This window comes from Xiphias gladius, chromosome 23, assembly GCF_016859285.1.
Source record: "Xiphias gladius isolate SHS-SW01 ecotype Sanya breed wild chromosome 23, ASM1685928v1, whole genome shotgun sequence".
In the NCBI taxonomy this organism is placed as follows: domain Eukaryota; kingdom Metazoa; phylum Chordata; class Actinopteri; order Istiophoriformes; family Xiphiidae; genus Xiphias; species Xiphias gladius.
This window is the reverse complement of record NC_053422.1, coordinates 22,821,267-22,931,287: the sequence shown is the minus strand read 5'-3', so window position 1 is coordinate 22,931,287 and position 110,021 is coordinate 22,821,267. Positions and strand designations below refer to the sequence as shown.

The following is a 110,021-nucleotide window of genomic DNA, read 5'->3' as shown; positions in this document are numbered from 1 at the left end:
TTGGTATCGTCTAAATTGGTGATCCAATATTTCTGGTTACAGTAATGTTCTGTGAGTGGAGGCGTGGGACGTGTCAGTGAATACTAATTACTGTCAGTTGCTGTCTGTGCTGCTTCTTCTCCTCCGTCTCTACATACATATATATATATGTGTGTGTATATTGTGCTAAAGGGAATCCCCAGAAATAAGTAAGGGACATAACGACTGCATAGGTCACATATAGAATCCAGCGGCACGTCAGCCCGGTTAAACTGATGCTCCGTTCATTACAGCGGCTGTCCGGTTGTGTGTAGGTGTTGAAGCAGCCATGTGGAGCAGAGAGAGCGCTCCTCTACTTCTCGTCTGCCTGCTGGCGCTCACAGCTCTCTGGAAAACCAGGTGAGTCTTTTGAATGGGAGACGCCTCGACTGTTACGAGCGGTATCACTCACGTTGTCTCTGGGGACAGACTGGAGGTCTCTCCTCGTCTAGTTTTTTTTTTTTTTTTTTTTTTTTTTTTGTATAAATCATACTGGACTCATTATCAGTGGACACACAGTGTGTAGGAGGGGGAGACATTCAGCATCCCCAGTCTGACCATAAAAAGAACCTGGAGGGCATGTGGGGAATTATCTACAGCCTTGCTGAAAATGTAGCCTATTGCAGATGAAATGCAATTTCTACAATGTAGTCCTAAACAATCCTCAGTCCTTATGGTCTCCAAGGTTATTTAATATTAAAAATTCCCTAGACCAGCTGAGTTTTATTATTCCATCTATGATAGAAAAAACACAAAAACGCAAAATAAATAAATAAAGGATATTTAAGGATATTAATTGTCAATACCCTATTCTAATTCTGGATAATACAGCTAATATCAATACTTATCTGACCTTTTTGGCACCTATCACACCATTTACATTGGGTGTTACGGTGTCTTTCGATATTGACCAGAATCAACTGCTCACACCGGAGGACAGTTGACAAAATAAAGACAACCAATGTCGGAGGCATGAGAGCTAATTTAAATAAGGTCAGTGAATCCCTTAAAATCACTTCCATTATGACCCAGTCCAACGTACAGTACAGATTATGAAAATTTGTTTGGGATGGCCAAATTGTCCACCCCATCATTTAGTGCTAGAGGCTATTGGCCTTTTTAGGCTTTAGGTGTAAATAATAAAATACATTTTGGCTTAATTCTGTTTAGCTGCTTCGGTTACAGGGTCTTGGTTTCAGGCCTAGATGCTGGCCCTGTGTCAAAAACTGAAAAACACGAACCAACGGAGCCGGCATTAATGTTATTAGTAACACCTCTGCTTTTACTATTATGACAGGTCAAAATGTCTGCTGTCAAAAAGGCCTATTTGCACCATACCTGAAGAATGGGAAGAACAGGAAAATGTTCCTCTGGCATTCTCTGTAGTTTACTTGCTAACAAGTAAAAACAGATACAAACACAGTATGTTGGTGTTAAAATTTGATTTTTTCAAGTGAGACTGCTAGCAATTTTGGCTTTGCAGCCATTTTGCTACCGATTTGTTGTCAATTCTGTACTTCTTTTCACCAAGTGGGAGCTACTGTATTATAACTTTAGCTATTAGAAATTTGTGATATCTCCAACTTTACAACCAGAACAGCGCAAGTAACATTTACAAAAATGCATATCAGTATCTGTAATGGTAACGTATGAGCTGATATACAGTAATTAGGAAAATGTCTTATATTGCTTTTCACCTTATAAAACCTTAGCAGGGAATCCCCGCTGTTTTAGCTAACGTTACTACCTGGCTAACGTTACTACCTGGCTAGCTACTGAGGAAGCCTCGAAAACTAGCTATTTAGCTCTCCAGACAGCTAATGTTAGCATGCTAATGTTAACACAAAAGCAAAAAAATGAGCTGAACAGATGTGAATTAATCTAGGTTTATGGATAGACGTGAAAGTTACAATTTCCTCTACCCAAGGTTTCCTGAATAAACAGATTTGATGATGATTTAATGCTTTTACTGGTGCAATGCCGACAGCCTAAACCTAAACATATGTATGCTGTTCTCAAAGGGGGTGTGATTTTAAATGTGGCAAAGTGCTGCTGCTACACCAGTGGTGGAAGAAGTATTCAGATCCTTTACTTAAGTAAATGTACCAATACAGCAATGTAACAATACTCCATTACAAGTAAAAGTCCTGCATGAAAAATCCTACTTAGGTAAAAATGCATAAGTATTAGCAGCAAAATGGAGTTAAAGTAGTAAAGTAAAAGTACCGGTTTGGTCACTGATTGATATGTTATTAGATGATCAATACTGAAGCATCAGTGTGTAGCAGCATGTTACTGTTGTAGCTGCTGGAGGTGGAGCTAGTTTGAACCACGTCATATACAGTTTTATACATAGGGACCCGGGATAAATCTGAGGTGTTGTGAGATGATTAACGGGAGAGGAAAGAAGAAGAAACAAAGTTCTGATAGACAAATCAGAAGTTTTTGTTTTTGGAATTTTTCTCTAATCTTTGATTTTTGTTGAGATAAACGATCATTTGAACATTAATTGAAATTAAACCATGTGAGAGGTTTAGAGGGAAAAATCCCTATTTGGTGGAGCTGTTAACAACTCATAGACATCTGAAATGTGATCCTGACTACACACTGCTTTTTGTAAGACTTCAGTAGCCAAAAAAGTTGGAAATCACTGATTTAATTTTGAACATTTTGTTGTATTTTATAAGCTTGTTATTTTATCCATTGTGTAAAATCCTTATCCTCAAAGTAACTGGTAACTAAAGCTGTCAAATAAATGTAGTGGAGTAGAATGTACAATATTTCGCTCTGAAATGTAGTGGAGTGGAAGTATAAACTAGCATAAAATGGAAATACTCAAGTTAAGGACAAGCACCTCAAAATTGTAATTAATTACAGTATTTTAGTTAATGTACTTCGTTACTTTACACCCCTAAGCTATACTAGAGAACATACTTGAAAATAAGAAACAAAATATTCTTAGCCTATTAACACCAGGAAGCAGGCTACATTAATCCAACACTTTCACCAATCATAATTAGAGAGATGTGTACCAAACAGAAAATACTCAGATTTGAAAAATTATTAATATTGTATATACATTCCCTTTTCCTACTTAAAGTAAAAATATGCCCATAACCTGAGGCTGCTACACCAGAGCTCGTGACAGTGGTGATGATGTCGAGCATTGCTGTAGTACCTACCTGAATTTATTTACCATGAATCTCCAGCTCTGAGTAAATTAGCATGTTCAGTTTTGTTTTGGCTCCAAGATCAGATGGCTCACAAATGTTCTTGAACTGGGTCATCCATGTGGATGAGAAACAATGTGTATGTGCGTGTCTCTGTGGGCTGCCAGATAATAACCCTTTTCTTTCCATAAACCAAGCCTCTGAGGAAAACCGAGTTATGAGTCTAAATACATTTAAAATTTAATCAGATTCCTGTTTGTTGAAGGGCTCCGTAGCTGGTCATGTCGTTGTTGTGTGTTTGTCAACTAGATCAGTGAATGCCGATGCCACATCCGATGCCTTTAAAACCAACATCACCCTTTTCACACGGATCCTGGACAGATTGCTGGATGGATATGACAACCGTCTACGGCCTGGTCTTGGGGGTAAGGAAATTATACAGAAAAGAAGTTCTTTATTTAATATCTGTACAATTAATACAATCGAATTTTTTGTTATGAAAAACAAGTTTCTGTTTTTTTAAATAGTTGCTGGCTCATTTGGAGTGAGAACATTTCATTGAACATTAGCTTTTGTGGTACCGATAACCTTTGGCAGAAATCCCTTCAAGAATAAACTGACAAACACATTTATATGATTATATAACCCTCACTCCACTTCCTGGCAAGTAACAGGAGCCAAACTGGCCACATTTAACCCTGCAGAGGGCTGTATTCTTGCCCACTGAATCTGTCAGATATCTAAGGAAAGAAACTTTGGGTGCATGGCACAACAGCAGATTTGACATAGGATGTTTCAGTGTTGTGTAGTTGTGCTCCATGGTCTTAAAGCTAGTCTAACTGTAGGGAATAGAAATTATTTCACTGGTATGGCAAATATCTGAATTAGAGTTTTTCAAGTATTGCATAAAGTGATTTTGTATTTCATTCATTGGTCCATTGCTTCTTGAATTATACATTTTTAAAGGAGCAGTTTGAGTAAAAAGTACCACTGAAAGTTGATTGATATAGTTATATATTCCTTTGAGTCTTCATAACACTTTTGATTACATTCTGGTTTGTCACATGTCTCTCATATTTTTTATAATATCTGTAATAAGGGGGTAGAGTCAGACCCTTTAATTGTAATTACAATCAGCTCCGGGATACTTGTGCATTTTTTGTGTGTGTGTACATATCATTTTGTTTGAGTGTTGGGTTTTACATGGGTATTATTATATGCGTATAATCAATTTATGGAAGTTGTGTGTCGGGATTTATTTCATGTCGTGATCCCTTCCCGTGGCCTCAGTGCCTCTCCCTCCATCCTCACCTCTCCCATCATCCTCCATGTTTGGCATCTCATTTCCAGCTGGCCCTTCATCCCAAAGCTAAGCTCCTCCCTCAGGATTTGGTTCCATTTGAAATTCAAATTCCTGGGGCCATCAGCCCAGCCCAGGAACTGCCATATGGGGAACAGACCTCCTTTAGTTTGGCAATGCTCAGCCTGTACAACTGGACCTAGAGTGATAGTGCTACTAGCTAACTTTCTCTGGAGGAAAAGCTCCAATCTATTACCTGTTACGACAGAGTAGCTCCGGTATATATCTTACTTAATACCTTAATGATCATATTTCATGGCCTGTTTCCATCAGACATGGTTTTTTTGCACCAAAATTTATACTTAATGCAACCCTGGAAAATATAAACATTTAGCATTTTTCTTTGACATTTTTGACTTGGCCCTGGCATCAAAAAGATATTTGTAGTGCACTGGGAGATTTATAGCATTGCGTCAATAAAACTGTCTTGATTTGGACTGGAAAATTACATTAACTAACGCTTCTCCACCAACAGACAGCTCTGAAGAAGTGATCCCATTAAAGACAGCCTGAGTGGAGATATGCCATCTGAAATAAAACACTTAAATAAAACATTCAAACATAAATTAGACGCTTTCATCCAGAGTGTCTTAAAGTACCATGAGCACATACATTTTTATCAGATTTGGCCCCAGTGGGAGCCCAACCCCCAATCACTCAGAGTGTAGTACCACACTGTACCCATTACTAAACACAGGGCTGACATCATGGTGCAGAATTCAGTCTAAAAAGGGGAAATAAAATGACATCAGATGGAATTTTCCACACTGTAGACACATTAGATCTATATGTCTCATCTGTGGAAAAAACATGTTAACACTTCACTGAACTTTGGTTTATAACACATTTATAATAGCTGAGAAAGAGCCTCGTCACAGCTGCATGAGTGTGTTCACTCATACATGCAGGATATTCAGAGGTACAGAGTCAGTCCCTTTGACAGTTTTCATGGTTCAAGTAGCGTGCAACAAAAAAAAGGAGGCTAAACCCCAGTAAAATACAGTATATACTGTATGTGCTCTCTCTGTACGATTCAATCATTAATCTACAGCATTACAAATTACCTACATGCACACAGAGCGTATTACACAATTTATTTTCACCACACATATTGTTATTTTTGCAGTCTGACTTTGTAGCTTTTCTCTGCCAAGTATCTCTATTTTACTCTTCAGTATGAAAAATTTTAAATATTCACAAATACCCTGAGCTTCCGGGTGTGGACAAAATAAAATGAACACCTGTGTAATATAATGCAATGAATCCTCCATAACAAGACCACAAACTACAGCCCAAAGAACAACCCCAACACCATTCAGACACAGTGTCAGCCAAAGTTAAACACTAAAAGTCTCAAAAAGGTAGAATCAGTCTCAAGGCTGGACTTTGAGGTATTGTTTGGATTTTTCCACTAAACTGTGAGACAGTTAAATCCACATTAGCATTTTGCTGTGTCTTATTGTACTGAACAAGAGACACGAGTTTTACAGCCACTGAAAATCAAATGATGAAGATGGAAAAGATGAATCTAGGGCAGAGGTTTTCAATATGAACCCACGTGTCCCCTTGGGGCTACTAGAAGGTTTCAGGGGAGAGAAAATAAAACTACTGTAATCGTTTCAACAATGAATGAATTATTGTGTGGGATAAGGCTGCACATTTCTCTTGAATTTATTTATAGCAAATACAATAAAACCACAGCCATTTGATGGCTTAATAGGCCCATTGCTTTCACAAGCAAAAACAGCTATTTTTGTCTAATATTGAGCCTATAATGTAGCTACTGTGGCCTAAATTGTAATCCTAACTGCATTAATCCTGCATTTATTTTCATACTTGTCATGTGTTTGGGTGTTGACGCATACCAAGCTCTTTTAAAATGCAGCAATTGGTGTCTGTCACTTTCACTGAAATCAAGCCAGGCTTCAGAGTGAATGGAGAAAGCACAGTTGCGTCCACATCATCATTAGTGTGATTGCGAGGCCGCTCACTTCTGTTCATATTCGCAATTCTTCCCATCTTGGGGCTGTGGGTGCCATCCTCAGTGATTAAGATCCTGTGGATTTGTCACAAGCAGTATGGTCAGTGCTCCAACAGAAGGTGAAAAAAGGAAACTTAACAGGAAAATACAAACTGCTAAACACAAGGAAGCTCCTCACATGTCTTTGCTATAGACCACTACCTCAGTTAGTAAACTTCCATCTATACATCTGATTTCTAGAGTTTAAAGAACAGGTAAATAACAAGTAACCTTTAAAGCTGCATTAATCAATATTTTTATATTGATATATTTTATATTTTACTGCTCTTATCAATCCCCTTTTCCCCTGCAAAAAATGAGTTGAAAGGAGAGTGTATATTGGACTTACATTTGTCAAGTGGCCAGAAATAAGTCCAAATGAATGCTAATGTTGCTTTGTGTTGCCTGAATGTACAAACTGGTAATAGTTTGCTAACACTTAACTGCTAACTTAATTCTACTACTTTAAAACTGCACTGTTTTCCTGGGAGTGTTAAAAGCAAAACCGCAACACTGGGGCAAAAAACTGATATTGAAAACTTGTGTAATTGTGTAAAGTTTTATATAACTGTGAGACACCTCTAATATTTGCTTTGCCGCTGTGATCAGTCTTTTGAGCTCTGGCTAGAAAGGCTTATTTCCCTGGTTTAAACGGATATTGTTGAACATTTGTGTTGTTTGCACGGCGGGTGATATTCTGACGTCTTCTGGTTGGATTCTGTGTGTAATGAGCTAGGTGCCAAGGTGACTATTGCTGAACATGCTAACTACAGGAACTAAAAGGTCTGCTCAAACAGCATAAAATGCGAACGTTGCTATCTTCACTGAATTATTAAACACAACACTTCACCCGCAGTACAAGACATCAGGGTTTAAAGATGTTTAATTAAAAATCTGTAATGAACTTTAAACTTTAACCACCTTTGTATGTGAGTAATCAGCAATAGGGAAAGGAAGGTGGCACTTGTACTGAGTGTTAATGTAAGTGATGCAATTAAAACTTATGACAGTTGGATCAATATAGTCAAATCAGGCTTGGCTAACAAAGATTTCATCTCTCTGAAATGATGTCACTCACTCCCCCTTACTCATCCCTTTCTTCAGCATCGGGTTTTTGCTGATGTTCTTTTTCTCTGTCCAACCTGGCGAGAGTTAAGTTGACATTTGGATAGTTGCACAGCGGGATGCACAGTCCCCTAACACAGGCAGGTTGCGTCTGACCAATTAAACATGGTTCAGCAGGCCCATCTGTACCAAATGATTTAGATTATATGAAAAGCACATGTTTATGACTGTTCTTGCTGAATAAATGAACTTTAGGTATTGTCCTTGTTTCTATAAATAAGTGTCCTAACATCCTCAGGCATAAAACGCACTCTGGATATTTTTAAATAGTAAATACGTATTTTCCCCAAGGCCTGTACTTTTCCAGGTTTGCTATTGGGAGGATGCATCATTGGTACAAATAGGGTTAGTTTTGCTTGTGAATATGCTCCACTGATGCAATGCAACACGGGACTGGAGCTGTCACTTGGTGGAGGATTTGGTTTTCCACAGACCTCTTCTTTTTGTTTTTTCTTCTGGGGTTTTTTGGTACAGGTTAGTGATTTTTGTTGTTGTGATATAACAAAAATCATCTACTGTCGACACTCACGATAAACGGATTGAATAGTTAGTGTTGGTCAGTCAACCTTTCGTCTGCAGATAAATATACTTAAGAAGAACACAAACCAATGCACAGGACCAAACAAGAGGCGAGGGAGGAGAAAAAATACTTTTAATGGCTATTAGAGAAGATTCCTCATAACACACCTGATTAAAAAAAAAATCGACTGGGTAATGTTAACAACCCCCAAACAAGAACAAAATATGTCACACCCTGAAAAATAAACATCCAAAAGCAGCAAAGACACTTCATACAAGTAAAAGGGTCTGTTCTCTTCAATATGCAGAACAAACAAAACAAAATAGTGACAAAACAACTGTGAAGTAATGCACCGAAACCCACAGAAAAACCCACCTACAGAAAACATTCATTCTCATTAAACAAAATAATAGTCAAAATCCTATTGAACATCCAACTTACGTATATAAACTAAACATATACTGACAGAGAATAAATAGAGATACAGGCTTTTTATTCTCCTGCTCCTCTGTGTAAATACTGGTGTGCAAAGATCACTTTTTCTTTATGTTGTTATAAAAAGCAAAGAGCAAAAAAACAATAGCCGATCTTTTCATTCACATTTCATTGCATTAAGCGTTGCCAGTGTCTGAAATCCTTCACTTAGTCACTAAATATAAGCATAATTTTACCAGATATAGAAGACTTTTCAGTATAGTATAACAGGTGGCAAAATTCAGACATGTTATTTCTCCTATCTGGTAGGCATCTATTGCATTTTTTTCTCTCTTTCCACAATGCATGATGGTAGCTAGCTCTTGGCTAGGGACCATTAACTGTACAAAACTTTTTGTTTTATATTTTGGAATCATTTGTGTCTACAAGGTCAAGTGAATTTCACTAAACGTTCGGACAACGCACTATATAATGGACTACATAGTGAATGAGTGCAGTCAAAGCCATGGAGAAGTTCAGGGTATAAAAGTACATTACACCATCATGATAAAATGCACCATGCTGGGCCTTTGTACAAGAAGAAGCAGTGCGCCATGACTACGTTTAGTGTCAGACAAGGATTTTACTGGGTTGGTGTTTCATGTGTGCCTCCATAAAGAATCTATCTCTTTAAATAAGTCAAACTAATGGAGCCACAGTAAAAAAACTGATCATTCTAAATCAGCCTGATTCACATACAAAGGCTTGGTTTACCTAAATAAATGCACCCCATTGTATGTCTTGCTAAATGGATTGCACCTATTACCCGGCAACCTGTCACTTCCTCTTGATTTACATCACCTTCTAAATGAGAAAGCATTTCCATAATAGGTCTTGTTAGAGGGACATGGATGGCGGCTTGCCTTGCCATGCATGAGAGCACTTTACTTGGGAGTAATCATCTCTTTAGATTGTATGTGAGATGCTGTTTGCCGTGTAGTACAGAGTGTAGAGTAAAACGTAAAAGCTTTCTGAATTGACCGAGCAGGAGAGATTGAGCTTCAGTAATTATTGAAGGAGACAGAGTGTAGAGAAAGCAAATGGACCTGATGCAGCAGCGCCGATGCAGTCGCACGTTATCACTTGAATAGGAAGCATATGAGGCTTTGCTCTTCCTATCTCTCACAGCAGTATGAACATTTAGGACAAATTTTATACGCTTAAAATCATAGCTTACATGTTACTGTGGCTCGCTAAATTTAATCCTTACAAGAGCTGAGTTTTTTACACAATATATTGGTGATCCATCTGATTGGCAAACAAATGACAGTGGAAATAAATAAGATGGGTTTATGAGGAAGATCAGCAACAGTTAAATCTGACCTTCACCAGGTATATGACTGTATGGAATCATTACATCTTTAAATATTGCTGCATACTCAGAACATGATGTATTAATCCTATTGAATTTACTTTTAAAAGAGACATTCCTTTCTGTTTTTTATTTAAACTAATTTCGTGGTAGTGTTTGTCATTTAAACTAATCTGTAAAATTTCAGTCCTGGTTGATTGGACGACACCTGTGTAACTGGTGGTAACAGCAACTGCCATATTGATATTGAGGCACATGGTGGAAGAAGTTTTCAACTCATCAGCAGGACAAAGTAGAGGATGTTCTCTCGCTAGGCAGTTGGAGGTGCTCGGCCTGCAGCGCTAACAGCTCACTGTGGCTGCTCCTTCTTGTTCCATGACTCCCTGCAAAAAAGACGAATCCTCTGTCAAACAATGCTGAAAATGACCGGGTCCAATCTTGCAGGCACGTTTTTGACGAACGTTTGCGGTCGGCGCCAACCTCAGTACCAAAATCACATTTCCTGTGACACTACACAATAAAAGCCATCCTGTTTTGCCTGCTTTTAATGTGAAGCAGTTACAGTAGGAAAAGTTAAGTTTGAACGAAGAGTAAATTAGTTCAGCTCTAGTATGGTTGTAGGAGAACTGTTTCTTAAGCTGATTTAAGTCCACAGGAAACCCCTTCAGTTGCCTTTGTTTTCTCTTTAAAATAACGAAAAATAAAGCTTTTAGCACAGAATATTCTGTCAGCTTTCCTGGCCTGTATTAAAAATCTATGAAACAAGATTCCCATAAAGATAAGAGAAGACAGAAATCACAAATCCCATTTTACCCACTTCAGTGCCTTTAAATTTTCTTCTTTAACAGCATTTTGACTTTGTTTTTTTCTCATTTGGTGCCTTGATGCCTCTATTTGTTGTCTCTTATCCAGACAGGGTAACTGAGGTAAAGACAAACATCTACGTCACCAGCTTTGGACCAGTTTCAGACACAGACATGGTGAGAGCAGATATCGGATATTTATTCATTGTGTTTAATTATTCACCCGTATCTTTGTTGTTGTATAAACATTTAGAGAACAGCACCATTCCAGAAGACGGCCTTGTACTCCCTGTTCATACTTAAAGGAAGAAAATATGCTTGCTTTGCTTTATTTTTAGTTTCATTAGGGCTTCCACTCCTTTCATGATTTCATCATCTCTCTTTCTTTCCCTCTCTCCACACACGCACATGATGATGCTGGAGTGGGACCAGTATTCCTCACTACAGCACAATGCCTATTCATCTGACAATTTTCATCTTATAAATTATTGAAAGTCCTCTTGTTATTCAAGTCATTCCTTTGTTTATCCTGGGCTTTCCTGTTTATCATTCTGAAGCATGCACCCACCTTCACATCATATCATCAACGCCCCTTCTATTATTGAAGGCCCATTTTCCAAGTGATTGATCTATTGATATAACAGTTATGATGTTGGAGTTCAATGCCGAGGTGTCTGAAAGATATGTAAACTAGAAGGCATTCAGCTGAACATAAACCCCCATTTATGCAGAACAGGTCTCAAAAAAATAAAAGCAGATCCAGATCACCACCCTCATCTGGTTGACTAATTTTTCCCAACCGTGATCCGTCCACTAAATTTCAGCCAAATCACCTCTGATGTCTCTTTTTCAAAATCTCTCACAAACAAACAGTTGGATAGACAAACAGCTGACAGGAAAATATCATCCCCTTCAGTTCCACTGGCAGAGGTCATTACTGACGGCCACTGGAGCATATAGCCCAGAAATGTGTCTAAACTGTGAAATCAGGGGGGTATAATCATCTCAGTGAATGCTCAGGTTTGAAAAATTATTATTTATTAATTAGTAAAATGCACAAAATCGTCTAACAAAATAGGGATAAGAAAAAGAAGACATACTGGATTCAGCTTCACGAGCATTAGCCAAAGGGGCTAGAGGTCTATTTAAACCGTTGGCCAAAAAGCTTTATAGTCTTTGGCTGCAGTTTTATAAATAAGCAAATACAAGATGTGGTGTGTGTAGTGACACCTTGCATTAAAAGATCATTTTGGTTTAACACTGTACAACCTGGGTCTCAATTTCATATTTTGGCCATCATTCCTAATGGTAACATTGTAATCACCAAGTGAACGGCTATGATCTCACAAAAAAAGAAGTCAGATGGGGTAAGAATCAGAAGCAGGTCAGACGATGAGACAAGTTTGAAATGTAAGGCTGGTCATATTTGATTTGATTTTTTTTTTTTTTTGTATTGTCAATTGAAATGTAACATCCAGTGAGTATTTATGACGGCGGGACGGTCTACGTGCAATCGACTCACAATAAACCACAGTGCCCCTGTTCACCCGCATGTTACCCAGTGTAATGGCGTGGCTCATTAAGTTCTTTTTAGAGCTCTATGGCACAGAGGAATAAGCAATATCAGGCTTGAGCTACGCTGGCAATACTTGCTGGTAGGATTTAATTCATTGTTGGTTTTCTTTTCTTGTCATTGGTTTTTTTGACAGTAAGGATAATATAAAATATCATCAAATTTATCCTTTAAACTATCACTCTGCTTAGCCAGAATTATTTAGAATTATTTTTGCTTTAATTATTACAGTTTACAGACCAACTTCCAGCACTTTGACCCACGTTTACCATACTTTTCCTGTGTTTGCATTCATTTTCACTTCTATTAAAATGGTTTAGAGTTGTTAGCGCTACAGTTGGCTTGTCTAGAATTTGTGGGATCATCTGATTGCTCATATTTCCCACATTGTGACATTTGTTGATCTCAGAGAATACTTTGGTGGGTTAAATATTATCATAACCAATAGTAAAGATGGAGAAAACTATGAAAACAAGACCTGCACTGTAATAAACCACAATGATTATGTTACTGTAAGACCTGCTATACCCTCAAAGAATTTCATTAGTCTTGGTTTCAGTGGACTGTTTCAGTGTCCCAAGTTCCAAATGAAAAAGGCTTTTCAAAAAAAAACCTCCAGTGGAATTTATGTCTCTCTCTCACTCTCACTTGCCGTGTGTGAATCACACAAACACACACTCACTCTCACGGACACACATTTCACAGCCCTAAATCCTTTCTCTTGTGGGTTCTTTTGACAACGGAGGTAGTAGGTCAAGGGGTTGTCTTGGCCTCAGAGGCTCAGAGAGCAGTGTGGAGCGCGGAGAGCGCAGGCCCCTCCTTGATGGAGCTTTGACAAATAGAGGAAGCCGTACAGTGCCCAGGTTTTAAAGTGGCAGGTGAAGTCAGTTGTGAAGAGCTGCTGCTTGAAGGCTCCCATAAAACACGTTGGTGGAAAGAGCAGTGTGTTTTATTTTCCACTTTTCGAGGAGGAAAGGGACCTTCACTTTCATACAAGTGAAAGCTGAAACATGACAATAGATTTATAAGTAATAGAAGCAAAAACTGTTAAGCTGTAACGTTAAATACATTTATCTCCTCTGCCCACAGGAGTATACCATAGATGTTTTTTTCCGGCAAAGTTGGAAGGATGAGAGGTTGAAATTTCATGGACCGATGAACATTTTGCCCCTCAACAACCTAATGGCGAGTAAGATCTGGACCCCAGACACCTTCTTCCACAATGGGAAAAAGTCTGTGGCTCATAACATGACCATGCCTAATAAACTGTTGAGGATCAAAGATGACGGAACACTGCTGTACACCATGAGGTAATTCTAGCAGAAGTGTGTCCTGAGAAAAAGTTGTAGTAAAAGTTGTGTTCATGTTTGAGACATTGTGGGAAATACACTTATTCACTTTGTGATTGATTGACACCGCCCTCATGTCTCCGTGCTAAATATGAGGCTACAGCCAACAGACCGCTAGCTTAATAATCATCCGACACATAAACCCCATAAAACCACATTGGGTTTTCACCCTTCAGTTAAAGTACGGATTAAACAAATGAGATGCAATGTGTTAAATAGTGAGCTTTAGAGTTGCCTGTAGTGAGTTTATTACCTTTTGACAGAACCAGGCAAAAGGTTTCCCCCTGTTTCCTGTCTTTGTGCTAAACTAAGCTAACCACATGCTGGCTGTAGCTACGCATTTAGTGTGCAGACATGAGAGTGCTACCAGTCTTCTCAGCTAACAATAAGCCAAATAAACCAAATCTAATTTCCTGAATGTGGAACTATTCCTTTAAAAACTGACTTGGATAGATCACTTCACTTGCAAAAGTATGTGATGGCCTTACAGAAATACACCCAGCAATGCCAGTGAATCCTGTCTGTTCAAATGTATTCTTCTGTTTTTTGCAACGCGCCATCCTTTTTCAAGAAAATCAATTTGAATGATAAAATAAGGACATATATTTTTGCAGTGGTTGAATAATGCATTAAATAGTACATACAAGACAGTTTTTTATCACATAGCTAACCTGCAATCTCATCACAGTCGCACACTAGTCTTGATTTGTGCTGGTCTCTGCAGTACCTTGTTTACTTTGCTCTGCTGATTACAGTTAAGAGGAATTATTTTGGTCTCAAGGCAGTACAGATGGGAAGCGTCTTGAATAGTGCATGAGGCTTGTGAGTTGTTTCTTTTTTTTTCTTTTTTTTTTGAGACCGTGCCTAATCTGTGCTGTTTACTTTTCATGCATTTGCAAAGTCTCCTTAATTTTCTGTGAATTGGATGCAGGTTAACTGTGCATGCAGAGTGCCCAATGCATCTGGAGGATTTCCCCATGGACTTTCATTCCTGTCCACTAAAATTTGGCAGCTGTGAGTAACTCTGATGATGATAGCGCCTGAGGGAACTTTAAGTAAAATGCTATTTTCTATTTTTTTTTTCTCCTCACTGGTTCTTTGGCATGAGAGCAGCCTAAGAACTGAGTGAAGCTGGGATGCATGGCTCGGTTTTCTGGCAGTAGCCTTACAACTTTTAACAAACTATGCAGCAACAATTAAACAGAAAGACTGACCGATAAAAGACTGAGTGGAAATGTCACTGGGAAATATGGGTAAAGGACTCATCCAAATATTTTTATTTTGTGAATTTAAATCTGTTTTAATCATAATTCAATTGCCATGGCTTCTTTACATTTGGATGAATTTTTGCTTTAAGCTGCTTCTAAGATATTGGTTTAAAAACAAGGTGTTATTAGATATCAGATCATCAGTACATGGTGGGTCATGTCTGAAATGCCTTGACTTCTCACATTCATTAAATGTCCCATTTACTTTTAATGCATTTATGTGGTGACCTACAGTTTTTACATTAATCTCTTTACTACCATTTACTACCCTGTTGCAACAATAAAACAATCTGTAAATTGACCTGATTGGCAGCATATTTCAATAAATGAATATACTGAGGGAAAAGAAAAATCAGTTTTTTTGTTTCATCAGACATTTTTAGGTTCGCAGACAAGCTTTAAAATTTTATATTCAATGTATGCTGTGACTGATTGAAGAGGGTAAATGTCACTATGCATCGATTGCTTGTTGGCGTTTTACATCTTCAACCACTGAGATATTGTTTCTCTCTACAGTATTCTTTTTTCTAGAAACCCAGTATCAAACACAATATAGTGGGATCTTTTCATTTGGGTCACTGAAATAATTTCTCGAAAAATCATCAATAGCTGTGGCTGCCCCAGATTTATCCCCGTATGGGTTTATCCTCTTCTCTTTTTTTTTTTTAGATGCCTACACAATCTCAGAAGTGACTTATGCCTGGACTCGAAATGCCTCCGACTCTGTGGTAGTGGAAGGAGAAAGCTCCCGTCTGAACCAGTATGACCTGCTCGGACAGACGGTCGGGCAAGAAACTATCAAGTCGAGTACAGGTAAGCTTTTGTGGAGAACTGAATCCACCTCTTGACTCCTCAACCTCCTACTCACCTCCGTCCTAGCCAGTAAATTTTTCTCCATCTTAAAAGAGGAAAGAAAGGCCTGGGTTTTCAAATACTAGAAATTACAAAGCTAAAATAGTTTGGGTTTTGCTAGATAGTGACCAGCTGGCACACATCAAAAAGTGGATATTTAACAGCTGTTTCACCCTTTAGCGACAAAGCCTTTGCAAACACACCACTAATCTGAAAACTGTTTTGCGCGGTTAATTTTGTGGAATCAGGATCCGAAATATCTTTATTATCTCAGTTCCAAACAGCTCCAATGTGAAAATCAAACTGTGAAGATTTTGTGCTTGTTTCGGTGGATGTTGAACTTGTCCACCTCCTACATGTTGCAGGAGGCGGCCGTAGCTTACTGTGAAATGCTTGCTAAGTTTTGTCTTTTTGTTACTCACTTTATTTGGCTTGAAAAATGCTGAGAAATGTTTGTTCTGGCTTCCTCTGCATGACAAAGATTCAACTAAACAGGGATTTGGCATTCATGCATCTTGAATTCCCTACTTTGTTCTGTATATTGTTAATGTGCATTTAGCTTGGCCTGGGGACCCAAAAGCAGCATGACAGGTGAGCTGCTGCTGCGTTTAAATGCAGCGCAGTTTCTTTGGATGGGTTTTGAATGGATGTCGATAAAAACAGACGAGTGATGCTGATGCAGAACTAAACATAAGGGAGCACATCTGTCTGTCTGTAGCTGAGACACTAACAGAGGGGCTCCAGGAGAAAAGAACGGCTGCTGTGTTCTTCGGTGATTTAAGTGTCATCTCTTGGTGCCCAAAGACACAGGAATGTCTCACCAAAGTGCAGTGACGCGTGAAATGACAAAGAAAATCTATGGTCTCAGCCCAGAAAGTGAATGACTCGGTGTGCATTGAAAATAGGGCATTTCACCCAAATGGACCTGCAGGAGACATTAGCAAGTGAATCCAACAGTGACAAGCTCATTATTGGACAGGATAATTAACTTTGGTTGTGTCAAGAGTTCTAAAATATTTTTTAAAACATAAAATGAACTTAAAAAAATGTTTGGAAGGATGATTTTGAAATTATATTTAACTAATTGTTTGTTAAACTGAACAGCTATTCCAGTCCAATCCAGTCATAGTTTAGCAACCATTACTAGGCACAGCTGGTGTTTCAGGCGTTGGATATCTCCACATGTTGAAGCGGTGGGCACGGGGGGCTAGTAAGAGCAATACTCTACACGTAAAGACTTTTAAGCCTCTCCAAAAATACATGGGCAAAAGTGCAAGACGTGGATTAAACCTTATTTTTCTCTGCTCTAGCGTAAGCTGCAATTTATTTAACTACAATTTTTTCTTAAAATACAGAGTTCACAAGAGTGGGTTTATCCCAGTGTCTGAATCTTCTCTATTCTTGACATGTCTTTGTGACGTCGATTGACATCTAGCAGCTTTTCAAGCAAGTTTAACTACTTTCCGTTGAAAGCAGTTGGCAACACTGATCAGTACTGGATAATGTATCAGAGTTTAGGCTAACATTAGCAGCTCTTTGTTGGATATGGGCAAGTTTACAGTCCAGCAAGCCCAGACAGACTCATTATTCGAGATAGACTCACAGTACATTCACTAAACAAACTGGTTTGTCCTCTTGCTAAAAATCTTTTCTCTTGTTACGTTAAACGTGAAATATACGAGCCATGAAGCAAAAATCTAACCTCTGTTTTGCTTGTCAAACAAAGCTGTAGGACTGTAGTCAACCAAAGAAAATCTTGGTCAACTGAAACTGTACCTTCTCTTCAACCAATCGATTGAATGTGGGGAAGAAAAAAATCTCTAGATTGACTAAGTCGGCCACAGTGCACTGAGTGCACTCTACCTGGTAGCCTTATTAACGTAAATGAATTATAAATAAAGATGAAATGCTAGTATTTGCAGCATAACATATTATAATAGTAATATGCCAATCCTGATATGTTCACATGAAAATAATGGCTCAATTGTGGAAGGCTATTGATGTACCTCTTTTCTCCTGATGAAAGTAACACCAGCGATTGTCCAACAAATGACAATTTGGTTGGACGAGAGCATATTGACCAAGCAATCGACCGGTCGACTGGGAAGCTACAGCCCTAGTAAACTGAGCAGCTAAACGGGTTTATGTTTGAACAAAATGATTGTTTAATATAATTTTTTTCCTTTTTTAATACTGGAATTAACAGCTCTACTCTGCAATACAGGAACAATGGTGTTTCTATAGTTCAACATCTTCTTCATGTATCATCAAATGGTGAAGATGCTGACCATGTTCCTGGGACATTTCAACTTTGGTCTCAGTCTTGTAGCATCTGAGCGTTAATGTAGCCATCATGGGCACACTCTAGACCTTTTGACAGAGTTCTAGTTTTAAAATGAGTCAGATTGAGGTGGTGTTTTCAGGCAACTCTAATGTTAATGGTAAGCCAGTTTTAGCCTAATCAGGTAGCTAGCTACAACTGATATGCTAACAATAGCTGTCAAAGTCCATGGTCACCAGCTAGAAATGAGAAGTCTACTTTTGTCTACTTACTGTATGAGTATTTAGGACATATTGTTTGAAAAATTACTAAGCATTTTGAATGCTAAATCTGTCACTGTTATCACTGTAAACTACACACATGCCATAACACACATAAAAGAAAGAGATAATGACGTCTAAAAACAGAAGCAACACATTTCATGTAAACACTAATACATATTCCAAGAAATGGGGCCAGATTTTGAGTGTGTATATACGAGACTATACGTGTTTCTGTGTGTGTGAAGATGAGATTGACAGCATGAAAGATGAGATCAAAAACTCGTCCTAAGTTGTGGTGAATTAGTGAGGCCTTAGTCTGGATTTAAATACTGAGACTCTATGAGGCCAGATGGCTTCTGCTAGAGAGATGAGAGACGGTGGGGAGCTGTTTTCTTTTTACTTTGCAATCGGTGCATAAATGTACGGGGGGCCACTGGAGAGAGAATAAGACCACACTGCAGAGTGATGTGCTCTTGTGTTCAGGTTTTCTCAGAATTGTGTAAGTGTAGAAGAGGAAATGTTTAAACCTGGGGATAATAACTGAAGGGATCATATTTGGATCAAAGATGTGTTAACATTTGAAAGTATCCTCTCAGGTGACTCTACGGCACTTGAAATTAGACAGATGTCTAATATGTGAGATCTTTAGGGTTTAGGTGAGGGAATTTCTCATCTACCTCGTGTTGTTTACCATTCATTTTTAGTTCGCTTCCAGAAGAGAGCTGTATGCTAATGTTAAAGGGGCCTGGCAATTCTACCTTGCATATTACTTTTTGCACATTTACATTTGTACACTTTTTGTATTCACCTACTGTGAATATTACTATTTCATAGAAGTTTTTACTTTTTTACTAATTTACTTCCTCCTACTCCCTAACCGCATGTTGCGCGGTTGTAACAAAGCAATTTCCCCACAGGGATCAATACATTTTTTCTGATTCTGATTCTGTATTTCTGTTGGTAACTATCACATTACAGGGTTTTTAAAATTAATTAGCAAATTAAAATGGAAATACAAATCGTCTCTGCAAAATGGTTCTCCTCTCGGAAAGGCCTCCTGCTGTGGCAATACAGTGTAACAGAATGAAATACGCAGTACAGAGATAAATAACATGCAGGGACCATTGCAAATAATCCCCCAGTGGTTATTAACTTAGAAATAAACGCCCTCCAGGGTGCATACAAACAGAGCAGAACTGAAGCAGGTGGAGGCTGGGTGGAGTGGAGCAGCAGTAACAGCAGAAAGCACACGTCAGCGTGGAGTGAATGTGAACCAACAAGATGGTCTTTAAATAGGCCGCCAGATCAGTGCAGTGAGATGTGATGGCTCTGGGTATGCTTGGGCAACTGTTACAGCAGAGGGGGACAATGTTGTGCTATAAGTGGTTAATGCAACATTACAAAGAGATGTTTTGTCATTATTATACATGATAATAATAATAGTGTGAGTGTAAGGAGTCAGAATAACTGAAGACTTGTGACTGAGCCCCCAAAGGACCTCAAAATACACCTGACAGATGAGGCAAATTTCAACAGACACACAATTTTATCGCAGCGCATGTGGCCATAGCAACAATGCATGTTGCCATGGTAGCATAAGCATAAACTAATCATAAATTACTTATATAGCACTTTTCAAAACAGAAGTCACAAAGGGCTTAACAAGCAAGCTTTAAATAGAAACAGGAGCGATAAAGGGGCTTCAGAGGTGATTCAAAGCAGCGCTTCCCAACCTGGGGGTTGGGACCCTTCAAGGGGTCGCAAGATACTAAATCTGAGGGGTCCTGTGACGATTAAAGATACATGAAAGAAAGAAAAGCTGTGCTACTCAAATCTGTTTCTATTTTTTACAGATTTTTCTTAAATCATGGCTTTTTCTTGTGAAATGTTTTGATAATAATAAGAAATCATCCAAAACTGATTGGCAGCCAGGTTAAGGGTTCCTGGCTAACCATACTAAAAATAGTTTCGGCAGCATTTCACACGGCCTGGAACAATGCCGTTGTTTGTTGTTTACGTCAAGTAAAAAAGGTGTTGCAGTAGATGAGAAATCAGAAAGCCTGTATGATTCTCTATGTCACTGAGCAACAGCACTGATCTAATTTTAGCAGTACTACTTAGCTGAGGAAAATGTGATGGAAGAAACTTTTTGAAACACAGTTCTTGCAGGACGTTGATAGCAGTAATCACAATAATGGTGAGAAATGTCTAGGCGTCTTATAATTATTGGGAGACCAGTGCTTTTTTTAATCTAATTTTTCAGTCCATTTTGGCCAAAAGATTATGCATAACATTACTGAAACCATCTTTCAAATCTATAATTTATATTTGCAGTGTGATTAATGTGTTTTTATCTCTTCCAGGCAGCCAGCGTTGTCAGTATGTGTATGAAAATGCGGTATGACAATCAATGTGCAGAAATTTGGAGCTTGCTTTGAAAAATGCTCAAAAAAATGCAAAAACCACTGATATAGACTTTTAAGAGGGGAAAATCAGATCAAGGTGGAATTATGAACGTGATGGTTTAAGAAAATTTAAAGAATGATTTGCATCTGACGATCATGAAAGAGTTTGAGAAGTTTGTCCCTGGATATTGACCATGGGGTTATCACCTCCAGACTTTAACTGTAAAGTCGAGGGAGGAGTGGGTGGTTTGTAAAGTATTGCTGTGGAGTTAGATATCTTCTTTCAGTCTTCCTTTTCTCACGAGCTGCTCCAGTTTTCATTCCTTGAACTTTTTATGCTGAGGTTTCTAGGTGTTTCAGGATAGTGTGGGTGAAAGCATCGAAAACATCTCAAATCTAGACCTGTTTTCTTATATCACAATGAAAGACCACATTTACTGAAATGACGTGTGAAATTCATGCAGCGTGAATAGGCTCTTTATCTTGATAATAGAGCAAATAAAAATTACCAATTATCTCAAATCTAAAAATGATCGCTGAATTCAAATGCAGGTCATGTAAACAGGTTTAAATTATAACTACAACTTTGTGTTATAGTTTCAAAATTGCATCCAGAAAAAAAATGCATCTACAATAGAAAAACAGACTTTATAACTGTGTCCCTGAGTCAAGTGCTCCACCACTGCTCCCTTTAGGTATCAATTACCAGTAAGCAGTATTTCCCCAGTGACTGCATTCCACTATCAAGGGAATCCCTGCTTCAATTTCATTGAGTAAGAATATCCTTTCATGCACTAAATGCTCCTATCTAGGTTAAGTGCTGTATGATGCGTCAGTAGAAGGCAGCATGCCTGCCAGTGACTGCTTCTCTTGTCTAACTAGTCACTCCACATTATCTGATTGGCTGACTTTAAATTAATCATTCATTACTAGTGTGTCAGTGTTTGGTGTAGCGTACTTGCAAACTAGGTCATTTGGCAAGAATGAATGTGCTCTTGGGCTTCACAGGGACGGACATCTTGCATAAACCAGTGAACATATCAACACACTGTTACAAAAAAAGCCCACCACTCAGCCATACATTTATTTGTCACACAGTCATGTTCGACGTGTTACTTTCAAGCACTTACAAATAGCAGTTGCTGTGAATCTCACTCGCTTTTGTTGTTGTTTGCTTTTAAAAACAATTTTTTAGTGTTACTGTCTGCTGCAGCAGAAAACAACCCTAGGAGAGCGGTGAGAGTGAACCAAAACAGTAAAGCTGCAGGCAGACGACTAAAACAATAAGCTGAAAGAGGCTAAAACACTCTGTAGAACTGAGGAGATAATTCTCTCGGTTTGTCACTACAAGCAACACCTTACTTACTTATATAATAGTAGTAATTGTTAACATAAAAGATTGATTATAGCCACTGTAAAGAAAAAGTTGTGTGTGTGTGTTGTAGTGTGGGGGGGTAGTCCCATTAACTTACCAATTACACCTGCATCAATCCTTATTTTTGATATTAACATGGAATCAAATGTTAGATTTCATCTAAAACTGTTCACTCAGAGTTCCGAAATCACAGTGGCGGCTCTTCTGATCTCTGAATTGACAATGATATGATAATGATAATGCTCTGTGTCTGCTAAATGTGTTATTATGTGGCTATGTATGTGTCAGCTTATGTGGATGTTTTTCTGCCCTCTAAAGGCCTATTCGGTTCTAAATGATGGTCTTTTAGAGTGGCGCTCTACGGCTTGTCCTGATCAAAGTGATACACTTGTGATACTGTTCAGCCTGTGAAAATAGTTGTATAACGTCCTCGGCGTCTCTGGAAGGAGCGCTCTCAAATCTGAGAAGATAACCCTGATGCTGTCATCAAAGCAATCTTGGCATGGCTTTGGAGACTACAGATTCTTACCAGAAAACCTGTGTTCACCACTGGAGGTGTTTAAAAGTCAGCGACAGGGACGGTATGGAGTTGCATTATGGCAAATGTAGGATTGAGACTGTCCTCCCATAAAAAACAACCACATAGCCCAGAATTACAACCCATAGTTACGTTTTATTTAAGCAACATCTAGCGGCCAGACAGTGTCAGTCTTTTCAGAAAATGCTCCAAAACAATATGTTTACATTCAAGTGACCTTAACCACATGTTTAATATTGTGACCATGACGACGAAGGTCCTCTTACATTAACAAAGTACTAATTTAGACTTAATAAAATGGTTTGTTATTTAACAGTTTATCTGTGGCATATCTCCTATTGCGTAGGGACGCTAATTCAGAAAACACTCCTATGTGTCGTTTCAGAGGGTTGAGGACAAATGACCTATATGGTCGTTTAGGTTGGAGGACTTGTTGGTAGGATCAAGCGTTTATATTAGGTGCTACAGGTCAGGATATTTCATCTGCCGCTCCAATTCTAGCCATTCTATTTAAATTTGTCTCTTGCAAGCCTCCCAACTTTCTGGAAGTGCGGTGCTAAACTGCTGTAGTTTCCCTTTAATGTAGTCTCTCAAACAATGCCGGTATTTGCAAGGAGACCCTTTCCATTTCATTTACTTAGTTTTGCCTCTATGTTAAAGACATTACAGGAGGTCATTTATATAAAAGAGCCTCTCAAAACATGATACTGGACTACGTGTAGCAGCAGTTAATACAGGTATTATAAATTCCCATGAAGTGCCCATTTGCAAAGCTCGTTGTCGGATGTGAGTCTGTGCCCTCTGTCGGACAGTTACAACCTGCTATACGTGTCCTGAATGAGTGAGGTATTCCTGTGGTGTTAGCGTGGAACCTTGTTTCCAACATCTGTGGGAAACATGACACGATTACCATACCATCTTCATGCCATAATTACCGTCTTCCCTCTCAGTGAAGCGATCACAGGCTCCTCTAGAGAAAATTCAGTCGCAACCAGTGGATTCCTTGCTTGTCATCCCCCTCTCCCCTCCACAACGCAGGCAACGGGGCTGGCATGCAAATTAAATTACAGAAGATATAGAGCTCCACTGGGTGCTGAGAGTGCACTCAATTCCTCTAAATTCCAGGGCCTGAGTTAGTGTGTGTGTTTGTGTATGTGTGTATTTGTGTTTATGGTGACAGAGGGAATACGGCCTCACATAACTGCTGGAAACGCAGGCAATACAACTACCCTGCTATTAAAAAAGAAGGAATAAAAAATCTTTTGGGATTAGTCCTTGGAATTGACACCCCCTCCCCCCTTCCCACTGCTGAAAAGGACTTTCCTCTTGCCAAGTGGCAGTGTGTATCAAGGCCTTCATTTCAGAATCGCAGCAAATGAGCTATGTTTCTCTGTTCTGTTGCCATGGGTAACACGTCTTTTTCTTCTCATGTCTAATCTTGGCTTCTCTTTGAGATATCTTCCATTTGGCCTGCCTGCTACTGCAGCATTGGCACTGTTTCATGGCCTTGTCAGCTATTAGGCTTTGGTCGGTGGCTCGGAAATCATACTGCCTACTTTTCCATGTACGGATAGATTATTATATCAAATATGTACTGTTAACAGCTGAAGTACGCCGTCTAATCTATGTCTATGACTGCTCTGGTTTATTAACTCTGCATTCTTTAAGATGGTAATATAAAAATATAGTTTTCAACTGAAGTAAATTACATGGGCACAAAGGGAGGTGTGGGGTTGCGCTTGCATCGTTATTTGACTATTAGAGAACCATCTTCTCTGACGGTTTTGATGGATTAATAGAAATCCACAGGGATACAAATTTTAGTATTTAGCCATTAGCTTGCCATGTTTTATTATGAAAAAGTTTGAGGCGAGAGGAGTATCCTTTACTGTAATAACAATAAATTTTGCCATTCATTCTAACAAATCAGTATAGTTCAGCCTAATTTCATAACAAGAAGGCTAAAATTAATGGCAACATCTCATTGATTTTATGAAAACCAGACCAAGGATGCTACTTTTTACTGCTCTTGTAATAAAATACTATTCATTGAGCAGTGAAGCAGTAAATATATGTATGAGTAGTAGAGCTGGGAAAATGTATATATATATATATATATATATCTGTATATAATACATGGAAATTGGGAATACAAAACTCGGGTAAATAAAAGGATGAAATTTAAACCCGATTTTATTGCAAAAGATGGACAGTAAAAGTAACAGCTGTATATAAATGTTTTGTTTTTTTTAATCTTAAAGGAGAGCTCCACCGATTTACAGGCAGTGACACACATTTGACAGACTCGTACGTTACTTAAGTATCTTCATATCATGCTACTTTAAACTGTATATCGTCAGAGGGAGACATGTGACCGCTACAACGCAGAGATTACTGTATATATCAATACATCCATTAAATGCATTAGTTCATTAAAAGTATTCACATACCAAATTATAATTGGTAGTAGAAGCAGCTGAAGCGGTGGTGCTTTAAACTGACCCCGACTCTTGTGTCCACAGGTGAATACACAGTGATGACAGCTCATTTCCATCTGAAGAGGAAGATTGGCTACTTTGTCATCCAGACGTACCTCCCATGCATCATGACCGTCATTCTTTCCCAAGTGTCCTTCTGGTTGAATAGAGAATCAGTGCCGGCTCGGACTGTGTTTGGTAAGTATATGACTTCATCATTGACCACATTCTTCTTCTCTTTTATTAAGTTATTTTTAGGCAATAAACCTGTATTTTTATTGAAACACCCCAATTCCCAAAGGCACTAATGTAATTTAAGCCCAGTGTTATGAATGTGTGATCTCAACACACATGATCCCCCGATGCCTTTGTCGGCATCGTTGATGACAAATGGTGGGTGCAGGAGAAAACAGGATAAAGAGTAAAGAAGGGACATTACTAGAGGCTACAGTGCTTTTTTAACCTAGTTGGACAAGCTACTGTTGGACTTGTTTGTAAGCCAAGTGGAACTAATAACAATGACCTAAGACTGGTTAGCTCAAAGAAAAAAAAACAGGTACAGAAGTCCAGAATAAACTGGGCAAACAAACTCAAACCTGCCAAACAGCTAAAGCGTTACTGAAGGTCAGTGGTTATTAGCGTAGAGTAGGCTAGTAGTAACCTTAGACTGCAAAGACAAAAAGGACACTCATGACTAACGCTTATTCTGAAAAGGGCAAAACAGTAGATCCCATTCTTTGAGAATAAAAGTTGCCGACGTATATCAAGTGATTCATTGTTTTGATTTCTTTTCATTTGTTATGTATACTGTTTACTGTATCATATAAAATCATCTTTTCCTTAGGAGCCTCATGATAACTACCAAATGAAATGCTGTTGTCTTCTTGTATTTCCAGGTGTAACTACTGTTCTCACGATGACAACACTGAGTATAAGTGCAAGGAACTCTCTTCCCAAGGTTGCTTATGCCACTGCCATGGACTGGTTCATCGCCGTCTGCTACGCCTTTGTCTTCTCCGCTTTGATTGAGTTTGCCACTGTCAATTACTTCACAAAGCGCGGCTGGGCTTGGGATGGAAAGAGTGTTGTGAATGACAAGGTAATGAGGAGAAAAACAAGTCCTTTTGACAGGCTCCATTTTCAAAAAGAATTCATTAGCATTGTACTGCAGAAGGCAATACTTGCACATTGGGGACCGGAGGTTTAAAAACATTTGTTGGACCCAGAGGGAAGCACTGATATTGACTGCTTTAACCCTCCACAAACGGAGACAAAGTGTCTCACCGTAAATTCCAATCTGTCCAACACTGGTCCTGTAGACTACATCATGACAACATGGGTTCATGTATAACGTGTAATCCAAATACAGTAGACTGCCGTTTGAAAGAACTAAACCACTCAATAGCATTCCAAATGAAAATCGTTTTAAACCTTAAAGTGCCATTGATGCACTCTTCTCATTCGACTAAAGATGTGCCTTAAAGCAAAGCAGTTAACACTCAAACTGCTGCAGGGGAATGTCTAAGGGTGCACAACTGTGACAAAGTAGCTGTCAGACAAAACCTTCTATAGACGGGAGAGACATAGATTCAAAATACTGACATACTGCAGAAACCAAGCAGAAAGTAATAATGTGCTAAATATATTTATCTATGTAGAAAGCAGACCTTTTTAAATAGATGCAGACAGAGTAGAGTTTATAATGTAGTATTATGCTGATCAGGAGCAAGGACCATAAATCAGGGGAATTGGCCATACCAAAATGATTTAAACCCTAGTCATGACCTTTGGTTTTAAAAAAGGAAAAGCAGATTTTAAGTCACAGGATTTACAAAAGAAACAAAGAAACAGTTTTACATGTTTTTTGAAAAATTCCTCTATAGGTGTTGTGTTACAAACTAGATTTTATATAAAAGTTTGACAAAATTTTGCATTATATGATGCAGACTGATAGCAGTACATACAGAAGATGTTAATGAATGTCAATAATTTTCATTCACAGGTGAAGATTGTAAGAATATAGAAAACATTTATGTCATCTGACGGTATAGCTAGAAGTAGCTTTGAGAGAGCTTTGACTACCTGGAATAACTGATAAAAAATGATGATAAACGATAAACTCTGGTCAACAAAACAATGAAAAATTGATGCATTGACTTCATTTTTCATCCTGTCATTCATGGTGTGGGTAAGTCAGCAGAAATGGTATCTAGACAGAGTTCTATTATAGAGCAGAAAAAGCTAAGCTAAAAAAAATTCCTTCAACATTTTCAGACTTCAGATTTCTACAACTCATTTCCCCTATGAGGCCGGATATAGTAGTATACTGTAACTGACTGAACTCAGTAAGTCTGAGGACGTTTTGTCTAATCTCACAGGCTGTCTCCATTTCAAGGATAGTTTTACATTTAACATGAGCACATCAGTATGGTGTATTAGGAAATATCCTTACGAATACCAGATCCTATGTGAGCTGTATTTCCTCCTCCTGCTTATCGTAGGTGTGTGACTATCAGTCTGTCTTCTGTATGCTCTAAGCTTATGACGTCCTTGGGACTGTTGGAAAGATGTGGAAAGTTACACGGCACCCTTAACAAACTGTTGACATAGTTGGCCTTCGGTGCCCTTCACTCTGACACTGCAAAATGTGCTTCATCCATCACCGGTGGCTGCCCATTGCCACAGCGTCTCTTCATTTACATGTACTTTGGATTCATGGATTAGATGGGTACAAGTGAGGTTGCTTTTACGGCGCACCTAATCCTTGTCGTCTTTCAACAGAAAAAAGAGAGGGCATCCGTCGTCAAGAAGAATAATGCCTACGCTGTAGCAGTGGCTAACTACGCGCCTAACATTACCAAGGACTCCGGCACACTTCCAACCATCGCCAAAGGTGGAGCTACGGATCCCAACAAGGCCAAAACAGATGGCAAAGCCCAAGAGAGCAAGAAGACATTCAACAGCGTTAGCAAAATTGACAGGATGTCAAGGATTTTGTTTCCGGTTCTCTTTGGCACCTTCAATCTCGTCTACTGGGCCACCTACTTAAACAGAGAACCCGTTATAAAGGATATGGTCCCCTCTAATTAGGAACCACTTTTAATGGGTTCTGGTCTGGGGACTAAGAGACCAATCAAATACCTCCAGCAACTGTGTACACATACCTTTGCAGAGTGAAGTCCTGGATTGCAGTGTGATCCTCTATCTCCGCCTGTTTTCTACACCATCTGCAGCACTTTTGAGAAGCCTGGCTTTTGTAAATGTGTATGTATATTTATATTCATGGTTTCATGGTGACATATTGTGTGATTACTTTGATTAGAGTGCATATTTCCTTGAAAGTATGGTTCCAGTTACAGTATGTGGCCATTGTACATACAAATCAAATGAAAAGTAAATGCATAAACATTAACACATACATTTTATTTAAGATTACTTCTTAATGTGTTGAATTTTGCTGGTAATGCCCACTCTCTTGATATAAAAGTATATATATATCTTTTGAGTGAACGGTTCTGCTTATATCATATTTCTTTCTGTCTTTGCCATCTAAGAGTGGCTTTTTTTTTCTGTCCAAGCCAATGCAAAAACACACTTGTATAATATTGTTACAGTGTAAAAGTTGTTTTATTATCTGTGACTACAGGTATGGGGCTGCAATCATACACTGACCTCCAGAGTCTTTGAAACATTCCAAGTCAAAAAGCTGTAATAAAAAAACAACAACAAACAAACAAACCGAGGAAGCTACATTAGCGTGCTTGTGATACAGTGTATTGCTGACAGCGTCACTTTGCAGTGATATCATTTGGAATTACAGGAAAACATCTGTTTGAAAAGCTAAGAGAAAATGTCATATTGAGAAGGAAAAACACAGGGAAGGGGCTAAAATCACCAGAAAGATGCACATGGTGTGGGGAGGTGTTAAAAGCTAACACTGAAGCCATTCAGATCAGAGATGAATGCTTGATATATTTACATGAAGTCAAAGACAAAACTTTGAATGGTTTGTTTACACATGTATGCTGTCAAGTATTGCTGTAATACTGAAAAGGAACATTGTGTAGTAGCACAAGGTAGGCTGGGGTTGTACAGTCAGTTGTTTTTCCTCAAAGGAATCTTACTTATTAACTGCAATTGATTATATTAGGTGGATAATTATTGAATACTATAAGAAACATTTGGTTTAGAATGGAATTCTAAGAAGTTCACGTGTAATGTATCAGAGTTTTGATAGTAAATAGAAACCTCATTAACTGAAATACCCTGCAATTTCCACATGCTTGGAAATGCATTTATCATTTTTTGGCCACCAGAGGGCAGTAGTATAAAGTATTGCCTTATAACATTTTTGGCTAACATTTGCAAAAAAATAGACAAAGAGTAACAATATCATCCCACTGAAGTTGTGTTTTTTGCCACATCACAAATATAAGTCCAGTATTTGCTCTCCTTTTAGCTCTGTGTTGGGGTCCAACAGCCCCTGACAATAAAATCTGGCATTTTAGCTTTTTCTCTGAGCTAATTCATTGAAAACAGCTTCCTGCTTCGGCTGGTTGATCAGTGGTGAAGCATACAGACACTAAATATGCCACTTCAAAACCTAAACAGTGAGCTAAAAGGGGCTAAAAAGCAACATAAAATTGTGGAGTTGGGGGTCATTGACCCCTTTCACCTTAGCATATGTATTCATTGGTCATAAAAATGATCAGTGCAGTATTAATAGTAAAAATACAGTAAAAGCAGTGGAATCTATTGTTAAAGGTGCAAAGCATTTATGAGATGACAAAAGAAGAAGAGCATGTTGCTTCACAAGCACACTATTAAGCATTATTCACTATTTATTTTTCAAATTATTTTGTAAATTTTCTTATTTAATTTAATTATTTTAGCAAGGTTCAAGTCCAAATAATTTCATATGCTATTTACTACAGTATGGTTTAAATGTACACAAACTCAGTCTCATACACATCATGTCAAAACTTGTCTCATCGTTTAAAATGTGTATATCACAGCTTTTTACTGGCTTATCAACAGTCGTATCAACTCTGGTGGACAGTGTGGATTTGTTGGTGTTAACTAGAGCGCCATGGCAGTCCCAATCAGCAAGTCTGCCATTACATTTCTTGCTTATTTTCCATAGCCAGTGTCTGGCTATTTATGATTTATAATTACTGATATGAAAGGGATAGGATTGTAAACATAAACCTGTTTTGTGCCACTGTGATTGTCAGTGATTCATGTGTGGAAGTTCTTTTAATAGTCACAATTCTCTGCCAGCAAATCTTTTGAGTAATAGGCCTAAAGTGAGAGGATGCAGGCAGGATTTGGGAGTAAATGATTATTTTTTATCATGAAATTATCATAGATTTGTAGTTTCATCTCATATTCTTATGCAGAGTGATTGCTGTATGCACTAAAACTTTGGACAAACCCAAAAGCCATATACGGTCCTCATCAGCAACAAAATAACAGGGACAACCACTGATTGTACTTTTTGAGTATGAGGCACATTGGTAAACAAAAATGATCAAAGCACTTCGTTGAGGTTAGGGAAAGATCTTGTGGTTAGTTAAATATCCCCCAAAACATACTGAAGTATTGTATAAACCTGTTTTGTAGAAGATATGGTTGCTTTCACAATCTCTGCCATGTTCGCTGTATATTGAGAAGACAAATTCTGTTCAGCCCCATATCAGTAGCCATATACGGGACTCTACTGTGTAAGTTCTTTTCCTACAGTGATATGATTTTGTTTCACATCGATATTTGAAGTTAATTTAACCTTATTTGATTGTTGAATCCAACTTTGCATGAAGATGAACTCTAGGATTTTTATTTCTTTTTTACAAACCATGTTGTTGGATCTACTTATTTTTAATTCAGTTTTTCTCCAACATCCTGATAGAATCTTAAACATTCCAGATCAAATGATTGTTCACGAGGTGGATGCTTGATTAAGTGCACAGTTTCTAATAAAAAACATATCATTTCAAGTCTTTATATCTACTTTTTGTCATGTCTTTGGATGTTCAACACAAACCCATAACATTTTTGATATGGTTCCCTTAAAGTTAGTTTTTAAAAAGAATTGTAACCAGAATATGTACTGAGTGGAACATTTTACAGCTGAAATATAAATGAAGCTTTCTGGAGGAAAAAATACCTGGCATGACATTATTGCTTCGAGAACAGCTCTGGCTACTAAACCTTGCTTGTTTATAGAAATATAACTCACAGTTTACAACACCCCCATCAGAACATGAGACCATCAGTGAAGCAGCTCAGCGCCTCTTCAGCAGGAGAGGATGCTGTCAACCAGTGCTCCTATGCTGCCAGAGACTATCATTACAAGTGTGTTGGTAAAACCCACAAAAAGCCCCCTGGCACTGGGCTGTAATGCAAAGCTCGCTGAAGTTTCATTTTCCAGCCTGATCTTTCCACTGCTCAAGCTCTGCACAGACCCTGGTGTGAGGACTCCTTCTCTCCGAGCACAGTCTCCTCAGCCCCCAGCTGGGACCCTGCCCAGCTTACTGTTGCATGGATAGCTCAATGCCCAGAGACGTCGATGGGGATCATTCTCTGAAGTCAACCTAGCTAATGACATGTCAAAATACTGTACGACAGACATTTTGACCTGCCCTAGCAGGAAAAATCACAAGTGTAATTAACAAGATTGACAATGGCTGCATTCCACTTAGGTGACCCAACTGAAACTGTCAATGGAACACAGTCCTCGTCAATGTTAGCTGCGCTTGTATTAGCTGCACCGGACCCCACAGGTCGTCTGTGCAAGCAGCTTATTACGACCCGTCTATTAGTGAGCGACGTCTAGCGGCCATGTGATCTGTCCGGTCATGTCTTTATAGAGCAACAAAGTCCACGTTGGGAGGAAGGCTGGGTGGATGGATGGGTCTACAAAACATGGGCCTTCAACACAGGAGACCGCTGTTCATTTCTCGTTTACAAATGACAGTCAGCGTTGTTTCTTTTAACTATGACCACAATCGAAGTATAACCCTGATCACATCCTTATTATTGTGACCATGACGACAAAGTTCCTCCAACCTTAACTAAGTACTTATTTTAACCCAAACCATGATCTTTCCCTAGACCTAACCAAGTAGTTTTTGTACCTAAACCCAAATAAACCTTTACCATAGCATTGTCACATCATAAAATGGTTAGTTAGTTATTTTTGAACAGTGTTTTTTTAACAGTCTCTCTGTGGCATATGTCCTGCCCCCGTAGGGGCGTTAACACAGGAAACGCTCCCATGGGTCGTATCAGACAAATGACCTATGTGGTCATTTAGGTTGGAGGACGTGTTATGAACTGAGTGTCGTAAGTAAAGAACTATTGACATACTAAACCGATTTGGGGACATTTCCAGGACCTAATGGCAAGACCTTTTTTAGTTAGAAATTCAAATGCTGATTTTGCTGTAGCTTTAAAATGTTCAAATATACAGTAACGCTACAGTAACTGAATCATTTTGAGAGTAATTTGAGATCATGCATATCCCCAGTTTGTGCCCCTCACTAAACATTGTTTTTACGTTTGAGACTATTGCTTTGGTGTTTAAATTTGAGTCACAGGGATAAGCAACTATACCTCTGACAGATTAGCCAAAATATGAAAAAACCCACACGCTGCAAGACATTTCCTGATCCCTCAAAGACTATGCAACTGGCTTTTTAACCTATTTCTGAAGTTTTCCATTTCCCAACTCTTTTGTTCAGCGGAACTGAGATGCCAGCCAGAAGTGACAATAGTTTGTCACAAAAAATTCAACGTTTTATCAGACTCAGTTATTTTTGTTAGTATTACTTTACATTATTTAAATGTAAATATTACATATTGTATAAATATGTTCTCATGGTATACTATAACGGGTTCATAACTTCTTGCATCATATAAAAAGGAGCCAATTTCCAGCTGCCATCTTTAATTTCAGAAACACAGTCGCAACTTGGAGCATAGTGCAGAGGAAGCTTGACAGAAGAGTCGATGAGAAACTGGAAATGTCTTGGAAACAGGTAGGCCGAGTGTTGCCGAATGATCAGTGAGGTTTTTTTTTAAATACTGGCCTGTATTATCTGAGAAAAACAGATGCTGAGCTCTTTGAATCAAGGGCATTCCTCAGTGCAAAAGTCTCAACGTACAAAAAATGTTTTTTAAAAAAAAAAGAAAAAAAGAAGAAGATAATTGCATGACAGGCAGAAACTTGGGCTAACAGAGGCTTAATATCTCTGGCGCCACAAGGCAGAGAGGCAGGAATCTGTTCTTGTGGAAGAGGCAGCTTCGTTGTCATAGCAACTGATATCCATTTTTATCCTTCATCTGAGTAGGCGGGACTTCCGTCTGTCAAAGCCTCTCCAAAGATAAAAGTACGACAAGACAACAACCCCCCTCTGACGCTTTCAAACTTTAATTTCTGTGTTATAGTATGATTCCACATTTAGTCCCGTATTAAGGGGTTTTGACTCCCAACTGAATAAATAGCCTACTACACTGCCAGTAGAAATAGCCTGCTGCAGTGTCTAGCCGGTTTGGCACTTTAAAAGTGACTGGAAAGAAATGAAGGATAGTAGGGAGCTACGTTTTGCAAAGCTCATTAGCATAACAACGCAGTCTGGATACATTCAAGATTAACAGTGTAACGGTTCAGTAAGGATACATTTTGGAGGACAGAAGTGACAGTTTGTTGGCTCTTAACTTCTGTCCCCTGCTGGCCTCTGACCGGAATTCAAGAACAAAAAGACGGAAGTTATTGTAGAAACTCATCTTGCTTCTTTTCACCATCTTTGGTCAGAAAACCAACAACATTTCCCACAACTCTTTGCCGCTGAACTGTCACCCAAAATGTCAGCACCCTAGGAGCTCATGCACCGGGGTTATTACAGGACTATTTATTTTAACGATTCGGTTTTTTGGTTTCTTTATCGATGTCAGAGTTCACCAGTGGTCCGCCGTTGTGACAGCAGCCTACACTTAGAAGTGTTCCGCAGTTAGCTTACGCTAGCTGACATTTATTCATCCTTCTTATCATGCAGTGAGGCTGCTAGCTCAAAAGAAAACATGTCGTTGTCTCTATTCTCTCCGCTATTAAGACGTGTTTTACAGTTCAAAATGTACAGAAGGAAAATACAAAACTACAGCATGACCTGCACAGTCTTCAGACACCGCTGGATGAAAAGGCTGCCTGTCTTCTCCAGCAGCTTCAGGATGGTCAGCACAGACAAGGTAAAATTCAGTTAGCTGTGTCCACTGCAACACTGGCATACATTGTTGTCAATGCGTGTGTTTTGTATATTAGTCAAACTTGAGTATCATTTCATACAATTCTCAAAAGGCTCGTTTCAGGGGAGAAATGGCCCTTTCATATATAGATAAAGGCTGAAACGGTTGAGAAGTGCTGCTTAAAATCATAAAGTCAGTTAATTTAATTACTGAACAAAATTCTGCCTCACTACTAGTCCCTGTCAGAAACAGACATAATAACTGATCTATCCCAAAATATAAATTACGGTAACATTTCATCACAATTCAGTTGTTGAGTGACCTCTCTGTTTCTGTTTTGAAGGAGACCATTGACCTGTCCAAGTTCCCTGTGGACAGAATCAGGAATTTTTGCATCATTGCCCATATTGACCACGGAAAAAGCACTTTGGCTGACAGGCTGTTGGAGATGACTGGTATGTCTGCGACACTTAGGCTAATTCTAAAGAATTTTCATCATCTTAAATAGGTTCACATGCGAGAATAGTTCTTTTAAGAGTCTATTTGAGACTGAGAGTATTATCCACCTCACACACACACACACACACACATACACACACAACTAGATCCCTATTAACTTTCACAGGTAGTGCCGAGTAAACCATAGTATAGTTTTGTCGGCTGCTCATAAAATGAATGACCGGTGACTGTCTCTGGCAAACAGGCGCCATAGCAAAAACTGAGAAGAACAAGCAGGTGCTGGACAAGCTTCAGGTGGAGCGAGAGAGGGGGATCACCGTGAAGGCCCAGACAGCCTCGCTGTTTTACAGCCACCAGGGACAGCAGTACCTCCTGAACCTCATCGACACACCGGTAAGTCCTTAGCTGGGTGGGATGTCGGTGAGAAGAGGGTGGAGAAATGTGTCATGGCAGGTGTGTTTGACAATTCTTGGAAGATTTATTTATTTACTTTATACATCCCAAAATTTCCCTGTGATCCATGAAGGCAGTCCAAAGCAGATAGTTTAATTTAGGCCTAAACACACTGATTATGTCGAATATTTACTATTTATCTACTGTAGTTTTAATATGAAATAGTTGCATGTTGCAGATTTCCACTGCTCAGCCATAATATTTATCGTGGTAAAATGATCGGAAAAAGATTAGATCTGGCTTTTGCAGAGAAAAAAAAAGCAAAGTCGGAAAATGGGTGTTTTTTTGGTTTTGGAATGATTTATTTTACATGCCATTCTTCTAATGATTTGTTTACATGTTGCACAACTGTATCTTTCAACCTTTTATAAACTTTTGTTTTCCCCTCTCTCCAGGGTCATGTCGACTTCAGTTATGAAGTGTCTCGATCCATTTCTGCTTGCCAAGGTGTCCTGTTGATTGTCGATGCCAATCAGGTACAAAACCTGATTTTCTTAATGAATTATTGTTGCTGTACTTGCTGCATGTGATGCAGTCGTTAATATTTTATTGTCACGTGAAGGGGATTCAAGCGCAAACAGTGGCTAACTTCTACCTGGCTTTTGAAGCTCAGCTGACAATCATTCCTGTCATCAACAAGGTACATTCAGCCCAGCCAGTGTTTGGTTTATTCAGGTGTTACTTTTCCACTTGAATGCTGTGTGTTGGGTTATTCTATTCTGGCACTTTCTCCCTCAGATTGATTTGAAAAATGCTGATCCAGAGAGAGTGGAGTCACAGATTGAAAAGGTGTTTGATATTCCACGTGAGGAATGCATTCGGGTGAGTTAGAGCATGATGTACAGTGAGTTTTAATTTTTGTGTTCCACAGAGGCTGTATATATCTGAGAAATGCTTCTTAATTAATAATCTCATCTTTTTCAGATCTCAGCTAAACTCGGGACAAACGTTGAGATGGTTCTCCAAGCGGCTGTGAACAGGATTCCACCGTAAGGAGGCTCGGGTGGTTTCATTTCTCGTATGAAACATGTTTAACATTTTTTTTAAAAATTGACGCTTTTTTTTTTTCGTTTTTCCATACTGATTCTCAGGCCCGTGGCGAGCACTGATGACCCATTTAAAGCCCTAGTGTTTGACTCCAATTTTGACCACTACAGAGGAGTGGTTGCCAACATTGCTGTGTTTGGAGGTCGGGTAAGAAAAGGGGACAAGATCGTGTCAGCACATCTCGGGAAAACCTACGAGGTCAACGAGCTGGGGCTGCTCCGACCAGATGAGCACCCAACACAGAAGCTGTAAGTGGCATTCTTCAAATGATTAGTCAATTTATCGATTATTCGATCGACAAAAAATAATCTGTTTTAATACTTGTTTCAAGATTGATGTAATTTTTTTTAAGCGAAAGTGCCAAACACCTGCCAGTTCCAGCCAATAAATTGTGTGGATTTGCCGTGTTTTTAGTCTTGCGTAATATTGACCTGAATATGTTTAGTTTTGAAGTGTTGGTCAGATAAGAGAAACCATTTGATGACATCAGCTTGGACATCATGAAATGATTTTTCAGCCTTTTCTGACATTTTATAGACCAAAAAAACGAATTGATTAATCAAGAAAATCGTCAGCAGATTAATCAATGACTAACATAAGCTTAAATTAGCCATAATTGGGGATATATCTTTTAAATATATTCTATGTTTAATGTTTTTTGAGACAACGGTGAAACAGTCCCATCCTGTCAGGATTACTGCTGGTTTATTTTATTAGATGTGTCCGTCTGAACTATGTTTAAACAAATATCACAAACAAAAAAGTGAAGGGTTCTGAATACTTTATGTATGCACCGTACATACATATGTACACACATGCACGCATTGACAGGGATGTCTTTTGGGGATTTTATATGCATCTCTGACCTAATTACTTACGCAGCACTAGACTCAATTTCTGTGGTCCTCTGATTGGATAATCTATTTGGCATGTCTTTATGTAACTGGAGCTGTTTGATGATGGTTCATATACCTGATGAGGGTAATTTAGACCAAAACATAGTGTATACAATAAACCAGGAGTAATCCAGTCATTGTTTTTGTGCTGTGCTTTGACGCACCTGTCACACATTTAGTTGTGCAAAGATATAGTTTTTAAATCTGATTTAAAAACAAAGTTTTTGCTGTGCTAGACTCAGTAAAATTCAAAGTGTATCTAAATTGTGTCTATTGCAATGCACGTTAAATGTTGTAAACTGTGTAATGCAATACATAGTTTGAAACCTGATACTGACACTCTCAGTGCAGCCATTGTTTGTAATAGGCTCTGGTCCACACCATAGATGAACACTGGAATCCTTTGAACGTGTGTCCAACTGTCCACTGAGATGCTTGTTTCCATTGTATTAGTGGGACTCTCTGAGATGGGTTGTTGTGTAGGTTTGCAGGCCAAGTAGGCTACATAATAGCAGGGATGAAAGATGTGAAGGAGGCCCAGATTGGTGACACACTCTACCTCCAGGAGCAGCCAGTGGAGGCTCTTCCAGGATTTAAACCTGCTAAAGCCATGGTCTTTGCTGGTAAGAAACTGCTCTTGTCTGCAACTGCTTCTTCATTTCTGATAAAAATCTCTCTGCAAAATAAGAATAAAAAACTGAAATTGATAAAAATTATTTTGAAACAGCGACTAACAGCATTGAGTTGACTGTAACTATTAGAGCACTAGCTTTGAATATTCCAGTACCACTGGACATGTACTCAAACATGAAACCCCTTCAGTGCATGCTGTGTTTCACTCTAGCTAGTACAGTAAAGTGCAGCCAGTGCTTTCCAAATGAAAAGAGTCTTGATGCTTGTTTGATGTGCACTCTGCCTTTTTTTTTTTTTTTTTTTGTCCCTCAGGCATGTATCCAATGGACCAGTCAGAATATCCAGGCCTTCGCAGTGCCATTGAGAGACTGACCCTGAATGACTCAAGTGTCACAGTGCAGAGAGACAGTAGCCTGGCCCTGGGAGCAGGCTGGAGGTGAGGACATTATGAATTACAATAAAAGAAATGGCTTTACAGTCCCCAACCCGAGGACTGGGGATTGTACTGCAGATACTGTAACAGGAAATGAGAACAAAGACATGGATTTTTAAGACTTGAGCAGTGCAACCACAAAAGTTAAGACGCTGTTCAGAAGTCATTATGTTTGAATGTTTTCCAAGTAATTTACTGTTGCAGAAAAATTCATCCACTTTTTTCTAAAAAGTACAGAATTTAGGGGAGGTTTCTACACAAACTTGGACAACATATGACACGATCTCTAGGTAAATATCTTTCTTTCAGACATAGGGTATGTTGCCAAAATGGACAGCCAAGTAAGAGTTTATTCATCATCACAGGTCGTATTAACAGTCCAGATGATGTAAATTTTATTCTGTTAGTGGCAATGATTTAGATCATTTGGAAGTACGACACTGCACTGCGATAGCAATAAGTCATACTCACTCTTGAACTCTCTCCAAAGAGGTTCTTTGTAATTAAAAAGCATGAATATCAATTATAAAACTGAATCTGTGGACATTCCCATCCCCCTGCAGACTTGGCTTCCTGGGTCTGCTCCATATGGAGGTGTTCAATCAGAGGCTGGAGCAAGAATACAATGCCTCTGTTATAGTAACAGCGCCCACTGTGCCCTACAAAGCCGTCCTCTCTTCAACCAAACTCATCAAGGTAAGAGCCATTTCCTGGTCTTAGAGTGGGGCATGGCTTGTACTCTAATTTCAACAAAAACCTTTGACTGACTTGGAAATTGATGATATATGGAGGCTCTCTGGTATCGCTGCCATGCTTTCCTGTGAAATGACATAAGGGAAACACTTGATGGGATGAGGACAACCAAAATATGCTTTTGCAAAGGCAAAATAACAGCCAGTTTAAAGGCATAATGTATGTGTGCTGAGTTTTTTGGAAACAACAGTTTCTCAGCCCAGTGACAGCTTTTAGGTTATTATTTTATGACCAATTATTAAGATGTTACTTCGCAGTCGTGTGAGAGTAGTAGTGGTATACACGTACTAAATTAAAGGTATTGCAAGACTGTAAAGGATAAGTTCTGTAAATGTAAAAGACCTTAGGTCAAACTTCCTTTCTAGCCTGCAGGGGTAAATGTTTCATACTCAAAACGTAGTCTTTGTAAAATCATGTATGCTTTTGGAAAGAGATTCTCCAGTTTTATTTGCAGGTTTAAGTCACGTTGGTTGTCCTTACAGGAACACGGGAGCGAGGAGATAACCATCGTGAACCCTGCTCAGTTCCCAGACAGATCCGTTGTGTCAGAGTATTTGGAGCCCATGGTGATTGGGACCATTCTTGCTCCAGACACTTACACTGGCAAGATCATGTCTCTCTGCTTGGTAAGGGGAAAATGGAAAATGCAAAAGGGAGGGGATACTGTTTCTAAATACTCTCAGGCAGGTTGGCCTGATTCTCAAGCCTGTCGGAAAATGGATTTTGACAGGAGATATTAGAGTGCATCCATGCTTTTTATGCTTTCCAAATTGGTCTGGAGCTGAAGAGAAGAAAAACAAAAACTACTGTACTTGGAAACAAAAGTAAATCCTCCTTTTGTTACAAAAGTGCCTTGATTTTGCTGATTACAGTTTACATGTTCAGGCCTTTTCCACATAACAGAAGTGTCTCCAAGCAGTCTACCTCAATTTCACAAGTAATTGATTAATTGGGTTACCAAAGCAGCCCGTCTCTTGTAGATGAGATTGTAAACACGTGCAAGACTGGTGAAAGCAAACCATGATCTATTGTCTGTGTTCTTAAAGAATCGCAGAGCTATCCAGAAGAACATGGTGTACATAGACGACCAGCGCGTCATGATGAAGTATCTCTTCCCATTAAATGAAATTGTTGTGGATTTCTATGACCTCCTCAAATCGCTGTCATCTGGATATGCAAGGTAAAACTAAGCAAGTACTATGTGAATACATATTGTAGTCAACAGTCAATCATAAATGCTTAGTATGGATTTTCACGGGTTGTTTTTGCATAGTCCAAAGTTTTAGTACATATAAGCAGTATTTGAGTTATTTCTCATGAGTTTTTCTAACTAAGAGTAGGTGAAATGCCAGTATAAAAAATGAAGTTAAATACACTAAGTTGAAAGAGCCAAAATAGCATCTTTAAAGTAGATTTGAAATTTGTATTTAGTATACTTAGTAAATTTATTAAGGACTTGAATCAATGGATAGAAAACATTTCAGATATAAAAACAAGCACAAAGCCAAGAAATCTTCCCTCCTATCCCATAATTTTCCCTCTCTTGTGTACCTTTCCCTGAGTCTTACATGTTCATGAAGGTCTTTGATTACTTTATTACTTTATTACTTCCATGCATTCAGCTTGACCATGATTTTGATTTTATCTTCCGTACTGTAGCTTTGACTATGAGAATGCAGGCTACCAGGCCGCTGATCTAATAAAGATGGACATTCTGCTGAATGGGCGACCGGTGGAAGAACTCACCACAATTGTACACAGGTTAGTTACAACAATAGCTAAATCCAGATGCTGTAAAGTGACAGTTACTAAATATAAATATCCTAGTTTTTCTCAGGAGGTGTGAAACTGATGCTGCTTGAAAGCACCTTCTTATTGCCCCAGTCACAGAAGTCTCCCCCAGCTTAATTATTAGCATTGCTGTCAGAAAAAAGAAATTTGTAGATTTTTACGAGTTTACATTATTGCAAGGTTATATGGTCTTGAATGAGCAGAGTAATTCTTCTGAGCCTGTGGAGCATGTACTGTATTCAGCACCCAGGAGAACACTAAAATATGGCCTCTTGGCGGTCTGTTCTAACAATATCTGTTATGGTGACTTTACATACAGTACAAGGACTTCATTCCATTTGTGACAAGGATAATAGAGTAACTTTACAGGCGAAAAGTGATGATGCAAAGCAGATCTGTTAATGTACTGTACCTACTCCCAATGCCAGTACAGCAGCCAGTGCAGGCCTTGGTAATAGAAGGAGGCAACGCTTCACCAATGACGACTACTCTCTGACCATTTATACTGTGAGCCTTGGAGCCGAGCAGAGCATGGCTTCAGGCAGCAACCACAGAGCAGAATATCTTTTACAGGAGGCATGTTAAGGAGTGACTGAAATTAATGGTAGATGACACGTGCAAAGTGAGGCAAGGGTCTGCTGTCAAGCAGAAAGGCCGTTTCCATCTGTTAGATGTGGAGGCTTTTACAGAATGACAAGGGGAGAGAAGATAAAACACCACTCAGCGCACAGACATGAGCGCTAAGAAGTGATTAGCTTAGCTTACCAAAGGAGGAAACGGCTAGCCTGGCTCTCTCCAAAGTCCAAAACTGCTCCTACCAACACCTCTGAAGCTCACACATTGACACCTTGTATTCTGTTTGTTCTATCCAAACACAAACAGAAATGTAAAAAGGAAAAGTTGTGGTTTTATGGGGGGTTATGTCTCCTGTACTCTGCTGGTCGTAAAGAAATAGTTACTGCATGTAACTTCTGATAAAACCTCAAATAGTTTTTTGCTTTTACAGCATGTTTGTGTTTGGATATCACAAGATACGATGAGTTAATGTGACATATTTTTGAGCCAGGCAACCCCTTTTCCTATTTATGCTTACTGGTTCAGTGTTTAGCCTAGCTAGTCTAAATGCTAGCTAGACGAACTGCCTTCCGGCTGTAGGTTCATATTTAACACACAAACATGAGTCTGGTACCGATATTCTCGTTGAACTCTTGTCAAGAAAGTGAATAAGCGTATATCCAAAAATGTCAAAATATTCCTTTAACCTGCACAGGACTGTCGCAATGGAAAAAGTGGCCATTTTACAACATGTAAACATCTTTCCACTTAAATGATTGTGAGTGCAGTAGATTTTATGGATTGCACTCGAATTGTTCGTGTTGGTAGCATAGAGGAGTAGCATTTTACCACTGTTTTTGGTTTTGATAGGTGTGTTTTCATTACAGAGACCGTGCTTACATGACAGGGAAAGCCATGTGTGAGCGACTCAAAGACTCCATACCAAGGCAGATGTTTGAGATAGCTGTACAGGCAGCTATTGGAAGTAAGGTCATCGCAAGAGAGACGTAAGTACAACATCTGCAATGCGCTCTTAGAATGGTATGAGGTGCAAAATAATATGTATCTATAAAGCACTTTGAATTGTCTTCGAAATGACTGAATGTGAAATGTGCTAAATAGATTAACTTGCCTTAAAAATGTGAAATGACAGTGTTTGCCTCTTTCAGAATAAAGGCGTACAGAAAAAATGTTCTCGCTAAATGTGTAAGTAAAGGTTTTTCTTAATTCTAAAAAGTTGTTGAATCTACAAATGTACTGCAAACTCTGAATTATAATTTTTTTTTGTCTTGGTAGTACGGAGGTGACATTACACGGAAGATGAAGCTGCTGAAGAGACAGGCAGAAGGTAAAAAGAAGATGAGGCATATTGGCAATGTGGAAGTTCCCAAAGACGCCTTCATAAATGTTCTGAAGAGAAAAGACAAATAGACTGCAATGCTATTAGTGTAATATTATGTAATATTGTTATTATATGGAATAGGTCTTTGTTATTGATTCCTCTCTGAATAAAGTGGTCATTGTTGCTGCAAACTGCCATAAAGTAATTGTGCATTTTGGGCATCATGTAGCATATGCAATACATATTGCATGTTATACACATATACATAAGAATTGTATACATACTTTGATTAGGCAGGTCAGAGGCTGTAAAAAGGTCAGGAAAAAAACTTTAAAAAATGTCTTTTTAAAAACAAAGATCAGAATAGGCTATACACAGTGCCTGAATCCCTTCAAATTGAAAAACCATTAATCCATTATTAAGGTTTTCAGCAGAGGGTGAGAGATGTGCATATGTTATATCTTTGTTAAACAGCTCGGTGCTTTAGAACTTAATATCTGCCTAATCAAAGTATGGGATTAATCAAGAACATGTCCAGTAATGGCAGAGACCAAGACAAGTCAAGGTAAGCACAACACCATAAAGACAAAACACTGTCAACCCAGCTACCACAAGCCACAATTATGTCGTCCTTTCTTTTCAAGAGGTCTACCATGGTACGTGTAGTGCCTCCATGGCCAGGAAAACTACTGCTGTGAATGGAAAATTGTTCAGTAGTTATTAATGCATAAATACTAACTATGCCAGGTTTTTAGTTCCCCTCTCATTTCATACAAAAGGGGGGGGAAAGAGATTATTCTTTACAGTATCAATTCATCTTTTTTTTTTTTAAAGAAAATTACTTATTTTGTCTGGTCAACAGTCAAAAAACCCAAAGCTATTCACTTTACAGTGCCTGTTATGAAATGTTCAAGACTACATACATAATCCAAAGTTAGTAGTATGTTTACTTAACTAAAGTGAATATGAGGCTTCGGCAGTCTTGAGTCAGAGAAATGAAGTGTGTATCTTCCAAAGTTAGTGTTTTAATAAAAAAGTCCTCTGTGTTCCCATGGACAGTATTTTCTTCCTGAGGCACAGCAGAGGGATGGTAACGCAAAGTGGGAATTTGGTACTAAAAAGACTTACACTTCGGAAGATGCCCATTTGATTTGTCCTTCGCCTCACATCAGCCTCAGCAGAACCTTAGAATGTCCTTTCACACAGAACGAGGACTGCGGATCTGGTCCCCCCATCACATACGGTGAAATCGTCTTATCTCTTCACGGCCAGTATGGACAGGAGGAAGGATTACAACAATAACACTTTCAGTATACATGCAGGCATGTGAATACTGTTGTAAGACAGATTTGAAAGACTGTGAGCCTATCCTTTAATCCCTACTAGCTCCTCGTTGGTTGCCGGCGCTGACCTTTCAAAGGTACCAAAGAGAAAAACAGAGTTAACAAGCAAATATGAATCTGTTGTTGTGCCAGCTGTGTTTGTCTGTCCTTTACAAAGTTTTCCCAGTAGATGGCAGCAGCAGCAGCAGCTCAAACACGCAACAGAGCTGAGTAGAAGTTAATTCCACCCTGAGCTAATTTCTAATCAGACCTCATCAGCCTCAGGCCCCATAAATGCCAGGTTCAAATCATATAAAACTATACACGGTCCACTTATCTTCTGCCCAGCAGTTGGATTTGCTTGATGAAAAATATCTAATTGTCCCTGTGTGCTGGCCTCTGTACCTGGCAAATTAAAGCAAATCTGATTCAGGGACTAAAGGTATTTAGCTGCAGTAAAAGCGAGAGGGAAAGGGCCGAGCTTCAGCAGTGTGCGCCGAATTCGAGTGCTGAAGAAAGATCACGCATAGACTCGTCAGTTAAAAGTTTGGGATTATAGACCTTTTCTTTGCAGACATGTTTGTCACGTCATAGCAGGAACAGCTCAGGTGTTAGTAATAACATTGACTGCTGAGTCACAGAAAGCCAGCGTGCCCAACACAGTGAAATGCAGACATAATTCTAAAACTTACGCTCATTTGGTCCATTGCAAGCGGTATTACTAGCAGTTTGGTTTAGTAATCATACATAAAGGGGTTCCTCGGTTCTGTTTTGGGAATGTTTTTAATTATCAGATGGCTATAGGATTTGTAAGAGGTGACAGCTTTACATCTCTTTACTATTTATAAAGCCCTGCAGTAGAGAACAATGCACCTCTCCGCGGCAAATTTCTAGGCGTATTGGTCTTGTTTGGTTCTACGTCATACCCGTAGTTCTATGTTATCAATGCGGAAGTCGCTATGAATGGCTACAGCGCTAACTGGTATTAGTGTTTTTATTCTTAATGACGGCCACAATTATATGACATAAAGGCAGTTAATTACATACGCGGCTTTGTAATATTTTGATTGACATTGCGTCCATCTGAAATGGGGGGTCATGGCTTTCTGTCTTCTATATGTGGGTAAATGTTGCAAGCTAGCAAGTAATTTTACTAACTTACTCGTTTCTTAAAGTGTCCGTCAGCCAGCAAAATGAAAGTCCGCTCGTCTGTTTTTGCCTCGTTTATTTTAATATTTGAAGTGTTTGGCATTGCCCTCTTCCTGCGAGGATTTTTTCCTGCACCTGTCAAGTCTTCTTTTTCATCCAAGAGCAAGCTGTCAGATCTGCCAGCGGAGCCGCTGTCAGGTGAGTTCACAGACTCAAGACTGGCTCAGGCTGAACCCGGTATAAGTGCGAGTATCAGCTTGCACTGTCGACTATAATCTGTTAAAACTCATAACATTTTTGCTTAAATTACAGGAAACCCTTCTAATTCCTCTCGCCTCCCGCAACCCCTTTTCAGAAGGGTGGTTATAATGCTAGTGGATGCCCTCCGGGAGGACTTCGTGTTGGGACCCAGCGGTCGCACGTACATGCCCTACACAAGACATGTGGTGGAGAGAGGCTCGTCGCACAGTTTTGTGGCCAAGGCGAGACCTCCAACAGTCACCATGCCCAGGATCAAGGTAAGATGTTGTCACTCAGGTATCGTGATGTGGAGTTTCAAATGAGAACTCACCCATCAAGTCCTCCTCCACGTGAGTCTGTTAGAATCGCTTGTTCTGCACTGATTCTTATTGTAAGCCGCAAATTAATTTACTGTAGTGATTCAGCCATTCAGATCCAAATTAGTTTCTCCAAATTCACCAATTATTTTAGAAAATACACATCTTTTTAGAAAAAAGGCACAACTTAATTGTTTTGTTAAGCATCTTTAACGCTGTCTTTCATGCGAAACTACATAGATATTACATAAACATGTTTGTGTATGTATGTATGTATGTATGTGTATGTATGTATATATATATATAATATATATACACACACACACACAAACACCACACACATAAAAAGGGATGTTGTGGTTCATGATTGCTGCCTTAAACCATCAGCTACTAGGGCAACCCGACCAAATATTTTTTCTTTTACTTTTTTTTTTTATTTTTTAAATCCTGGAATAAATGTATACGTGAGTTTAAAGGTTGTCGCCAAACAGTGTTTCCTAATCACTAAATGGTAACATCCCAGATCTAAATCAGTATGTGAACACATTTTTAAAATTCTTTTTAATCAATTATTTTCAGGAAAGTAATGCTGAAACGAAATTTCAAACAAATCAAAAAAAAACTTGTTCTGCAATTAATCATTTAAGTTGTTTCACATTTAAAAAAAACATTAAACATTTACTCCATCTCTTCCAGTAGCAGGATTTGCTGCTTTTCTGTTTTATATCATTATAAATTGAATGTCTTTGGGTTTTGGGCTGTTGGTCAGCCAAGACAAGCAATTTGAATTTGTCTCTTTGTGCTCTAGGTAAACTTGACTTAATAAGTAATGAGTAAAACTGAGAAAAAGGGTTAATTTATCAAAAATATTTCAACCACACCCTCATAGGAGATGCAGATGTCTGAGTCAAATATGCCCCAAAAGTATTCCTGTGAGCCCAGAATAACCATGTAAAAGGAAAATGCGAGGAGCATTTTGAAATAGGTGCTAAGTTTCCGGCCTATAATTGCAATTTCGGTTACATGGCAGAATTTTAAAGGGTGGAAATATGGTGCGTTGTCACATTCGGATGATGTGTCGTGCTGATGAGAGTGTTTTGGAAGCAGAGCCAGTCATGTCATGTGCACTTTGCATGACAGTTGGTAGTGCTGAAACACACTAAGATTGTGGGCCGAGTGGGAAAGAGTCAGCATGTTGTTTCAGTGGTGTGGGAGAGATTTTGCAAAGGGAATTATTTTCCAGGAAAAAGAGCAGTTCTGTCTTGTCCATATGGGCGCTGGGCTGGTCGGAAGGAATTTAACAGAGGCTGTCAGGTGAAGCAGAATATTCAGTCTCAGTGTCAGAGGTAGCATTCATGATTTAGCAGTGGTGGGAGGAATGGGGATGTGTCAAGCTGTTGTAAAGATAGAAGAAGACTGGAACCAAAACTCGGCCCTAGAGAACCCTGCTGCTGAAGATACACAGTGTGGACAGACTCCTCCTCAGTGATTTATAATAAATGTGGTCAGACAGGTAGACTGGGAGCCATGAGAGTGCAGACTCACCAATTCACAGCTCTTTGCCATCTTCAGCGACTGTGGCAAAGAGCATGTGCTGGTTGACGGTGTCAAAGAGAGTGGACAGGGTGAGCGATGAAGACAAGGAGAAGCAACTCTGGAGGAAGAACAGTACTTCAGAAATCCTTTCTGTTTAATATATTAATTTCTTTAAATTAATGAGTGCATGTTTTAGCCTATTCAGTTTCAACAATGACAAATGCCTGTTAAGAGTTATCAGACCACAAAGGAATGTATTAAAATGGTAATTTTAATGGATGTTAATGAATAAAACCCCACAATTTTGTGACATGGTCCACTTAGAGCTTCAGTCTTCCTTTTGATTAAACTGCCGTTTTTTTCTTATTAATCAGTTAATTGTTTTGTCTATATAACTTCAGAAAAATAAAGAAAAATGCCAACCATAATTTTCTTAATCCCCTGGGTAATGCCATCAAATTGCTTGTTTTGTCTGTCCCACAGTCCATAAATTAAAGAGATTTAGTCTACTATCACATGAGAAAAAGGAAAAGAAGAAAATGCTCACAACATAGAAGCACTCCAAACACTCCAAAACATAGAGATACCCAGTGCTCTATCACAGGAAAATACTCCAAATTTGAAACTTAAAATTTGCGAATGTTTGGTGTTTTTGCCGAAATAAATTACCAAGTTGATTAATGGATTATCAAAATAGTTGCTGATTAATTTTCTGTTGATCTGTTATTCAACTAATTGTTTCAGCTCTAGGCTATAAAATATCAGAAAAAAACAGACAAATGCCCAATATAATTTCCCAGAGCCCAAGGTGATACATTCAGTTGCTTGTTTTATTCGACCCGACCAACAGTCCAAAATGCAAAGCTATTTAGTCTGTTATCATATATGAGGAAGAAAAAGCATCAAATCTCAATTTTTGAGTAGCTGTGACCAGTAAATGGGTGACTTGAAAAATGACTGACGATTAATCCATTATAGTTTATAATCATTTTCTATCGATCAAGTAATTGATTAATTTAGAACACTATATTCTACTAATTTATAATATGATTGATATTCTGCCGACTAGCTAATTAAATTCAAAAAAAAAAAAAAAAGTTTTGGCTGTTCTTGTTGAGTTTTAATGCACATTGGGTATAAGTGTCTGCTTAATAAATGTAAATGTAAAGTGTTCTGACGCATATTAAGAGGTAGATGTGAGTTAATTGACTTTCAAAAGCAACTAGTTAACTGTCTGTAAATGGATGGGGGAATGCTTCCTTGAACAGAATAAACTCTTGTGTCAAAGAAGAGTTGATGCTGGTTGTCATGAAATGGAGCAGGTCAATGATGATCTGGAGGAGGGATGCTGGGCTAAGCTGGTTTAAGGCGGACATGCAGAAAGACAGATGTTCCCCTTTAATCCAAGGGTTTAAAGAAGGATGTAGTGATGATGGAGAGAAATGGCTTGAAGGCAGCTTGGAAAAACATCCCTGGATGTGAAGCTCGTCAAAAGATTTATTGATAGGAAGATAGAAGGCAGGACTATGTAGAGGGAAATCAATAAAAGAGAGAGTTCAAAATAAAATCTTTCTGATTTAGAAGCACGAGCACGAAGGGTTTATGTCGCAGCAGATATGTACAGTAATGTGTATGGAAAAAGAGGAGAGAAGAAATTGAAAATGCAACTTCCACAGCTGTCCGTAAACTTGTAAGTTTGATTTGCAGGCCCGGTGAGAGTGTAAAAGTACATCTATAATTTCTGGAGGAGGGACAGTTAATCAGATTTTAGGGGGATAGGCAGTTACAGTAGATTTGAGGCACAACACCTTATTGTCGTGACAGTTCTGCTTCATATTCCTCCTCATCTGTTGAGAAACCTCTCCAAAATGAAATACTGAACGATTGGTAATTGATTTTGGAACTAGCGTTGAGACTTAATTTATCGAGTGACTAGATAAACACAGTCTACTGTAATGAAATTCCACAGGACATTTCTGAAGTTTTTGGCGTACTGTCAAAATGCAGCTGGTGCGTCACAGAAACATGCAGATGATCAATGCTCTGAGGCCACACGTTTCTTTATCTGTAGTAACTGCAGTGGTCAGTTTAACCGCAAATTTATTCAAGAGTGACGTATCCATAGAGCTTCATTAACATCAGTGTTAAGATTAAATTTATCAATCACACGATTGAAGTTTGGTAATGCACCAGTAGGTGGCAGTACAGACTAACTACCATTTACTGCCTACTATCACTGCATTGCACCCAATTAACTGGTATGACAGAGCCAACTAACCTAAATCATAATCTCTCAGTGGCATAGCCATTAATTTACACACACATTAGACGAAACACTCCTTCCGCTGTCTCTAATAAAGTCACAATATCCATGTAGATATGCAGCACAGTTGAACTAGAAGTCTTATTCAGAAAAATAGTTAGACTTCACTATCTAGCTTCTTGTCTGTGTATTATTTTCTAGGCAACAAACGGTTTTTATGCTGGAAACACTAACCTGGGGTCTTCCCACTAAATTGATTGATTCCAATTGAGTTGGTCTCTCTAACCATGACAGGAAGAGAAAAGAAGTTAGTCTCCTCCTCAGTCCTGTATTCACATGTGGCCAGATGAGCCACAGGCTGGCACGGCAGTCGGTGGACATTACTGAGGTGCTGGATTTGGACTGTTTAGTTAATTGTAAAAGTAGCAGCAGCAGCAGCAACAACAATGCACTGTTGTTGTCTGAAGGGCTTGTATCTCCCTGGATAGTATTGACACAGTAGATCAAGTGAATTTTTGGTCCACTGTATTACCTCCATAGATATTATCCAATAATAAAGCCTATGAAGATTGAGGACATTTACAAGTTAATCCTAGAGAGTCTTCATTTCTGTAGTCAACCAAAAGCAAGTACTGAAAAGGAAACTGGAAAATCTTTTGCCAGACCAAAAGACTTCACAGCCCCTTCCGTCTGTGTTTTGGCACATTTACAAGTTTTCAGCACTGTGCCAGAGAGTGTCTGTATACCCCACTGATATTGTATTTGACATTTAAGCTGTGGCACATTGCAGGCCTAGACACATACTGTGGGCCAGTAATTAGTAAGTTGATGAGTCACTGATTCATTTGGGCAGGATCTCAGTTTTTGTTTTTTGTTTTTTGGCATCTGGACAAGTTCTATGATTTAGCCCTCTTAAATGGAACTTTTTCACTGAGCTTTTGTATATCTCAAGATGATCTTTAGCGTAAAATTATCTTCACATGTCCCCATGTTTATTATTTTATTTTTGTTTATTACAGCAAAGTGTCCTGCCACTTTGGCAAAAAGGCCCCCGTTTTTGTCCAAACCACTGGTTTCATTATGCTGACTATCTCTATTAATAGACAGGGGACCTCAGTTAGACTAAATAGGCAGAAAGAGAAGACTGCTTTTGAAGCAGAACTATCCGTCTCTTCCTGAAACAAGCATCTGCACTGGCAGGAGCACAACAATCGCAAGGAAGGAAGTGGTAAATAATTGAGCTCTGCAACAAAGATCACTAGATGGGGCTCAAAATTTTAGCTTCAATTTCCAGCTGGAGAATTTTTATGTTGTACCTGTGAATCAGTTGACCAACCTGGAAGGCTTCTGATGATACTTGGTCGTAGAGTATGCTTATTAGTTTGTCGTTGATAAATAGGAGCCACAAAGCTTTCAAAGTGGCAGAGGAGAATTTTGTTCCCAATCATCAAGACTCGCATTGATAAAAACATCATAGTCCTGGGTATACTGAAAATGTAATAGAAAATAAAGAAAGGTTTACATCTTGTCAGTTCTTAAAGCCTTTCTACCCTTCATTGTGGGGGTGTGATATCCTGAGTTTATTACTATTTGTCTCTTGTGTCTGACACGGAGTTGCTATAGAACAGCTAAAGTGGAGCTCACACAGTAACAACCCGCAAACTGCTACACAAACACAAACACAAACACAAACTGCTAAAGTGTTTTGCGAGCAAAAAAAGACACTAATATATAAAACCTGATAAGATGAGCAAATACCCCAATGTGAACTGACAAACGGGGTTATATAGGGACAAATCCATCAGTGATAAACTGGATAAAATAGTGTTTTAAGAGGTGAATTTAAAAGATGACTTTGAATTTGCCAGCCCAGCTCCCTCGGCATGTTCCTCTAACACCTGGGCCCTCACACAATAAAGGCCGGTCAACTCTGATTTCATCCCAGATTTTTGAGCGTCCCAGAGGATCTCAGGCTGTGCTCATGGCAGCTCATAGGGGGTTTAAAGAACAGTGTTTCCTGCCAGTATCTGCAATCTCATGTTTCCTTCAGTGTATAAAGACAAGGCCTTTGTACTCCTCTCTCGACGATGCACCAGGCTCTCTCCTGACTTCCAAAATAGGCTGTTTTCCTTGTCAGTCAAATGGAGGCCATTGTTGTTTTACTGCATATTCCATGATGAAATCAGTAGAAACTATACTTCATAAGTATCATCTCTCTACCTGATTCAGCTTTCACTTTCCATGTGGGGATGTGGGAATAAGTCTGGTTTCCGATGCTAGAGCAGTGTAGTCACCAATTAGTTTAAAGGGAAATTGTTTAATTTCCTTTATTTTGTTTTGAAGATTATCAACTTATAAAAAACTGTTTTTAACACTGTGATGTAGCGCAAATCTTAATTACTTGGATTAATATGATGAAACTTTACGGTTGTATAACACCATTAAAAGACAGTTATTGTTCAAAGGACAATAACAAAAACGTATCCCTCCCCAGGCTCTTACCACTGGCAGTATCCCAGGCTTCATTGATGTGGTAATGAACCTAAATTCTCCTGCACTGCTTGAAGACAACCTCATTTGGCAGGCCAAAATAGCAGGGAAGAGGATAGTTTTTTACGGAGATGACACCTGGGTGCGCCTCTTCCCCAAACATTTCATGGAGTACGATGGCACAACCTCCTTCTTTGTATCCGACTACACTGAGGTATGTATGAGCCAAACAGCCAGGATTTAGCTGTATGAAAGATATGAATGATGAGTTTTTATGCTAATATCGTCAAGGATTAAAGCACCTGATGGCTATAATGCAGAAATTTTGAAATGAAACATGAAAAAATGAACTATGTTATAAAAGCTTGAAGTTTGAACTAAACATGTTGCAGCTTATACTTGTGCACCACGAGTTGTTTCACTTCAGCCTCATGTGTTTCATACTGTTAATATTACAAATTTTCTTAACATAGAATGACGATTTAGGAATGTTCTACAAATTGTATTATTTACTAGAAAACTCTCACATGCTTATGGTGGTCATTCATGAAAGAAAAAATGAATCCCTTTCCTGTATGCAAATAATTTTAGTCACGTCATGCAACATAATTATAATTATAATTTATGCTTAGGTTCCTTAAGGTTTCATAGACTGCTGCAGCTACACAGTAAAGCATATTAAACCATACCATATTCCAATATATTCAACAAAGACTTTACACAATGTAGTAAAGATTAATTGGTTAATGTATCTATTCTATGTAATGTGCTGTACATATATGTCTTGAAATGATTCAGTCACTGCATTATCTACGAGGTCAAGTCATCTGCAGTAAAGAGATGAAGGCAGCTGATCGACCAGGGAGGCACAGAGCTGAGATCACACAAAAAGTGCTCATCAATTAGCTCTGTATGCTGTAGCTACAAATGCACTGTAGGACTGTATGCAATCTTCTCTTGTTTATTCTAGCATATCGGTGATGCTGATTTTTAAGCCCTTTACCTAAAATGTTGGATGAAGGTAAATATCTGCCCGAAAATATTTGCCAAATGATAATCAGACAATCGTCAGACTGTATCACAGCTTTGGGTAAAGCGCCTTTCGGCTCACTTTTAATTTGCTCTAGGGCATGATTTTGAATAATATCAACCTAAACTGATTATCAGTTGAAATCGTGGGTAGTATTCAGACCACTTCACATTTTTCACATTTTGTTATGTTGCCGCCTAATGCCAAAATCATTCATTCATTTTTTCCCGCATCAATCTACACTAAATACCCCATAATGACAGAGCAAAAAGCAGAATTTTAGAATTTTCTGGCAAATTTCTTCAAAAGGAAAAACTGAAAGAACACATTGACATAAGACACTGTACTCAGTACTTAGTTGAAGTACCTTTGGCAGTGATTACAGCCTTGAGTCTTCTTGGGTATAATGCAACAAGCTTTGCACACCTAATTTTGGTGATTTTCTGCAATTATTCTCTTAAGCTCTTCTCAAACTCTGTCAGGTTGGATTGGAACAGTTAGTGGACAGCTATTTTCAGACCTCTCCAGAGATGTTCGATTGGTTCAAGTCAAGCACATTCGCAGTTGTCCCCAAGCCCCTTCTGCGTTGGTTTGGCTGTGTGCTTAGGGTCATTGTCCTGTTGGAAGGTGAACCTTTGGCCCAGTCTGAGGTCCTGAGTGCTCTAGACCAAGTTTTCATTAAGGATATCTCTGTACTTTGCTCTGTTCAGCTTTCGCTCAACTCTGACCGAAAGCTCCCCACAGCATTGATGCTGCTACCACCTTGCTTCATCGTTGGGATGGTATTGGGCAGGTGATGAGTGGTGCCTGGTTTCCCCCAGACATGACGCTTAGAATTGAGGCTAAACGGTTCTATCTGGGTTTCATCAGACCAGAGAATCTTGTTTCTCACAGTCTGAGAATCCTTTAGGTGCTTTTTACCAAACTCCAAGCAGCTTTCTTGTGTCTTTCACTGAGGAGAGGCTTCCATCTGGCCATTCTGCCATAAAGGCCAGATCGGTGGAGTGTTGCAGTGAAGGTTGCCCTCCTGGATGTTTCTCTCGTCTCCACACAGGATCTTTGGTCTCAAAGCTCAGTCAGAGTGACCATCAGGTTGTTGGTCACCTCTCTTACCAAGGCCCCTCTCCCCCGATTGCTCAGTTTGGACGGGTGGCCAGTTATAGGAAGAGTCCTGGTTGATCCAGACTTCTTCCATTGAAGAGTTATAGTGGCCACTGTGCTCTTGGGAAGCTTCAGTGCAACAAAATTTTTTTGTAGCCTTCCCCAGAACTGTGCCTAGAAACAATCCTGTCTGAGCTCTGCAGGCAGTTCCTTCAAGCTCATGGCTTGGTTTTTGCTCTGATATTTATTGTCAGCGGTGAGGCCTTTTATATAGACAAGCGTGGGCTTTTCCAAAACATGTCCAATCAATGAGTTTAGCAAAGGTGGACTCCAATCAAGGTGTAGAAACATCTCAAAGACGATCAAGCGAAATGAGAGGCACCTGAGCTAAATTTCAAGTGTCATAGCAAAGGATCCGGATACTTATGTCGATGTAATATTTCAGTTTTTCCTTTTTTAATAAATTTGCAAAAATTTCTAAAATCCTGTTTTTGCTTTGTCATTATGAGTTATTGAGTGTAGATTTTTATGGGAAAAAAATAATTTAAACGATTTTAGCATAAGGCTGCAACACAACAAAATGTGAAAAAAGTTAAGCTGTCTGAAAACTTTTTGAATGCACTTTATTTTGTTTCCATCTAGGTTGACAACAATGTGACCCGTCATTTGGATAGCACCCTCAAGAGAGATGACTGGGACATTTTGATCCTACACTACTTAGGCCTGGACCACATTGGTCATATCAGTGGACCCCACAGTTCACTCATCCAGCCCAAACTATTAGAGATGGATGACATCGTGAAGAAGATTCACGGTGCCCTCATTTCAAAGGTAATTTTTGCTCTCATTCTCAGTTTATAGATGATGTTACTTAAAGACTAGCATCATCTGCATGTTCTGTTGTTACAGAATTTAAGAATTTATTTACTTCAATTTTCTGACCGGGGAAATTTTTTTTTTTTTGCAAAGATTTCATTTTGTAGAATCTGCAAAGAAGTTTTTTAATCTTATATGGTTAGTTAAAGCTATACTAATTAATATTTTTATATGAATAATTGGGAAAAGGAAAAGTGAGCATTGGACTGGCATTAATCACATCGCCTGAGACACGACACCAAATTAATGGTAATGTTACTTTGCATCTGCTAGAAGTGTATTGGCACCTTTTTGCTAACACTTTACCTATATCAATAAAGCTAAAAGTTAATCAATTAATGATTTAGTCTGACAACAGCTAAATACTGGGCAAATATTTTGATACCCAAATAATCTTTTTAAGTCATTTTTTAAGCAAGCATGACCTAGTCCCAGTATTTGCCACTATTCTTGGTCTTATGGGTCATAAACTGAATATCTTTAGGTTCTGGAGCATTGTTCAGACAAAACAAGATAGATGCAGCTTGATACTATCTATATCGACCCAATAACGCCATAATATGTAAAATGTATGTGTAATATTCAGCTTTTTGTGACATTTGGTCCCCAAGTGGCCAAGAAATGGTTAATGCAGCTTTAAAACCACTCAACGGCAGATGTTTTATAAAGGATCTTACTCAAGACATTTCCAAAGCTGTCCTCAATGGAACAAAATCAAAAGGAGTGAAACACATAAATTTCATATTACAACCACAGGCAATTATTGTTTTCTGTGAATCCTTCTTGTGTAGGAAGAAGCTATGAGGTAATGGCAGACTCTGCCACTAACAATGAAAACTGTTATATACAGAGGTAATTACAAAATGTAAATAACATTGAACTACTGTTGCTAAAAAAAAATGTCAACCATAAAAAGTATTAAAAAACGGGGTTTAATGTCATGAAAATCCTAAGGATTGCAACTTTAACCTATCAATTATATACTCAAAGTATTTGGATACTGGCTTGGCTTCTAATTTTCAACTCAAGTTAATTAGACTCATTTGCTCTGTGCATGTCGGCTTAATTTAATTCTTGCTTGTCAACATCTGCTTCTCTCAATTAAAAATCAACATTCCACTTCGAATAGTAATTTTATCGTTTTTAAGGGTTTCAAAGGTTATGATAAAAGTAGTCAATGTCATTATAAAGTAAATAAATGAAATATGCAAATATGAAGTAATGATCAATAGCTAATAATTTAACGTGATCCTATCAGAAAAATGTTAGTATTGTCAGTTTTTGGATGGTCATTTAATTGCATAGATAATTTGTACTGTTTCCAGCAGTTATGTTATCTGTTGCCACAGCCTCAGAGATTTAATAAACTGTTAAGCTTTTCTGTTATCTTTAATTTTGTCTTTGATCAGTGTGCAGGTCTTGTGGCTTTGTTTTCTCTGTGTTGTCTGACAGCTGTGCATGCATTTTGTCTTTGCGCCGTGTTTGTGTTGTTAATGGGCATTGCTGTCATTCAGCTGTGTAGCTTGTATTTAAATTGTCAAGTCATGTCGAAACGAGCCTACAATCTCCCTCCTCTTTCTCATCCTTTTGCATCGATGAAATGGCAGAGAGAACAGGAGCCAAGTGCACATGTCCTTGTAAAGTTTTCCTCTTTGCAAAAGATACAATGAATGGTATTTCTGGAAATGTTGATGCAACATTTCACCACATCCCCAAAGTTGTTAATTCTGTATTGTTAAATCCTGTCTCTCCAGGCTCGTGGCAACATCTGCGTGTTGTGGGCAATGGCAGCCTCATATGCGCTCCCAGTGAGCTCTTTGAATGAAATGTGTTTGAAAGTCTCGCTTCAGTCACATTAGTGAAAGCTGTGGCTGTTCTTTTCTACAGCATCAGTGTGACCTAAATATAGACACAGCCCAGTGGGGTCCCGCAGGATATCTTAGAAGCTTCTGCAAAAACAAGTACGTTTTCCCTGATCAGCACATGCTCTTAACATGTTGAGGAGTGTAATCTCAGCATTTCAGGGTGTTTGACTGCATGCGTAAGGTGGCTGTTGTCTCCTGCTACATGCTTAAGTACTAAAAGGAAGGATGGTTCCTTCTGCAGAGGACAAAAACAGGGTAGCTTTCAAATGGCAACCCTCAAAGTTGTCTTTGTAATGTGATGCGTGTAGCCTATTTCAGCAAGCTTATATTAGGGGCAGAGAAATGCTCTACCTGCTCACTCTCCATTAAAACGTGATTGGAAAGCAGGATCTCCTGGTTATAAAGACCTTCGTCAGACCTTCATGTTAATGGAGAGCACATGGCCTCAATCTTCTCCTTAGATATTTCAAATTTTAAGGTTGGGCTGCTTTCACTGTTTGAAGTGCAAAACTCCTTAAACCTGACCTGTAGAGAAAGTGTGTAATCTGAGCCACGTGTTTCATAAGGGAGATAAATGAAATGGAGATTCACTGTTGCAAATGTTTAGACTGTTATATCTCTGTTCCATTTTTTTTTCTTTCTTTCTTTCTTAGAGCATTCTGCTCTGACAGAAGACCTGAAATGTTCTCCTTTTTATTGAGTTGTCATTGCAGCGCCCTCCATACAACAGTGGTACAATATACCACAGTGGTTCCTTGTTTTTTTTTGTCTGACGTACCCCCACAGCCTTATCAGATGGGCTATCAGACGTACCTGCCAATTGGCACCACCTGTCATATTTCAAATGTCCTCTTAAGAACGGATTATAAACAGACTGCTGTTTAACACTATTGATTATATAAAATTGTTTGTTGTTACAATAAGGTTTTCATACAATTGAATTGTCACTGTTTTGATTTGTTTAGGTTCAAGTATGTTTTCAACCTACTATCTACTTACTTCTAGCTAACTATTTCAGCTGTTTATTTCTTACTTTTAATTTAACTATTTCAATTGTTTATTTATTACTTATAGCTAACAATTTCAACTTCTTATCCATTAGCTAATACTTTCAACTCTTTATCCATACTTTTACCAAGCTATGTCAATACTTTACCCAATACCCATCTAAGTAATTATTCTTGTCCATTACTTTTAGATATTTTTAAATTATTTATTCATAATTCAATTCATTCAGTCTAGTGGTTATTCTAAATTTACTGAATATCAGCATCACACCAATTTGTAATCATACTTGAGTGTTTGATTTCCTCCTTAACACAAATATGTAGATATATTTGTTTTACTGAAATTTGAATTTGTAGTTTTCAGTTGAGTTTAGTTGAGTTAATAGGTTGAACTCATCACGTACCACTAGAAACTGTAGAACTACCCCCCAGGATACAAGTACCCCTCGTTGGGAATCACTGATTTACCAACTACACTAACATGATTGCCAAGTAAAAATAAAAAAACATGTAGCTTGTTTTTTTCTGGCTTGCGCGTGGAGAACACAAGCTACCATCGGATTCAACATGGCACCTTGTGTATTGATTTAAAAAAAAAAAATAGAGGTTTCTTATGAAGTGTGAAATAAGTCTCCCAAAAGGGACCCGCGTGATGCTTTCATCCTGAAGAACACTTTGACTTATCCTAAACAGAAAAGAGGCTCGCTCAGTCTGCAGCTCAGTGGTGTAAAGTACTGGTCTTGAGGTGTTTTTAGTCCCTCATGTCCAGTGCCATTTATAACAAGCATTCAAGAGGTGAAATCTAGGACTGAGGGTAGGCTTTTGCTTCTTCTGTGCTGAGTGAGTAACAAATATAATGGGTCAGCTGAGCACAATGGCATAGTTTGTTCTCCAAACCTGCAGTGTTTGCTCATTGCATTTATCACGTTTTTATGTCATGTTCTAACGGTATCAAAGAAATATGCAGGTTTGTACATAAGTATTAGGCCAGCTCGAACTACAAACTAAACATTTATGCTGACATCGTCATTTGCTATATGTCTGTTTGGATAAAATCATCCTAAATGAAAGTGTATCAGACTTGCCTTTCAAACACAGTGGCAGAAATTATCTCAGCTGTTCAGCAATCACTGCTTTTTCTGTCTTTCAGGCTGTCTGTTAATCTCTGCTTGATAGGATACAATTTTCAATCTTAATAATAAATGAAGTCTCTGGTCTTTTTTCTTTATGTGTGATACAACAATGGAACTGAGGAGTCTTCTGAGATTATTATAATGGCACAGCAGGATTTGGCTTTTGTTTTGTTAACATCTGTAGTCGTGTTTTTAAATCAGCACCCACTGCCATGACTCATAAAGCATCCCTGTCGAATTCAGAGTCAATGGAAGGTTCTCATGAGTCTACTTGAAAGGGAATCACTTAGGGAAGAAACCAAGCTTGATCAAAGTCTGTCATTCTCAACAAACGAGCCGTCCTCTGTGTTTGTTTGCTGCCTTTACTGTGTTTTTTACTCTGGAGATGGAACTACGCCAGGATGTGTTTGTCATTACTTCCTTTTCAAATGTAATAAATTAATACCTTCCTTTCCTGCTGCTATTAAATGTTTCCAGCATAATAACATCAAAAATATGGTGAAGCAATCTATCATCCCTGCAGCCAGCCTTTTTTGCTATTGCTCTGTTTCTCCCAACTGAAAGTATTTTCTTTATTTTGGTTCCCAACACAGGAAGCATTTGGTACCAGATGTGAAATACTCAAATCTTAAACTTCTAGGGTTATCCCTCCCATATCAGCACATATAGCGGGAGTTTATTTACCTTGGTGTTTGTTGTCTCAGGAGACAGAGGGATCTCTGCCATACCTGCTGGTGCTGTGTGGAGACCACGGCATGTCGGAGACGGGCAGCCACGGGGGCTCCTCAGAGCCAGAAGTCAATACACCCCTGGTGCTCATAAGTCCAGCCTTCAAAAGAAAAGGTAAACTGTCTAGTGCTACTAAAAGACGCTGAAGGGAGCAGATTTGTTATTAACTCAAAGTGATTCTGTTTGGCTGTGGTCTTAACCAACATCTTTTACACGTGCCATTAGAGATGCATCCTGTCAACATACTGGCCATTGACTGAGTGTAGTTATGTTATGTGTTTTTAAGATTTGGACGATCTCGTGGTGACTCAATCCAGCGGTCCACCCTGCTGGACAGAATGTGGTTTATTTATGACAAAATTCTTATGAATCAAGTAAACTAAACTTGTAAAGTAGAATTTGTAAGTGATACATTTTCTTCCATGCTCACACATAACTTTCCATTAATTTTAGTATGAAGAGCAGTGTCATTACGAAAGAGTGCAAATAGAAGCTCCTGAGCAGAACTTGATTTTGAAGTGATGAATGTGGTTGAGTGGGAAAGTGTGATTGTGATAATTGCTTCTTTCTCAGCCAAGTCTATTTTTGAGATCTTTTCTTGCATAGATTTTTTTTATTTGTAGACCATTCATGTTAATTAATCATTTGCAGTTCAGTTGAGTTGTTGCTACAGAATTCATGCTTTTGCTAGCACTCCGCACCTCCTGCGATGCCAACGGCTTGAATGACTTGTCTACCGCTAGGACTTTTTCTATCAAATTCTAAAATTTTACTAATCACAAATTTCGTGTTCTCTTCAAATGAAACACATGCAGAGCTACTTTAATTAATTCCTTAAGTTGTTAATGAGGTGGTTTTTCTGTGTTTCATTAACATAGACGGTAAAGAGGCTATAACACTGTTTCTTTAGAAAGTAAAGTAAAGTATTTTTCTCAAACATTAAATATTCATGAATAAAAGCACACTCACAGTTAAAGAAACATCTTTAGGTATTATTATTATTATAAGAGCGTAATATTTGAAAACTCAGCCTAATCAGGACTGTGTGGGCATTGTTTCAATTAACTCTGACAAAGCAATCTGTCTTTGATTCTGTTTTAAATGTTGCCAGATTTTGATTGGTGCATGGCAGTATGCACCCATTTCAGAACGGTGAGAAAAGCACAGAGGAAAAAAAAAGAAATACGGATATCTTTATATATATATATATATATATATATATATATATATATTTTATTTGATATATATTTATATCTTTCATGTGAAATAACCAAACCTGCTCTAGGTTTTGCAGAAAATAGTGTGCTCATGTAGGATCCAGTCATTCACATTGAGAAGCTAAAAGAGGAAATACGTTTTCAGGGACCCATGTGAACACCTTTACTTTAGAACAACAAAACATATAGCAGTACATGACAGAAACTTAATCCTTATTCCACATGTTTTTCCTACAGGGGAGAATTTCTGTTTTGATTCTGAAGCACTTCATTTTTCCTTACTAATGAGTAAATTAAGTGTTTAATCTATTGTAGCTGGAGTCCTTTGTAACCGTAATGCCATAAGGTACAGACTTTTCTATTAATACCGCCTTAGTTGTACACATCTTGACATGGAAATATATTCTATTTAGTGCATCAGTTAGTGCAGTCAGTGGCCTCATCAGCAAAATGGCTATTTTTAACATAGGGAGAATGTCTGTGTAGGATTGGAGTTCATTACTGCCTCAGTCCCCAAGCTTCACTTTTTAATCTGAATGCATCATGGAGAAAACAGCCCTGTCTGCGCAGATCGACAGAACATTTAGTCACTATTACTGGGAGGATCCTGAGAGACAGCGCCACTTTGATCAGACAACGTAGGGATAAGACATCGTACTATGTACCTCAGTAGCTATCCCTCTATTTTCCCATATTGCTGTCAAAACCAAGAAAAAACAATCACAGAATGGATAAGGTGATAACTCCCCAGCCCCTAAACCCACAGCCACAGATGTGCAACAGCATCAGTAACTAATGCAAAAATGTTTTGATGCATTGATAGACAAAATTTCAGAAAACTGATATGAGACAGATATTAATGAAATGAGCTAAAGTATTTCTTACATGTGCTAGCATCAATTTAAACCCCATCATAACAAACGTTGAGGTAGCTGCTAACCCTGTTTATGTCACAGCATTCAAACAAAGTCCTCTACAAGCTGAGCAAATGCCTGGCTCTGTACAGTTATTTAAGAATTTAAACGTGGTTGTAATGGTGGTATTAGTGTGATAGATACTTTAATGCATGTGGAATTGGCATCGGCTGCAGTCTCATCCTTGAATCAGTATTCAGTGTGTGTAACCTTTTACTGAGTTATGACACATCTGTTCTGCCAGAATGTGAGTCGCTCTGTCGTTTAACCCACCCATGGTCATACCCATATAGTATTGTACACACAAAGAAGTTTGGTTGGATGTAACAGTAGAGACATGTGGTCAGTGGTCTGCATAGCAGATTACTTCTTCTTGGCAACATCATGGAATAAAAAGCAAAAATCATGTGATTTTACACACAGTTAATATGGGATTAATGTTTGATAAAACTGTTATAATTTCTCCATGGGTCTGGAAATATTCCACTTTAGAAAGAAGGCTCCAGCAACTTAACTTATTAGCGTAATTGCTGTAACTAAAACCGTAACTTAAACATTTTTAGACATTCATTGCTAAGTAACAGATTTAAACAAGCCTAATATACTTGGTAGATTTATGGCATTATTCTGAATAGCTGTTGGCTTAATTCAGCAAAGCCCTTGTCTTGTTGCAAATCCGTCTCCTTTTAATTAAAATGGATAATTCCCCAGGTTATTTCATTGTGTCCAATTACCAAATTAGCTCATAGCTGTGGGGTTTGTCCCAGCCTTTAGTCTGCAGCTGTCTCACTTCCCCACACATGTGAGCTGTATTTTGTCCATTTTTGGATATATCATACAGCAATATAGTTCATTATTGAAACCTGAACACTTCACTCAATCACAGACATTCATGGAAATGTCTCCCACTCTCTGTTTGTATTCTTGAAAGCTTTCAACAAGATGTAGAATGTCAACATAAAAGTGTTTGACAGGAGACAAGCTTTGAAAAACGAAAGTCACATTTCACATGATAATGATTTAATTTAATCTGTTCAATTTTTTTCGTTTTTTTTTTTGGTTTGCATGCTGTGAGAACTCTCCCCGTGGTCATATCCGCAGGCATTATTGCAATTATGAGGAATGTTTGTGGTGCTTTTGGGGTCAGATTCAGGCTCTCTGTCAAATAAATATTGTACTGATTCTAATCAACAAATAAGATGTTACTAATACACTCTGCCTTAATGAATAAAATAAGAGTGGGTTGTAGAGAACGGTTGTACATGTTCCTCCACACTTTCTCCATTTTTTTGTGAACGCAGTTTAACTGTCCTGAGAGGAAAAAGAAAGCAGAAGCAATGAGATGCTGTAGCTGCTGTCATTGGAGTAATATGTTCCATTAAAATATATTCTACATATTCACTCACTTCCAAATAACAGAAGGGCGTGGGATATTTCACTGTTAATGTTGTGTCAGGTTTATGACTTTAGGAGACGTACCTCCTTTTTCAAATTTATTTTGATGAATGTTGTAAAATTCTTTTAGACAAGCTCTTATTGAGTGAAGCAGAAATCTTCCACAGCCGACAGTATGAAAATTGAGCCATTTCCCCGTGTCCATCATGTAAATAGTTTTTGTCTGTGATTTGTTTTAGAGTTTGAAGCAATAAAATTGGACTTTTGTCCTTACAAATAAATAGCCATTTTGCTAGCTACTACTACTGATTAATGTAACACAATTGTAATTCAAGATTTGGTTAGTTTTTGAAAGCTTTCCCATTTTGTATGTCTGATATTGCAGGTTTTTAAAGGAAAAATCCCCAGGCACACAGAAAGCGGCACATTTTAACTTTAAAGTGTTTATGGAATAAACAGATGAAGAGCCCGATAGTTGATACATTCAGGTTGAGCTATGGTTGAACATACTTCTTTTAAATTCATTAATACAGAAGACAAGTGATCCCTGTTTTGCTGTGTTGTTTTCTGACCAAAGACATTTCCAAAAAAAAGAAAACTAAAATGAAAGTAAATGCACTTAATTAATTTGTCATTAAAGACACAAAGCATTGCAGGCACAGTAATTCCTAGTGTTTTCCTGTTGTGTGTTGCCCTGTCATGTCAGTGGGAATGGAGAAACCTGGAGTGGTTGAGCAGGTTGACCTGACCCCGACCCTGGCCCTGGGACTCGGCCTGCCCATATCTCAAAACAGCGTGGGCCACGTCATCCCATGTGTCTTGGAAGAAAACTCACTCCGAGACCAGCTGCGCTTCCTTCATCTCAATGGCCACCAGCTCAGCAGCCTGCTCAAAGACAGCATACCCAACTATGAGAAAGGTGGGTTACAAATTCCCTGTGTCCAACCTGTGGAGTCGTTAACAGCCCAGAAAGCCAGGACCTGTCTGACAGAGAGTCTTATCATTATACTGTATTCAAAAGAGAGGTAATAGTGTCTGTATTTTTTCGCTCACACAGTAATGTGGCTATTAGAAATAGTGTGAAAACAGTGCATTTCATTTTTTTCCTCAGCACAGTGTCAGTCAAAAGTCTCTGCTGAAGTTGGTAGAACCACCAAACATACAGCAAGCCATTTGCCATTACCATATCTCAGCCTTCTCCAAAACTATTAAAGTTAATGGGGCCATCATATTGTAACACACAAAAAAATAACACAATATCCAGCACATGCAGTATCGTACTCCAGATGTTGTTTCCTCACAATGTGCCTCAAAATTCTAGTAACTGACACTTAATCATCTGGTTTTTATATGGCTGGGAGTTATTATTCAGAAATGATCAACATGAGCTCTGTCACCTGCTACTCACGTTCAATGTAACCCCACTTAAAGCTGTACTAATCAGCATTTTTTTCTGTTAAACATGGGTGAGACGACTATCATTTGACAAACCCATAGTGAATTATAACATTTTAGCATCTTTGAGCTCTTTTGTTTTGGTTTTCTGTCCTGCAAATGTACTGTTTTGGTTAACTCTCACTGCTCTTGTCATTTTATCCTATTATCTCTTTTCCAGCTGTAGCAGGCAGCTGTTTTCAGTGAAAAGCCTCTAATAAACTGTCCCAGCAGCAAACAGACAAAGTTATTGACTAGCTGGTGAACATACTGGAGCATTTAGCAGCTGAAGAGTGAATATTGGACATATTTTAATCAGATTACAGACAAACAACTCTAAATGATTGCTAATGTTGCTCCACGTTTGCTGGATGAGTGAATTAACAATGGTTTGCTCAACATTTTAGCTATAATGACTCTGTAAGGTGATAATGTGTCAATGTTGTGCTGCCCCCAAATGCCCCCCAAAAATCAGTTTAATGCAGCTTTAAATGTATAAAATTTAGTCATCTGTATGTTCTGAAAGGTGTCTATTACAGCTAGTAAAATCTGAATACTCCACATGAGGTATTGACATAACATGCTAACTAAGACTGAGGGGATCACTATCTTATTGAGATTATTTCTATATCAGTGACAGTTTTGTGCATGTAAGTGTTGTCTCTGGAAAAAAAAACGAATGGCACAGACTTAAGCTGACTCAGAAATGGTTTGCTCTAAGTAGAAGTCCATCTCCTCATTATTCACACCATGTTGTCGGCGGCATCAAAGCAGCTTCTCAGAGCGTTTAACCTGAAACAGTCTGATTATATACGAGGGTAGAATAATCTCATAAATTCAAAAGATTCATTATGCAAACTCATCAACACAGCAGTCCTATACAAAACAAGGGAATTTAGATTTCAACTCAGATTGACTCAGATGAAAATAAATCAATAGAAACACATGGTTATATTTTGGCTAATGGCTTTTAATGGTAGCTAACATTGAAAATATTAATCTTGCAGTCAGTTAATCCACCAGATGTTTCAGCTACAGCATGTTTGTAGTTTCTGGTTGGTGGAGATGAATCATATATGCACTGATAAAGAGTAGGGAATATGAAGCTGCCATAAATACTAACATGTTCTGAACACACTGGCTCCAGTCAAGTAAGGATGTAAGTGACAGCAAATCTGTAAGGATTTCTTTAAGTCCATGAATAAATGACCTTACAACTGGGAAAACTCCACACGGGAGACTCACAAACACTCTGTGTCTGTTCTTGAACATTAATGCTGCCCATTCTTTGTGCAAATGCATGCACATACCCTCACAGAGTTTTGCTCCCTACTTATATTTGGGGGTCACACTGTTTGTCAGAGTTATCCATCTTGCAGCCCCTCCCCCATGCCTCTTATTTTCTCCCTCTCTGTCTGTCGCTCTGTTGCTTTCCTTCACTTTCACAAACATTTGATACACCACTGGCAGCAATTACCATTGCTAAGGTTTGATCGGTCAGAAGTAATGTATCTTATCGTTTTAAATGAGACAGACGGATGGAGGAAGAGAGAAAACTCTTTGATAAGTAGCTTGTTTGGCAAATAACTGGACATATGGCATTTAATTTAAGATTTCAAAATCTTCACAAGCCATTTGTTCCATTAATGTAACTTTTTACTGTAACAGTTATACAATGAACATGGAAAAGTTTTGCTTTTGAAATTATGACCAAAGAAATAATTGGTCGTGCCGACGTTACTAACAGTCGTGCAACCACCCTACCTACTGAGAAATTTCTCAACAGAGATAAAAGCAGCTTGAATGAAGCTGATGACCAGAAAACAAAAAAGTGCACCCATAATGTCAGACTCTGTGGCAAGCATTGCGCGACTGATTTAAAATCATTATTAACTATTACTGTATTACTTGTTGTTCAAATGGGGTCGAGAATCAAGATCCTCCTAAATAAATCACTAGGAAGGGAGATAAATAGATGGATGGTCTTGTGGATGAGGGAACCCTCTGACGGAAATGTCTGCTCATTTTTAGCCATATCAGTCCACAGTGAAATATCTCAACAACTACTGGATGGATTACATTTGTTACATGCATTCATGGTTTTCAAATGGTGAAATGTTTTGTTTTGTGTCATCTTTGGGCCCACACACAATTGTATTTTGTGTTCAATACAACGTATGCTGATGATAATAACAATCGTCTTGTGTGTGTTGTTGAAATATAAGCCTAATGTACAGTGCGCTGCCTAAAAGAAAACGCAATGACACAAATTTGTTTGAAGTATGTAGCAAATAATGCATTTTCAAAACTTGATTTGAAATAAACTACTTCCTTTCACTTAAAAAAAAAAAAAAAACAACTTACCGCTCTGGCAGTACATTTTCCTCTCTATTTTGGTCCCTGGTTTCCATAGTGATGGGATGAAATGGAAATTATTTCAGCAGACCTACATTTGGATGTGTTAATTTTTTTTGAATCTGTCCACTTGGGTAATCATGAAACTGTTGTGCAGTAGAACGTAATCGTTGTCACTGCTGGTAAATTCGCCCGGGATTATATTTTAAGTAGCATGCCTGTTGGACACCTGTTGGGGTCAAATTTTGGTGGGTGTGAAAGAAGTTGCTTAAAACAACTCAGCCTTCTGTCTGAAAAGAAATTTGCTGATTTCAGTATTCAAATATGTTTCATCAAGGAGACAAAGAGTACTTCAATCGTAAAATAATTTAGCAAAGATTCATAATGCCCAGCCACTCCGAGCTTCGATGTGACGCCCGATTTGGATAATTATTATTCTGTCATTGTTGTTGCAATCACTTATCTTTGTCCCAAAGTAAGCATAACCTGCAAAACATAAAAGTAAAACATAAAAACATTTTCGAAGTTTAATTCTGGTGATACAACGTTTAAACAACCCTGTTCTGCCTCCATATCTCTCTTCCACATTCTCTGTCTGTCTCAGTTGTTTCAATCTTTATATTGTGTTTCTTTGTGCTTCTAACCTCAGGCATCTTGGAGGGCCATTAACTAATCCCTGTACTCTCAGACAGATGAAACATGGCCAGGACCATCGATATTGTATGATTCATGCCGGTGGCTTAAGGTTCTAATATTTCTACCAACCCCTCTGTCTGGCAAAGCCACAGTCACTATTTATCACCTCTATGCCTATGCTGCTGAGATAGGTGTTATAGTGCAAAATGTTGTTTTTAGGAGGGTGTGTGTGTGTGTGTGTGTGTGTGTGTGTGTGTGTGTGTGTGTGTGTGTGTGTGTGTGTGTGTTTCACTGAAGTATACCACAAATCAAACTTCCACATTGCTTTGTCCTTGAACAAGCTCCTAAAACACTGAAGAAAGATGAAAACAGGAATCATTTCATCTGCTTTGAGTAAACATGTGAATGAATCATAGCTTGTCATAGTTAGGATCCTGACAAATTATACATCATTTTCTTCAGCACTAAATAGTTTTTTTACCACAAGCGTATTATCTTTTCATTTTAACAAACATTTTCAACGAAAGAAACAGAAAAAGAAAATATTGAAATTTCATAGATTTCCCATGTAAACATCCAACATACATCACAATGATTGATGAAGATGTAAATAGCATTACTTAACTCTCTTATTCATAAGGAAACAAATAGTTAGAAAAAAACTGTATTCTCTTAATGATGAAATACAGCAGGATAGACATTAGGCTGAAGAGGCTTTTTCTGATGTGAGAAAAAGCCCTCCAGATTGCCTTAACTTTTCTTCACTTAAAAACAAGGAGCCTTTCTGCCAGCTCCAGCCTGTCGTAGCTCAGCATCCAACCATGGTTGTAACATTGTTAATATGTCACAATACGGTGAAAGATTGTTGACATATACAAGGAAAGGATGCCAGCAATTGACAACAGTGCTCTTCTATACTACTGAAAATATTGCATTAAATTTAGAGGCAGTCTGCAAATACAAGCTGAAGTTACATAATTGGAAAGCTTAGATTGTTTGGTTTCATAGATAAGTTTAATTGTCCTGAAGCATCAAATGGTATTTGGTTATAAACAAACAGAGTAAAATCAAAGAGTCAAATTAATGTGACGCCGCATCAGGAAACTCATACAGGTTATCAATGAGATGCTGCAAAAGTCCTCCTCACTTTAACAAATATATATGAATGCAAGAGCTGTAGCTAGAAGATTATATAACATTAATACCAAGTAATTGACAGCAAACATTAATGTCAAGTAATCCCTGATTAAAGTCCATGCTAAAGACACACTATTTAAACACTCCAGTTGCTGACACCACCCTTCACCCCCTACTCCCCAAAATTTCTGTCCAATCCAGAGGCCAGCTTTGAGCAGTTCCGTGTGGCAGAAAAGGCTCATGGGAGCTGGATGAAGCTCTACCTGGAGGGAAACACCTCTGAGGTGCTGACCAATATGGGGAAAAAGGTTCTGAAGCAGTATTTGGATGCCTTGGCCGCAATGAGCTCGGCTCTCAGCAAACAGCTGGGCAAGTACGACATGTACTCCATGATCGCAGGCATGGTCTTTGTATTTCAGGTGAGTAGAGAAGAATTTCATTCACCCTAAGCACTTTAACGATTGGTGGATTGATGTGTCACAGGGGTGTAGGGGGGAAAAAGAACAATATAGAACCATGTCCACAATTAAAAGTTTTTTCTATAAAAGGTTTGAGAAGAAAGTGCTTTGGTAAAATGGATCAGTACTAAAATTAAACTTTCAATATATGTTATTGTGTTCTTTCCTACATGCATTATCTTTATTCCCAATTTCCAATGGCATTGCTCTTAACTACCACAATAAAGCCAATGAGGTCTCCACTGTTCATAAAGTATGTACTGCTCAAACCATGCTAGGTTTTTCAGGATGAATCAGTAAAACAAAAGCTTGATCATAGTTCTTAAAAACTTTTCTTCTCCTTCTCTCTCCAATCTCACCCTCTCTCCTGGCCTTTAAGCTCCTGTTAATCTTACTGCTGGCTATGCCTGAAGCCCTCAGTGGTGCAGCAGCAGTGGACCTCCCAGTTCTCTCAGCCCTGCTCTCCCTGCCTTTCTACCTTTTGTGCCTGCTACTTGCCTCAGTTCACGTCATGGTGTGCACATCTGCTGAGAGCTCCTGTTACTTCTGCAGCTTCTCCTGGGGTCTTGTGTTTGCTGCTGTTGCCTTCTCCTCAGCAATGTTTTGTATTCTGGTCTCCATGGCAACACGCCGACTCCCCCTGGGGCCAAAGATTCACGGGAAGGTGAGTTTGTGCGCCTACATATACCACCCAAACACATGTAGAGATTGTAACAGATGTTTTGCCCTCGGAGATGTATACACGTATTCTTTATCTATGTACAATAAGCTGCATGTGAAGCCTGAACTTGTTAAGCTCCTCAGCTACTATTAAAGGGACAAGTGAGGAAAAAGATCTAATGCTGTTATTTAAAAATGATGTTATTTAATGTTAATGTTATTAAAAAAGATTTTTTTTAATAACATTATCAGTCAGTGCAGTGACTGTGAGAGTCATACAAAAGGAACCAAGACAGTATTTCTCACACCCCAGAGCTTAACTGTTATATCCAGTGGCACGACAAAATGTGAGCTGCTACAGTCTGTTCTGCTGCAGGTTTACTCTACGTCCCAGAGGTCATAGGCTTCCATTGTTTTCCGGATCCATTAAAAACAGCTCACATTCCTGAAACACTCTGCTGCATTGATGAGCATCATCCATCATTTTAAATAGCATATGTTCTACGTTATTTTTCAACATGACTTTATAGCCCCACGATCATTGCACTCATATCACAAAATGTTCCAGTCTACCAGAATTGAGTCTGTGCAGATCATTGTATCTCCAACTAGTTGGTGTCTTCCACTCTGGACTACAGAAAGTTTTGCATTACCATATTAGTGCCAAAGGAAGGTCACAGCTGTGTGGTGTAGTAAAAAAAAGGGAAAATAGGCCAACCGAACTTGAGTATTACCATCAATGTAAAGGCATTTTTTGGAAATATTACAATAGATGTGCTTTTGACATGAAGTTTAATGAAAGTCTGTGCAACGGAACGACTCTGCCAGCAGTATTTAAAGTTTTTTGCAAATGATAGGACCTCCCGCAATAAGACCAACTTGAAAAAAGACATTAGTTGCATTTATTATGTAAAACAGACAATAAGCTTAATAAGCCAGTGGGCTGCTCTAATAAACAGAGAAATGATTCAAAATGTCAAGGGGAACAGTCATTAAACCACCATGTGACCATTAAACCTACAAAGTCGATGGACAAAGAGCTATATTGAAATGGGCCTCAACAAATTAAAGTAAATGTCAGAGATATGTAGATTACTCTTCTAGATGAGAGCAATCAATCAGATATAGCAGGACTAGTTATTAAGAAGGTTGAAGCTTTCAGACTTTAGTGTTTGTTTAAATTGGCCTAAAAGATGAGCCCCCTTTACTGCTGTGCCTCTTTGACATTATAATTTATCTGTAAAGGTTACATCTCTTTTCTGCTGACACAGCAAACTTCCAAATCCATACACTGGAGCATGTGGAGGAAATATACAGTACTGTTTCTGTGACTCAGCCTTCCTTGAAAGAGCTGTAGAATATTTGTCTTTGAGTTCAAATGTCACACAAATGTCAATGTCAATGTGCATATACTTCAAAGGGCAGTTAAGAATTGGACTTGTAAAGAGAAATGTGTAGGCTCATCCAGCAGTAAATTCTAGAGAAATTACAAGACTTTGGCTAGAAAGGTAACAGAAGGACAGAAAGTTGTTGCTCAGATCATGGAGGCGAACAAACTTAACAAATGGATGCATCAAACATAAACAGTATGTACAATAAACTCAAAGTATTTGGAAAGATTTAGAATATACCCTTTTGTTACTTGAAGTAACACTAAGACCACAAAAGGAAAGGGAACAAATTATTTGCTGTTCATTATGGCTGCAATTAATGATTGATTTCATCAGTGTTTACCTATGACCATTTTCTTGGCTGGACCACAACAGCTAGGCCAGCCCTATAAACATGAGTGAGTGAGTGAGTGAGTGAGTGAGTGAGTGAGTGAGTGAGTGAGTGAGTGAGTGAGTGAGTGAGTGAGTGAGTGAGTGATAAATAAAGCTACAGCATTGGTCAGCCAAATGCCGTGTGACTGAGTGCTGAGGTTACACCATTGGTCGGCTGGCTGATTTTTGGAATTTCCCCATTGGATGTTGCTCTTTCAAAATGAATTGGCGCTAAAAGTTTGTATTGTGTCTTTTTTTCTTTTTTTTTTTTGCCTCTTTTATAATCAAAAAAAGTTCATGATACATCATAAATATTCAGATACTATTTACATGATAGAGTTTGTCCATAAATATTTACAGTCCTGTACAGAAACAATCATCTGCCCCTATGTACAAACAATACCCTCAAGGAACACATAATTAAGTGAATGCAAAACTAAAAGCAGTAGACACAAAATGGACAAAACAAGACAAAACTGCAATAAACTTAAAGTAAAACAAATCAAAAGAAAAATAGATCAATAAGATCCCCCCCTTGTTATATGTCATTATTGTCCATTATTTTCACCTTCACTGCTCCATTTATAATTTAAAAGAAATTCTTTTTTTAAACCCTTCTTTTGGCTGTATACGTGGTCGTTGTATGTAGTTTAATGAAGTTTATTAATAGTTTCCATCTGTCAATCTCCTTGTTTTCATGTAGTGAAAGTCCTGGAAGTGTAGATGACGTATATTGCAATAGCAAGTACGAGTTTTCTGTTAAACCAAAAAATAAAGTCCACTGCCGGTCTTTTTGGTCAGTGATCCTGAGGCCATAGCAGCTCCCAATGAGATCTTTAACCTGCTCCGTGAAGCAGATGCAGACGGGACAGTGGAGAAAGAGGTGTCATCAGGAGGGCATTTTCAGGCAGTGTTGCCAACTTAGTGCCTTTTTGCTAGATATACAGATTTTTTTTAGACCCCTTTAGCAAATTTTCTTCACAAAAGCAAATCTATCAACTTTTGGACAAACCTTAACTACTTTTCGCGGAAGAGAGTTGCCAGTATTGCTTCATGGCTTTCCCTCTACAGGCACACCTCTCTATGCATCTCATCCAATTGACCACGCGGCACCTGGCACAGATGTGAATGAGCTTCTAACTTTCTCTCTGAGTGATCATTTTACCAGTAAATATAGCGGAAATCACAGCACAGCCGTTGTCTTTAACTTATGTGTATGGTGATTTTGTCAGACGACGTCACGGTTATAACATCAGAATTTTAGCAGATCAGAGCAGCGGCTTGGAAGTGGCTGCTGATTAACATGTAGTCTTAATGGGCCACGTTTCAGTCACTATTTCTTACTTTTTCTATTGTCTGACAACAGTAACAGTAGTAGAGAGTAGGAGGGAAGCAAACAGATAAAGGCTGGTCCAGCCATATACTAGGCTTTGACCTAGTCTTGTTTTTGAGTAACTGACTAATCGTTTGTCTGTTAAATATCAGAGAATAGTGAAAAATCGAAAACTCTACAAACTAAAGTCTAAAGATATTCAATTTACAAATCCTTAGAGCAAATCCTCCAATTTTTGAAGCTGGAACCAGTGACCGTTTGGGTGTTTCGCTTGATAAATGACTTATGATTAATCGATTATTACAATAGTATCGTTTCAGCACTATTGTCTGTGTGTTATATTAAATGACTTTTTGCCAAGTGCTTGCTCATTGGGGGATATTGGGTCTCTGTAAATATAACTATAAAGAGTAAGGTCTAGACCTGGTCTATATGAAAAGTGCCCTGAGATAACCTCTGTTATGATTTGGCGCTATATAAATAAAACTGAATTTAATGAAATTGAATTGAAGGCAGTACACTGATTTGTCCTATCTGCCAATACTATAGGGAGTTTACAGAAGTGATACCTGGCATTATGAAATGTATCTTGTTCCAGAAATAGTGATTAAGCATTTTCAATCATGGCCCATCTTCATGGCCAAAATCTTTATCTCTGTAATAACCCGTGCGAGAAAACACAATTAGTGTGTCCTCTTAGTCATAACTGACAAACTGATTTTTATATTGAGATTAAATAATGACGCTGTTTTATTGTTACACTATACTAGTATTGGTAATGAATTTGCAAGACATTTTAAAAAGATTTCTGTTTTTCTTACTGGAAAAAAACAAATCTGCTTTGACAATTTGGCATCGTTTTTCGACAGTTTTCAGCTACCTTGCAATTTACTAAAGTGCTTAGAATATACAGCTCGAGTTACTATTAAGGCGAAAAAACTAAGAAAATATTGAGTGACAAAGTTTTGTGATGAAAGAGGGAAAGGGTAAGAAATTATCATAAGTAATTTACTATATATAATCACTTGAATCAGTTTGGATCTAAGTGCAAAGCTGCACCTAGTTTGACTTGAAAAATGACTGCATTATGGGCGGCATCCAAAACTTTTATTAGAGGTATCCTGATTAGTTTCTCTGCTAGACAGGGAGGTTGAGAAACGTGAAGATTAAGCACACTTAGCAACTCACCACTTGAACAAAAATGTGATTAGAGTTCCAGTTGAATGAATTTTAATAACCTAAAGGTGAGTATACTTTATTTAAAGAAGTAGGTTCTATGAAGAAGGTTACAGGTGGGGGAATATTTTAAAAGAGAAATTGGAGAAAACAGAAATGCCAAGAGTAAAATACCTGCAATATTAAAAAAGCTAAGACCCCCTTAACAAATTTAATCATTGAGTCTATCATTACTTTTGCAAGGAGCTTACTTAACTCTGAGAACAATAGAAGAGTTTAATAACCCTCCTTTTTTGCCTGAGTGAAAACAACTATATTTCAAATGAGAAAGCTCCTATTATAGAGGGCTGAGTCAGAAAAAGGCTGTTTCACAACTGCATGATGGAATGTCAGGTTCAGTGGACTGTTAGTAGAATAATCATAAATTAAATACACATATCATACCCAAGAATGGTTTAAGTATTTCCAAAGGCATCGCAGCTGATTTGACAGTTTCATACTACTTTTCTCTATAGTGATAGAAATATGGTATTGACTGGCATCAATGCAGATTGGGCACCGAAGATCCTCCAGCAATTTTAGGAAAAAATTTTAGATTTTAGACAAAAAAGTCAAGAGAAGGTCTCAGACAGAGCAGCAGAGCAGTATCATTTATCCATGAGCACATAAGGCTTCAGTTAAGGTTTTGATTAATTGATGTTCTTCTGTATATGTTGGCCCTGAGGTTGCTTAGAGAATAATTAAATATTTCATGTTTTTCAAATCAAAAGAAGAACATATACATGCTATCTTTTACTGTTCCAGTAGTAAAACAGTAATTTGGTCATTAAAGGAATAGTTCAACAGATAGTTAAATGGCAAAACAATACCAGTCATAAAGTATCTTTCCATTAAATATGAGGCCACAGCCAGCAGCTGATTACCTTATCTTAACACAAAGACCGAAACAGAAAAAATGAATAATCCACCTACCAGCACCTCTAAAGCACTCTAACTGACCCTTCTCTAAGCCCTGCCCCTTTGTTGTTAGTCGCTGCTAGTCCATAAAGCTGTCGGCACCCACACTGTCACCAACTGCATTCCCTCAAAAAATATATCCAATTTTTGGAAAAAGGAAAATGCAATTTCAGAGAGAAGCAGAAAGAAAGATCTACAGTATGAGTTTGAGGGATATATCCAGAATGTCAAACTATCTCAGCAGCAAAAACACATTAAAAAGTTAAACTTAGAAGCTAAAACTTACGGATCACAATGTAGAAGTGAACCACCACATCACCTGGCAATCCAGAAAGAAGACTATGAAATTAAGGAGCAACACTATTCCTGTAAAGCAGGGTAGGTTCACTGTTAAAATCAAGCTAAATCACCTTGTGCATACATTCAGCATACTTTCAGTAGCTAGCGTAGCATAGAACTGCTAGTTAATGTTTGATGTGCTTTGTTCTGCTAATGTTAGCTCCACAGGTTCTTGCATCCATCTGATTGGACCGTACTTTGATCAGTTTCACTGTTAAATGTTGCCCAAGACCTTTCTTTGGTAGGATTGAGAGAAAACTGTTACAATAATTCAAATTGCTTAACTTTTTGAGATCCTGTTCAGATAGGAGTTCTCTTAGCCGAGCAATTTTTTTTTTTTAGAAAATAAAATACTGACGATGTGTTTTAGTAAGACTGCTAAAATTTGGAACTTATTCCAAGAGAACACCCAAAGTTCTGGCCTTACTCACAGTTCAGTTTTTTACAGACAAAGATTAGTTGGCACCATAGTCATGTGATGAAAATCAAATGTGACACTCAAATATGAGTATTGTCAGCATAAGTATGATAATTAATGAAGTTGTTCATTAATTAATGAAGTTGCTGCCCTAATGCCAGCATGCATGAATCGAACAGAAGGGGTTATGTATTCATCCTTGTGGTACTCCACAGGTCATGCTGATACTTTGGAAGTAAAATTGCCAATGGAAACAAAATAATTCCTATCTTACAAGTTGTACCAAATCTAGCTTTCAAACCTGTCCACCAATAGTGAGTGATCAAATGTGTCAAAAGCAGCAGTGAGTGAGTGAGTGAGTGAGTGAGTGAGTGAGTGAGTGAGTGAGTGAGTGAGTGAGTGAGTGAGTGAGTTAGTGAGTTAGTGAGTTAGTTACACCATTGGTCAGCCAAATGCCACATGACCGAGTGCTGAGGTTACCCCCTTGGTCGACTTGCCAAGTGTTGGAGTTTCCCCTTTGGCTACTTCTCTTTCAAAATGAATTGGCAGAAACAGTTTCTATTGTGTCATCAGGGGGGTATTTACAGGCAAGTTGCCAACTTTGCACCTTTGTCACTACATTTACTGACTATTCACAGCCCTTTGGCACGTTTTTTTCACAAAAGCACCTAGCAACAAATCTAGCAACTTTTTGGAGAAACCTTAGCTACTTTTCCGTAGAAGAGAGCCGCCAGTATTGCACCACGAGTGCGAAGTCAAGCTTTTCCTCCACAAGCACACCAATGCGCATTGCCAAGGCAGCAACACAATGGCAGAATGCAGAGCGTCTTTTACTGCATGGAAACGGATACTCTCTCCCATAACTGAAGCAAAAAAAACTTTACAATATAAAACATCATCAAACAAACGACATGCGGACAAACACAGCATCACAAGCACAATGAAGTAAAAACTAGCGACAGTTAGTTTTTTAAGCTGTTTTTACAAAACTACAGTGATAGATGAGAGGACTGTAGGTTTGAGCTAAGCTAACAAGAGAGGTAACATTACCTGGCATAGCATTTTGAATTATGCAAATCCTGGTGTTCCGTCAGGTGGGCCGCCACATTGGTGGGCTGATGGACCACCAGTAGAAGCATCCATAAAGTTTTTAAAGTTTTTACCGGCCCCGTCACTCTCATCAGTGGTCCTCTCTGTGTGCCTGTCATTTGCTCTGTGGGCAGAGTCCAAGGCTGAATTCCTTCCAAGTACGACCACACAGTCTCCACTGTAAGACAGCCTCTCTGATATTTAACACAGGTCTTCCCCCTTGCCTGATTGTAGCCCTTTTTTTTCAACTTTTGTTCCTCAGACCTTCTCCTCTCGGGCTGTTTCTCTGCCATCTCTCCTTTTCTGTTGTGTAGTACGTTCACGCAAAACTTTCAGCAGCGAATATTTAATGTCACAGGACGTTGTGTAAATCAATAATAGCCTGTAGTTTCGTAACCAGATAACAAGAATCAAACAGCCCAGTCCCATGCACAGGTTCAGCCTCTCTTGGTTCATCAAGGTGAACAAAGGCTAAGATGTATGTCTGTATTTGGTGGTAGTTTGTGGCGATAAAATATTGCCGCTGAACTAAGAGGCTGGCTAAACTTCATTTGAGCTTGCTTTGCATGGGAATGTGTTATCAACGTCAAACAAAAATAATTTGCATACAATTAAGTGATTGGACAAACACCAGTCTTGGAAATGTGATGGAGGCATCCATAAGTGGTTGAACACAATTTATGAATGACAGCTCATGGTCACTATCTGCAGTGCCATGGCATGGCATCTATACATGCATATATACAGTGCATGCATACATGCATGTAGCATGCATAGCATGTATGTATATATGAATATCAATCACTAGACAGAATTTTCTCTTCTTGAAACCTTTTTGAGTTTAAAAAGATCTGTGTGAGATAACAGAGCAGGTATAAGTGGTTGCAAATTGGACTGTTTTATTATGAAGTACACAGGTCCTTGAGTGTCATTAGATGAGATTATTTCAATATTGAAGTAAATTGGTATGAATCACCCAAGCAGTAGTTTGAGCCAAATAATTAACCCATTGATTTGAACAATAAAATTATGAATGCCGATGGATAAACAGCACAGTGATGAGGCGAAGTGAAAATAGGTTGAGTGTCTACTTAGGCTTGTGTGTTTGTGGCAGTTGCATCTCTTACACCATTTGTAAATAGTATCAAGTTAAAATGGTTGTAAGTTAAATAGATTTGGTGATGCAGAAAACTTAGTCCCAAGATTTTGAATTCAGTCAGGGTCTTTTACTTTTGCATTTATGGTTACAAACATGATAATCATCTCATTTTAAGATCCCAATCTGGATCCCTATCAAAATGGTATCATATGTTTCCATACCCAAGACCTACTTGTCTGCAAAATCTCATGGAAATTTGTTCTTTTTTTATGAGATACCCAGCTGAGAAACAGATGAACAGACGAGCAAAAATGTGACCTCTTTGTCAGAAGTAACCATTTAAATTTTGTTTTCACACTACTGTAACCACACAGAACACATTTGGACATTTTAACACTCCATGCTCTAAAGCTCCTGTTTAATGCACCTCTACCCTCCTTCATAGTCCCCACCAAGGAGCAGTGGCAGCGAGTGGTCACTGTCAGAGCTGGATGTGTTGCTGCTGGCAGGCACAATCGGACACACTCTCAGCTTGGCAGCCAGCAGTTTCGTAGAGGAGGAGCACCAAACTTGGTACTTTCTGCTCAGCACCCTCTGCCTCGCCATCTTCCAAGATGTCTGTCGCAAATACTTCAGAGAGCAGAATGGCTCAGAGGATGACAAAGAGCATATTCTCCCTTCCAAGGACTGCCATTCCTCTGCTCACGCTAAGGCAGAGATTTGCTCAGAGAAGTGGCTAGCATTAGCCACGCCACCCTTTACTCTGGCCTGCTGCCGGCTGCTGCGCTCTCTCAACCAGACCGGGGTACAATGGGCTCATCTTCCTGATGTTGGACATTGGCTTAACAGGTTGGGTTTACCAATCTTCTAAAATCATAAGTATTATAAAGTGCTACATATAGCTAAATTAGAGAAACATACAATAGAAGGTTCTAAAACTACAGACCTCCAAAAAGGCCAATATTAAGTAAATAATTTTAATTTCAAATTACTAATCATATGGATGAATACAGAAAATATTTAGAAAAGAAAAAAGTATCAATAAATTGGTATATATTTTGATGAGAAATTGTTTCATCACCTATTTTCATATATTAGCTATTTTATTTATGTTCATTCATTTTACATTATAATAAGAGCAATCTTTTGTCTAAAGAATTTTTTTCTCCCAGTGGAATTTCTCCTGTTGACATTTTTAATATGTCACTTTTCATGACAGTGGTGCTGTCACCAGTGCCTGCCTTCTCACCCCTTAGCCAGTCACATGCCACCAACCTCTCAGCAGGCTGGCAACTGGTACCAGATTAGCTAGCTTGCTCATGGTAGCTAGACCAACTAAAACGCCAAAGTGTAGCTGAATCAACCGTGTAGCTGTTGAAAATACAGTGCACACACATAACTTTACCTGTCAGCTTATTTTAACCTGAAATCATTTATTATTTTTGGCCAATTCAGGGAAGCGCAACAAGTTCTAAACACAACATTGTTAAATTATCACTTTTATAGAGTAATAATTTTATATATATACATTTATATGATGAACATATTAGCGAACAGTTGCCTATATATATTAATTTGGAGTCATGTTTCTGGACACCTGATAAAACTAAGTCCAGTATTCATATATTGATTTTTGTTTGCTTGTTTCCAAGAACTCCTTAGGAATATATCTGTCTCTTTAGCAGTTCAACACTCCATTATGTTCACTGCCCTATTGGTACCTTTGTCTTTCTGCTGTTTCCCACCAGGCAGGTAGTGTAAAGTGGATTTCTCATAGGTTTTTCACTTAACTGTGACTAACTGGGAACTGTAGGGTTGAGTGATAATATCGGTGTTTGTCATTACAAGTTACACCTTTTATCTTACACATACTCATCTGTTCTATTGTTAATACACAAATATTGATTAGAGCATATGTAACTCAACAAGGCCATCTATCCAAGCTAGCCAGCTACATTGGCTTGTGAACTTTAATTGTTTTACTAGGCAGCAAACCAAAGAGAGTGTTAATAGCAGCAGCTACCTGGTTGAGTCAGAATTACCTTGGCAGCATTATGATTCCTAAGATGTTTATCAAAGAAAAGAAGCACCACTGTTTGAATAGCAAAGAGATTGATGTGTCCCTCTCTTTAGTATCTGTGAAATCTTTGGAGTTCCCTATTAAACAACAAAAGAGAGCTGGATACATAATGTGTTTATATGTAAGATCAAAGGTGTATCTGAAAGTGGAATTAGATACAGAATCTGTTAAATGCATGCATAAATTCCTCTAAGTGTACTAACTCCATGCATTTTTCTCTTGTTACTCAAGACAAACATTACAGTTTTATCTCTACTACTGGTAAGGCTCTACAAACAGCTGTATGTTGTTTGTTCTGACAAATAATATTGTATTGTGGGCCGTAATGAACATATGGCTGCTGGCTGAGTCGAGGACCATTAGTCTTGTGTTATAGTGTAAAATACATTTTTCTTTTTTATGTGGGAACATATAGGTGACAGGACATTACAAAAACTCATTTTCAACACAGCGACAGTTGAGGGTAGGAGGAGAAAAAATCAGGTATAAAGTTGGGGTTTTAATGCAACATTGAAGTGAATATTCTTTTTCGACTTTGAGTACCAACATTCAGTAGTCACACAGGGATAAATTCATAATAAAAAGGTAAAGACACCAGTTTGTCCAAAGACAGTAGCCTCAGTGGATGAGGATGCAATGCAGCAACAAAATGTTAAGGTTCCATTTGTCTCCCCACCTACACATGGTGTAAAAGATCAGTGTAAAACGTTCATTCCTGCTCTGGGGAATATTGAAAGCCATTATGGGTAACATAGGATCTCACCCACTGAAGTAACCATAGACGAGGCTGGATGAGTGAAATATACAGGGAAATTACACTTAATAGCAAAATAACTCCCTGAATAATTTGGTCATCACAGGGAAGGTATAGGGTGTTAATGCCAAATAAGTCTGTTCTTCTGACACTGAAACAATTTTAAGTGTTTTTTGCTGGATGAGAAGCTTCAGGACCCTCCACTTAGAATTAAAAAAAAAAAAAAAAAAAAAGATTCAAAAAGGGAAAATAGCCTTCTGTGATCACTCAGACTGTAGAAAAATGGTCATTGTGATTTCTCTGTAGATCTATGACTGTTTCAGAGCCATTAATATTCTGTCAACAGCACAGGGCAGGGGAATTACGGTTTGTTCTTTAACATGCATCACATTGTGGAATAGAGATGTGGATTCTGACCTTTTCCCTGTCCAGCGTTGCCCTTTCTTCCTACCTGTACTGCCTGTTGCTTCAATAATGAGATCTAGGTAGCGTTACACTTCATCTTGTCTCAAAGTACCCAACTTCCACCGCTGTCTGATCCAGCTAACGGCTAAATACACAGCTTCTATTCAACTTTGATATGTCCTTTGAGGTCTTATTTCCTGCCTGGGCTCAGTGCGGTGTAATTTCACACTGTATAGCCTTAAATCCACTGAACAATTGAAGATCCGTGATTCTTTATAGTTTAAACTACAGCTGGGGGAGACGAGTGACAGTGTTTTATCTCATCAAAATGTTCTCTGTTGCTCAGAAAACACTGACTTCAAGGTTTAAGCTTTGGGTTTTTTTTGATTTATTAAATTGAAATCACTTAATTCATTTTCACGCATCCTATATTGTAGGCTAAAATAAAGTATTTTGAAAACTTTTTATACAGACATGTTAAATATGAATATGTTTGAGATTTCAAAGAGCCTCTTCATATTAGAGTGCAGGCTCTTCTTCACCCCATCACTGTTTGTCTGTGCGTTGTCTTTTTCTAGCTCCGAACACAAGATGGTACTCTCCCTGCTGGCGGCTTTCTGTTTGGTTCTTATCTACCTCCTGGTTCAAAGACGGTGCTCATGGGTCTCCAAGGTTGCCCTCGCCCTTGGACTTTTGGGTGTCTACAGCTACCGGGCAGCTGTCGGAAATGTCTTGTTTCCCTGGCAACACTCTGGTCGTACTATGTCCAAGTAAGTTTTTATGAACCCCAGGAACATGATATCATTCACCATAACAGTTGGTAAATTGCTGTCCCCTGTTAGTGAGCTAATGTAAAGTGCCAGGTTGTGCTGTGCTGCAGCTGAGAGTGCAGGCTGGAGTGCTGCATGTGTCATCTGGGACAAAAGTCACATTTCCGGACAGAGGAGTAAGCTAGCTAATTAGAGTACAGATTGAACAGGGAAATTGAAGAGGTAATATATCACCATGCAGATTATTAGAATAATAGTTTTGTAACTTCCCTTTTCATATGTCAAATTGGGTTTTTTTGGCTTTCATGACTGAACTTACAAAACCATGCATTGTTTGCCATTGCTGAGTAGTAAAAAGACCAGTAGGTGGAGGGCTTGGAAGTATGTAGACAGTCCTGTGGGAGTCTCCAGGTCTGCAAAACAATAGCACAGGCTGGAAAGTGAGTTTTGAATTGAGAAATCTCAGCACCTGTTGGTGCTGCATATTGTACAATATAACTGCTTAACATCAGCATGGTAGCCTTGTCATTGTGAGAATGTTAAAATATAAATCTTGAGAAAAGTTTAGATATCTTAAACCTGCAGATGCATTGAAACCCTCTAGGTATATTCCTTTGGGTAAGAATTCATTTTACAAATGATAAAACATTTCATCTGATGCATAACCCTTCAGTGTCCAGTGCATTTTGGGTATTTTGTGTGTCCTTGAACTCAATGTGAATAATGAAAAATCATGTTTAATATGTACCTTAAAAAATAGATTAGTACTCTTGAAGATTTATGGCTCTGTACACTGTATAAATCTAATCTTTCAGCACAATCTACATATAATAGCTGTTGTTAGCAATGTCCAAAAAGAGAGGAAATCAGTGATCTTGCAGCTCCTAAGTGTGGTAATTTTTCACTCTGCAGACTGTAGGTTGCCACAGAGTTATCTGCTACTAACCCCGTCAGAAAATAATGAGTGTGCAGGGCTGCACACAGTTCTCCTGTCTGGTTTTCCTGGCCTCCCTTCATCTACCACCAGTACCTGGCCTTCCCTATAACCTTTCCTGTTCTCCTTGGCAGCCTCTCTTACTTGCTCACCTAATTAAAAGCTCAACCCTCTCACCCTTACCCATACAAAGACACCAGAACTAAAGCCATGCAGGGACCCCAGCTCCTTTTTGATGAACTGCATGATTGACAAGGTTGACAGTTGACCCAGTCCTTCAGCTTTTTCTTCAGACCTCAACAAGTTGATCATTAAGGTGCTCTGCCTCAAGGATTTATTTCAGATTTATTCTACACTGTGGCTTCTTGGGCAGAGTTCTTTATACTGTGTGGCTAGTCTTGGACCTTATGACAGCAACATGCAGTCCATCTTGGATGCTGGATTTTGATTGCTGGGTAACGAAAGGCTATATTTGTGCAGTTGTACTAAAATAGTTACTTACTTAAAGAGTGCTTTGATTTTAGTTTAGTGTAGTTTGCAACTGCTGAGTTGTTGAAATCAAATAATGTGGTATATTTCCCATGGGTCTGATTCTTTTGTTAGGTATTTTTTGAACAATCATTTAGTTGAATTTATGATTATTTTAGATACAGTATCAAAGCAGTTTCTCTGAAGTGAAAAAAAAGCCCCCAAAAATGTTGAACTTTTTCACTTTTTTTGCTGCTGTGCTTTTCCCTTCACACTATAACATGAATATGAAAAGAAATGACTTTGTATAACGACCCTTTTTAAAGTCTGTTCTTCCTGGGTTACTCTTTCTGTGTGTTTTATCAGAGTAAAGCCCCCTGACAACTCCCCAGTCCCCTCCTCGCCTTCCCTTTGTGCCAACTGCCTAATTGCGCTGTTGCATCTTTTAAAATGGCTAATGGGGTTGAATAGCGCCAACGCTGTTTAAACTCACTTTAATCAGTTCAAGGAGTTACTTGTATTGATACTGCTGTGGACACAGTTTGTCTCTCTCTTTCTGTTTTTTTTTTTTTTTTTGTCTCTCCCACACACACACTTCCTTGTGGCATCAGAAATGAACCTAAAAATAGACCAGCAGTCAACTGACAGGGCAGGCAGGTACTTTACATTATATTTATTTAGTTGGATATTGAGAGAGCACTCAATAGTACCTGAGCACTAACAGCATAAAATCATCTATAAAGCAAGATACAATCAAGGTAACATAAAAGATGAAGCAAATTAAATTTTCTAGTGTTCCGATAGGAAGTATCTCAACATCAAAGCAGCCGGCCGAGGGCCAAACCTGTCTGAGTCTGTGTAGATCATGGCCAAAGTTTGTTGCAGTCTCCGTCCCCCTTCTACCTTTATTGCACCTTTTCTACCAAACACAGCCACAAAGAAGCATTTACAAATGTTTATGTTTTCATTTGTGTGTGTATGTGTTTCACACCTGCACAAAACATGACCCAATTTATCATGTACTGCTTCATCTAGAAAGGGGCTGTTGTGCAGGTTCCCAATTTAAAAATATTCATGCATCCCGATCCCGCTTAAAAATGGAAATGTATTCAAACTCGTCTCAAAACACCTGTGAACCCCTGCCACACACACACACACACACACACACACACACACACACACACACACACACACACACACACTCATAGTCAGAGAGGCACACACACATAATTCATTTTTCAGTTTTATTACCCAAAAGGTAAACCATTTTATAATGCTGTTCCAAAGGCCGTTCTGTGTTGGTACAATATATCAGTGATAACATTTAACAAATTATTATATTCCACTTACTTCAAGGCATTGTTTATTCAACCACTTTTGTCTGTGCTTTATCTTACTAAGTCATGCTGCTATTTCAGAAAAAATGTGATTTTCTTTTTAATCAAACATAAAGCTGAAGAAAAAAGACATCAACACATGCTGCCAGTAAATCAGGTATTGGTCCAGTGGTTTGTTGTGTAATGAGATGTTCTGTCTGTAACCGTTGTTTTGAAGTCAGCCACTTAGTCCCAGTGGCATTTCGATAGTTGCGTCTTCGACGTGCTCAGCTTTATCCCACAGAAAGACCGGGGCTCAGACAAGTGAACGGGCCCTCCTCATTCTCAGGCGTCTGCCTCAAAGCTTTCCTCTGGCAGTGAATTACTTGTTTTGGTTGATTTACTGTAAGTCTTAGCCTAATGCAGGTGATTGATGACAAGGATATACCAAACATGTTGAGGGGATTGGACGTAGTCTTACCTTTTCTTATTCACTTGCTGGAACACCAGCGCTTGTTTCCAAGGTAACATTACATCCAGGCAGCTCCTGTGTACCACGGCTTGACAAGCTACTATTTTCCTTCCAGTGTTACTACTATTAACATTACACAACGCAGCAAATAAGATTGATTCAACTGATCATGGCTCCTCTTCATGTAATGTGGACGATTCTCAAGGCTTGAAAACATATTTTCAAATCTAAAGTTTTTCTCAATAATTTAAAGTATTTATAACTAAATAAGCAACAGTGACAACTGAAAGTTTGAAAAAAACATCCTGCGGCTTTCTATATGAAGAGCGATACCAGAGAGAATCAATGTGTGAGTAGGTGGGTTGGAATGCGTTTTGGACACATTTTTGGGTGGTCATTTTCTGCATAGACTCACCTAACTATGCATTCAGTCTACAAGTGCTTCTGTATCTGCTTTTAATGAATGTTTAATGGTCTGCCTTGTCCTATTAATCTGATAGTGGCACTCTGAAACAGAACGGAAAACGTGACTCTTACACAGTGTAGTTCTCAAATACACAAGTAATCTCAAGAAATGATGCCAAAAATAACAAAACACACTCTTAGCATCGTTCTTTATGATAAATGTTCTCCGCTGAAAGACACAGCTGAACACCATTATCACAACAACTATGGCTTTTATTGCATTCTTTGTTATTGCTCTAGACTAAGACGGAGCTTGCTGTGACCTCGGTCTATGCGTGGTGGTCCGAACTAAAGCCTGCCAAAGGGCACATGGAGGACTTTTACAAACCCCTTTCACAAAATGACAATAATATATCTGAGGAGGGTTGATAGGATTGACATTCAATGCTAATGACTTAACAATTACACTGGCTGTAATCTCACTGGAACAAAAACTCCCTGGAGTTTCAAGACACTTTGCATACCACCAACAAATAAAAATGCGGCACTATTAATCCAGCATTTGCCATGGTTATATGCTGCTGCTGTCTGTTAGTTTGCTTACATCAATCTATTGGGAAAACATGATTTCATTGTTTATGTCTATTACAAGCCCCCATGCTTCAAGTGGACAGGGTTGAAGAGAGAGCAGTGACATGAGGGGTTGCAGAAGTCTTTTTTAGTGTTGCAGTTCCTGCTGCCTGCTGCTTGTCTGGAGATTTGGATTTTAATCACAGATTACATAATACCTCCTTATCTCCATGACTAGTCCGATTTAAACAAGGGTTGGAAAATTTGAGGAATCTGATAGGTGCAAAGCTGTCTCATTTACACTTCCAACTGTAGAGCAAGTGTGATAAACTATAATCAGGAGAAGCTTAAAATAACTGCTGCCACTTTTGACAGGCTGCAAATAGGGACATGACACAAACAGCAAATAGCATTTATTGCTTAGACAAGGAGGAGAACTTGTGCTTTCTGCCTAGAAAATGTCAACGCAAACAAGATGCCTTTCAGCATTCAGACTCTTGTATGGCTCAGTGTTGGGGAAAATGTTTATTGTTTCAGGCTGATATGGATTAGTCCAGCAGCCTTTCAGAGTTAAATTCATGGGTTTCAGAAGGGAAGCCACGTAAATCTTTTTTTTTTTTTTTCCCCATTCTGTTTCCTCTTTGAAAAGCATATTTGTAGATAACAGCCACATTAAGTGCATGACACAACACTGGTTGTTACGCACAAACATGTAGGACAGAAAGATTACTTTGTAATTCTCTCGATTTTTTTCGACCCTGCACAGTAGTTAAGAAGTAAGCCCAGCAGCTCAAATCCATCACTGTCCTCGCATAAAATATAATCCAGGCCAGGATTTTCCGCTTTTCCTTTGCATAAAATAATGATGAATACAATTCCTGCCGTATTGTTAGGGGTGTTGGGAATAATAAAGAATAGCGCTGTATGGAGCATATTACTCCACTCCTTTCCTCTGTTGGAACAGGTTTCCATGAAACACATTGATTAATAATACATGTCCAATAGTTGCTCAACTCCTTCAGGGTCAGCTATTATCCTGTAGTACTCTTGCAGCTTTGACTGCATCCTGCTGCACAAGAAATGTCCTTTTACTCAATGATTGCTTTTGACTGAAAAGAAGCGTGTTTCTAATGTCTTACTTTAGAGGTTTTTAGAATGTGTAAATAGCTTTTGAATCATTGCAGTTTGGAAATATTACCAGAAGCAACTTTAAATTAATGTTATATCATCTGGATTTTGGTAGTCAATAGGTGAGCACATAAAAATCACTGTATTCATAATGCCAGGGATAATCTCCACATGTTTGAAGAGAATACAATTAAAAGCCTCAGTTTCCTCAGGCTGTTACTCCATGAAAATTCAGTGGCTCCCTAAACTTCATTACCTCTTAAAGCTCTTTACCCCCCCCATCCATTATGAAATTAGCACAGCTCTTACCACCCTTTTGTTGTCTGTTTTTCATTTTATTATGGCGAATTTACTCTTTTTTTTTTCTGCGACAAATATTAAAAAATGTAAGTACATTAATTACAGAGCAGATTGGAGGGGGAAAAAAAAATTCATTTAAGTTTCGGTGGATGAGAGCATATGCTGAATGTCTGAAATCGAAATTAGACTAAATGTAATTGCCTTCATAATCGAAAGCACTTTTCCTTTAAAGCTTCAATTTTGGACTTTTTGAACATATAAATTATTGATAGTTGGAAAAGGATTTTTGGGGAGTAAGCCTTTTAGAAGGAGAAGGGCCTCATGGAAACTTTTTTTTTTAACCTTCTAGTAGCTTCATCCTTTAGACCTAGACTCACTCACATACACAACAGGAGATACATTATAGACCTTGCCCATCTTTATATCTGTATTAAATCTTGCTTAAATCCTTAGAAGAACATTAAGGGGGGAACCAACTTTTATTTAAACATGTTGCATCAATTGTTGGATACATCTAGCTTTGCTACTAAAATAGTCCTGCTGTAAATCCTCCTTCATGTAGGTTATAATGCTCAGTTTTTGTTGAAACTGTTTTAGAAATGTGTGGATTCAACTTTGTGATCATTCAGAGACTGTAGTTTGTGATTCTGTTGGGTTGTATTGCCTTACACTGAGAGGTTTTTCCAATCTTTTTTCCACCCCATTTATATCAGTGAGGGTAGGCAAAATATTACAAACCTTGCAGTATTAAAGTGCATTAGTTTTAGCTAGGTACACCTAATAAACTGGCAAATTAGTGTATACGGTTCTGTCTTACTACGGTGTTCACAAATATTATGAATGTTAACAAACCTTTTACATCAACCTGAAAAAACCTGTTTGATTCATTTGGATTATGAATAATGCCTTTCAAAGTAAAACATCGGACTTAAGTTCTTTCCAGAAACATCCATCACTGAACAGCTGTTAATAATGGTAAAAATACACCTGACTGGTGCCTTGCCTCCCTAACATTAATGTTACTTGATGCTGTTACTTGGTATCCTAACTTTGTCCTGGAATGCTACCGGCTCTTTTTATCATTCACTGTAAATCTATCTATCTATCCATCCATTCGTCCATCCATCCATGATATCAAGGCCCCCTTGATGTCTGTGGCTGCCCTACTACGTTCTAAAGGAAATGTCCATTGATTCTAGAAAGTTATAATCCTCACACCCTACCTTCATCAGTGGGGATCCATGTCCACAACAAAATACTTCAGATGTTTTACTGGGCTCTTATTGAAAGTGTCTCAGCCTTCTGCATCATCTGCTGGTTTGACAATGCCATTGAGGCACAGAAAAAGTCTGTCAAAAAAACAGTACCAGCCGCCAATAAACCGTTATTACCGTCACGTTACCAAGTATGGAATGCATTCACAGACGCAGACTGATGAATAAGGCGAACAACATTGTGGGTGACAAAGCACTTCCTTGCCTCTGCATTTAAACAGGTGCCATCTGGGCGACGATATTTTCCCCCTCTTTTCACCTAAAACGGATCTAAATTTTCATTTGTTCCACAAGCCATTCACTTTTTAAACAAGTAATGCACATAATAATTTAGCATGATGTCCAGCTGGTCTGGCCAGCCTTCTCTGGTGCAAGGTTTGAGACATGGGTACAGGCACTGGTTTGTCTACTGTGACTCTGTATGGGTATGTGTATGCGTATGAGGATTTATGAGTATGCCATTGGTGAATCTGTGATAGTGGCTCTGTGAAGTTGTGATAAGATACCTTGCGATTATTCTGCAAACCAACTTCCCCACAGGGACAAATAAAGTATCTATCCATCCATCCATCCAAAAGCAGTATATTTAACAAAAAACAGAGGCTATATGTTTTGATCAGCCTGTTGTAATATTGTGCATTTAGAAATGTATGTTTCTACAAATGTATTGTTGAAAACAACAGGAATCTGTAATGTCCAGGAGGAAAAGCAAACTTGCAGTAGTAGGAACATAGTGACTATGGCTATAATATATCAATAGGTTTTTACAGTCTTGAATAGCAACAGATCAAAATAACACCTGTGAAAGTTTTTAAGATTCCATGCCAGCTGTTGTAAAATCCCTCTGTAACATTCAAGAGTATTCTGTAGTCTGTTATTTTTGACTGCCGCTCTTGTTATCCTACATAATTATTATTCTTAACTATTTACAATCTGTGGTGCTTAATTCAAGAAAGAGAATTTTGATCAAATGTCACACAACCTTAAAATTTAAGAAAACATGTAAATACAGTGTTTTTCAAATTATAATGATGCAGAAACAACCACAACAGACAGACTGATGGGTGTAAGAGAGTCTGTTTTCCTCGGGCAATAAATTCTGTCTGCCAGTCTCACAACCTTAATTATTAATGTTACACTGGCACGCTGCATACTGAATGAAAGAAAAGTTATGGGTTACAGAAATATAAGGAATCCTGTCTAACAAGAAACAGGGATATGAAATTAATTAAAGCATTAAACTCTGAAAACCTGTTATAACAAGTTAAGCTGTAGATCACTGTCATATTAGAAGTCCAAAAGTTTTTTTTGTAAATTATTGTTAATGATTGCAACGTATGACGGTGAGTAAATCAGCTAAATGTGAACTGTTGTTTTGAGCTTTATAGTCCTTTACCTTCCTTCTTTATGCTCCTGCTGTTACTGGTGCTGTCACAGAGATAATGTGAATGCTTGTTTTGGATTTGTTAATTAGTTTGATTTGATGGTACTCCTGTCGTTTGTTTTACAGCTTTTGTTGCCAACTTTATTTGATAAGAAGCATGATTTTTCCTTATACATTCACTATATAAAGCCAACATTAAATCATTTTCCCCTAATGTCCTAAAACCTAGCTCTGTGTATTTAATTGCTAAATGCATGGACAAGAACAGCAAGACTGCCAGAATCCACATCCTAGAGTCACGTACCAAAATTAATATTGAGTGAGAAGATTTGTGGGGAAAAATCAATACTGAAAATGCAAAAATGACACATTCTGGATTCTTTCTCTTGTAGGGGAACAGTGGAGGCACGCTTTGTTTATGTCTTCGTTTTGGGCATCCTCTTCACGGGCACCAAGGACCTGCTGCGATCGCAGATCATCACAGCAGATGCCAAGCTGAAGAGCAAGGGATTATGGGAGATTTACAGCGGCTTGGTTTTGTTGGTTTCACTGTTGTTTCGTGCTCACAACCTGCCAGTGCTGTGCTGCTGCCTGTTGATCCAGACACTCATGGCTCAGTTTATCTGGAAGAAGCTCCGCTATGATGCAGCCCAGACCACCATCATGCACTACTGGTTCGGTCAGGCCTTCTTTTACTTTCAGGTAAAGAACAATAATGATGTCAGTAGTAGCATATGTCTTAAAAGCCACTCTACTGTCCAGTTACTCTTTTAGTAATGTAGAATCTATATGTAATTGTGAACATCATCAAATTTTTCCTATCTGAGTTGCTGATGTTTCAGTATCAGCAAAACCTCAGTCACATTTCTCCACAGGGTTGCTAATGTATATTACCAACTATTTTATATCTTCATAACAATAATAACAATAATAACTATAATAATAAATAAGAAGAATGACAGCAAATGGGCCAGTGGGGAGCTAAATGTTAGAGATTGTGTTTGGAAAGTCACTTGGTCACACTAGCGTTTAAAATGTCAGTGGTAGCAGGTAAGTGGTTAACTCACCAGTTACAATAGTTCACCAAGCTTTTACCAGCCAAATATTCAGCAAAGACATGCAAATGAAATTTGCTACTTTCTGGTGTCACCAGGCCTTAAGTTTAATTTACTTGAGAAGGGCCTTTAACCCCAGACGATACCAGTGGAGCTGCTCAGTGGCGAGCAGTTTTAAACCATAGTTGAATAGCTTCTATGTTCCTTGTATTGAGTTACTGTTTGTCTCCTTAATGTACCGTCCGACCCATCATTATTCTGATATGGTCGTGTCTCTGTTGTTTGTGCTGCAGGTTGTGAGCACAAACAACAGCTGTTTTTGTAAAGGCAGGTGGCAGGTCCCTAAAAGCTGGTTTGTGGTTGCTGTAGTTCTGCAGTTGTTTCCTGTGCATTGTTGGTTTTGCTCTTTTCATGGGGATTTGTTGACACTAAGAAAAAAATTAAGTTACACCCATGATATCCTTTTAAGTTTATCTAGCCAAATTTAGCTTGATTGTAGCTATAGATGTATCTCTGGAGCAGTAAAACTGACCCAGCAGTACATCTATAACATAAGTCTTGCTGTTAAAAATAGATTATCAACAATTACCAGTTTAGATACTACAACCATTTCAAAAACTGCAACACCCATTGCTTCTGACGCCACAAGGACAGAGGTGTGAAGCTGTGTATCAGAGCCAAAATCACCACTGTTCACATCTACAAAAGGAAGTTCACAGAACAACAAAACCTAAGTTGTTCTTGTCTGATTGTAAGAGACATCTAATTTAACGCTGTGACACATAGCGTAGCAACATTTAGGAAAGCTATCACCACTGCTAAAGGATATTGTAATAGGTGCCGTTCTGGGCAGAAGAGCTGTTTGTGTATGAATTATATTATTTTCATCCAGCACTGGCAAGAAGGCCAACTGGACTAGTTGTTTCTTGTGGATGTGTTATGGTGTTGTGAACTATGAATGCCCCTCAAAGGCAGATCTGATACCTGCTGCTTGATTTAACCTCTACCCAAGACAGATACTGTATTTAGTTAGCAGCTGTGAATTGTTGTCAACAACTTCCACATTGCTAACAATTTAATAACCCTCGTCACCTCTGGGTCAATAATACTGTGATGGGCTCGGGAATAGACGGCCACCAGACAATTTTCAGTCTAACCGCCCAGGCATGTAATTACAGACCTTTGAGTAATAACATTCTCAATGAATCTGTAACCATAATGGATCTGTAAAGTTGCAACCTCTGTGATTTAAAGTTACTGCTCTGAAACAAAAACTGATGTCATGCAGAACAATCAAAAATGTGTTGAATTAAAATCTAATCAGCGAGTACAGTTACAGCTGATCTGGGACCTCTCGGTTGCAAATTGATCAGAGTTGTAAAATATTACTGGAGAGTTAGTTGCCTCTTCTGTTTTGCTTTCAGAAGCTTTATTATAAATATTGGCAGAGAGCTTTTGTTTTTCAAAGTGTCCTTGTTTTTGGGAAGCCCAACACCCCAAAAGACAAGAGGATTGTCGGGAATATTCCAGGTAACCTCACCTGCAGAGACATCGCCATTGTCAAAAAAAGAGTCAATTCAATTCAATTCAATTCAGTTTTATTTATATTTATATAGAGCGAAATTATAACAGAGGTTATCTCAGGGCACTTTTCATACAGAGCAGGTCTTTTATAGTTATATTTACAGAGACACAACATTTGCCCATGAGCAAGCAGTTAAATCGTGTCACATGATGAATTAATTGTCTCGCAGGAGAAGTTTTGTCCACCTGCATTTAGCTGTCTTTGTCACTTGGAGTGACGGACGAGTCAGACTTGCAGTGGATTTTCTGTGGATTTATTTCCGTCCCAAAACCAGATGTTCAGTAAAGCGGCAAGGAGTTGTTTACTCTTCAGAAATGGGAAAGTTTGTGCAAATGTTGCCACATGAGTAGGGATGAGTCACCCCACGGGTATGAATTCGTGAAAGGTGGACTCGCATTTAAATAATAATAATAATAATCTGACAAAAGTGACTTGCGATAAACGTACAAATTGCAGCCGATATTTCTGTTTGGTATGAAATTTTGGTGCACATAAAACTATTCAGGTTATCCTCATCAGGCAAATTACTGACATCAGTTTTTAGACTTTCCCTAAAATAGAGATGTGTCTGGAGTTATCTGTTCTATACACTCCAGAAAAGAGCTCTATTAGACCAACCTCACTCTCTGACATTTATGACAATCAGTTTTCTCTGAAGTTCATACATAAAACATTTCTTGCTCTCCTTGTTTTTCGTAAGTGATGTATTTGTTGATGGTGCAGAATGATATTTGAAAGATCACAGCATGATTTCAGCAATAAAGTAAATAGAAAGCATCCATATGCAGCCTCCAATCTACTCGCGGATATTTGCTGTCTGTTTGTTTAAAATGGAGCCAGCTGTTAATGTTCTCTTCCTCTGTGATCAAAGATGTGTGCACAGAAGGCAAATAAACAGTTACTTCATGTGTTGCTGCTTATGGATCATCCCTTAATTCAAATTTAACAAGAAAGCCATCCTTCATCTGATTTCCACAGATCTTTTCCTTGTGTGAATACATGTATAGGGTAGAAAATAAATGCAACAGCCCAACAATCAGAAAAAAATTTAAATGTAATTTGTTGTGCACAAGGATATTGATTTTGTTGAGTAAAATGAAATACTAATGAGCCAATTTGAATTTAGTAAGAAAAGACCTGAATGTGCCATCCAGAAATCAGATTAAGCACCTGAGCAGCCCAAGTTTAAACTCAAATTATTTTGCCCATGTATTCTTTGAACTTTTGAACTTAATTTTAACTAAATACAGTCCTTTTATTATAAAGGTTGGGCTAGAAAATATTGCTTAGACACTTGGCCTACACTGACCAAAGAACTGAAAAAAGAAGTCAGTACAAGTGCAGTCCATTTTATATATACATTAGTATTCTTTAAATTAAAAAAAAAAAAGCTACAATGACTTTCTCACATGCAAGTTGAGCTTGTGATGAAACAACTAAGTAAAAATCCCTAACATACATTTGCGGTTATGAAATGTTCATTCATATTAGCACATTTTGTCAACTCTTTGTGAGTTGCACTATGTTGTTACATTTGAACCAAGGCTTATTTGCCTTGTGTGAATATATCCTACACTTACAGAACAATATACCCATTATACTGTGGCTGTAAAACTTGAACGCATTGCAGTGATAAAATAAAACAAGGTTAGAAAAGTTAAATATATTCATTTTACTGAAGGCATATTTGGCTTGTTCCAGAAATACTGGAAATTGGTCCAGAAAAAGACAGAAATATGCGGTTAAAATGTGTTTTCTGGCACATGCACATATGCACACATACACACTAGCCTGGGTGGCTCTAACAAGATCCCAGCTCCAGACAGAAAGCTGTGAGTGCTGCTCTGGTCAGGGACTGGAAAACACAAACAACTGGGATGCTGGGAAGTCGCCAGAAGCTCAAAGTAATGATGATTAGCCAAGGACTAGTTTTTTAGAGCTCTGAAATGCTTACGAAGCTTCAGCCTCAGATCTTTGTATACTCTTATTTCTCTGTATACAGGGTAAGCTATTCCTGCAATCCCGGCGATGCCAAAATAAGATTTCTTTGTGCTCCTGCAGGGCAATTCCAACAACATTGCCACCATCGACATTTCAGTCGGCTTCATTGGACTGGAAAGTTACATGGAAGCACCTGCCATCTTCTTAACGGCCCTCAACACTTATGCCGGGCCCCTACTCTGGGCGTGTCACCTTGTCTGCTACCTCAGCTCAGAGAGAGAAAGGTAAGAGTCAGTTTAAAAGTCACTCTGTGGTAGTGATAACCAAACAGGGTGTTTGTACCCTGGTGGTACATCTGCAGTTTCCAGAGGATAAATGGAAAGATCAATTGATAAACTAAACTAAACTAACTAAAATTATTATTTGATTAAAAAAATATCCACGAGTCAAGGAGAAAAACACAGTGAAATAGAATTAGATATTGGTGTTACGCAGATCTTTACGACTACTTTTACAATAACCAGTGAGCTGCCAATCAGCCTGAGTCTGCAAACTAGTTAGCACATGAGCATAATTAATAGTTTTAAATAACCACCTGTTTATAATCCATTCATAAAAACACATTGGGAACATGATGGATGGAAATTCATTTAATTTGAACATATTACTCTCTTTTACTTTGGTTTTAAACCATCTGTGGCAGCACATCCACACAGCATCATCATTCTCTCTTGGCAGAGAACAGGTGCACAAAAATATTCTGTTACTTGGTTTACTCATGGCAACAGGGAGATTCTCTTACAGGAATATCAAAGATGTATGTACACAATCGAACCTGCATAAGACCTTAACAGGAGAGAGGCCAGGAGCTGGGTTGCTGTATGTGTATGAATGTAGCCAATAACTATAGCTTCCCCTCAACATAGGCCCCTGCACAGTACTGAGTGATGAGGTCTGTGGCTGGCCAACAGCTGCCCTGCGGATAGAGCCAAAGCTAAAATGCGTTTTTAATGCAGATAAAGATGGTATTTGTATAAAAAGGAGTTTTTTTTTTTTAAACTTGCCAATATTGTTTTAGTGCTGGTAAGAGAAATTCAAGGATATACAGTCCTCTCCAAAAATATTGCAACGGCAAGGCCAATTCCTTTTTTTTTTTTTTTTTTTTTTTTTTTTGTACAATGAAGACATTTAGATTTAAGATCAAAAGGTGAATATGAGACAAATTTCAAAATTTCAGCTCTTACCTCTTGGTATTAACATCTAGATGTGTTAAACAACTTAGGACATAGCACCTTTTGTTTGAACCCACCCATTTTTCACTTGAGAAAACGTGACTGTCAGGTGTTTCTTGTTGCCTTTTTAGATTGATTGTTTAAACATTACATAGCTCTGAATGTGTGCTTTTGGTTTTAGCCTTGGGTTTCAATGGTGAAGACTGCATTTGTTGTTAAAAATTATAAACCAACATGAAGACCAGATAGCTTTCTATGGGGGAAAACGAAGCCGTATTTTAGCTGAGAAAAGATGAAAAAATCGATTTCACAAACATTATACAACAATACAACAATCTGGAATTTCCTGAAAAAGAAAGAAACTGATGGTGTACTTAGCAAAAGTCATCAAACAGGTCGGCCAAGGGCGACAACAGCAGTTGATGACAGAAGCATTGTGAGTGCTTTAAAGAAAAACCCCAAAACAACAGTCAGTGACATCACCACCAACCTCCACAGGGCAGGGGTGAAGGTATCACAATCCACCGTTTGAAGAACACTTCAAGAGCAGAAATTTAGAGGCCATACCACAAGATGCAAACCACTCATCAGCAGTAAGAATCAGAGGGCCAGATTGGAGTTCGCAAAGAAGTACAGAGATGAGCCACAGGAGTTCAGGAACAATGTTTTATGGACTGATGAGACCAAGGTTAACCGCTATCATGGTGATGGAAAGGCCAGAGTGTGAAGAAAAAAAGGATCAGCTCATGATCCAAAACAAACAAGCTCATCTGTAAAGTCATGGCTTGGGCTTGCATGGCTGCTTCTGGAACAGGCTCACTAATCTTTATTGATAATGTAACTCATGATGGTAGCAGCAGAATAAATCAGAAGTCTACAAAAACATTTTGTCTGCGAATTTGCAGAAAAATGCATCCAAACTAATCGGGAGGAACTTCATCATGCAGCAGGACAATGACCCAAAACACACTGCCAACACAACAAAGGACTTCATCAGGGGGAGAAGGTGGAAGGTTTTACACAGGCCAGGTCCATCACCAGAACCTAACTCAACAGAGCATGCATTTCACTTCCTTAAGAGGAGACTGAAGGGAGAAACCCCCCAAAACAAACAAGAACTGAAAGAGGCTTCGGTAATAGGCTGGAATTGCATCGCAAATGAAGAATACAACAGTTTGGTGATGTCATTCAGTCGCAAGCTTGATTCAGTTATTGCAAGCAAGGGTTATGCAACCAAAATTAAGTTACTTTAGGACTATCTGTTCCTTTACTTTTGCTCACCTAAAAAATGGGGCGGTCGGGTACAAAAGGTGCTATGTCGTAAGTCGTTTAACACATCTAATTGTAAATACCAGGAAATAAAAGCTGAAATTCTGAGCTCTTGTCTCATATTAACTTTCTGATTTTAAACCCAAGTGTCTTCAAAAAGAGAGGAATTGGTCCTGCCTTTAAAATAGTTTTGGAGTGGACTGTATCTTTCAGATATCCATGAAATTTTCACCCTCAACACCACAAAATGTCCACTTTTACACAGAAATACCAAAATTGAATCAGGATTCATGGCTCCAAGGTGATTATAATGACCTCCCTCATCTTTCCTGTAGCACCATACTCAGGGAAAACTAAATTCCTAAACCCACTAAGAGTATGGGGTTACAAATTAAAAAGTAAAGCCACACTGATATTGTAGCTACACCACAGAGAGCAAAGCTGTGATGTAGCATTAATTTTCTACTAGAAGCAGCAAAAGAACTTGTGAGAAGGAGAATAGAGAAGGATTTCAAATACAGTACCAAAGGAGAATCACTTTGCAGTAACCAGTGACAAAATGACACCTGAGATGTGTTCTGTATTTCATGTATGTAAGTTCAAATTGCTGCCTAAAATGTTACCTCTGAAAAACTAAATTCAGACGCAGCACCTGCATTGATCTATTTCACGTTTGAACCTAAAGTGCAACAACAATGCAAGCAGGCAATAAATCGCATTTAGATTGATCCGTCCACAAACAGCCGCTAATGGGAGGTGAAGGTGGTGCCTGGGTGCCTCTCCACAGTCACTGTGGTTTTACCCTCTGAAAAGCCAAATCACCAGGATGTTGTTTGGTCTGCCCAACACTTTGATATTGTGGACTAAAATGAATCAACACTGCAGCCTCTAGAGCGCTAAGCAGGAACTTTAGCCTTGTTCTGTGAGACCCTTCAAGCTAACATCATATTAAATCCAGCTTGTAAACAATACATACTGCATTATAGGGCTGGACACATGACCATCGCTCATTGCTGACATTATTCATAGAGTGCCGCTTTCCACAGAAACCCCACCTGTAATATGCACACAGAGACACTGTGACAAATGAAACTCTAAAATAGCCTCATACAGAGTACAGTAGCTCATTTAAAATTCACTCTGCACCATCAGCAGCTCAACCACAAGGCAAGTACTGGAAATGGGCTTTGATCAATAGCTATTCAGCGGGTTTCCCTTGACACTGTAAAACTCCACTTAAAGCAATACCATGATTTGAAGAGAATGTTCTCATTGTTTTAGTCCACATAATCACTGTACACTTTCAAGACTGGCTAATCAGGGGAGACACAGCACAACTTTACTATCATCATTAATACTTTCTCTAAAGTCCCATCTGCTGAAATAGAAGTAGCAAAAAGCATGTTCAGATCATACTATTTACTATACTATATATACATGATATTACCTTTGTTGAGAGATGTGAAAAAGCACAAGTGGAGATGGTGACAGACTGTTGTATGTTTGAGCAGCTTGCTACTTTGTGAGCTCAAAAGTGAGATGGTTTACTGAAATACAGTGTGCTGAAGGACGGTGAGTCATTGCTTCATTTATCCTCCATTTTGCAGTTTTTATACATTTATGACAGCAGTAAAAGGATTCATAAAGACCAAAACTACTTTTTGGCTCGACCTCACCAGTGAGGTCAGCCTTACAAACTTGAAATTCTGTGACTAAGTGAAAAAGCTACACCATTGGTCGGCCGGCCAATTGTTGGAGTTTCTCAATTGGCAGTCGCTCTTTCACAATGAATTTGTCCGAACAGTTTTTTATTACTTCATCAGGGGGCGTACAGGCATTGTTGCGAACTCAATGCCTTTGTTGCTGGACAAACCTACTTTTCAGACCCCTTAAGTGATTTTTCTTCACATAAGCACTTAGCGACAAATCTTGTGACTTTTTTGACAAACCTTAGCTACTTTCCATAGAAGAGAGTCACCAGTATTGCCCTGCGACCGTGAAGTCAGGCTTTCCCTCCGCGGGCACACCCTATGCATCTCATTCAATTGAGCACACAGCAGCTGGCATAGATGTGAATGAGCTTTTAACTCTCTCTCTGAGTGATCATTTTATAAGGAAATATAGCGGAAACACACAGCACAGCCGTTGTCTTTCATTTATGTGCACGGTGATTTTGTCAGACAACGTCGCGGTTATAAACTAAGTGCAGAGCAGCAGTTTAGAAAATGGCTTGGAAGTGACTGCTGGTTAACATATAGTCGTAATGAGCTTCATTTCAGTCACTATTTCATACGTGTTCAACAAGGGCTGACACTAGGCAGAATACAAATACAACACAATGACATAATTAATATGCTAATTATGCGACTTTTCCAGCAGGCTTTAGCTTCTTTCCATGGAAAGTAGTTGTTGGCAGCAGTTTTACAACAGTTTTCAACTACATCCTCAATTTTGCAAATCGACCATACATGGTCCAGCCATGTACCAGGTTTTGACCAGGTCTTGTTGCTTTGAGTTACGTGCATGTCTTTCTTTCCTCTGCTTTCTTCAGCTTGGTCATTTTGTTATGAGTTTCACTTTTCTAACCACACACTTTAGATTAATGATATCAAGCTTAAGTAGAGCAAAGCTTCTTTTTCATCTCATTCATTTCTAACACTGTGAATTAGAGAAGATGTCAAAGATGGGGCACATCTTCTCCACTGAGAGAATTAAGTCGCTGGCAGGATTTTACAGAGTGACTGTTTACCCTTATAACCCACCTGAGAGGTTGCACATGAATATTTTAGTAGCCCTTTGAGGTAGAAGAAAGAAATAAACTTGAGCTTGTGTTAAAAACCCCGAGCAGCTCTGTGGAAGTAGGTTTTTTTTTGTTTTTGTTTTTGTTTTTTTACAGCCATCCTGTCATGCCATCTTTCATCTAAGTTACCACGACAACGCAGTACACTCACCAACTTTATTTCTCTTCGTCTCGGGACTTGGCGACTTAACTAGTCACAGATTTACAAATGAGTCCAGTATAAACATTTTAAAACTATAAACAAATTGCCTGTACCTATTATTCAGACATAAAAAAAAGTTATCTGTAATATCAAAACTGTCTGTTGGAAACATTCATTAGAACTTGCAGAGCTAAGTCCTGGTTCAGCTTTGACCAGCTATTCTTACTGTATTCATGCATGCCAAGACTTTGAGCACTGAATGACTGAGTGAATATAATGGATATTTTAAAGTGTGTTCACCATCGTTTTTGTTTCTAATTAAGCGGTTTATTTAACTGCGTTATACTGGGGAAATGTTTGAAATATGTCTGATCATCTGTGTTGGGTTGCATAAGCTATTTGTAAATCCATTACTAAGTGTGTGTGTAGCTCTTAAGTTCTCAGTTACTACTAACAAGTATCAAACTCGCGATTTACTGAGTCAAAACTTAAGACTTGACTTAGCTAGGAAAGTAATAAGTGAATTGGTTGCTAGGAAACATCGGTGGTTCTGTCCAGTTTAAAGCAATCAACATTGTAAAGAGGAGGTCAGAAAAATTACAGTTTTCGGGATCGAACTTAATATTAAATTTAATTACCAGACCTTTGATTTTGTTTTGTTTGTAAGTGCATACATTGAGAAATATATAGTATGTGTTTCAGTATGTGTTAATAGTATTCATGCAGTTTGAGTGGGAAATATCGGAGTATGCTAACCAAGCTTACATTGTTGTCTCATTAAGCAAAACGTTCGTGGCATAACATTTTGTAATTTGAATTAAGTTGTGTTATTTTTCTGAAATGTCATTTAAAATCTTCCCAGTTTACATCATTATTTAAAAAAAAAAATTATCAAGTGACAGGTAAGATTTGTCAACCTCCTTATCTTCTTAACTCCTCATCTAAAGAGGTCATCTATTGGCAAACAGTAGCTTTGTTGGTGGGTTCAGCTAGCTGCCTAACAGTTACACCTGGCAGTAACTGGATGTAAACATTAAGTAGCAACTGACCTCTGTGTAGTTTGTGTAGTTCAGGCCGTTTTAATGGAGTGATGTGTACAGTAAGTCTCCACTTAGAAAACTCTTACATTATAACTAGGTTAAAAAGATGTGGTGCAACTGTCTCCTGACAACCGTTTCTTTTCATAATGGACAAAATGGTGGGTAAAATGTTTTGTTGTTATAAAAAAGAATGTTGTCTAAGTCTCTAAAACCAAGACCAAGTTAATAAAATCTGAATTTTGCCTTTGGAAGAGAATCTGCGACTTTCAGCACAGAGATGAAGCTTTGCAAGTTAGTAATATGATTTAGTCAGATGTTATCAACTCTTTTCTACCTCCCAGACTGAGGAGAGCCTAACAACAAATGCACTTTCAATTTAATTTATTTCTATTGCCCACTCCATTCAAAAAAAGTGTATTATTGATTATTGGTCACTGTTTGATTACATTCTTCACCAGCATTTGTGCGAATGTGTATCTACATAGAGTGTGCGTGCGTGCGTGTGCGTTAACTGGCCCTTGGTTGAATTTCCACCTCCAACCTGGACTACTTCCCACCTCTCCTATTTCATCAGCATGCTTTCTCTTGTCTTGGGAAAAGGCTTGAAGTTCCTCCCCCTCAGCTGGGACTCTGCCTGTTTGAATGAACAAGATCCCTGTGCTAATTTACCCATGTGTTTCAGTGCGTCAGAGATGAAGTCTACACATGCACAACTCTGTATGTATCCGTGTGTGTTTGGTTTTACATCATCATCTCCTAATCTCCTCGCTGCATCCCTCCTCCCATCATGCAGGTTTTGAAGTCATTTACTTCTTTATCAGAATTTGCCAGCAATCCGTGTGAGAAGATAATTGGATCAGACTCTTCTCCTGGGTACATGCATAAGGTAAAATCTCCAAAATGTGAAAATGTGGCCATCCCTATGAATCCTTGAAAACAATCTGCAGCTTTACTGAATCAACATCATCAGGTATCATTTAGAAAACATAAATCAGTTTAGGATGACCTTGGTTCATATATAAAACTTTGCTGGGTTGCTCTACGGAACGTTTGCCTATTATCCACAGCACAGAGTCTCTTGCTTTGCTTCCTGCAGTGCTCGCCTCCTTTCTGATGACTCCCTTTCCTCTCTGCAGGAGCCCGGTTGCAGTCGGCCATGGTTGCTACTGTTTGGCCCTGCTGAGGTCTGTGCCAGCTGCAGCCTACATTGTGCTGGTAACTGTTCTCCGCTACCATCTCTTCATATGGAGCGTCTTTTCACCCAAATTACTGTATGAGTCCATGCACCTGCTGCTGACTGCGGGAGTCTGTCTCTTCTTCAACACGATGGAGCAAAGCCACAGCTCCAGTAAGTCTTAGGCAGCCAAAGCGGCAGATCTTCCATTAAGGAATTCTCTTAAGTCAAAGGGTCGGATGCCAATCGTAAAGGCGGATGCACACTACAATATGCTTATCCTCACTTTGTAGTATACTGATCTGTTTCACAATATGTGAATAGATGCCTCAGAAAGAGCCCATCATCTGGAATCTGTACATCTGGTACATACTTTGAGAATCCACTTACTATGTATTTTTGTGAGCAGTTTATTTAATATTTCATTGTTTCCAGGGAGAAAATGTTTGTGGATGAATAAAAGTGGAATGGTGTAAAGAAGCTTTTTGAAGGACAGTAACTTTTTTAAATATACAGACTGTATATTACCTCAGGGACTGGTGTACAGTGAGCCGCAGTGCTACCTGGTTTGATGTTTTGGCTTCATGGGTAATTTAACGACTTTAATGTTACAGAGAAAAACATTGTATGTCAACATGTGATGTTTAGTTGCTTACAGAGCTGAACTCTTTTGATGAGAGTTGTTTTACAGGCCACCAAACTCAACATGCCTTTTGCCACAGTAGGACAACCACAGGTGTTCATAATAAAATAAATGACAGTTTCAGGGTCCTGGTGTTGTTCATGCTAGCTCACTGTCACACTGTCATGGCATATTGGGACACTCGAATACAACAGAACCTTTGTTAATGTTAACACCTGTGATTGTCCTACTGCGACAGGTCAAAATGTCTGCTGTGAAACAGGCCTATTGACTAATCATGAAGGTTTATGTTGTCCAGGACTAAGAGGTACAAAAAAACTAATAAAAGTGTGAGGGGGTTGTCAATCAAACACAGTCTGTACCTGCCCACACATTCCAAGCATGACCTAACGTCTTAGATATTTTCACATGAGCCGACCGGGACTTCTTGTTCATACTCTCCATTTCAAGGTGTCCGTTTAGATGCAGAGATCAGAGAGATCAGGGCTGGACAATCAACTAAATTTATCAAAGATTACCAAGATTATGAGGCTTACATTGACCTAAATTTATTCATAACACAACTTTCAATAAGAAGTGATCAGATCAGATTCCCATGTAGGCCTCAGTTTTCTGCAGACATCCCAAATCTCTAACTGCTCATACTAGAAGTAGCTAACAGGAGAAAATGAAATATGATGATGTATTAAAAGGTTTGTATTATAAATTGTAACACAAGTTGTAAATCTCATTCAGTAGCAATTTTAGTGTCTTGGAAAAAATTTTTACTTCATATAATGGCAACTAGAGTTCTGAGGCCCATGAAGTGCACCAGACACACGTTTTTAGCATTCAGCCTGTTTTAATTTCACTGTAGCTCAATGAGGGTTTAGCTGTGGTTATATCATCAGGCACACAATTCATCTAACGCAGGATGTCGGAAAACAGTTGATGAAGCTGGCATACATACCCAAGGATCAGCTATCAAGTCGGTGTCAATTCCTCGTCATAAACACATTCCATATATATTTTTCTCCTCGTTACATATTCTGCTTAATCCTACTGAGGCAGGATGTAACAGGCAGCTGGAAAATCACAAATACTGAGCTCAGTGTTATAAACAGTCATCATTCATCTACAACACAGCTTCAGGAAGATGTGAACCAATTAAGTACACTTTCCCCTTTGGTTTTGTTTTTTTGTTTTTTTAATTTATTTCCTACATTGTTCAGTAGGAGATATAGTTTGAAAAAGACAGCTATAATTATTCTAGTTTGATGACCTTAAGGTTCTGCTGAGGGAACAAAATACTTATTTGCTCTCCTTATTCAGCTGAATCCTCCTGTATATACATTACAGGTCAAAATGTCTGCTGTGAAACAGGCCTATTGACTAATCATGAAGGTTTATGTTGTCCAGGACTAAGAGGTACAAAAAAACTAATAAAAGTGTGAGGGGGTTGTCAATCAAACACAGTCTGTACCTGCCCACACATTCCAAGCATGACCTAACGTCTTAGATATTTTCACATGAGCCGACCGGGACTTCTTGTTCATACTCTCCATTTCAAGGTGTCTGTTTAGATGCAGAGATCAGAGAGATCAGGGCTGGACAATCAACTAAATTTATCAAAGATTACCAAGATTATGAGGCTTACATTGACCTAAATTTATTCATAACACAACTTTCAATAAGAAGTGATCAGATTCCCATGTAGGCCTCAGTTTTCTGCAGACATCCCAAATCTCTAACTGCTCATACTAAAAGTAGCTAACAGGAGAAAATGAAATGTGATGATGTATTAAAAGGTTTGTATTATAAATTTTAACACAAGTTGTACATCTCATTTAGTAGCAATTTTAGTGTCTTGGCAAAAATTTTTACTTCATATAATGGCAACTAGAGTTCTGAGGCCCATGAAGTGCACCAGACACACATTTTTAGCATTCAGCCTGTTTTAATTTCACTGTAGCTCAATGAGGGTTTAGCTGTGGTTATATCAGGCACACAATTCATCTAACGCAGGATGTCGGAAAACAGTTGATGAAGCTGGCATACATACCCAAGGATCAGCTATCAAGTCGGTGTCAATTCCTCGTCATAAACACATTCCATATATATTTTTCTCCTCGTTACATATTCTGCTTAATCCTACTGAGGCAGGATGTAACAGGCAGCTGGAAAATCACAAATACTGAGCTCAGTGATATAAACAGTCATCATTCATCTACAACACAGCTTCAGGAAGATGTGAACCAATTAAGTACACTTTCCCCTTTGGTTTTGTTTTTTTGTTTTTTTAATTTATTTCCTACATTGTTCAGTAGGAGATATAGTTTGAAAAAGACAGCTATAATTATTCTAGTTGGATGACCTTAAGGTTCTGCTGAGGGAACAAAATACTTATTTGCTCTCCTTATTCAGCTGAATCCTCCTGTATATACATTACATTATATATCAATGTGCAAGTCAAATAACTTCTAGTCTGGCAGTCCCCTGCAGACTTATAAACTTCTCTAACTTCTACTCGATCTGTTCGTTCAATATCACTGAGACTAGACTACCAAAGTAAAGTTGGCAAGCTGGCTATCATCCAAAGCAATAAGAGTATGGAGCCAAAAGAGCTAACAATGTGTTGCTGCACTTATGGAGCACGCTCTATTATTACAGCATTTCACCGACTGCTTGGACTCCGTTTCAGTAAAATCAGAAAATGGAAATATCCAAGCAGCAGTTACAGCGAGGACTGATGTCCAGGTCTCATCAAACCTTTTCATGTCATAAACTCGCTGCTTCTGTAACCTCAGCTCATCATGTTTGTTCATGTAATTTGTGTCCCAAAAATGTTTCCACCTCCCATATGCAGGACTACAGTGTTTTATTGAGCGGCGCGTTACAAAGAGAGAGCAAAGGCTTGCATTCCAGTAGTTATTTTGTTGACTTTTAGGTGTCTGTGCTGTCAATGAACAACTGTGTGAGCTCTTTGCTGATTAGAACCTGGCCGTTCTTACATCCTTGCCCTTCGAGATTTGTCCAGAAAGAAGCAAGTTGAAAGATTTGGTGTTAAAGCCACAGTGTGCAACCTTTCACCTCCAGGCAGTAAAGTGAATTGTAAGTTCCCGCCCTAACACTTGTCACTCACCTTGATGAGCTGTCTGCCTTGAAACACCGTCCCGCCCGAGGCTAAGATCACTGACATCCCCCACGCCGCCACAGGCGTCGGAGAAGCAGATGCCAAACAAGAGAGGAGAAAAAAAAACAGCAGTGCTGATGTTCAGTGTGTTGTTGTTGAATAGGTTTTGTCTGATGCAAGATGAGCTTCACTCTTTAAATTTGCTGCCGCCACAGTTGTTGCTGTGACTCACCTTGACAGGGACCAGGGACTTTAACGCTGACTACACGCACAGAAAGTGGAATTTACATGTCCTGCGCATCATTGAAAAGTCAGACAGACAAGAGGATTTACATTTGAATAGACAGGGTCACCGACAGACATACACTGAATATGGATCACAGCAGGTTAGCTGGTTTGCATCAGAAGCAGGACAGATTTAGCTTTGAGGTATCCAGGCCCAAAGCTGAATTGAGCCTTTTCTAAATTGGCAGCCTTCTCTTGTCAAGTGCCTTTCCTCTCTTTAGTTGGATCTAGAATCTCACGCAGGCTTCAAACAAAGGCTGATGGAAATAGTTTATGAAGCAGATAATAATCTACATCACTCATGAGGATTGTTCTGTCAGTGTTCAGTATGCCTCATTTCACTTTGCTTGTCCAACGCCTATCATAATGTCTTTGCAAAATTAATATCTTTAAAGGAATAGTTTGACATTTCCTGGGCAACCAGGAAGTACTGTGCCCGGGCAAGAAATAGTCCAGGACATGTTGTGTGGCTACTGTCTCTGACACCTAATACAACACAGTATGTATGTTTCTTCTTTCTTTTCTTTTTTTTTGTCAAAAATTATGCACCTTTCTCCTATAACTGAACTGTTGAAGGTGATCCAAGATCATTTAGAATGAACAGCAATACGTTTTCGTAGATGGAAATGGATTTTGTGTTCTGAGAGATGAAAATGAAGGTTGTTGGTGGACTGCTCAGTGCTGAAGATGAATTATGTTTGATAGAGCAGCATCCCTCTGCATATCATCAGCTACCTTGCACTAAAGTGAAAACCTGTTTTGCTGCCAGCGGCCAGCTCTGTGATTAGTTTTTGGTTTTCTGTTGACGAGGTCTGGGTTTTTATACAAGGCATTTTTCTGTTTCTTTTTTTCTCTGTCCATTCAAAGATTCTGGTCTTTTTGGTCCAAACGAACCAGAAATGTAAAAGTGTCACCTCTTGAAAGACCAACAAGATACTGAGTAGATGTGAAACCTCATGAAACGGCTGTAGTCTGAGCCAGACAAGAGTAGAGCAAGAAAAGAGAATTTTAATCACACAAAAACATTACTGACCATCACTTTAAAAGGTGAGAGTTGGTGAACAATGAGTGGAGTCGGGATCAAAGTCACTGGACTGAACTCCACTGATAATTCTCAGCTCACAGAGGAAAAAGTGAATTTCTTTTATCATGACCAGTTAGAGTTTTTTAATTTGGTTCATGGATCCTCTGTAAAACATGTCTGCACCGGTGCAGGAAGAAGCCTCAGAGCAGCTTCTCGCAAATCTGACGGGACAACACTTTCTGTGTCAAATCATTCCTCTGTATCCAAATACCAACAGCCCATGAAATGGACCAGAAAAATCGTAGTGTGCACATCACTTAAAGGTTTTTAGCTTGTGCTAGCAATACAGTCATACATCTCATTTGTGCAACTCTTTGTAGAAACCATGCTCAGGTTGTTGCATGATCCTTCGGATTATTACATGAACACTGAACCTACATCATGTAGGCTAAGATTCTTTTAAACTGTCACAATTATCAAACCTACTCTTGTCTGTTGTATGAACTATTGGTTTAACGATTGTCAAACCAAACCTATATCTATATAATTTACATCTAGGGTTTAAAGAACAGTTGTGAGGAGAATTTTTTTTTTTTTTTTTTCTCAAATATCAGCTTCTACTAAAATCTGTGTCTTTGCCTTTTCTGGTCAAGTCCTACCTTTTTTTTTTTAATGTAGTTTATAGTAACTATGCAATTCATCCTCTTTAGTATTTGTGTATGTGCATTTTTACCCTCTGTCTGTGATTCTTTTTGTGTTTTGTGTTGAACTTGATAAAAATCATCCTGAAATGGAAATGAATGATTTCTTTTTTACCTGCTTCTGATTTCTGTCTTTTCTAACTGAGTTTGGGGGTTTTGGCTTCTTTGTTTCTGTTGTAGAGAACTGCGACAAATACAAAATGTAAAAAAATTTGACAGATTAATAAAATAAAAATCAAGAGTCATTCTTGCATAATATATGTTCCTAAAGATTAAAAGACAGTACTTTCAGAGCCTGATTTTGTTTGAACATTCACATATTTTTTTCAACGGTCACATAGTAGGAATTCCTGCACAGTCCTCCGGTAACAGTAGTGATTAGCTCCCCATTTAATTGTCTTTCAGCTCCATGCAGCCTAGGTGGAGGACATCCGTCTGCAGGCCTAACCTGCTCTGGAGGATGGATGACGTATGATGTACTTTCCACTGGAGTGTCTCCTGTCAAAGTTTCCTACTGACTTAGTGAAGTCGAAGTGTGGAAGTGCACCTAGCGTATCTCCACATACAGTGTAGTAGGAGGAGGAGGAGGAGGATGATTTAGCATTCGTCCTTCTATCTGCTATCCACCCACTAAATAATTATTTAATGCCTTCAGGAGCTGGACTTCAGTGTTATCATTAAAGGGACAACACATTTCATACTGCCATTGCTTCTGAGTGGGAGTCTTTCTTAAAATTTCCAAAGCGATGATGCTCTGATCATGTATTATTTCCCTGAAATCACAAATGATGCGGACAAAAAGCTGAATTCAGTTAGTTTTAATATTTTTTCAAAATCAAAAATGTCCATGAATGAAGATATTTTCCAGCATCCAAATATCACCCAAAATGGCATAAGGTTGTTATCTTTTTTTATTTTTTATTTACACTGTTTTTACAGTGCTTTTTGCTCTGTTATTTTCACTTGTGTTAGTTTAAACTCTTTGTTCTCTTCATAACTGACGTAGTGTGTCCTTAGTGTTATGGACTGCATGAATTATGTTTATGTTCTGTCCTTTCATCCAGTGTCCACCACTTACCCAGTTCCAGGTCACGATGGCAACCTTCTTCTTAGCCGTGGCCTCCAGCTCTTCTGTGGGATCCTGAGGCGTTCACAGGCTAAAAGTGATCTAGTATGTAATCTCTCCAGCAGGTTCTGGGTCTGTCCCAGGGATTCCTCCCAGTTTGATGTGTCCAGGAGGAATCCTGACAAGATGCCCAAATCGCCTCAACTGGCTCCTTTCATCACAATATTATGGCCAGTTGTCACCAAATAAGATCTACTTCACTCTCCAAAGACCAGTCTGGGCAAAACCCTGCTTCCCCATTCGTCTGATGGCTTGCCAGAACTGAGGTTAACCAAAAGTCATTCTCATTGGACTCACCAAATTCATCCCACGTATGAATTTTTGCCTCTGTGACAACAGAGGCTGCAGTTCTTTTGGACTGCCAATACCTGTCAGCTGATTCAATGGGCTAACTAAGCCAAAAAGA

General features: G+C 38.6%; 3 protein-coding genes across 10 annotated transcripts; all 3 read left to right on the top strand.

The window, feature by feature from the left end:
• The first annotated feature begins 307 nt into the window (after positions 1-307).
• LOC120785205 (gamma-aminobutyric acid receptor subunit alpha-2) lies at positions 308-28,315 on the top strand. The gene is made up of 9 exons (XM_040119700.1): positions 308-378; positions 3,498-3,613; positions 10,912-10,979; positions 13,465-13,685; positions 14,656-14,738; positions 15,662-15,805; positions 25,229-25,381; positions 26,080-26,282; positions 27,965-28,315. Exons 1-9 carry the CDS (start codon positions 308-310, stop codon positions 28,271-28,273), a joined length of 1,368 nt encoding a protein of 455 aa, XP_039975634.1. The 3' UTR covers positions 28,274-28,315.
• Positions 28,316-34,003: 5,688 nt separating this feature from the next.
• Positions 34,004-42,970, top strand: guf1 (GTP binding elongation factor GUF1). The gene is made up of 17 exons (XM_040119508.1): positions 34,004-34,429; positions 34,770-34,881; positions 35,130-35,278; positions 35,734-35,814; positions 35,901-35,978; positions 36,077-36,160; positions 36,263-36,327; positions 36,430-36,633; positions 37,765-37,904; positions 38,227-38,350; positions 38,911-39,043; positions 39,583-39,726; positions 40,147-40,280; positions 40,760-40,861; positions 42,334-42,453; positions 42,616-42,652; positions 42,743-42,970. Exons 1-17 carry the CDS (start codon positions 34,265-34,267, stop codon positions 42,875-42,877), a joined length of 2,007 nt encoding a protein of 668 aa, XP_039975442.1. The 5' UTR covers positions 34,004-34,264; the 3' UTR covers positions 42,878-42,970.
• A 1,478-nt stretch (positions 42,971-44,448) lies between these two features.
• On the top strand, positions 44,449-109,388 carry pigg (phosphatidylinositol glycan anchor biosynthesis class G). Of its 8 annotated transcripts, none has more exons than XM_040119503.1 (14): positions 44,449-44,644; positions 45,353-45,457; positions 45,572-45,777; positions 52,110-52,319; positions 54,879-55,067; positions 59,822-59,960; positions 64,079-64,291; positions 69,136-69,353; positions 69,772-70,056; positions 78,672-79,075; positions 82,044-82,235; positions 90,879-91,188; positions 95,188-95,351; positions 102,687-103,204. In XM_040119503.1, exons 3-14 carry the CDS (start codon positions 45,628-45,630, stop codon positions 102,907-102,909), a joined length of 2,697 nt encoding a protein of 898 aa, XP_039975437.1. In that variant the 5' UTR covers positions 44,449-44,644; positions 45,353-45,457; positions 45,572-45,627; the 3' UTR covers positions 102,910-103,204. The 8 variants fall into 8 exon arrangements, 7 of the variants coding, with proteins under 7 accessions (XP_039975437.1, XP_039975435.1, XP_039975436.1 ...); XM_040119501.1 differs by having other exon boundaries at positions 44,449-45,092; XM_040119502.1 differs by lacking the exon at positions 102,687-103,204 and adding an exon at positions 108,895-109,388 and having other exon boundaries at positions 44,449-45,457.
• Positions 109,389-110,021: the final 633 nt, after the last annotated feature.

What these genes read in the sequence shown, in the direction of transcription:
- guf1 (XM_040119508.1), top strand. Translation starts at nt 34,265, where the DNA reads ATGTCGTTGTCTCTATTCTCTCCGCTATTAAGACGTGTTTTACAGTTC. An exon ending in GGATGGTCAGCACAGACAAG is followed by an intron (nt 34,430 to 34,769) that starts GTAAAATTCAGT and finishes TCTGTTTTGAAG; the next exon opens with GAGACCATTGACCTGTCCAA. An exon ending in GCTGTGAACAGGATTCCACC is followed by an intron (nt 36,328 to 36,429) that starts GTAAGGAGGCTC and finishes ACTGATTCTCAG; the next exon opens with GCCCGTGGCGAGCACTGATG.
- LOC120785205 (XM_040119700.1), top strand. Translation starts at nt 308, where the DNA reads ATGTGGAGCAGAGAGAGCGCTCCTCTACTTCTCGTCTGCCTGCTGGCG. An exon ending in TCCACTAAAATTTGGCAGCT is followed by an intron (nt 14,739 to 15,661) that starts GTGAGTAACTCT and finishes TTTTTTTTTTAG; the next exon opens with ATGCCTACACAATCTCAGAA. An exon ending in AGAGTGTTGTGAATGACAAG is followed by an intron (nt 26,283 to 27,964) that starts GTAATGAGGAGA and finishes GTCTTTCAACAG; the next exon opens with AAAAAAGAGAGGGCATCCGT.
- pigg (XM_040119500.1), top strand. Translation starts at nt 45,304, where the DNA reads ATGAAAGTCCGCTCGTCTGTTTTTGCCTCGTTTATTTTAATATTTGAA. An exon ending in TCACCATGCCCAGGATCAAG is followed by an intron (nt 45,778 to 52,109) that starts GTAAGATGTTGT and finishes ATCCCTCCCCAG; the next exon opens with GCTCTTACCACTGGCAGTAT. An exon ending in CATACCCAACTATGAGAAAG is followed by an intron (nt 64,292 to 69,135) that starts GTGGGTTACAAA and finishes TGTCCAATCCAG; the next exon opens with AGGCCAGCTTTGAGCAGTTC.